Source organism: Eretmochelys imbricata, chromosome 1, assembly GCF_965152235.1.
Source record: "Eretmochelys imbricata isolate rEreImb1 chromosome 1, rEreImb1.hap1, whole genome shotgun sequence".
NCBI lineage: Eukaryota > Metazoa > Chordata > Testudines > Cheloniidae > Eretmochelys > Eretmochelys imbricata.
The window spans coordinates 312,840,838-312,985,016 of record NC_135572.1 but is presented as its reverse complement, the minus strand read 5'-3'; the positions used below and the strand labels follow the sequence as shown (position 1 = coordinate 312,985,016).

The following is a 144,179-nucleotide window of genomic DNA, read 5'->3' as shown; positions in this document are numbered from 1 at the left end:
TGCTTCCCCACACCCTGTTTTTGCAAGCATCTGGGGTAACTGTTACCCCTTCTGCCCCTCCCTGTGCTGGGGTTTTGCCTTCTGCCACTGTCTGGCAGCACCTCACCCTTGGGGGGGATGTGGGACACTGAGCATCCTGGGCTCCAACCAATGCTGCTGGGCCTGATCCTGCACCACCCCATTTTGGCGCCCTGGCTGGCTTTGCGCCCTGGGTGGCTGTCCCTCTCACCCCGTCCGGTTGGAGTCAGTCTGCGGATCTGGGGCTATGAAGGTGGGTGTAGGGCTGGAGTGGGTCTGTAACAGACCTGGACCAAGGTCAGAGTAGAGCACAGACAAGGCTGGAGAGGGTTGGAACAAGACTCAGGAAAGGCTGGGGCAGGAACAGAACCCAGATCAAGGGCAGGCTGAAAGCCTAGGGCATGTGTGACACTGTGAGGCAGCAGCAGCAGGAGTCCTGGCCAGGTAGTTCTGTTGCACACACTAACTTGCAGCTCAGTGAAATACCTGTGCCTGGGGCTCATCTGACCTGGGCCCTACTCAGGGATAGGCTGTTGCCACATGCCTGAGGGCAGAGTCACTTCAGGCTTTGTTGGTTGAGGTGAGTCACAGCAGCTGAGTGAGCAGCCCTGGGCTGGCTGTGGGTTTGCCTCACGCTTCCTGAAATTACAGTAGTAATCTACTGTGAACATATAGTTCCTGTCCTCAAAAGTGAACAGGTCTGTTCCAACCTTTTCCCAGGGTCAGGCTGGGATTTCATGAGGCTGTACACTGGTCTTTCTGTCCTTGAGCACTATTCTCGTTACACACCTCCTGCAGATCCATGTGCACTCTTAATTGGGCATTCATGCCTGATACAGGGATGCTTGACATGAACCAGGGAGCGAAGAATGTATCTGTATCATCATGTCATCTCTTAAATCTGCTGGGGTTACTGCCTGGTCCCCTTTAAACAAAATCCCATTTTGCACGCACAGTTCATCCCTTACCTGGCAGTAGGGGTAACCTCCTGTTGCACTTGCTCCTTGCAATCTAGCAGTCTGAATTGTGTTACTGTCTGTAGCACATCATCCTGTTCAGTAGTTTGTTGGATTGCCTGGAGCTTGCCATTGGAGGTGCAAAGACACTGCAGTATGTTGACAGACTATCTTCTGTTCCACAGAGCCATCTGTGTTTCACTCTGGAAGGGAGGCCCTGCTTGGTGTATCTGCCACCAGTAGTGACTTTCCTTGGCAGTACCACATCCTCACATCAAATCACTGGAGTCTCAATGATATGCATTGTAGTCAGTTGGGTGCACTCAGCAGTGGCTTCTTCTTGATGCTTTCTAATGATTTGTGATCAGACTGCACGTCCAGCTGGTGCCCAAAGGTGAACAGCTGGAATTGTTCCATCCCAAAGAGCACAAACAGGAGCTCCTTTGTATCTGACCATATCCTCTTCTGTGTCTGCCAGGGCTCTCCTAGCAAATGCTATGGGCAGCAGGCTTTGCATCAGTGCTGCTCCTAGGCCTCCTTCCAAGGCTTCTCCACAGGGTTTCAGTACTTTAGGACTGGTGCCTTCCTGTGATTTTCTTTACTCTTTTAAATACCTGCTCGTGGGTCTGTGACCATTTGCATAGCACATCACTGTGTGTTAACTATCTCAAGGGTTCACAGGCTTCTGATAGGTGTATGGAGAATCTGAAAAGATTGTTGGTCTTCCCTCTAAATTACTGGACTTCCTTCACATCCTTTGGGCTGGACATTTCCTTAATGGCTCTGTGATGGTCCTCACTCAGGGGCTGGTTGGTTGGATAGTGTCATCTAGTGATCATGGATAAGGCCCATGACCTGCAGGGAGGTTGTTGGTAGGGGAGCTGGGGCCTTCCCACTCCACCAGGCTCCGACCTAGGGCCCTTTGAGGGCTATCAGTGATCTGACAGCCAAGGCTGCTTAAGGCTGCCGTCCCTGGGCCACTTCCTATCTTCTCCTTCCCATCTCTGCTGCAATTGTCCCAAAGTCACCATCCAGGTTCAGGCAGTGAGAAGGGTGCCTGCTCACCACAGGACACCTTCTGGTGGCGGCATGCAGCGTGGTAACTCTCTTTCTCAGGTGGCAAGTGCCACGCTCCTGTGCCAGATCAGTCCAAACTGATGGGGTAGTCCAAACAAAAAGTAAAGGGGATTATCACAGTCCAGAGTTCATATGAGGGGGAGAGGGGAATGCTTCCCTCTCTGGCTGTCTCTGCGGTAGGTCCTTCCTTCCCTCAGGGAGGGACCTTTGGGCAGTTGTCTTGGGAAGAAATTCTGCCTTCCCTCCACTTTCCTCTGCTGAAGCTGCAGGTTGCAGGTCTGCTCTCTTCCCTGGTCTATCACCAAATGAGCTGTTCCCCTGCCTTTTAACTCCTGCCCTAGTTGGAGCATATCCTACAGGTATGGCGGGGTGGGCCTGGGCTAGATGGGCCCAAAGTAGTTCCTTAGCCCCTTGTTGCCCAATGTGGGATTTGTACACTCCATCACAGGCTCTCAGTTTCTCAGGGTCCATCTGGAGTCTCTCAGAAGCTAACAGATATCCAGTGTAGGGACTTCAGTTCTCAGCTTCAGCCTGTCTGCATTCACCCTATTATTTCGCTCCTGGCACCTGCTTAGGAATTGTCACAGCTTGGTGTCATGTTCCTGGATTGCCTCTCCTTTGTCATCTCCTTCTCCTATGATAAGAATGTCATCAGCTACATCAGCCTGAGAGTCCCTCTAGTGCCTGGTTCAGATTACACTGGAACACCTCTGCAGCTGGGTTGATGCCCATAGGCATTCGTACCAGCAGTACCTGCTCATTAAGTTCAATATGCCAGAGCCCATTTTTGACATCACAAACAGTGAATACTTGTGCCCTGGTTAGATCAGGCAGTATGTCCTCAAACTTTGGGAGCAGGTAGTGACTTCTTTTCAGTGCTCTGTTAAATGGATTTGGATCAATGCAGTGTGAAAACAGCAGTGTAGATGAGGAAGGCACTGCTTGGGCATGTAGAGAGCCATGTAGGATATATACCAGGGGTGGCCAAACCACAGCTCGTGAGCCGCATGTGGCTCTTTTACAGTTACAATGGGGCTTGTGGAGCACCCTCATGTTCCCCCCTCTTCTCCACCTACCAGATTGGGGGGGATAAGCACAGGGCTTCTGCCCTGAGGCAGAGTGGTGAGACTAGGGACTTCTGCCAGAGATGATTGGGGCCTGCTGAGCATGGGGGGGGAACACAATTTAAAGGTTTGGGCCCTCCCAACAGCTTGAGTCAGCCCCGCCCCCCAACATGACCCCCTCTTACCCTCAGTGGCCCCACCTCCCTATAACTCCCAGGTGTTAGCTCTGCATGGAGTGGCAGCGGCAAAAGCAGGAGCTCTCCCTGCAGCTCTCAGCTGTTTGTCGCTGCCTCTCCACATGGCCACAGCTCCCAGCTTGTCAGGTCCAGCAGCTGCCATGCAGGCAGTGGTGAGCTGGAGCCGGTTCACACCGATTCGCTAGAACCGGCTGTTAAATTTAGAAGCCCTTTTAGAACCGGTTGTTCCGCGAGGGATAACCGGTTCTAAAAGAGCTTCTAAATTTAACTGGCCAAAAGTTGCTCCATAGGTGCCGACTCCATGGGTGCTCCAGCCCTGGAGCACCCAAGGGGAAAATTTGGTGGGTGCAGAGCACCCACTGGCAGCTCCCCACCCCACCCCCGGCCCCAGCTCACCTCCGCTCTGCCTCTGCCTCCTCCCCTGAACACGCCGCCCTGCTCTGCTTCTCCGCCCCCCCAGGCTTCCCACGAATCAGCTGTTCGCGCGGGAAGCCGGGGCAGGCTGAGAAGCAAGCGGCGGCTTCCCGCTCAGGCCCAGGGAGGTGGAGGTGAGCTCAGGTGGGGTGTGTGTGTGTGAGGAGGGCCGCCTGCGCTGCAGCAGGTAACCCGGGGGAGGGGGCGGCGCAGGGGAACCGCTCCCCACCCCAGCTCACCTCCGCCACCCTCGAGTGTGAAGCCACGGCCTGCTTCTGAGCCCTCCCCGGCTTCCCGCCGAACAGCTGATTCGCAGGAAGCTGGGGGGTGGGGGTGGCGCGCGGAGAAGCAGAGCGGGGCGGTGCAGTCAGGGCAGGAGGCGGAGGTGGAGAGGAGGTGAGCTGGGGCCGGGCGTGGGGTGGGGAGCTGCCGGTGGGTGCTCTGCACTCACCAATTTTCCCCGTGGATGCTCCAGACCCGGAGCACCCAGGGAGTTGGTGCCTAAGGCACCACTTTTGATGTGATCAGTGGGGGAGCGGCTGCTCCCCCCCAGCTATGCTCCCCCGCCCCTAGGAGCCAGAGGGACCTGCCGGATGCTTCCTGGGAGCTGCCCCAGGTAAGCACCTCTGGGACTCCCCACCTCACCCCCCGGCAGGTGCCTCTGGCTCTTTGGAGTGGGGTGGGCACACACTACGGTGGCCCACGAGACCCTCCTGCCCGGTTCTGGGGGCAGTCAGGGGACAGAGGAGGGGGCGTGGATGGGGCAGGGGTCCTGGGGGGAGCATCAAGGAATGCGGGGGTGGGGGGTGGGGTTGGATGGGGCAGGAGTCCCGGGGGGCGGGAGTGGGCAACAACCCCCTCGTGGGGTGAGGAGGGAACCCGTTGTTAAGATTTTGGCAGCTCATCACTGCATGCAGGGAGGGGGACTCAGAGGCACCATATGACTGAGCAGAGCAAGCAACCCTTGTAAAAAATCTGGGGGGGCACGTGACCCCACGTGCCCCCCCACACATCGCCTCTGGCTTCTGCCTAGCTGGGAAGTGGGTCTCAGGGCTTCAGTTCTGTGGGAAGCACCTGCCGGGGCTCGGGACTTTAGCCCCACTTCTGCTGAACCCCCAAGCCCCGGCAAGTATGCCCCACTCTTGAACTTCTGAAGATTGTCGTATGCAGCTCAGAGTGTCAGTAAGTTTGGCCACCCCTGATATATACCTTAAGGTTCTGGAATATCTTTACTCTGCTTGCCTACTTGCCTAAGTGCTCACCGTCTACATTGCTCGGCGGGTGTGGAGTGTCTGTATTCTATATGCTACCATAAGTGTAGACATAGCCTTAGAGACATAAGGCTTGAGAGACTTGAATTGCAATCTTGCCTAGAGAATAAAATATGAAACCTAAATAATGCACAATTGACTCTTCTTTTGGTCATTTGCTATATACAGCAATATGTTGTCATTTGAGTCTTACCCTACACTATTGCCTATGGGCGTAAGATTAGTAAAGTCAAGAAGGATTATAAGAAACACTGAAATTTGAATCCTCACAGTAGAAAGGAATCCGAGGCAATTGGCATCAAGATTATAATCTTTCTCTTCCTGTTATAGGATTTACAACCTTTATCTTGGGCTCCTTTTTATGGTACAGTCACTCTAAGTTAACAATAGACAATAAATATATATCTTAGGCTAGTGTGAGGTGCCAAATATAATCTTCATGTTATGCTTCATGAGAACTGCAGAACATCGGGTAAGGGAAGCAAAACTAGTGTCCAGTGTTCTTGAAAGGCAGCATTCTTATAATAGGAGATACCTTGAATTAGTCATTCGAACAATACAACTTAGATAAAGTATAAAACAAAACAACAACAAAAGACAAGAGTGCAGTCCTGAAAACCTGTTATTCATCCATGTAGCCCTTCACATGAGTCAGTCAATGGAACTATGCACATGACTAAATGCGGGATCAGCCCTACCATTTTTATCAACACTCTTTTGGTTTAACCAAAGTTATTGGGCTCAATTTAGGAGTATCTGGGTGAAATTTAATGGCCTGTGATATACAGGAGTTCAGATTAGATGATCTAATGGTCCCTTTTGCCCTTAAACTCTATGAAATCTATAACATTTACTTTATATAAAATAAAATCATTTTATTTAATTACTTAATTTTGTCTAATATAGAATTGGTACATAAAAGTCCTATGATACTAGCTAGAGAATAGGATCAAAAGGCAAATCTGTCTATCAGATCCCATTATCCACTGAACCACTAATTAGGAAATGTTGCCTTACTTTTTCCCTTCCTATTTTTATTCCCTGGGATAGCCTCTCAAAAAAACACAACTCCGTATCATAAGAATCTTAGTGGGACCCCAGTCATAAAACTCTAACTGATAGTACTGCAGTGCAGAATGAATAGTTCAATGTAATATAATTATACTATCTAACATAGACAACAAGGAGTAGTTCAATTTCAGTTTTATGTAAAGATGTAATCCAATTGGCTGAAAAGTAATTGTTAATGTAGAGTTGTTAACTATAGCAGTTAATTCACAGCTGCCGTAATAATCAAATAGACCAGTCGTTATATTCTTATAACAGCTATTAATAATACAAAACCAAAGATTTTGTCAGTCTAGAAGCCATTTATTTTATGTTGGAACGACTTTGTGGCGGGGGAGACTTTAAGCCCACTGAGTCATTTTCGTTTATGTCATTAGCCATTTCTATTTAGTAGTAGGAGCACCATCTGAAATGTAGAATCTCATACACAGAGCTTTGTTTGTTATTATTTAAGAACACGTTGAGGCACTAGATGGCACTGTTGGTTTTAGTGTACCTACTACTTTCTCTGCTAGAAGGAACTAGTCTTTGAAACTTTAATTAGCTTCCTTTGGAAAATAAACATAGTGTTTCAACAGAAGGTCAGTGTACATTGTTCTGGGCTGCTGCTTTTATGTTTATAGTCATGTAATCAATATGTCGGAAGAATAATTAATTTTTAACTTCAGTCCAATTGTAGATCAAATGCCAGTGGAGTCACTGGCTGTAGAAGGTTTAATTTCTTTTGAAGCAAAGACACTGATTAGCTGAAAAAGGAGTTTGCAGTTAGTTGTTAGGGTTACACAAGACCTTGTGCTTTGAAATAGTGGAGCTAACCTTAAACTAACATTATTAAAACAGATTCAGATTAATGATTGGGCGCTGCAATACTGATAAAGTTCCTGTAATACATCTGCTGTAAGTCTCCTTCTCTAATCATATTTTCTGGAACTTTTAAATAGCTTCGGTTCCTTTGACTATCGTGGTCATTATAGTCATAGATGCGGACTCCATGGGTGCTCTGGGGTGGGAAAAATATAGTGGGTGCTCAGTACTCACCAGATACCCACCGATCAGCTGTTTGTCAGGCCCCGCTCATAAGCTGTTCGGCGAGCCCTGCCAATCTGCTGCTTGGTGGGCCCTGCCAATCAGCTTTTTGGCAGTGGTGAGGAGGTGCTGGGGAAGGGGGTGGAGCGGGGGCAGGAAGAGGCGGAGCGAGGGCAGAGCATGCTTGGGGGAGGGGGTGGGATCTCAGGGGAGGGGATGGGGCAGGAAGAGGTGGAACAAGGGTGGGGTCTTGGGGGAAGTGGTGGAGTGGGGGCAGGGCCTCAGGGGAGAGTGGGGGCGAGGGGGAGCATCCACCCAGAAAGAAAGTCGGCACTTGTGACTATAGTGATGGAATACCGCTAAAATACGATGTCACCCTAACTTAATCAAGCCCCCCCTTCTCCTTTTTAACCATTCTTTCCCAATACTCTGTCATTCCAGTCCCTATTTTGAGGTATCTTGATTATTCCCTGCTTCCTTCTGTCCCATCTGGCCTCTTGACTTTGTTTTGTCCTTTCTGTTGATCTCCCTTGCCCCTGTTCTCATTCCATCTCTTGTGTTAAACCCTAACCTCTTCCAGTCCCTTGGCTCCTTTTCTTCAGCATTCAGGCATGCTCTAGCATTTCTCACTATCAAACAAACAAAAATCCAGTAATCCGCAACTCCACTTGTTTATCAAATGACCTTTTCTCCCTTTTCCCCTTCATCGCTAAGATCAATGAAGGGGCCTATGATGGGGTAAAACCCATTGTGGGCTCAAAAAGGGTTAATAGTTAGTTAATGATGGCATAGGTGCAAGCGGTGTACCTAATTAGCCACGGGGACTAAGGAAAAATCAAGTGGTATCTTAACAAACATCTGGGCCAAATAAAAGGGGAGAGAATTCAGTCTGAAGGGAGAAGCCACAGGGAGCAGGCAGACAGGCTGACTCCTGTGAAGGGCTAAAGAGCCAGAGCCAGTTGGAGGCCTCAGGAAGACTTTGGTTGGGCAGGTCAGCGCTTGATGATACCAGAGCCAGGGAAAGGCAGTGAAATGCCAGGAAAGTGCTGAACTCAGGCCCCAGAGGACAGGATGATTCCTTGGGACTTTGGACTAAACCTGGACATTGGTTACCCAGGAAAGCATTTGGTTTAGCTGCTTCTCAGCCCAAGGGCTGATTGGCATGAAAAGGTAGACAGCCTACAACAGTGCCAGAGACAAAAAACCCCGCAACATCACACCCTGATGCAATGGGGTGCCCTGGTGGTGAGTAGCTATGTAATACATTATACCAAAAGTGGGATTAACCACTCTCCCCTCTGGGAAAGGAGGAAAGAGAGACAGAGTAAGGGTTTTATTATTATTATTATTGTCAGAGGTAGCCAGCCAAATGGAGAAAAACATCCTCATGTTGGCTGCACAACAGGAGCAGACTCACGTGTTATTATGACTTTCACCAGAGCAGCAGAAGCAGCAAGAGGCCCAACAGTTACAGCAAGAACATTTTCTCCAGTGCCTTGAGATATGGGGACCTGACAGATGGGTAGCTCCATGGGAAGAGGACCCTAGTAGGCCAGTCCTGATCCCATTAAAAGTAGGCCCTGGAGATGACATGGAGACATTTTTATATGCTTTCAAATGAGTGGCAGTAGTGTCAGATGGCAGTGGCAGCCCGGGTGGCCTGGTTCCTCTCAGGGGAGGCACAAGCCACTTCCTGTGCTCTCTCAGATGAACAAGCAAAATCATATGTTATCAGGAAGGGGACTAACTGTGGATGGCTACAAACTCTTCTTGAGAGTAGAGCCTTTGCCATGGGGAGGATGTCCCCACATCGTGGCACAGCACCTACAGAACCTGGCAAAACAGTGGTTGCGTCCATAAATGAACTCATTGGATAAAGTGCTAGATTTTGTAGTCTTAGAACAGTTTTTACAAGTTCTGCCAGTTGCAGACTAAAGTTGGGTCTGAAAGTTTCAACCACAATCCATCAAAGAGGCTGTAGAGAGGACAAAGGCCTATCTAGAAGCCAATGGCATAAAACAGCCTGAGCAATGGCCTAAATTAAGGATATTTTACCAAGGGAGGTAGGCTGGAGGAGAACCCCAAACTCCAGATGGTAAGGGAGTTGGATGAGGAAGGACACTTCTTCATTTCTAAGTATCAGGGACAAGAGGTGCTAAAAACACCCCAACAGTTCCCACAGACCTGCAAGGGACCATCAGAGGGCAATCAGGAACACTATGTGGTCTGTTTCTGCTGTGGTCAGCCTTATCTGCTGCCTTATGGAATACAGCTCTCTGGGGTGCTATTATAGCCAAGTTTGTGGATGGGGAGGCTCCCATAATAGGGGTCAAACCCCACCATATGTAGTACCCACTAGACTGTGGGACCGAGTAGCCGTGGGCTTGGTGTGACCCAGGAACCTCTCTGTGCCAAGGGGGGCATAAAGTCTTACAGGGATCACCTGGCCAAGTATATGCACAACAATTCACCAAAGGGTGGCATGTAAGCTCTCTGCCAAGAGCCCATTGGTCATCATAATCATTGCCAAATGAATGTACGGATACATAACTTCTTACATTTTATCCATATTGAAAGCTGTGTTCTTCGTACCTTGAATTTAAAGGTTCTGTTCTGACAGGGGGTAGTAGGCACTTATCTCTCTGTCTCATTGTGTGTCTCACAACCGTATGCCTATTTGCACATGGAACCAGATACTGATTAAAGTTGCAAAGTCAACAAGAGACGGGGGCCACAGGGGAAAAAAATAGCAGCGGGGTTGAGCTGATTATGAAAAAGAACTCTTCTTATATATCTAAAGGTACCAAAAGATACCCTGGATCTTTCACCTAGGAAGCAAGCTGACAGCATGACTTGTCTCATGAATGTAAATCATAGCCAAGCCTGGCTGAAAAACGCTGGATGGATTTTGAGTGAGTCTTTTTTCATTAAGACATGAAAATATCTAGCTAAATGAGTTGAGAATCTAGAATGCGTGTTATGATTTTACTTTATAAATAATCGTTTGTTTCTAGGTTTCAGAGTAGCAGCCGTGTTAGTCTGTATCCACAAAAAGAAAAGGAGTACTTGTGGCACCGTAGAGACTAACAAATTTATTTGAGCATAAGCTTTTGTGAGCTACAGCATGCATCTGATGAAGTGAGCTGTAGCTCACGAAAGCTTATGCTCAAATAAATTGTAAGTCTCTAAGGTGCCACAAGTACTCCTTTTTCTTTTTGCATTTGTTTCTAATATTTCTACTTGGGTCACTTGAATCTCTGTACTTGATTGAATAAACTTTCACTTGTTTTCACTATAAACATATTGAAATGCTGTGGGTTAAGCAGGGCTGTGATTTGAGGTGTAACAAGTAGAGAACAGCCAGTCTAAGTTGTAACTTTGGGAACAGCCAGTCTGGATACTGTAAGTGTCCAGTGGAACAGGGGCTGGACGTTCCAGGGAGGGGTCAGGGGTTGGAGTGTGCCTATTGCTAACCAGCAAAGGAACAGCAGAACCTGCATGGACTGAGATGGGACTGGTTGTGTGGCTCATGGCTGGTGGAGTCAGGGAACTGACGCAGGGCAGGCACAGACAACGCTTCCTCATGCTAAGGGCGTGTGGTAGTGACGTGCCTCACTGCCCTCGGAATCCTGGAGAAGGGTCACACCTGGTCGACTTGGGCTCTAGACAGACATTGGTCTGAGGGCAACAGCCTTCTATTAATAAAGATGGACAGACACTTGCTGGTACACATTTCTTGTGTGCATGGGAAGAACCATGTTAACCGGAGAGCAGAGGCAGATATTGAAGTATGAGGTCAGTGGTGCTGGCTGTGGGTTGGGGTGGCAAGGTAGCTGCCCCGCCCATGATGTGGGATGAGACAGGTGGGGTTTTCCAACCCTGAGGCAATACTCAGTATTTCCTGCATTGCTAGGTGACATGTCAGCCCTGGCCCAGGAACCAGGCACCAGGCTTGGGTTCACTTAGCCCTGCTGAACAGAAGGGAAGTGATCAGAGAGACCTGACTGTCCATGTAGGAGATGTTGAAAGGGCTGAAGAGAAAGCTTTAAAGTATCTTCAAAGCCTGGGGGTGAAATGACAAGAGGTGAGGGCCAGAGATGAGCTAAATGAAAGCCTCCCAGCAGAAGATTATGTTCGGACCAGAGAAATGGGAACAGAGGTTGCTACAAACCAAGGTGGAATGGGATCATAGAAGTTTATCCATCAATGGAAGCACCAAGACTCAGGAAGTCAGGAACAAGCCTTCATGGGCACTGAAGGGGAAGAAAATTGGGCAGACTTTTGGGAAAAGGATATTTTCTGTGAGAGGGCAGAGGAGTCTGCACTAACCATAGAACGTGATTCTCAACCTCGGGAGAAATCAGAGAAGGCTGAGGGAAAGGCTCAGGGAACATAGACTGAGAAACTGCAGAAAAGATTGGTGTCTGCCAGTCAGGCCCTACAAAAGGTCACACAAGAAAAAGAATGGCTGGAGGAATATAGCAAGAGATCCTGGAGGAAAAAGACTTGTGGTTTATGTGGGTGGATGAACTGGAAGCTGGAACTGTGGTTTGGACCACCTGATGAGGTACCTGAAGAGTACCCAGTTGGCAGGGCCAATCAAAGGGAGAGACAGGAGGGCCATTTGGCCTGGGCCTCAAGCTCAAAGGGGGCCTCAAATTTAGACACTTGTTAATTTTTTGGCATTTGATAAGTTTCACAGCTTGTTTTTATGTGCATCCCCATCTGACCAAAATGTGACACACTCTCTCAGCTTAGAGCTGCACATTTAAGAAATAAGAGACGTGATTTGGTAAAAGACATAATTTTTTTGTTAACTGATATAGATTTTGTCATATTAAAGAGTTACAAATGTTCATAAATATTAATAAAATATATCAGTTCTGATGGCACAAGGTTAGACCATGTGTTGTGATTTTTAATTTTTATTATAGCTAGGGGCCTCAAAAGCTGGAAATGGCCTGGGCCTCTCTGCACCCCTGAGAGGGCCTGCCAGTTGGGTACTGTCTGGAGATGGGGAAGTGGGGGAGAGATGTGTGATGGGGTGACGTGCACCATGGGCTAGAAAAGGGTTGAAAGTTAATTATGGAACAGGTGCAATAGGTGTACTAAAATTAGCCACAGGAATTAAGGAAAGATCAGGTGATAATTTAATGGATGCTTGGGCTCTGTCAAAGCACTGGAATGCGTTATCTAGGGAGGTGGTGGAATCTCCTTCCTTAGAGGTTTTTAAGGTCAGGCCTGACAAAGCCCTGGCTGGGATGATTTAGTTGGGATTGGTCCTGCTTTGAGCAGGGGTTTGGACTAGATGACCTCCTGAGGTCCCTTCCAAACCTGATATTCTATGAAAGGGGAGAGAATTCAGTTTGAAGGGAGAAACCACAGGAAGGAGACAGGCTTGCTTGCTTCTGTGAAAGGCTGAAGAGCCAGAGACTGTTGGAGGCTGTAGATCGCAGGAAGACTTTGTTTGGGCATGACAATTCTTGATACCTGAGCTGGGGAAAGGCAGTGGAAGCCCAGGAAAGTGTTCAGCACAGCGCTCAGAGGACAGGATGATTCCTTGGGACTTTGGACTATACCTGGACATTTGTTAGCCTAAAAGGGGTTTCAACTAGCTGCTTCTCAGCTAAAGGGTTGAGTGGTGCACAAAAACAGATGGCCTGCACCACAGATGAAAACCCCTGCAACATCACACCCTGACACTGGTGGTGAGTTAACTATGTAACAACGAATGGCCTACTGACTTCTCTTCTAGTTGTCTCGAGATCTTCTCTCCAGTATATTGAAACTACTCATGCTATGGGCTTCAACAATCTATTTACCAAGAATGTATACAAAGTCCTGTTTCCTTGACACAGTAGGAACAAACAATGGGATGCAGTTTCCTTGCTAAGTAATTCAAACCTGTTTCCAACCAGCATTCTATCTAAAAGAATCTCTCTCTCTCTCAAGTTGTTTTCAGTGCCCAATTACCAGTGTTTCTCTCACTGTCTCCTGGCTTTCTCTAGTTGTTTTTCTGCTTCTTTCACACACAGGCACACACAGCTGCCCTGCTTGCAATCAGTTCCCAGGGAAACCCCTCTGATCACATAGCTCAGCTTCTGATCAGCCTTGTATACAGCCAGTTTCTTGGGCAGTGATGTCTATTGTTTCTGTTATCTTATTCCATAAAAGAGTTTAATTACTTTGTAGAGTTTAAGGCCAGCAGGACCACCCGATCACCTAGTTTGACATTCTGTATTTCACAGGCCATCAACACAACCCAGCACCCACACTCTAAACCCCACAACAAAAATTAGGCCTTTCATGAGTCAGACAGGCTGGATACCACACCCTGGTTCCCCAAGAACACAGAGCTGATAAGAAATTAGACCAAAGTATTACAGCTCACATGGTATTAGACTTATATGCCATAGGAAGAGAATAGGAGGGACTGAAGCGCACCAGTGCCTAAGCAATGGTGGATTAACCACTGGGCCACCAGCGCCTGTGCCCAGGGATCCCGACCAATTGGAAAAATGGGTGATCCCATGCCCTGACCCCGCTCCCTCTGCCTGCCCAGCACTCCTGCTGGGGAGCAGTGTAGGGGTGTGGGGGCTTGCCCCACTCACCCATCCAGCACTCCTGCCAGGGAGTGAGGGAAGCTCCCGTGCCCCGACCCCACTCCCCGGCAGGAGCGCCAGGTGGGCAGGCGGAGCAGGCAAGCCCCCGCAAGGTGTGTGTATGGGGGAACAGAGCAGGCTCCAGGAGGGAGCCCGCTGCACCTGCTTGCCCAGGCGGTACCCAGCTGCAGTAGGAACCCCTTGGTCCAGGTGCAGGACTCAGGCCCATCAGGGGGCTGGCGCGCTGCCCCCCCCCCACCAGTGTTCTGGTGGAGCGGCAGCAGCCAGTGCATCCTTTCCCGCCCCCCCCCCCCCCGCCGCCCACTCCTAGCCAGGCACAGGTATGGTAACCCCTCTCCAGTGTCAGCCCACTGCATCTTTGTGCTTTGCAGCTGATCCCCCACCACACCAGGCATGGAGGCCGCCTGTCCCTGCTGGGGATCTGCTCCTATTCCGTCCCCTCTCCGCTGAGGGTACGTCCCATCACCAGCTGCCCGTGTCACTGCAGGTTCAGCAGGGAGTGGTCCCTGTCAGAGCCTGGCTCCAGCCCTCCTCCGATTGCCAGCCTCAGCAACTGTGCCCTTAGTAGAAGCTTGGGGAGGACAGTGACCCCCACTCCGCTGGAAAGCCGGGAAGTCAGCACTAGGGGACAAGATTGGTGATGCAGTCCCTCCCAGGGGGCCAGGCCAGAGCAGGGCTGCTCCCTTCCTTCCCTGCTGGAGAGGCCATCCTTCTCTCTCTCTGCTCACAGGGTTACAAGGCCCCTTCGAGCAGAGCAGTAGCCCCCTGAAACTGAGACACCCCCTCCCTGACACAGCACAGGCTCTGGGCTTGGAAGGGATTCCTTATCCTAAAGACCTCTCCACCTACAAGCTGCGTGCAGGCCATTCTGATATTGTTATGGCTCATGCTCTGACCCTGCTCCCTGGCAGGAGTCCCTGGTGGGTAGAGTGGAGACCCCGCTCCCAGGTAGGAGCATCAGGCAGGCTGGGGAAGCCCCCACATCCTGACCCCATTTCCCTGGCAGGAGTCTGGGGTGTGTGTGTGTGGGGGGGGTGAGGGGTGGGAGGGGGACTGTAGGCAGAAGGACTGGGGAGGGGCCCCCACTTGCTGTGGTCCAGGGCCCCACAAAACCTTAATCTGCCTCTGTGCCCAAGGCCCCAAGTGAGATATACCCATTTAGTTTTTGGGCCGTACCTAGATGAACTTTAATCTCCTTCCCATGTACATTGCACAGTGGCCCAGCCTCATCCTTTCTGAGTCTCTTTTTATTTATATATTATACCTCTTATTTATTTTAATTTCCTTGGCAAGAGCTAATTCTGCTTGACTTTTAGCAATCCTAACTTTATTCCTACATTTTCTAACCTTCGCAGCATTCTTTGCTGATCGGTCCCTTTTTCCATTCTCTGGGGGCTCGCTACTTACTCCTAGTAAGCTTTCTCAGGTGGTTATTTATCCAGCTTGGTCTGGAGCCTTTCCCTACATGGTTTTTTCCCCCTTGCTTGGATGCAAATTTCAGATAGTTTTAGTATAGCTGATTTGAAGAAATTCGAAGCTTCCTCTGCTTTTAAGTCCTTGAGCTTTTCAGTCCAGTTGACTTCTTTAACTAATTTACTTAATTTTCCAAAGTCTGCCATTTTGAATTAATAGACCATAGCTGACAACCTGGTTTTGATTATCCTTCCATTTAATTTAAACTGGATGAACTTGATCCAAGGTTATTTCCTACTACTGGCTCGTCTATGACGTCCTCACTACTTATCAAAACCAATTCTAAAATTTCATCACCTCTTGCTGGGTTGGTGACAATTTGATGAAGAAAACTGTCATCTGTCACAGCCAGGAATAACTGGGCCCTATCGGTATTAGTAGCATATAGTCTCGAATCTATAGATGGGAAGTTAAAGTCTCCAATTATGACACAATTCCCAGTGGTACTTCTCTCTCTAACAACATTAAAGAGATCTCTATCCATATCTGGGTCTGATCCTGGGGTGGGGGCCTATAGCAGACTCCTAACATTAGCGAAATAGAAGATCTTTTACAATCCTTCGCTACAGTGATTTTGACCCAAACAGATACTGTTTTGTCCATACTATTGCTTATTTCTTAACAGTTTATTGTGTCATTGATGTACATTGTTACTCAACCACCATTACTTCTTTCTTTCTTTCTTTCTTTCTTTCTTTCTTTCTTTCTTTCTTTCTTTCTTTCTTTCTTTCTTTCTTTCTTTCTTTCTTTCTTTCTTTCTTTCTTTCTTTCTTTCTTTCTTTCTTATACAGCACATACCATTCAGTACTTGTATTCCAGTGTGAATGCTATTCCACCATGGTTCTGTAATCCCTATAATATCTGGTTTGACTTCCTGCACCAGTAGTTCCACGTCCTCCGTTTTATTGCCCAGACTCTGCATTCATGTACATTGTTTCCCTTGGACCTTACCCAGTTTTCTAGCTGGGTTAGATGTAGTCCAATCACTAACTGTGACTACTTGTCCAATCAATGTTTGTATTTTCTTTCTCCATGCTGTCCATGCTATTACTTCTGAGGTGTTCAATTGTCTCTTACTATAGCTTCATTTAGTTGATTTTCTCCTCCTGTGTATTGATGGCAGGAGTGGAGAGTTCATGAGTCTCTCCCAACCTTCTCCCTTCATCTCCTAGTTTAAAGACCTGATCAATCATGCCAGACTTGATCCCAAAAGATTAGTAGCCCAGGTACTCAAGTGGAGTCTATCAGTCGAGAAGAGTCTTCTTTCTGTGAATGCTTCCCAATGATCGATCATCCCAAACTTTCCTCATGGCACCAATCCTTGAGCCATCCATTGATCTTCATTATCTTATCATGCCTTCACCCTCCTTCTCTAGGGACTTGAAGCATTCTGCTGAAAATCACCCGAGCTTCCACTTCCTTAAATGCCCACGCACCCAAGCGTAGTCCTCCTTGATCCATTATCTTGACTGAATGGTGGCTAGAATTCCCATCAGCTTCAGAGTGGTCTGTGATTGGCTATATGTCAAAGACACACCCGATCATAGCCTGATGCTCTGCTTCTCAAGAAGTTTTATTTATTTAGATATTGATGGGAATGCTAAAAGCCACTTTACATGCCTTTTGCACCCCTCCTCTGAGTGCCTTTGATGTACATTTAAAAACACCATCACATAGGCATTACAAAACATAAAGCATCCAATTCAACAGTGCTTCTCCTTCCTACCACCCATCATTTACTTACCATTCATGTGACCAATACATCTTAAATCAGTATTGCACTTTCCTACCCTCAACCTCCTATGTCCATCACTTCGTGCTCCGACATGTGGAATTTACAATGTATCCAGAAGGTCAAAAGATTGGGGCTAGGAGGGGGAACGGGGAGAGGGGACGAGCATTATTCAGATCTCAGGGAAGCAGAGCATTCCAAAGGAAAGGATCTTTACAGAGAATGTTCCTCCAGCAGCTTCTATAGCTGCTGCCATTACTATGGCAGTATGGGACCACTGAGACCTAAACATTAGTGATGGTAAATAAATACATAACAGAAAAAAACAATATTAAACTACAAAAGACGATATCGGGCATCTCAAGCAGTGAAAACCTCTTATCTCATCTTCTTCTGTAATTTCCTGATTGTGGCTGAATGTGTGAACAATGAACAAAGATTCTGTATCATCATTCAGGCATTTAAAAAAAAGGTGGGGGAAGGGGACTAGTTTTCACTCAGATGAAACAGCTCTACAAACTAAATTCATGCTGAAAAATATCACAGTGATTACACTGCCAGCAAATGCCACATTTTATGAATGAGTCTGTTTTATAATATCTCCTTGGCAGAACAAGCACATAAATATTACAGATATTATCTAAACTAAGCATTGCATAAAGCATGGACATTTCCTAGTGTATTTTTAACATGGGCCATTAACCCCTAATGGACATTCATTTTTTCATGGCATGAAGGTAGTGTTATTATTATTTTAATCTCCTTGGGGTTTTATTCTGCAAAATATGGGACCAAATAATCCTCTGTGGAGAGGGATAAAATCCTGTGGATCCCAGCAGGAGAGCCATGGATGGGGAGAGCTGCTTTGGCACAATAACTCCTATGCAGGGCTGGGGATCTGAGCTTATGGAGGGGCAGGACAGGATTAATAATTAATAATTGTGATCCAGAAACCTCCTGGTGCCAACTGGCAGAGGGCACGGGGTACAAGGATCCCCTGGGTGCACCCAGGGTCTCTATGTGAGGTTTCTATTTAAAGCATGTGTCATACTAGTCATCATGATTAGAGCTCTGTGTCTGATACGTAGATCACCATTCTGTGACCTCCATGACTTCTGCAGTGGCCCCTGGAACAGTCACACCAGCTGCTGCTCCGGTGGCCCCGGGCAGCGGCCCCCCAGCCGGCCAGAGCAGCCCCTGGCAGCTGGTGCTGCTGGCCCCAAGTGCCCCGCCTCAGCAGCACTCCCCCCATTGCCCTCCCCTGGAGCAGCACCAACCCCCCGCCTCCAAGATTTAGTCGCAGGTATTTTTAGTAAAAGTCATGGACAGGTCACAGGCCATGAATTTTTGTGTATTGCCCGTGACCTGTCCATGACTTTTACTAAAAGTACCTGTGACTAAATCGTAGCCTTAATCATGATCCTTGTGAAGTGGATGTGCAGATAATGTGTAAGGAGTTATGTATGTCTACCGAAAATTATGTTCTTAAAGTAGGCAAATTAAGACAGGTAACTAGATGAGAAACAGATTCTAGGCAGGAAGGGGTTAGTAAACACTTATCTGCCTGGCAGACCTTCATGTATTGTATACCTCCGGGCCAACTCAATCGGCGTAAAAACAATGGCTGTTCTTGGAAACAGGCTATGTTTGCTGACTGGGTCAGGTACAGACCTGAGGATTTACAAAGACAAAGAAACCCCAATATCAGTCTCTGAAGCAGGAACCTCCTGGGATAAGGGACCATGTTCTGTAACTGCATTAGAGAAGTGGAAAGGGGACGAGATTTCATCCTTTGGTGTGGGAAGAGAAGCTGTCACCAGGCTTGATCTTATCAAAGGAGTGTCTCAGCCATCCTGGTTGAGAATGCTAGGAAAAAGACTTGGGATAAGCTAGCCTAACAGAGGAAAGTCTTGTGTGTTACATTTAGGCTATAGAATGAGTGTCATGAGTTTGTTTTATATGTAACTCCTTGTTTTCAGTAGTCTGAGTTAGTATCATTTGCTTTCATAAACTTTATTCTTGTTTTCACTATATCTAAGTGCTGTGTGTTAAGTGCAGTGGTGAGTCTGAGGTGAAACTAGTAAGATGATGAGTGTTATTCCTTTGGGAGTAGAGAAGCTGAGAGTTCTGTGAGCACTCGTCCAAGAGGGATGCTAGGAGGACTTGGGAGTTGGTGTGTGCCTATTGCTAACTTGGACACAGAGCGAGGCATGGAAGGTAGGGCTTGTGCTGCCAGAGGCTAGTGGAGTCTGGAAGCTGACCCACAGACTTCCTCACGCTAAGGGCAAGTGGTAGTGAGGTGCCTCACAACCCTAGATACCCCTGGGAAGCACCACAATAATGTCCCAGGCTTTGGAAAACCATCTACCAGTTTGCTGGAACTTGATGTGACTTCCATTATGACCAGTTTTGCTGTCAGTGGCTATAGGTTTATAATAACGTACACGTCTATTTACCATTAAGTTCATACAGTCTCCATACTAATATTACAAACTTCCACTCAGCTTTCTTATTTAAATTGTGCTTCAGTTTTAGAGCCATAAGTGCAATGAGCAAGTAGAGACCTCCCTAGCCTGAAGTACTTTTTTGTGGCTTAATAAGCCAGTAAGCCCCCCTGTCAATGTGTACAAAGCATTCCTTTTGGCCCACGCCCTGCACCCTAAAGTTTTTGGCAGTAGCACTTACTACACCGTAGGGGAGCGTTTTCAAATATCATTTATTCTGAGGAGTGGTTCAAATGTACTTGGTAATTAAAACGGGCAAATCTGAATCTCTTGTCAAATTGCCATAACCAGACACGTTAGCTCTACTCTTGGTCTCAAGGAGGCAGAGATGTAGGGTCAAATCTTCCCTATCTAGGTTATGCCACTCATGGAGTTTCCTGTGTATCATTCTGTTGGGAGCTGCCTCCCATCCTGGAATTGATAGGGTGTTCAGACCAAAGAAGACACAGATCCCTCACACATCACTGAAGCCAGATCATGGCACAGTAGCCCAGTGTGCAACAATTTTCCCTGATTCCACATGACCTTTTAGTCCCACAGAGTTTCCCTGAAAGGCTGTGGCAGGGTCAAGGTTTATGCCGCTAAAGAGAAACTTCACAAAACTCCTTCTCAGGGGGTTCTCATTTATTTTTATGTTATGTTACATACAAGACCACACAAAGTCCAAATTCCATCCCAGTCTCTTGCCACATTCTCCTCATATAGTTTACATCCTTGAACACCTATGATTTTATCTTTTCCTGATTTACAGAGCTGGGGCCAAATTTCACCCTGAGTTACTCATATGATTTCTAAGGGTAGAATTTGTCATATAGATTAAATCCTTTTGAAGCAGTTTTAAGAGATTCCTCAGCCTTACTAATCCAGGAAACTATAACAGAAATGTTGGCATACATTCTTATATAAATTAAGTTGTATATGGCAATTAAAGTGATATTATCAGATTAATATTTCAACAATAACAAACCTGCAAGAATACCAGTGGGAGGGAGGGAAATACTAGTGTGCAACACCTCGCCAGCTCAGTGTGGTAGTAAAGTATCACTGGTTCCCTTGTTTTAGTAGAAACTTTATTGTATTTTATTAAGTGTCCACTGTAAAATATAAAAGCCGTGTAAAAGGGCTGAGTAAACATTACATTAAAAACATGGGTGAAATCCTGGCACCATTTAAGTCAATGGCAAAACTTCAGTGTAGTCAGGATTTCTCCCCCTGATTTCTAACCTCTTGGCTTTTGTGGGCTTGATTTCTCAAATCTTAGTATTTTGCTTTCTTGTTAGCTTTTGCACTAATGTACCAGAACAATAGATAGTATTAACTTTAATGGAGCGATGCCAATTTAGGCCATCTGAAGATCTGCCCCACCATGTTATGTGCATTATATAAAGGAAGTTACTAGAGCACATAACCAAGTGTTAGTCTTGTGATTCTGATGTCCTTTCAGCAGCGCAGCAAACTTCAAGTCTTAACAAATCATGGGAAGGAAGCAGAGGAATGCATTACAAATCTGGTATTTCAGCTAAGTACGTCATTCGGCTATACGTTGTAATGCAACAGACTGATGACACTGCAACTGATTTTTGACTGCAGTAAAATCTCCAGGTTCATTGAGAAGTTTTAGATGACTTTTTCCAGCGCAATCCTCAATCCCAACATGTAAGATGTACTAATGGAGAATAATTCACGGATATTAAAAATGGCAACACTATTAGTGTATTGGGCTTATGACACAACAAAAGTGCACTTTCATTCTAAGCCCTTATTTTCAATAACTTTTTTTTCAAAATTACCTTTGGGGTTGAAGTTGCTCATTCTTGTCCTCAGTCAACAAGTCAGATTTTCTCCAAACAAACTCTTCAGCTATTCCGGAGTTAGAGCACAAAAATGCTGTTTTCAACCAATTAGACATTGATTTTTAACCCCACTTAGTTAACTAAAAAATGGTTTGGATTTAAAACTTAGGCAAATCATCTAGGCCAGGTCTACACTACATAGTTTTGCCAGCATAACTATGCTGGTAAAGGGTGTGGAAAATAAGAGAAACAGCTATGTGGCAACCCCCCATGTAGACACAGCTTATACAGGCAAAAGGGTCTAGTATAGCATATGTCCTTTGGAAAGGTGGTTTATGGTTTAACTATACTGGCCAAAGCACTCCTTTGGCCAGTATATGCTGCATCTCCACCGGGGGCTTTGCCAGTATAGAAATAACAGTATATAGCTGTATCAGCAAAACCTTTGCAGCTGTGATACTCAGAGCTCAGTGGTTCAGGGGCCAAATTAGTGATCAACATTATCCAAACGAGCCACAGTCGTGTGAATTCATTGTTTCATTTACTATTTTATTTATATCTATCTATAGATAGATATATAAAATCTCACAGCAAAATGAATGACCAAGTATTCTACAATTGGTTAATAACAGTAAAAGCAGCCTAACTAGTTAATAATTAAATCACAGTGTTTTAATATCATGTGCGCCATACAGAATAGACAGGCCAAGGGACCCCTGGCACCTCAGACACGGTTGCGTCTGGTCTACACAACAGAGCGGTTAGAACGCTGGCAGCCACTGGTGCTTTATCCGTACTAGCACTTTCACCACTGCACACGTGAGATCAGATCCAGAATCAATGCCACCGAATTAGTGACTACGGCACTTCCCTGAATATTCGCTGAATGTTGCATTCCTGCCCATGCTCCCAGTCACCCTGGAGATTGCTGTCACTGGGAGAAATCTAAGAGGACAAACACTTTGTTTCTCTGCTTTGTGCATCTGACAACACTTCAGCTGATTCCATCCATCTTAGAGAAGAATTAACTCCCACTCAAATAGCCACCTGGCTTAGAGAGGAGCATGCTAGAAGGTGTAGTGTTAATGTGGCCCTCCCTCTGTTGACACCCTCCTCCCACAGCTCTCATTGACTTGGGATGGAGCGTTTCTGTGGGGAGGAGGAGAAATGCAGCAGGGGAAATCCTTCCCCCCGACCTACAATCATGCCTAATTACCTGTGGCACTCCCTGACACCAATTGTCATTGAGACCTGGAGCTTAGAAGGATTCAGGTCTAGAGAAATCTAGTTCCATTAAATAGAACAAAAATGTAAAAATGATACAAACCTTGCTCCAGAATGGAAGCTGAGCACCAAATTCCTGCTGTCTGGAAGAGACTAATGGACAGGCTGTGCCACAATTGTCCATTATAGGGAATCTTGTGCCTTACTTTAAAACATCTAGTACTGGCCATTGCCAGGACCGGATACTGGACTACACGGACCATTGTCTGATCCACTGTGGCAATCCCTATGTTTTTGTGTGTCTAAACTGTTCCCTCCCATCTGCTCCCTCAGTCCAGTTCCACAAGTTTCCGATCCCCCTGCTCATGTTAGTGGAAGGGAATATAAAGGCCTATGTCAGCTTAACAGTCAAATACAAATAGTAGTACCATGAATTATCAGCACACAGAATGTTACGATACTTCATTTTAATAACTTTTATTAGGTCACACCAAGAACTATCTCCATAAGTACCATTCAGCTCATTTGCAAATGCATGAATTGACAAACATCAAATCCTTACCAGAATCATATACTCTTACAGGTGTCCCAGACACAACATTAACTATATTAAGCAAAATTCATAAATAGTAAAAATGTTTTTTTTTTCACATTGCAGCCTTCCTCAAGCATGGATGTACGGCTTTGGAGTATCCTCCCCAAATCTTTGTGTCATAAACTTTCTTAGCCATTGTAATGACTGTAGAGATGATTCTTTTTCCTGCAGTAAAATCTTTTGTCCTTTAGCAGTTTACAGTTAGTAGTGCTCTTAGCACACATGAAATGTTTGCATCTGAAATGAAAGTGGTGGTGTAATACAATACAGTATTATCAGCTTGTAGTTTGCCCACCCTCATTAGAAACCTTTCCGTTGTAACACTCTTCCTCAAGAACAATGAATCTTCCTCATAATCAGGTCCTTTCTAAACACTACCTCACCTTGCACATATTAAAGTGTTTGACTTCCAGCAATGGTTATATTATAGTTAGGGTGGAGTATCAATTAGTTCTTTTCCTCCTTAATATTTACATAGTCATTTTTAACCTCACTACAATGTATGACTCCAACGTTGACATACATTTTCTGAAACATTCACAGTGCAGTATTTTGTGGCCTGACCAAACCTGGTATATGTCATTAAAAATAAACATTTTTTATAAAAATAGAATACTTTAAGTGTTTAAACTAACAACCAGTTATATCCTACACCAAACAAGCTATACAGTAATACGCACAGAATTCCACAGGAACATAAATGACACATGATGCTTGCCCTAAAGCTACAGTACTCTTCCCTACATCACAAAAACTTTAATTAGTATCTCTTTTGAAAATCACTTCTGGTCATGATTTAGGAATATACTGTGTATCATAACTCACTGGGCTGGATTAACTCAAGGAGCAACTATGGGTGCTAAAAAAATGTTTCTTCTTTTGTTCAATTTTCTTAATCCTTCAGTACTGGCATGCAAAGGATGGCAGCAATCCCACCACATTGCAGCCTTGTTGGCTTTCCTCAGCTGGCTTGTTGACTTTCCTCAGCTGGCTCAGCATCTCTTCTCAACCCCTTACACACACTATGCTGCAGCTCCTTTGCGTGGCTGGCTGGCAGAGTTGCAGCTACTAAACATGTGGTCATACCAGCTCCTCAGGGTCACTTGGCTCCTCACACTGTTACTGGTCCACGGTTTACTTGACTACCTCTCCAAATGGTGCTTCCAAAACTGCTGCATCATAGGCTTTAGCCTACTGGTTAATATGGACTCCTTAAATTTTTACTCTCATGGAACAATTAAAGCACTTTATTGACAGAAGAGAAGCCTCACAATTTTCAGTAAGAAATCTGTACATACAAATTATTTCTCAAAGGAGCGACTGAGTTTTGGAATGATAGTGACATTAACATTGAGATAGCTTTTTTCCGGGTGTGTTCCCTTACATTTTATGTACAGCATAAATATACTGCTCCTCAAAAGCTGACATACTCATTTTATTTCATGGCATTTTGGAATGTTGACTATCATTTTAGAAACTTGCCATGAGACTGGCTCTAAGGAACCTTATTGATATAATGGACAAACAAAGAACAAAGGTAGAGTCTACTTTATACAACAGGAGACATTGTACAGTTTTGGAATTCTCATTATCTGGCCTGGTCTTTGTGTGAAAACCGTTACTGCACTGCCCATTGCCCAATAGCACATGCAACAGGAATGGTACATCAGGCTTGAGCGATTGGTACTCTAGCTTTTCCCTTCTTTGCATTAATCATGAGTCTCTGTACATCCCTGCTGCTCACCCCTCATTCTGCTGTACATGCTGTAAACTACAATAAAACCCAGGCTGCAAATGGTGATCACATTCATTTCACAAATGAATGAGAGCTGGTGGGTATTAGCACTAGATGGTGGTAGATGTAGTCTGGTAAATAGATACAGCCGTCCCAAATATTTGGGATTTACCACTGTAGTGTGTAGAATCCCATAGCTATAAACAACATATCTCATCAACAGTGCAGTTTGGACAACATCAAACATGTGCAACAGTGTTTTCACAAAAACTGGGCAGTGAAAAAGTAGTGGACAAAACATTTACTTTTGTTCATACTACTACTAATGGATTTCTCTCTGGCATTATATTGTAGACAGACCTGGTCATGTATCCACATCCCTGTCTCTGTTATCTTGTGATGACAAAAGAGAAGGATAGGGAGCAACGCATTTCACATTGACATATGTAGCACTGACATGAACATAATGCTCGCCGATAAAAGTGGAGAAGATTGTTGATATATTAGAAACCAGTTCAGAAAATGCTGGGCGCATTTCAGGTTTTGGATGCCAACACTTTAGCATGACTTCATACCTGCCATTGAAATAAAAATACAGTAAGTGCTCATCTATGAAATATGTAAAATAAACCCAACAACCCAGAATCAATAACATTTGCAGGATATGTTGCAATCTATTTACTTACAGTGGATCAGGGCAGTATTCCGGTTGCAATAGCCTTCTTCCTTGTAACAAGTAAACAGTTATATCAAAAGAATTCACGTCTGGGTAGGGCGGTGCTCCTCTTGTCATAAGTTCCCACAACAACACACCAAAGGACCACTAATAAAACAAACCAATAGTAAATCACAGGGGAGAGAAGGTTTTGAACTCCACTTGTAGAATATGGTCTGACAGATTTGATCATATCCATTTTCCCTGTGAAACAAGCTATTTTACTGCATGCAGCCTATAATGCTGCAAAGAATTGAGGAACCACTTAAACTAGAAGGAGAGAAACTGAACTAAGTAAGGTGAAATTGGCAGAGCTCCTTTGAGGTCAATTTACAGCAGCTGAGGACTGGGCTAATGCCATATAAATACAGACTGGAGAATACAAATGGCTGAAATTCTATACATCAGACTAATCTGAATCTGAATTGAATTTAGGCTAAAATACAAAGTGATGCAGCCAACTAGTGACTTCAGCTACTAACTTTTTTTCTTCATATGTAGCCAAGTAACGTTTGGTCGCAATGGTCAAAGTATTTATAAAGCAAATAAAGCCTCTTCAAGAGGTGTTATCTGTTAAGAATGTGAAAGCTAACTTTGTGTTTTCTATAGTTGCAGACCTAGGAACTAATCCCGCTCTCAGTAAATTCAGTGACAGATTTATCCTCCGTTTCACTGGGACTGTGATTAGGCCTCCATTTCTTTCCTGAGCAGCAACTGACAAAACATGCCAAACTGCTGTCGCTTTGTGATGAGCACAGATATCTCCTGTGCACTTGGATAACACCAATTTCATATTCTTTTGTGAGCTAGATTAGGATTCCACCCTAGTCTTGGCTTGGACATATAGTCTTAGTGCATTAATCAAATGCCATAAAGATGCCTTTGGAGGTATTTCTAGAGGTGTTTTTAAATGAGGTACATATAAATATACATAGATAGTCTGTACATTACCACATCTGATTTTGTAGTGAACTTCTGAGTTTGCAAACTTTCTAAAGCCATCCATTTCACTGGCAGTTTAGCTCCTGTTTTATTGTGCACACTGTAGTATTCTTTATCATAGACATCTCTAGCAAGACCAAAATCAGCCACCTTGACAGTGAATTTTTCATCCAGCCTATGAAAATGACAAAAATTATTATCTGTAGCTGAGCAGACAGGATTTACAATGACTGTGAATATTCTCTAAATTAGAATAAGTGACTTGTGTGTTTGAGACCGTAACTTTTGAAGCCAGCACTCTATCTTGCGTCTATTAACTCATGCTAAATTGAAACAAAAGACATGTGATATCCATTTAACAAATTGAATGAACTCAGAAATATTACTGCTATTGCCCTGATCATTCAAATTACAATTCTTTAAAAACAGTTGTATCATAAAAAAGGTCTCTAATACTGCCCTGTACATCCAGACAGTGAATGCTGAATTATTTGTTATATAGTTGCTTCTTCTTCCATCTACCTGGAAATCTACTAGTTTTCATATTGAGATACCACCTTTCCCATTCACTAATAGTTTAGACAAGACAACTCTTCTTTATCACACTAATTGTTCAGATTTGATGATAGTCCATAGCAAAGGCAGTATTAGGTGTACATATTGAAATACACAGAGCTGATCCATTGGTTGGTGTATTTTTGTTAATTAATAGATAAGTAATACTAGATGGAAAAAGGCCCATAGGGCAAATCCTTCCCCCTTCCTTCCTGGCTTTGGAAGGTCCCAGACACAGTATTATTGCTGTGGTTTTATTGGGTGGGAAGGCAGCATTTGGGAGCCCACACAGGAGGTTAATGTTTCCTGTGTGCTGTGAAACCCAGCTCTATGTGGGCTCCCAGGTTATCCATAAAGTAGGGCTTGGGGTAGGGAAGGATTTGGGGTGAAGGTGGACCCACCAGCTGCTGAGAAGAGTCACTGGCCATTACCCTGTGTGAAATGGAGGTGGATGAGTGGCAGTAACTAGTGCAACCTCAAGGCAACAGTAACAGCCATGTTGCATCCGAGGAAGAAGGATGTTTCCACCCAAGCCCCAATAGGACAATCCTGTACCACACCCAGCCACCTGGATGAAGGGAGACATTTTAGCCCTTACACTGTAACTAAAATAAATTTTTGGAGTAAACTTGAGATTGTTTGCCTAAGAAGGAGTCCTATAGAGGTAACAAAATAGAAGTATGTAAACTAATGCATGTAACAGAGGAAGTTCTGTTCTTTCTTCCTCATAAAGAACAAGGTAAAACTGAACCATGGCAAATTAAAAACTGATCAAAAGAAATTATTTTTCACACAACACATGATTACTTAGACAGTGGAACTCATTGCCACATGATATCATTGAGGGATCTTGCTAGTAAGATTCAAAGAGGGATTGAACATTTATAGGGATAACAAAAACATCCAAAGAATTCTAATAGATAATGCTAAAGAAGGAGTATTGGAAGAGACATTAAACCCCATGCTCAGTGCTTGAACCAATCTCTAATTATTAGTGATTGGGATGAGACCTTCATCGGGCAAATTATCCCATATCTGCCGAAAGTGGGGTTTCTTGTATATTCCTCTGAAGTATCTGGCACCAGAGAGAGAACACTGTAGTAGATGGACCATTGGGTCTGATCCAGTCTGGCAATTCCTTTGTTCATAAAAAGCCTAAAAAATATGTAACCCCTCACTCATTACAAATCCATGGATCTGCAGAGAAACTGAATTAGGAGATGCTTTCCACAGCAGCCACATTTAAAAATATTATATAGCAAGGGTGAATAACCTTTTTGCTACCAGGGCTCCACTTCCTCACACATACAAAAAGTAAATTCCAATGATTAATACTGTAGTACATTAATTCCTACTGTAGGTGATGAATCAGCATAACATGGGCAAGTACTATGTCAGTCATTGTGCGAACTAAGTTGTCTGGTCACCCAGACACTAATAAGATTCTTTGCATAATTTTGTTTCATGCCCTTTTGTGCAGAATCAAGGCAAAATGATGTCAAGTCCGTGCAATGAAAGACCCACTGTCAAGCAGTCTCATTGTTACTGTTTCTTTGTTTTCCCCATTTTGTGTTCCACAAAGTTTCACCACATTTACCTCCTTACTGCCAGGTGAGGCAGCATAGAAAGGCAGTTTATGAGTAGCCTGGGTGAAAGCACAGCGTTAAAAAAGGCAAGATGAGACAACGCAGTTTAAATTCCCTCATAGGAGTCCTTTTTAATTCTCTGGCAGCTCAACCTTGAGAGCTGCCATCCTCCCTTTCCTTTTCCTTCTACCTGCACAAAACATGCATATGTGTAACCGTAAATCTTTAGCAGGCTAAAGCTGCTCATTTTTATGTGAGCTTAATAGTATCAGTATAACATAAAAATACATTTCTGCTGCAGTATATAGTCCAGGAAGCTTTACATTTACCACAGGGTTACTCTCCCCACAATAATGTGATAATGTGGCATAGAATTAGATTATTGTACTTACATACAATTTCTTGCAGCCAAATCTCTATGGACAAACTTTTTGCTTGCAAGGTATTTCATACCTTTTGCTACTTGAAGGCCAAATCCAATCAAATCTTTAACTGTTGGGTTCTGTAAAACATGGACATTTACAATCGTTAATAGGATATAGTAAATTATGGGGAGTACTGATTGGGAATGCAGTTGGCCATCTTTTGCTATGACCATAATGTTTTGGGGCTTTGTAACAAGCCTTCAATTTGTATTAAAAACTCCCAGTGAGAGGCAGAAGTTGGCAATGAAACCAGGTACAAGCTTAGAACAGGCTCCAGCTAATAGAAGCTAAACATAACTTTTATCTTGATAGGAAGACAACATAAGAAGCAGCAAGTAAAACGAACAAAACTTCCGGTCTGTGGATTCATGGAATATATAATATAATGGACCAGAACCCCTGGCCTAGTCAAGCTCAGTGCAGTACCAAGGGGATGGGTTAGGCAAAGGCTGGCAGGGGGCCAGTTTGACCCCCAGTATAATTTCAAGCAGCCTGTAGGCTGCACAAAATTACACCTGGCTGCCGTTGTCCCAAAGGATCATCCCAGCAACTGGAGGTCACCAGAGTGCAGAGGACTCACACTTGGCCTTACCAGCCTCAATGCTGGGGCTGGGGTCACATGTAGTTACTATGCCAACTCTACACCAGGAATCCCCAGGTAGCAGATTAAATTTAAAGTTCACATCAGTAAGAGAACAGCATTTGGCCCATTCTCTTTACATACTCACTTCCAATATCACCCGCACAATCACTACAATCTTTTGTTCCCTGTCACAGTGACTGTATCAATTTATGAATTCTTTTCTGTTTTCCGAACAACAATTATGATTGCAACCTTCAGTGTGGATTAGAACCTCTGTTTTGGGGGCAGGAACCGACTAAGGCTGGGAGACTGAAACAGGCCCATCGACAACTGAATAGGTCAGCCCTGGCAGAACAATGGGGTTGCTCTGACACAACCACTGACTTGTAATGACTCTGCCTCAGCAATTCCAGTGGGGGTTGGAGCATGGAAAATACCCACTGGAAGGGCAGAAAGAGAAAAGGCTTCACATGCAGCTTTTAAAATGACATGCTCTCCAAGCAAGGAGAGTCATTCCAACCTGAGAAACATGACATAGCTGGAGGAGTGGGGGCAGTAGGATCTGGCATTTCCCCAATGCCAATGCCAACTGACCAAATCCCAACACCACTCAGGAATGACAAGGACTTGGGATGGAGGGGTGTCTTCAAGATGTTGTTTTGCCTACATTTGCCTACAGGAGTATTGCTTCTGTGCTGAGAGTAAAGTGTGTGTGTTAAAGAAGTTCCTGTGCAAAGCCTGTGTTCCCTACTTTACCTGCCATGTGTTCACAAGGAGTTAAACTATGCACCAGCGTGCCCATGGGGGTAGAGCTCTGGGCGGAGTCTGAATAAATGACTGGGAAGGCTTGGGGGTTCAGCACTGGTTTCAGGGCCTAGGGCAGTTGAACTGCAGGATCCCACATCTCAAGGAGGGTGCCAGATGGGGAGTATGCACTCTGGGAGTGTGCCTTGAAGACCAGGCCTAGCAACAGTGTCTGGACACTGCCCAGACCCTGCAGGCCTCAAAGTATGTGGGATCCAAAGGTTGGGACTGATGCAGCAGACTGGTGACCATCCACTAGGGGGGCTCAGCCAGGACTGTCATAGTTGTTATTTTGAGTCTAGTCTGAACATATTGCCTAGGCAGACCTGATGCCCAAGGCCAGCAATCCAATTTATTCAATCAGAAATTACATAGACTCAGAAGTTTAATACCAATGTGTAAATTCTGTATCTGGTTGCATGACTATTTATTATACAACTATAACACCCTCCAGGTTTCTATGAGGTTAAGCTTGCTCTGGACAGTTCTTTCTGTGAAACAACACTGTTCCACTGGCTTTTGTTTCTTTATTATATTATCATTTGTAGCACTGAATCCCCTAAGAGCCCCAAACACGGACCAGGACTGCACTGTGCTAGCTGCTGTATAAACACAGAGCAACCAGACAGTCTCTGCCCCAAAGAGCTTACCATTCTAGCACATCATTTGTTTAACTGAATATTTACTAAGTGAACTGACTATTTACTAACTGTATCTTGCTACACATATACAGCCTCAGTTACCCAAAGGCTCCTTTACACTGCTATAAGTGAGCAAAAATGCGCCAGAGCCGTGTAAAGGAGCCTTAACAGAATGGAGAATCAGGTCCATTATCTTATACTTGGTAAAAGCGCTAAAACACATTCTACTAACTTGTACTCTTAGTGCAAATTTGAGAGACTTGAACTGGTACCAACCATTGCTCTGTTTTTTCATTTTTTTAAAAAAAAAATCACAAAGACTTCGTTGTGAGTAAAAAGAAAAGGAGGACTTGTGGCACCTTAGAGACTAACCAATTTATTTGAGCATGAGCTTTCGTGAGCTACAGCTCTCCGATGAAGTGAGCTCTAGCTCATGAAAGCTTATGCTCAAATAAATTTGTCAGTCTCTAAGGTGCCACAAGTCCTCCTTTTCTTTTTGCGGATACAGACTAACATGGCTACTACTCTGAAATTTGTTGTGAGTATGGCACTGATAATAGCAGCCAGATACGATTGTCCCTTTACATGAAACACACAGGGCCAGATCTGCAGTGGGTGTAAACTGGCACAGCTCCCTTGAAGTTAATGGAACTGTGCCAATTTACACCACCGGATGGTCTCGCACACCAACTTTAATCTCAGAAACCAAATTTGTTTATAACAAGGGGCTTATGGATGGCAATGGTAAATCTTTATTGTCAATGAGTTTTGGGACTATATTCTGAAAAAGAATATAGCACTCTCAGAAAAGTGGTTAATATACAAAAATAATGCCATTTTATAAACAGAATGTAGTGGTCAGATCTGGTAACCTATAATACTGTTATAGGGAGTGCTCAAACGTCACCATTTAACAGATCTGATAATGTACTTACATGAGTCTCATTCCTAATGAAGTTTCGAAGATCTCCATGTTTCATATACGGAAGCACCACCAAAGGAGACCCCTCACTGGGCAAGCAAATTCCCAGTAGCGACAGGACATTGGAATGAGTGAAATCTTTCATGATGATCCCTTCTTTGAGAAACTGAGCTACTTCTTCCAGGTCTGTAATTCCTGAGAGATACGGCAGTGGGAGTTGGGGTGGGGGGGAGAGAGATCAATTTGCAATACATCTAAAGTGCAATAAATTCTAACTTACCAGAAACTAGAGGGGATAGATATAATTTTGAAAACGGGACATTTTCTTCCCCTTCCCAAGCAGGGAGGTATAGTTGAAACTATGATCCAAATCTGGTTGTGGAGTTTGACACATGGTTCACATTGAAGTCAGTGGACCTGATTCCATAAAGCAGGGGTTCTCAAACTGGGGGTCGTAATCCCTCCGGGGGTCACGAGGTTATTTCGTGGGGGTCATGAGTTGTCAGCCTCCACCCCCAAACTCTGCTTCGCCTCCAGCATTTATAATAGTGTTAAATATTTAAAAACGTGTTTTTAATTAATAAAGTTGGTCAGGTTCAGAGGCTTGCTGTGTGAAAGGAGTCACCAATACAAAAGTTTGAGAACCACTGCCATAAAGCTTGACTTTACTCATGAACATGCTCATGAACTACTCATGTGAATAGCTTCATTGAGGTCAAAGTTACCAGCATGTATGAGTGTTCAGGCTTGGGCTCAGTTTGAACTGCATACTAATATTTATATTTAGAGTATAGTCCAGTAAGTTTTCAACACTGTCAGGTTCAAAGCAAGCTGTGTTATAGAACATATTCAATAATCCATCATCTGGATATATCGGTCTCTCTCAAATACTTTATTATTTTTTATTCCTCCCTTTTTATAGTCATTTTTAAAAAAGTAATGCCTGAAGATAAAGCCAGGAATGAATCATTACTACACTATGTACAAACTTCCTTCTGCTGGTTTTCAATTTCATTTATAAAAACCAAACCTAAGCCAAGTTAATGGTGTGCAAAATGCTATTTGCCCTCCCCTAGCTCTTCTCCCTATGCCTGTGTTTGTATTTGGAGAAGATGTGAATGTTCTCCTTGACAAACAAATTTACAGAGCCAAATTTATCCCTTCTGTAGCTGAACTGAAAACAGTGGAATTACCCCAGGGATGAATTAGGCTCATAGTAGTTGCAGCTGAAGTCAGTCTTTTATAGGTGAAAGTGGAACTCTACAGAGCAATTTGCTATTTTGGGTTACTCTGGCTGCCTTACGAGCTATGATGATATCTCACTATTAAAAAATGTAACTCACTGTTCAAGGACTTCACAGCACAATGAATTTTCCTGCCATCATTATCCAACAATGTCCCATGGTACACACACCCAAAATGCCCTGTGTGAAGAATGAGTAAGGTTAACCTCAATCTCAATAAGTAAGATTAGCTTTATATTACATTTTACTTTACTGACTAGCAATTATGCTATAACATAGTCATAATAGACTCTAATTTCAGACTGTTGCAATGTATACTTTATAACACATTAAGCTGCAAGTACATAAAGCTAAAGCTCTATTTCCAGCATAATTGATATTTCTTGATTTAGATGGAAAGAATAAATAAATGACTAAAGGCTAGCTCCACAACTGCCTAATATTCTTGCAATGACTATTTTAAAAAAACAATATTCCTTCTTTCCCCCCATACTCTGCTATTTGATGTATTCTGGAGGAGGGGACTGAATGGCTCAAGGGAATGATAAGGGGGAACAGAGCATTTCACCTGCAGTTCATGAGTTAAAAATCCAGTCAGTAGGGCACAATCAGAGGTCTCTGTGAAATAAGCTGGGCATCTTGCATCGGGTCAGATTCAAAGCTCTCCAAAGTCAATTGGAGTCTTCCCATTGACATCAATGGGCTTTGGAACATGACCCTAGTTTCCACATGGTGTGTCACCGAAAAATGATAATCACAATTTGCCTTCTTGCTGGCAGTCTCAGCAGAGAAATGAATAGGTGTGTAGAATAGATTGAAATCCTCTCTCATCCCTGGAGAGGGGCTTTTGGGTTAAGGAAGGGGCAGTGTGGAGAAGCACCCCCAGTCACAGCCCATGCTAACCTGCTCTGTGGATCAACAGAGAACTTAGAGCTTCAGGGCTGTGCATTTTCTGAGAACACTTACTTATCACTATTAATATAAAAACAGATATTCTGGAGGATCCCAGTCAATGAGGTTGCATGTTCTTAAACAGATCTAACGATAGGGTTTGCCTGTCAACATCATGAATGCACATTCATTGGGCACAAGAGGTAAAAGATCATTTAAAGTTAATATTAACATTTGTAGTCACAGAGCTGAAGCAGTTTTTCAAGCATTAGCACTGCAGAAAATAAGGCTGAGGAATTCTACTTAGGATCCAGAGTCACAAGTTCTGGGCAAATCCAAAAGCGGCTTTAGTCCTGCAAACTGGAATTGGCCAGGAGTCTGTTTTGCAAAAGCAACCAAAATTTCCCAATCTTGGAAACTGGGCACATTTTATGCAAACCCTCAAGTATGGGTCAGTTAAATTTTTCTGGTTTTGGCCCTTTTCTGGTTTTGGCCCCCTTAAAAAAGGGGATATAGTGAATGAAATGAAGTAGGGACATAGTAAATGAAATCAATGACATTTTCTGGCAGTTTTCCAATATTTAAAAAAATGAAGGGATTTTTTTATGTTTGTTTGGGGAAAAATAATGCCCTGCTCTTGCTATAGGAAACATAATCTATAACTAGGGTTGGCAGAATTCAATTTTTTAAAATAATTTCTACAGATATCAATATTTTATTTTTAAGCTTTTTTATTTTTATCAATTTTAATTTTCAGTTCTGGGAAATTATGGGGGCATCAGACAACAATTATTTAATGACAGACCTGGAGATTCAAAAAGTTAAAGCTATACAACCATTAAAACTCACATTGTCAATAGCCACATGTCAAAATATACAATGTAAACATCCATAAATCAAACTCTGTTAAGTTCTCAAGCAGCATTTTTCTTACTTTGCTCATCTGTAAATGTTGATTATTATCAATAGAAATATTGTGAGGTACGGTGAAATCAACATTTACAAATTCAGAACCCAATCCTTCCCAGTCTAACTATAATGCACTGAGGGGGATACAGTGCCTGTTTATTTGATTTGTGACTATTTTCCTGCACCACAGAAATTGGACAAATGGTTTACAGCCAAGTTTCCATCATTGTTCACTGGTTTTCTACCCCTCAGTTTTTGTGTGTGCAACTGGAGACATTTTATGCCTGATTTTGAGAGGTGCTGAAAACCCCAAACTTTCACTTAAGTCACTCAGGTATATTGAAGTGCACAAAATTAGTGAACACCTCTAAATATATTGACCTTGGCATGGGGGTCAGGAAGAATGGGGGACCCTGGTGTGTGGGGGAAAGGAGGAGATGGGGTGGGTACACGGGGGGAAAGGGAGCAATGACGGGAGAGGGACATGGTAGACACAGAGCCCATGCCATGTGGCAGATGGTGGAATGGGGAGGATGAGACAGAGCCCCTGGCATGGGGGATAATGCAGGGAGTCCATGAAATAGAGGGGGATGGTGGGTAGCACACAGGGAGGTTGGGGTTGGGGTGCATGTGGAGGGATGCAAGATGTCCCTGGAACAAGCAATGTGGTCAACCTATAAAAACAACAAAGTGTGCAAGTCTCTAGTTAAATGATTGCAGTATCTTTCAGTGATATGTAAGATGCTACCTTCAGAAAGGAATATGATGAATGGCTGTGCAAAAATGTTATTTAGCAAGATAAGAGTTGAAATACTTACCTCTTCCTATTATCTCACTAAAATGCACAATCAGGCTGTCAGCACCAATGACTACATGCTGAACTTCTTTGACAAGGTCTGGATTTAAGGCACTGATGTCAATGTGGACATTAGTTTGCAGCAGTGGACTGGCTAAATCCGAGTCCCCACTAGACAGATTGGATGATAGGTCTGTGTGAGGATACTGTACTGGTCTGCATGAGCCATTCTGAGACAAATTTGGAAACTGATCTGCAAGATGAACAGAAATTATTTTAATTCTTTTACGCTTCCTGCTGTGCTCAATGGAAGATCAAGAGGTGTATTTAACTGGTACTTGTGCAAAGTCAGTTATATTCAATCAGTCTAGAAGTTAGCCTGCTTTACAACACACTCCGTCACAAAAGGGAAAAGAAAAATATATGTAGCTGCCTTGCCAAGCTCATGTAAACTTCATCACCGAAGACAGAAATTTACTCTGGGCCCAGCCCAGCTTCTTTTGAAGTTAATGGCAAAACTGTCACTCACGTCAGAGGGAACAGTACCAGGCCCTTCCACTTCTAGCCAATGTAAAAAAAAAGAAGTATGTAGTATATTTAGACTATATAGCCATAGGAGTACAACTGAAAAAGAACACAGATGCAAGTAGGAAGTAGTAAAGGATGCAAAATACAAAACTTTGGGTTATTGTCAGATTGTAATTTGGTAGGCAACTTTAAATTGCATGACATTTCATTAAATTCCCAAATTGCCAGTGACAAGCTATATTTATCTAATGGTCAATATTCAACCAGGGAAATGCCTAAAGGTGAGTCATATCCTGTAGCTTCCAAAGATAATACAGTTGGTGTAACATGAAAAAAACCAACAATTTGTCAAGGGATTTTAAATTACAGCAATTGCAATGTTTCAGTTAAGCATAGTAAACGATTTGGGAATAGGTTAAATCAATATAACATTCACTTTTTTGGTATTGTTTCTTAAATATTTGTATAATAGAATCAAAGAGCCAAATTTTACTTTCAGTTACATATGGAATGACTCCAGCAGAGTCAATGAGCAGAATTTAGCCCACAGTCAGAGAAAACCCCTAACAGATGAGGCTATTTTATCAGAGAGAAAAAAGGAATTGGACATAGATATGTTACATGAAATTATAAAATGCAGATAGTGCTAAAATTATTCATTAGATTCCAGATACTAACTTCATGCTGTTATGTTTAGAAACACAAATCCCTTGCATTTATGCTGCACAAGGAGGGAATATATCCAATTATCACTACGCAACTGAGGCGAGTCTTTCCAGTTTTGTAAAATAATGTTAATTGCTATTACCAATGTACCTCAAAGTTTTCCAGTGTTCTTTTCATTTTATTCCTTACAGTAACTGATATGCATATCAAAGGCATATTCAATATTAATTTAGTTCTTGTGATTTTCTTGGAATAAGCTGTAGCTTTCTTTTATGTCAAGAAGATGAAGAAGCCTTGTAAGAGAGTATGGCAAACATGTCCTGCACAGAGCGAGGTGAATAACTTATTTTTCAGTTTGCTGATAGTTCAAAAAAAAATTGGGGGAGGGGAAAAATCAGTTTGACCCAAACCAAATTAGAAAATTCTGAAAAATTTCGAAGTCAAAAAAGTCCACAAAAAATTATTTTCTAGTTGAACAAAGCATTTACTTTGACCCCTAATGGACTGTTTGGTGCCGTTTCTGGACATTTTTTTAACATAAAAGCAAAGGAAATTAAGGGCTAGCTTCACCAAACAACTGGAGGTGGAGGTGGTGGTACCTTTAGCTCAGTGGTTAGGGCACTCACCAAGGATGTGGGAGACCCACATTCAGTTCCCCACTCTGCCTGATGTAGACCAGCAATCTGAACTTAGGTCTCCCACATCACAGGAGAGTGCCCTAGTTATTGTGGTCTGGCTTTCTCGATTTCTCCTGTATATCTCGCCTGGTGAATGCCCTAACCATCAGGCTAGTTTCCAGCCCAGTGACTTATTCAAGCATTTTGTACAAAGTGGAACAGCTTTGACAGGAGACACTGAGAAAGACCCACATAAGCAGACTTAATCATACAGCTTGATTTTTGAACCATCAGTTGAGTTGCAGTGTTGGGCAGTCAGAATATATGTAATTTCATTTTTAAGTGAGCATAACTGATGTAGGAGTCATTGAGACACACTTAATGTTACCCTTGCAGGCTCTTTCTGGAGTAGAATTTCACCTTTACCTGGTAGACCTACATAAACATATAAGAGTGAAAAAATCATAAATCCGCAGCTCCTCATTAAGGTTTGGAATATGGTACTTTTTTCTTTAATTTTTTTACACTGATTTTACAATGTGTTCACTAATCTCATCTCTTTTTGCCACTCAGACTATAGTAAAAATTAAAAAAAAACCCTCAGTTTAACATGGTGAAATACCCCTGAAGTCTACTTTCTACAAAAAACCAGGTGAAGGTCCCTAACAAAAGACAGACAGGTCTGATGAAAAATTGAGCAATAAGATATAGTTCAAAACAGGTGGTCATATGAAGATAGCTGAAAAACAAGAAAGTTAAAATATGGCAATGTCTGCTCAGATTAACAACAGAGACGTACCTTCTAGCAACGTTGATCTGTAGTCTACAGAGTCACTAGAAACCATTTCTGTAGTTGGACTTACGCTCCTTGCGCTCACAAGCCTATCCAAATGAGGAGTGTGCACTCTTCCATCATAACGAACTAAATCACTACCCAGATCTGAAAGGGGGTTTGAAAGAAACAGTGTCAAACATTCATGTTTTTGGCTGTGCTGAGAAGGGGGGCCACCAGGGAAATTCAGGGAAATGTGCTGTCCTGAGCCTCAACAAAAGTTAGGGCCGCTTGGGGGCTGCTTTAATTTATACCAGCTGGTTTTCGTCTCCCACAAGGGGACCCCACAACAGTTGAGTATAGATGAAGTACAGTTCACTCCAGCCATGCCCTCTTTCTGCCCCTTATGCCAAGACTGACTTGGGGAGAGGAATGGCTAGGGTTCTGCTCCACTTGAGAGCTCCCCGACCTCAGGGAAATTGTCAGCTGGCCAGATCTGCTCTCTGGCCCTTCACACAACCCTGGCACCAAAAAGGCGTTGAAATGCAACTGAAGATTGGGCCTATATTTTGCAATTTCTACTGGCAAGGTATATGAGAAGGATATTACATTACATGTAGGCAGTGAATAAATTGTTTAAGCTTTAATAGAACCCACATATTTTTTAAATTACTTCATGAAGTTAGCAATGATGCACCTTTAATTTGTTTTTTCTTCTTCATCCATAGAACACCCCCCAACAACAATAAAAATAACACTGAGGTTGAGACAACTCCAGCAATCAGTCCTGTGAAATTCTGATCTTGCAGAATCATCACTTTCCCAATAAGCGTTGAAAAAACTTCTTGCTTCCACTAACAGAAATAAAGAAAAAGATATTGTAATACTGTGAAGATTTAAAATAAAAAATCCACCAAAAATATATAGTACATATTAGCGCTGAAATAGTGAGTCTGAAATACCCTTTATGGGCTAAATCCTGGCCTGAAAGGCTCCACCATGGAGAGAAGTTTGGAGTAATAAATTTACACTGGTGGAAATGAAATTGGAATCTGGTCCTCTGTGGTTCATCACATCCTTTCAAGAAGCCAAGTAGCCATCACACCCACAAAATGATATTATACACATGAAACTCAGCATTTGCACACACAGACAATTACTTTGTTCTTTGCATTATGTAGCACATAGGAGCTGCATGCCTGGACCAGAACGCCTTTGTGATAGGTATAGACGGCAGGTGAATGTCCCCTTTGGGGAGGCTAGCCCCCAGCCCCGCCCCTTCTGCCCGAGACCCTGCCCTTGCCTGCTAGAGCCCCGAGCCACCCCCCTGCAGCTGGAGGAGCCCCGACCCCGCCCTGTGGCTGGAGGAGCCCCAGCCCATCTGTCTCAGCCATGCCAGTGGGCCCAAGCACTGGGCCACTGGTGGGCCTGAGCACTAGGCTGCTGGCTTGTCCGAGCACTGGGCCACTGGCCGGACAGAGCTGCCCTGGGCCACTGGCCACAGCAGAGCCAGCAGTGGCTTCAGGGGAGAGGGGGAGTGAGGGCAGGGCCTTGGGGCAGAGCATAGGTGGAGCCAGAGGCCTGGGTTAGGGGAGACTTAGCCTTCGCTGGCCTATGATACCTGCCGCCCATGGTGATAGGCGCTGCACAAACACAGAGCAAAGACGACAGTCCCAGCTCTGAAGTGCTTACAATCTAAATGGCCACTTTGTGTTAATCACCTTTTACTCAAATTGCACTGGCAAAAGTGGGGGTTTATAGGAAAAAACACTGTAATTGATTTTAAAACAGCCCTAGTACATGTCCTTCTGGCTGAAATATGCTGCAGGTCCTGTAGTACAGTTCCCAACGTCATGTGATTCTATCCTTGACAATTTTTAGCTAGTCAACAAGTTTTAAAAAAACAAGCAAACAAACAAACTCTGACCAGCTACCAGGGAAAATTATTTTAGGACACATGGCACTATCTCAGTCAACTGGAATGCATTTGGCAATCCTTCGTCTTTCTTGTGTGGAAGTCAGTCCTTTGGGTACTGTAATGAAGGATTAGTCCATCAAAAGTGCAAAATGTCTTCTTTGCTGGGCAGACAGCAATTTCCAAGACTTTTTGCCAGTAAACAAGTACACAACATGATTAACCCCTTCACTACTGACCTCTTTGCTTCCACATGTAGAATGTGCCACACCTGTGGTTAGGAGTCAAAGGGTTACGGAAATAGGACATAATAGAACTGATTAAATAAGTTACATAACCAACGACATAAATGTAAAAGTGCGTGTGTATTTAATATCATATATACATAGATAAAATATGAGAGACATGGCATTTTCAATCTTCTATGAAAATGTATTTGCCAAAGGGAAAGCATAAGGAGAACATCTGATGTCATAGTTTGCCAGCTCTATATCCAAGAATTAGTGCCTGTGCTTTTAACAAAAATTGTCTAATATAATTATTTTATTTGTACTGAGGTAGAGCTTAAGAGGCAAGTCATGGACCAGGACCACATTGTGAAAGGTGCTGTACGAACACACGACAAGCAAACAATCCTTACCCCAAAGAGCTTACCATCTAAATCAGTGGTCCCCAAACTGCAGGGCGCACCAAGGAACATTAAGACGGGTGTGACAGGGCTCGGGCCAGCCCCCACAGAAAGTGTGGAGGGAGCCTCCCAGCTCCACTCCGGCTCCAGCCCAGCCTCGCCCCCAGCAGAGGCCCTGGTTTGGCTCCTGGCATTGACCGAAGCTTGGTTCTGGCCTTGACCCCTGACTGCGGCCCCCAGCCCTGGCCCCACTCCCGCCTGTGGCTCTCGCTCCCAGCTGTGGCTCTGGGTGTGGTCTCAGCCCTGCTCCTGGCAGGGCACGGACAAATTACATTATGGGTAAGTGGGGACCATGACATAAAAAGTTTGGGGACCACCAAACTAAATGAAAGTCATACTGTAGGTTTCGATCCTATTCACTCTAAAGTCATTGTTGATTTCAGTGGAGCAGGACAAGGCCCATAATGTATAAGCTGCATAGTTTAAAGGAACATCATTTGTGATTTTTGTCTTTTCTCAACAATTTTATCAACAATTTTGAAAGATACTTGTAATGCCATATGAATCAACACAGGGTCAAATCCTGGCCTTATTTTAATCAATGGCAACACTATCAGTAACTCAGTGGGACCAGGTTTTGGTTCATAGAGGGTGAAGGACCTGGGTTCAAGTACTTGTCCTAAATATCTGGATTTTATCAAACTAATAAAACTGAATTGTTGTAGGTGGAGAACAGGTTATTTCATGCTTTTTCTACACAAAGTGCCTGATCCCATGGACTCCAAGGAAGGCCTGCAGGATCAGGACCAAAACTGTTGCCTCATGGTTTCCACCTGCTTCCCTGTCTATCTGTCCACATCCACCTGTTGTCTCTTGTCTTACAATTTGATTGTAATCTCTTTGGCGGCAAGGACCGTTTTTTGTTGTTTGTCTGTACAGCACCTAATACAATGGAGTCCTGGTCCATGACTGGGGCTCCTAAGTGCTACCACAATACAGATAATAATCACGTTTCTCATAAAAGAATTCACATTTTTCTGAAGAAAGCTGGAACTTAGAAATAATAAGACCTACACACACACACACACACACACACACACACACAAAAGGGAAAGTTCATGAACTGAAACCACCACCAACATGAGGATTAGATTTGCATTTTAAGTTTGCAGGCACCATAATTCCAGTGGGATCGTTATTAGCTACATCATATATGGAGCGAGGGTATCCCACCTCTATATTTAGCTCACTGTGCAATTTCAGCAGATCTCTGGGAATCATACAGAAAACTGATTCAGACTGTAAGTAGATGTTCTCACAACTTCTATTTCCAACTTTTAGCACTTCGCCTTTAATAGCTTCTGAATCAATGTAATTTCCCTACAAAAAATTTAAAAAATATTACATTAACAATCATTTAATATAATTCTTAAGGAGATGCTCTACTATTGACTCAGAAAATGTTATTTTATGGTGGCAAAAGCAACAATTATGAAATCAAACAAAATACTACACAATTGGTCTTCTATGGCCCAGCCAATATACATGTTTAATTTCTGTTAATGTAAATGGCAATTTGGCAGAAAAACAAAAAGGGAAGTAAAATGTTTAAGGCCAAACTCTGTTCTCAGTTACACTCATGCAACCCACATGATTTCTAAAAATGTAAACATCCAAGGAACATATTCTTCTGGGTTTTTTTAACTGTCTCACATTTTTGCATAATTCACATGAGAAAGGAAGCATTATATAGCCGTGTTTACACAAAACTGGCATTCTGTTATCCACTACATTGTGGGCATCTCAAACATTTTGTTTTGCAAATGGCGAGGGGAGATACATTATATTTACAAAGGGAGTGAAACTTGAGAGTGAATTGCTCTCATAGAATTGGGCAAATAGTAGGACCATCCTATTTTGGCTGGGACAGACCCCTTTTTAAGTCCTATCCCGGATGTCCCGACTTTTTTTGGCAAAAGTAGGCATTTGCTGATGATCAGTTGGCAAGAGCAAATGGGACAAATGCCTGGTTTTGCCAAAAAAGTAGGGCGCACCTCCCTAGGGAGAGTGCAGAGGAACAGTTGGGGGGCATGTGGTGACACCAGGGGGCAGGGCTCAAGCTATCAGCCCCAGCCCCAGGTGGCAGGGCTTGGGCGAGCAGTGACGTTCTGGCAGTTCAGGCCAGCCCCATGCAGGGGGAGAGGGCTTGGGCCAGCTCCATGCAGGATGGGTGAGGGCTCGGGCCAGCCTCTTGTGGTATCCTGTTTTCACTTTCGGAAATATGGTCACCCCAGTAAATTGGATAAAAAGAAACATGTTCTACAAGCCAAAGATGAGCATTTACCAGTAAAAATGACAGCATTAAAAGGACCCCATTCTGCACTCCTTACCCAGGAAAACTGCCCTTGACTATATCCAGAGTAAGATGAATAATCATTATTATTGCTACTTGTATCATGTTAGTGCCCACAGGCCCTGCTCAGGATTAAGGAGGGTGGCCACTCATGCATCCCCAGAATACTGAACATTCGGGTACTTCCGGGAATAGCATGGACCTGCCCCCGGCTGTGAGACTCCACCCCGCAGTGCGTACAAGGTCACAATGGTGGGGGAAGAGCAGTGCATTCTTCAAAATGGTGTCCCTGTGATAGTGTGCTGGGCAACAGCAGCTGTACTGCTGTATCACCAATTAAATTGCCCTGGAGTGAACCTATGGGGCAAAGCTGTGCCCAGTTGATAGATTGGGAATGGGCAGAAGAGTGCTGCAAGGCTAATTAGCCCAGAAGGTAGAAGGGCACAGGAAGGAAGTGCCCATGGGGGAAGAAAGACTGGTAGCATTTTCAGGATCAGAGCCAAGAGAGATCTCTCAGGTGGAAGATACCTTGTAAGGAGCTAAGGAGAGTGAGCTATTGTAAATACAGAGTTGTGCAAATTTGTAAGGGTGGTGGGGAGAACACTAAATAAATTGCAAAGGTGTTTGACCACAAGAAAGCCTCTGAGTGGTTTGTGGCTAGAAAAGAGACAGGATCAGGACTCCGTCCTGTCATAGTCCCCCAGCCATGATAGCAAACATAACCACTGCCGTTTTTGTCTCTGTACCGACAGGGAAAAACCATTTAAAAACAGGGCTGTCCAACTTAAATCCTGTCTAGGATTAGTGCCCCCTTGGTGGTGGGCAGCATACAATATTTAAGAAGATATAAGTCCTGCCATGAAGACCTTTCAATCTAATTTGAGACAAAACACAAAGAGTAATTTTAACAAACAATCGGAGGGAAGTGGGGCAGGCAGGCTGAGGGTAACAGTAATAAGAACACACTTTACATTGGCTAGCTATGGATTTATTATTAATTATTATTATTTTTCCCTAAGAAAGGAGCGCTGAAGAACACTGCAATGAGTTCCATGGGAGCAGATCCCTGTACCCATGCATAGCAGATCATAATAAATATACGATACATTTGTAGGATTAAATTCTAAGATCCTTAATCAAGCCTCTTATTCAATGATAATTCTGCTCAGTTAAGGACCACAGAATGTGTCACATATTTAGGGATAGAAGGGAGTGCCTATTGATTACTACCGGGGTAGGAGAATAAGATTCCCTTTCATATTAGTTCTTTTGGTTTTTTTAAAAAATCTGTTACCCATCCCCACCCTGTTTTTAATAGTTGATGCCTCTTCAAGCCAGACGGGGCAGTTAGTTACTACTTGGAGTAGCCATCACAGACCAACTACATATACCATTTGCTCCCACATCTATGAGTATCTGAAGCATGTTGAACAGTACTGAAGGATTAGAATGGTCCTACAGATCATAAGTAGGAATAATGGAATGCAATTTAAGAATGGAAGATGCAGGCTTAATGTCAGAATAATTCCGAATGGGAAGATTCTAGACTGTAACAATCTGCTAAAGGACATAGAAGGAGATAGATCAATAGAGTCATTTAAAAATGGACTGGACAAGCTTCTTAAAGTAATGGGGACTATAAACTCCATACTACGCATAGACAGAGGTGGGAGGAGAGTCTCTCTGGTTTACAAACAAGCAGCTTGATCACACCCTGACATAGCTGCCAGAACTACCAATTCTGGAGGCAGGCACCCACAACTACAACCAATAGAGAAAACAAGACCTGCTATGAAGGGGAGAGCACAGAGAAGGAAAGGGGAGGCAGAAAGGCCTGAGCTAGCAAAGGGGTGACAGCTCTACACCAGGCTGCCTCCAAGAAAACAGCCAGGAGACTGAAGGAGACTGCAAGCCCTAAAATTGAAGGGCTGATGGACTTAATTGGATGTGAAGATCCAGGAACTGACCTGATTGAGACCAAGCTCAGAAAAGTCAGTCAGAAGAAGCTGAGACCCCTAAAAAGACCACACCAAGAGGCAGTGACACTTAAGATTACCCCACAGGGAACATCCTACACTGGACTGGGAATGGACAAAGAGGCTTAATAGATCACTTCCATCTTTGATTTCCAGGGCAGATGTGTCAAGTTTGATTGTTTGACATAAAATTGTGATGGTCCCAATATTTTCCATGGCCAGAATGAGTTCTGTTTAGAAATCAAGTCCTGCTATATATAAGTAATACTTGTAGTCTGTCTCTGGTTTGGTATGTGTGTATGAGCTCTGATCAGGCAAAGCCTTGGGCCTGTTGCTCAGTCCCTGCTTAGTAATTGAATGGAAATGGGGATTGAAGCTGATATAAAACTGCAGTAAGAGCATGAGAGGAATCCGTGTTGGTGGTGAGGACAGTGGACTCAGACAATACTCTGGAATCTGGGGGACTGGCCCTACAGAGATACAACCGGAGTCAATTGAAACTACCTTTGGCCCAGTTCCCAGTCCCATTTACACTGTTAATTGAATTGTCTAGTTCTTTAAGCTGATGAACTCCTGTAGAACAGCTGCTCCAGAGAGTGTAGTACACTTGTGCACAATCTTGTAGGGGCTCAGATGTAGCAGCACTTAATTAAATAGCCTGCCTCTGACTCAGGACAGCACTGATGGGCATTTTCAAGAGAATCTTAAGTAATGATCACATGCAGAGCTAAGACAAGTTAAAGTGTCTCACTGATAATTCTGACCTAGAACTGCTATGGAGTCGGTTGCAGCTGTTTCTTCTACTTCTGTGTATTTGCCTGTCACTTCCTACATGCTGGGACAAGCTGCTGACCTGATCTGATAGGCTGTTAAAATTCCTTGTTGCCCTGCTTGCCCGGCATGTCCCAACCAAGGCTTAAAACAAACATTGGTCTGTACCTGTGGCTTCCTTGTGAATGCCACTGGACTCCAGTTATGTACTATGATAATGGATGACAGAAATACCCAAGAATAGACAGACAGATATTGCATTTGGGAGGCTGGAAGATGAAAACATGTATAATTAGCCTATACATATGATACAATTTGTTGAGTAGTGCCATAGAAGGAATTCAACAAAAGGAGCCGGCCATGTGGACAAATCATCCATTCCTTCTGCAGTCTGGTGATGTTCACAAGCAAACTTGGACAGGAGGTCATTTTTCATTTACAGCTAGGATGCACTGGGCAGTCAGCAGGCCCAAAGTTCATAAGAACGGGTCACTGACTTCTTTTGGCTGGCAATAAGTAATTACATTTTCTTATCCAGACTGAGTTTTTGGTTGTCCCAGATTGACAGACAATAAGATTTATCCTAACTTGTGTGCTTTGCAAGTTGGCAGGAGATGGGAGCATTTCAGAAGCAGTGTGCTCAGCTCATTGGGTGGGAACTGACCAAGAGAGTGCCTCATGTCACTCTACCATGACCCCTCTGACCAGCCTATGAGTAGCACTGATAGACTTCAAAGAGAGTCATATACCTGGCAAAGGAAGATGGCTGTGATGAGGGACCTTGACACAGAGTGTAATATGGAGTTTTGGAAGCCCTCCACTGAAGACAAAACACATCTGGCACTCCAGGAATACAATGCCCAGATGGACAAAGTCCTAGATAAAGCAATTGAATAAGTATAGTTTTTCTGAGCAATATTTTCTTATAAAACATCTTGTGTTCATCAAGGGAAACCAGAGAGAACCTTTCAGTCAGTATCCAGTCATTTGTTGGAAGCTAAATGTGTCACACTAGATTAATCCGACTGAAAAACTCGTGATAAAAGCTCTCCCCACTTCTAAAACTAATTAAGAAAAAGATAAAAGAACTTTGGTTTGGTAGAACAGTTTGCTCACTGAAGCAAGCTGCCATTTAATTTCATGCTGTGGTTGCTTAATTATTGCTCAAAATAAGACCATGAGGCATGTAAACTTACGTGTGTGTGATTTTATCTGTGTGTCAGGGGCGAGGGGAAAGTGTTGCCAGTACGGCTTATAATGATCTTTTGGCTCCTGAACATAAATTCTAAAGTCGCCTCAGTGTTTAGATGGAAGCATTCCACTATAACTAATTTTATTTGGAGGAAGATGTTAAATTGCCTCCTGCTCATGCTTTATTCTAGGAGACCAGCTTCGACTAACATCATTCTTTAGTTGGTTGCCAGGAAATCATCCGGGCATTGGGCTTCAGAAGGCAGCTGCTTACGGCACCATGACAAGGTAAACCAACAGAGCTGAAGTGTCATTGCGGTCACCCTCCAATAAGCCAGTCCTAAACCAAACTGCTCAACCTCATGACTGCTTCCAACGAAGCATAAACAGGACACCCTCTTGGAGGAGGAAATGGTAAATATAGTTGTTGGGACTAAGCTAGGTGGGCAAAAGAAAGCATGGAGTGAATGGGGAAGCACCAAATCCCACATCTTCACCTACAGGAGCAGCCTGTTCCCCACGCAGTGAGTGTGCAAGACCAGGAGTGCAATGGCAATGCTATGTTGCCACTGCATGAAGAAGCTGGGTAGAGAGAGAGATTCCATGCTCTCTCTGTACGCTGCATAGCTGAATGCTGTAGAGGGTCTCTCCAGCTGAAGGAGAGAGGATTGTGTGGGCAGGGGTTCCAGGTGAGGCTGGTTGGGAAAATGGCAATGAAAAGCTCTTTTGTCAGAATTTGCTGATTAGTCAAAATCGAAATGTTTTGTGGACATGGTTGAATTTTGTTGAAGATCCAATGGAACCCAGGCATGGGTCTGACAGAATCCTGCCTGATTTCCTGGCAGCTTGCTCACCTGATTCCTTGGCAGCCTACTTGCTGGACTGTCGCGGAGTCAGGGACCCCAGGTCTTCCAGGGTTCATGGCTCCAGGACAGTCTGGCAGGTGGGCTGCCTCACAGCTCAGCCCAACCTCCCTTTTGTGGAGAATTTTGAAATTTTTGGTTTTCATTCTGAATCACAATGAAACCAGATTTTGCTCTATCGAAATCCTCTGCACAGTGGAATTACCTTTCTTTGCCCAGCTCTAGTTCCAAGCACGCAGCCTGGGCTGTGTCTGCTAGTACACCCACACCCTGCATTAACCCTATATGCTGGGTTGGGACTAAGAATGCCATGCCTCAGTGCACACAGCCTGATTACTCAGAACATGCACTCATTATTGAGTTTGCACCCTTCATAAATTCATAAATTTTAAGGCCATAAGGGACCATTAAGATCATCTTGTTAGACCTCCTGCATCACATAGGCCATAGAATTTCACCCAGTAATTCCTGCATCCAAGATCTAGAATGCCAGTGCTGCTAAGGCAGTTACATTTTCCTCCAGAGGAAAGGTCACAAAACCATAGAGGAGAAATAGATGAGTCTACAGACCAACCATTTCAAATTCTGAGCTAGATCTTTACTCCTGCTAATTCTTAAGTGTGCAGCTGAAGATTCCCCAAGTGTTCCTGAGCTCACGGTGGGAAGGAGATATTGCTGGAGTATGCTGTGCTTTGGATTATCCATTCTGTTATAACAGCTTGTAATAGGCTGTTAAAAGCTGGTGCAATTTAGAACAGTCCCGAGGCTGCTCTTACTTGAACTGGGGCTGAATTAGCCCCTGGGTCCCTGGAGGACCAGGAAAGTCACCTTTGTATTCCCACCTGGTGTGCCAAGTGTACCCCTGGCATATTTGTGAAATCAGCTCTTTATAGTTCATGACAACTGGGACTTCAGAAGAATGTGGTACAAGGAGAAAATAATGCTCTCAAGATATTCCCTGCTGAAAAATTCCCTACATTTTTCTGCAGAGATCCTTTAGATCTTTTCTCCAAACCTTCATTACACATCAGCCCCCTACTACACATAAGTATTATGACAAATAGTTTGTGTTTTAGTACCTATTTGCTGGTGTAAGCTGCAATATTATTACAGAATATTGTTTACTGAATAGTGTTACAGTTTATCTGCGTAGAGTCTAGTAGATAAAAGCCAATGATTTAAAAGACCATTAAACATTTCTTACCTTAATTTCCAGTATATTATGATTGCCCCTTGAGATCACCACTGGCTTTTCAAAAGGTTTAAATACAGGATTATTCACATAATCAAAATCAAAGTATTGGTTGCTGACTCCATCAAAAATGAAAAACACTTTTGTTGCAAAAGGTAGTTGCAGATTAAAGGATTTCAGTGAAGGAGTTGTGCAACAGATTATCTCTGCGTAAGAACGATGGTTACATGTCTGTAATAAGAAAGGGGTACAGAATAGAGAGATGCATTTAATATACTGGAGGTGCATAAACATTTTCAAATACCATACAAATACTTACATTAAAATATATTCTTCAATTGCCAACTCTTTTCAAATAAAGTTTATAGAAGCTGCAGAGCATTAGGTATCTTGCTATAAAAAAAATCAAATCATGCATCTTATGCAGCATTTTTCTTAGATGTGAGTGATCAGTGCAAAAACTTCACTTTGATAGCATTTGCACACTTTTGAGGAAGTATATTAGCAAACATATTTCCTAGCATCAGTGTGCACATTTTAGGCAAATATTTTGCAGATAATTAATGGAAAGTAAATCTCAAAGCCAAGGATCATCAGTATATTATGTTCTGGCTGCTTTGTTACTGCTCCAGTGACACAACTCAGCCAAAACCCAAAATAACCAGTCTCTGTCAGAGGGCCTCCCATGTGGAGATCTGCTGGAGTGCCTTTATACTGCCAAAGTGACATGAAGTGACCAGAACATGGCTGCCAAAAATGCTATGAGAATCTGTGCCAAAAATTCTCTAATTTTCTTTTAAAATTATATAGTTAAGACTCCAGTCCTGCAACATACAATGCTCAGGTGGACTAATGTGCCCATGCAGAGCACCACTGCAGTCTGCCCGTGTGTTGTATGCTACAGGATCCGTTTCAACCTGTATTTCCTGACAGCAGCTGAGACAAAATGATCCCAGGATGAGCTTTTGAAGGGCTGTGTCTTTGGTTATACCTTTTAACAAAAATGGTTAGAGAGGATGGTAGAGCTGCCACTGGAGATGGTCAGGAATATTTTGACAAAAGCTTTTTTCATTGGAACACGTTGATTCATTGGGAAGGTTTCTCAGGTCTAGGATGGAATTTTCTAGTCAGAAAGAGAAAGAGAGAGCTCCCACCCCATGATAGCTCGCAGGTTCAGAGCAGACTTGAACCTGGGTCTGGGTGAGTGCCCTAACCATTGACTTAGTGGCTGTTCTGGGGTGGGTCTTTCTCTCAAATATTTTTTGAAAGGTCGCAATTTCTTTCCAATGAGGAATGAAAACAAATTCTGAAATCTCATTTTCCACCCCCACCAATGTCTCTCTTCATCTCCATTCCTCTACTGTGCACCTCAATTGGGTGTAAACAGGAGTCAGCTAAGCCAAGGGTAGGAAATACATGAATACCAAAAGCACAGCACTTAATATTTATTTCAATATTCACCTTAACAAAATACTTGGTATTTTGCAGTGGCAGTTGCTGCCAAAATAGGTGGCGCTTCCTCTGACACGTTAACCAGATTTTCAAACGAGGACACTAGTGGTGGATGTCACAGGAGGGGGTTTGGTGGAGGATGAAGGAGGTTGATTGGAAAAGAGAAAGAAAGGAGCCCTCTCTTCCCCTACTTTGCATCCTCCTCATTTCAGAATGAAAACATAGGGCACATTACAGTATAGGGCAGGGCACAGAGAAAGGAGTATTTGTCTCCGCGGGACTGCTTGTACTCTTGCCTTCCTGCTCCCTACTGTATACCACTGGCTCATCTACATTCACCTTCATTCAGCAGTTCCCTCATTCCCAACCCCTACTCCTTCCATTCTCCCACCTCAGCTCTGCCAAACCTTCCCCCTCAATTCCCTCCCAGCAACCGAACTCACTTCTTAGAAATCTTCTCCTTCTCCTTCTCCTTCCCCTAAACCCTCATCCTGGGCAATGCCCGGCTATGCACACAAAACCCCTCCCATCTGATCATGACTCAAAACAACCCCCCATCAGAAAATCCCCTCTATCCCATAGGGTTGCCAACTTTCTAATCCCTGAAAACTGAACACCCTGACCGCCCCTTCCCCCGAGGCCCTGCTCCCCCCCCGATCCCCTGGGACTCACCTGCCACCTGCAGAGCCAGGCTGGGAGGAGCTGATACAGAGCCTGCCCAATCAGGGCACAACAGGGCACGGCAGGCATCAGTCCCCAAAGCGAGGGGCTTGGGTGGGGAAATCAGGGCACAGCAGGGTGGGGGGCTCTGTCCCTGGAGCGAGGGGCTGGGGAAATTGGGGCACAGCAGGGCAGAGGGATCCCCAGAGCAAAGGGCTGGGGAAATCGGGGCACAGTGGGGTGGGGGGCAGACAGGTTACCCACCTCGATGGCACTGGTACCTACTTTGGAGCCCAGTCTGGGAGACAGCCAGTACTCTCCATCAGGCTGGGGGGTGGGAAAAGCAGCACCTGCTAAGCAAAGCCACTTCTCCAGGCTCCAGCAGCCGCTGCTGCTCTTCCCACCCCCACCCCTCAGTAGCCGAGGCCAGTTACTGCAGGTAACTTTTAGTGCCTGGTCAGATGTGCTGACCAGATCTTGCCAGTTTTCCTTTTCGACCAGACATTCTGGTCAAAAACTGGACACCTGGAAACTCGTTACTGTCTCACATAGCACCCCCTCAGTTCAGAGCCCCCAGTTTTTGCTTGGCCTAGTCAAGAGGCAGAGGAAGCAAGGAAGGCCTATATCTACAGTAAACATATCTAGGGGGCATAGTGACTGTCCCTGAGGCTCTAATATGAGTCTGTCCTACAGAAGCCTGTATTCTCTACTTTGAGTCCATTCCCTCTGCTGCCTGCAGCTCATATGCAGATGGGGTTACTTCAGCTCCGCAAGAAGTCCCCCAAAGGTAAGCAAGTGCACTGCACCCTCCAGCACAACAGCCACTTCTTAGAGACTATACTTGTCTGTAGCATGGCTGACAGTTGGGACATTAATGATGGTTCTTAGCACTACCAGCTAGGGTGACCAGATGTTCTGATTTTATAGGGAGAGTCCTGTTATTCAGGGCTTTGTCTTATATAGGTGCCTATTACCCCCCTACTCCAACTTTTCACACTTGCTATCTGGTCACCCTACAGCTGCCCCTAGTGTTCTGTACTCTAACACCCCCACCCAAATCCTTAGAAAACCAATATACTGTTGAATAACTCTGCATACATAAATAGAGCCAAAATACTCCTTTTTAGTTATATTGGTTCTCATTATAAAATCCAGTCTGAATGTTGCCTTGAAATAATTTCCATTTGTTTCTTTCATACCAAATTAATGCAGTACAATTTAGCTCTGTATCAAATTAGTATAATAATGGTTAAAGCTATTTACTCACATTAGCTTGGGATTAAATTATTTGTCTCTAGATCAGCACTTTTTCTTATCACCACAGTAATTCATGTTTTCATACCTAAAAGTGTGAAATCTTAGCTCTGCCAACATTTTTCCAAGAATCTGGAAAGGAACACTGGAGTTTTAAATCTGTACTACAAGTTTTACTTAGCTACGGACTATGGGCCCAGTTCTGCTCTCAGTTAAATGGTTGCAGCTCTCACTGAAGATAATGTGAATTGCACCCATGTAACTAAGAGCTATTTGGTTTTATGGACCATACTCTGCCTTCAGATATACCTACACATTCCTGTTGACACCAGCGTGATCTCTGGGGTGCAACAGAAGGTATAGAATCAAGCACCATAATTTTATAGTACAACTAAACTATGTTCTTTTCTATATTTCAGTTGCATTTGTTACTTGGCTCCCTGGTCACAAGGTGATCTACTGCTGTTGGCATGAAAACTGTATTTTAACTGACAGTATAACACTTATTGAACTTCAGTTCTGCAGTGAAAAAACCCAATTTCTCTAGTAGTTACAGGTTTCTTTGATTTTTTTAAAGAACTATCCTGGTGTCCTTCTGAAAAACCAACAGGTGGCAGAAATGTCCCAGAGAGCTGCTCAGAATTTAACAGAATACATTTTAAATTCCCCCTTTTTATTGACCAGCGTTGGTCCCAGTGTTGCTATATTGCCAATTTTCCTGTGCATGGAGATCTGAGTTTTAAATCCTGCTCAGAACCCCTTCTTTCTGGTTTATGGAACAGTCTAAGGCAGAGCAGAATTTCAAAACTAAATTTGTGCCCATGCTGTAGGGAGAAAGGAGATAGCTTTTCTTACTGTTAAGACAATCTGGGATGCTGAAGATTAATGTGAACACACGTAACAGGAACATATTCTAAATGGGTGCTTCTCTCTCTCTCTTGTTGCTCTCGTGGGCCTCCCTTCAGATATTTGGTGTGGGCCTTTCGCCCTGCCATGTCAAGCTCTAACTGAAGGGCCTGCAAAACTCTCATCAACTTCAATGGGAGCAGGAACAGGCCCAAAAGTCAACACCCTGGACTTAACTACATGCAGGTGCCTTCCTCCCTGTAATGTCTTTTCAAATTCAGCTGGCTTGGGGCATACAGAGAGTTAATAATTCATAGATTCCAAGGCCAGGAGGGACCATCGTGATCATCTAGTCTGACCTCCTGTATAACACAGGCTGTAGAAGAATTCATAGAGCACATCTTTTAGAAAAACTTCCAATCTTAATTTAAAAATTGTCAGTGATAAAGAATCCACCATGACCCTTGGTAAATTGTTCCGGCGGTTACCATCTCTGTCTGGTCCCCAACAAGGCCAGCTCACTTGTCTTGTGCAACATAACCAAGTTTCTTTGGCCGAATGGAACATTGTTGTAGGATTCTCTTTTTGACTCAAGTCTATGAACTCAGGTCTAACACACCCTAATATATTAAACTGACTAGCCTAGTATAAATGAATTGTTAAAAATAACTATTAAACAAGGTGGGGTCAAATCCTGAGTTGATGTAAATCGTCATAGCAATTTACTCCAGCTGAGGATGTGCTCTGGTATGTTTACTTCTGAATGCTGAGTGATGGGCCATGTACTGTAGTTCAAGTTTTACTGTGTCTAATGGACCTAGAAGATAATTTGAGTCAATGTGTTAATAACAAATGTATGATGAAAATATAGAATCAAGCTATTTTTTCCTTATTTATGACTATCCTTTTTAAAGATTCCTATAGCATTGTGCTGGTCAGCAAGTCATCACTAAAATACATATGTTTAAACAACCAAATACATCTTAGGTAATCATTATTCTTATTTGATTAATGTGAATTCATTACACATCTTATCTACTGTACAGTAGTGATGTCTTTTAAATCAATAGCAGTGGTATTCATAACTTTGTTTGTGGCTATCTGTTGGAATTGGTTCTGAAGCCAGCTACTTTATCAGGCCGGTCTCTGAAGGGGATGCTCTCAGAGAATGATAAAAATCTAATAATACTCTTTAGAGGTGATGCAATGTGACTGATTGGTAAGGTCAAGATAAATCTTATTTGCAATGCCCTTTTTGTTACGTGATTTGACATGACATTTTTACCTTGAAATTGGTTTTAGCAATTGAAAAATATGATGGTTTAGTTTTCAAGAAATATTGGATTGAGAATCTATAAAGAAAGAATTATAATTCAATCAATTGCCTACTCAATTAAGATACTGCCTATCAGGCAGCACCTTTAACTTTTATTTAATTAGGTTTTAAAATACATTTACTTTAAAAGCTGAACCTGTGTTCTGCTTATGACTATAATCTGCATCAGAAGAAAATGAGGAAGAAAAGATGCCAAAAATGTGGAGTGTTTCACAAGCATATAGCAAATAAGTTTACCCAGGGGAGAATAATGACCCTTTGCTTAATGTATTTGACTCACCACTTAAAGATATGTATTTTTGCCTTCATAAAATGTGACTCTTGAGGCAATTAATGAAAGCTTGATTTACAGAATCTGAACTTCAATCCACAGTTTGATTTTTTTCAACAGGATAAAGAGCAGAAATATTTCTCCACATTCAAGGGGTCACCCAGCAGCTGACCCAGATGCCATGTGATTTGAAACTGTCAGAAGGGGCAGAGAGGAGAACTTCACCTTTGACACAGAGTCTAAAATTTTGGAGTTTTCCAATGATGAATGAAAGATGGATGAGATCTACAGCAATTTGGGAGACTTTTATATTGTCTCTGCTCCCCTAGATATCTGTATCTCAGAGTCCAAAGGGTGATTTCTCAGTAATCTGGTAGATGACAAAATGAGAGGTAGGGATAGGAATTCAATGGCTGGCTTGGGGAGTATAGTCTCCCATCTCAACAGGATTTTCTCTCTTGGTGAGAATGTCAGAGGTAACCTTACTTGGTCTGTTGATCATGAAGATCTGTCACAGAATGCACCAGCCTTTGCAAGGACAGATGCTGCTGTTTAGGCTGCTGCACAAGTGGGTATTAATGATTCAGTGGCATCTGCCCCTATTTCTCTTCTAGTCATCTTATTGGATGAAAGTACAGAAAAAGAGTGTCTGTTCCAGACGGTACAAACTCCAAGCTGTCAGATCTCTGCGCCAAACAGTAGACAGAGCTACAGCCTCACCTGATTTTGGGTTCCTAATTCTGAAGGCCAGACCTGGCCTCAATAGAAATTTCAGTTGCTACCAGTTCTACCACTGGCTTATGGTCTTTCATGGACTCTACATCACTGGAGGATTGGTGTATCTTCAGTACTCCTCCCTTTTGCCCCTCCTGCACAGTCCATATACCAGGAGAGATGCAGGGCCCATGAACATCTGCAGGGAGTTCCCCTCCAACAAGGGAATTCTCTGCTGGGCATTTGTAGCAGGCTTACAGCTGCTGTGTATGACTGAGGTAATCCAGCTAGAGAATCTGACTCTCAGTATCTGTTAGGGGCAAGCAAACGTTCTTCAAGAGAGGAAAAGATGAGCTTCTGTGATTTCCATGGAATAGAATAAACCAGCAAAGTTACCTCCAACATTATCTCATAAAGCTACCCTAGACTCGCATGATCCCAGGCTTTAGGGTTTGATGGGTACTACAAACAGGGATAGATTCATGATATCCCAAATCTGAGAAAGCTTTTATACTATTCCTTTAATCTCATGGGAGGTGACTGGGAATAGATGAGAGAGAGCAGCATCACAGGGGAGCAATTAAAAGGTTCTCAAGGCTATCCAATGGAAGGGGCTAGATATTGTGGACCCAGTTTTGTAAATGCTTGAAATGAAAAAATAATAATGAGAAAAGAGATGATCTTATGCTGTTACAATGCAAAAGCCACAAAATACCTGGCCTGATAGCAGGACAAATCCATATTGGATCATAGATGTGACAACTGACTATATTTTACAGGCTGTGGCGGTAGAGGAGGTTTTTGTCTAAAAATCTAAGTACTTCCTAATTTTGCACCTCAGACACCCTGGGACATTCCTTTATAGAAGGAGTATGAATATACTGTCCAAATCAATGGATGGGGATGAGGATGGGCCATTCCTCTATAGTAAAAGATTCCCAAATGACTACTTGTTTGCTATTAGGGAATCAATGCAAAGTATAGGCTTTCAAAGAGAAAACATTGACCTCAAATGCTTAGGGGACAGAAGAGATCCATTAACAAGACTTACAGCAGAGGTTAGAGGGACTTCATTTTGCAGGCAGGCACATGAGTTCAAAATTTGTTTCCAGATGGTAAGGCCAGATTATACAAAGACTTTATATAACCGCACAAGAAAGAAGGAGCCTCTTTCCTCCTTCTATCCTCAGCCTGGGATGGGACGTATGAGAGTTCTTCATCAGGGAATGCAAGGCCTCTGCAGAGCTAGTGCTATTCTTGAAACTAACTAGTGCTGGTCAGAAAATGGAATTTTCATTTGGAAGGAAATTCCAACTTCTCAAAATCTGATTTCCATCTGACTTGGAAAGAAGGGTCAAAATTTCAACATCATAGAACAGAAATGCAGAAAAAATTCAATTTGGAAACATCAGAATGTTTCTTTTCAATATTGCAGAATCATTTTATTACAATAAGGGGAAATGTTTTGTTTTGATAATGTCAAAGTGTTATAATATTTAATATAAAACAGTAAACACAATATATATATATTAAAATTAACACTTGAATATAGGAAAGTCTAAGTGAAATAAATCAAAATGATAAAGCTGAAATGAAACACTTTCATGTTATTGAAACGAAATATTGTGACATAAAGAAATGAGAAAACCTAAATGATTCCTGTCAAAAATTTTGTTGTGAAACATTCTGATTTTGAGAAAACTGCATTTTCTGATGGAAAACTATTCCGCTAATTTTTTTTGACCAGCTCAAACACTGACTTCTTCAAAGGGCTGAGGAGAACAGGCAGAGCAGAGCAAACTCTCTCCAAAGCTGGCTAATTGCTGTGTTCCCTAAAGCTTCAGGCTACCCAGCACCTCCTGCAGCTCCCACTGAGGAAGTCAACTTCTGTGCACACATATTGCCCATCATGGAGCTGTGGCCCTATACTCTGGATCCTAGCTGAGGGAAATGGAAGGAAGAGTAATATCTCCTCCTTCTCTTGACACCATGGTTGCTCCTCTGTGAGCGTTCCTCATGGTTAAGGGCAGCAGCCAAGCCCACTTTGCACCACCAACCCCTGCAGGATCTGAGTGCTGAGTCTGTCAATATTAACTGTCTCTCCCCCCGCACTTCTCCCTTTGCAATGCAGAACCTGCCTTGAGGAATAAATCTGGGGGCAGAGACTGGTGGAGGAATGACTGGCAGTGAAACTCAACAGGAGGTAGGCTGGCAGAGAAGCACAAAAACCCAAGGAGCATAGCAACAGGCTCCAATGTTTTATTCTTCTTCAATGATTTAATTTAAAATGTTAAAAAAAAAGTGTGATGTGACTTCTTATTTGTGCTTACCTTTATGTTTGCTTTTTTGAACTGCGCTTTGCAATGTAACTTGCAATTTAATTTGGGTTGAATCATCACTCATGTCTCAAGCACAGGTCCAGTCCCACACCATTAAAGTCAAAGGCAGTCTGGCAGTTGGCTTCAATTGAAGCATAATCTGTCCCTATAATTTCTTTAATTATTTACTTTGCACTATTTTATTGCTCTCAAATTGCAAAACTCCTCTATAGCATCCTTTATAAGATATTATTATTATTAGTGCTAAATAGATTTTAAAAATCTAGTTTTCAAATGATCATTGAGCTTTGTTGCATGTAGCAGAATCAATCAGAATTATGTGGATAATGAAATCTGGGTCTGATCCTGTTCCCAACGGAGTCAATGGAAAACCTCCCTGTAACAAGGAGGGGCTTCTCCTGAGCTTCCAAACTCTCACTATTATGCCCAGTCTCCTTTCGGAAGGCTCATTTTCTGACCCCAACCAAGTACCATAATAGAAAACAGTCTTTTAACTCACTCCTTTCCCCCTAGCTTCAGGTTCCACTGGTCTCTGGCCCTCCATCTCCTGGCAGCTTCCCAATTTGAGTCCCCTCTATTTCCTTCCTGGGGCAGTAGTCCCAGGGCTGCTTCCCTGAGCACCTGACCCATTGCTCCAGGGACCCAGACACAGCCTGTCCCACCCATTCTCTTCCCTCTCTCATTTCCTGCCCTCTGGCAGCCCTTTATAGGCCCACTTGTAGTCTAGCCCCCTTGAATTGGCTGGATTAGGCTTACCTGCTCTGACACAGGGGCACTGGGCCCAGTTCTACTCACACGGACCAATTCCCCTTTGACACTTCTGTTGACTCCAATGGGGGCAGGATCAAGCCCCCAAGGTACAAGGTACAAACAAGCCAGGCTGACCAAAGAGAACAGAGTCATTCAGGTTACGATGATGAGATGATATTTTATCACCCAGGAGGATGACTCACCACAGTGAAGTTCTTTCCTAGCTTAGGTACAGTGATCACCATCTGAGGAAGACACACTGAATTCAAGTTGATTCCATGAACTGTGATTGTGCTCCCACCACTGGTAAAAATTAAAAATAAATCATTACTATTGTATTTTCTAGAAAAATCCATATAATCAAATATATTTTAGATCAAATTACAGCATGGAAACAAAATTAAAGACATACAAATGGAATAGGAAATACAAGCTGAAATATAGCTTATAGTAGTGATATTTATTTCTGGGAATTAAGTTTCTTTCACACTCATGATAAAAAAACCAAACAAACAGGAACAAAAGAGAAAAAAGAAAAATAATTTACAAAACTGAATAACTGTATTTAATTTCTGATACACCAGAACAAAAAAAGGAAATGTGCATTTTAAAGGAAGATAGAAAAAAGTCCTAAGTATTTGCTAGTGTATTTTATACATTGCTTTCAAAGCACAGCTTAAAAGAGTCTGTCCTTTTCACACTGCTGACTTGAGACACTTTTACTCACCTAAGAAAAGATTTAGCTGGATGAATTTTAAAAACAAAAGGGTCTTCCTTGTACGTAAAATGACCCTTAGCTTCTCGAGTAGCTAAATCAATCTTCATTTTAACAGGATATTCTGATGGAATTCTTTGTGCAGGTGTGTAACACACTATGGTGCTATCAGATTCACTGAAAGGAAATTACAGAAGAAGAGGGGAACTTGTCTTGCAATAATCACAAAACACATAATCTGTTTAAAACACACTCCTAAATTGGGCCCTGATTTTGCAGGAGGATCCACTAGCACAAATTGCCAGTGGGGTCCAAACAAGCAATTCACATTGCAAGATCAGGACCTCAAAAGTAAACATGAGATGAGGATGAGACAATAATGCCATTTATGCTAAACTGTCTTTCAGATGTCTTTGTCCTTGTCATCCCAGTCCTGCTCTTATGAATCATAGAATGATAGAATCATAGAATATCAGGGTTGGAAGGGACCCCTGAAGGTCATCTAGTCCAACCCCCTGCTCGAAGCAGGACCAATTCCCAGTTAAATCATCCCAGCCAGGGCTTTGTCAAGCCTGACCTTAAAAACTTCCAAGGAAGGAGATTCCACCACCTCCCTAGGCAACGCATTCCAGTGTTTCACCACCCTCTTAGTGAAAAAGTTTTTCCTAATATCCAATCTAAACCTCCCCCACTGCAACTTGAGGCCATTACTCCTCGTTCTGTCATCTGCTACCATTGAGAACAGTCTAGAGCCATCCTCTTTGGAACCCCCTTTCAGGTAGTTGAAAGCAGCTATCAAATCCCCCCTCATTCTTCTCTTCTGCAGGCTAAACAATCCCAGCTCCCTCAGCCTCTCCTCATAAGTCATGTGTTCTAGACCCCTAATCATTTTTGTTGCCCTTCGCTGGACTCTCTCCAATTTATCCACATCCTTCTTGTAGTGTGGGGCCCAAAACTGGACACAGTACTCCAGATGAGGCCTCACCAATGTCGAATAGAGGGGGACGATCACGTCCCTCGATCTGCTCGCTATGCCCCTACGTATACATCCCAAAATGCCATTGGCCTTCTTGGCAACAAGGGCACACTGCTGACTCATATCCAGCTTCTCGTCCACTGTCACCCCTAGGTCCTTTTCCGCAGAACTGCTGCCTAGCCATTCGGTCCCTAGTCTGAGAAAAGACTGACATTGTACAATCTCTATAATGATCTTGGCCCTCCAAAAACAGGCTATGTGAAGTTAAACTGGGATTTTGGTCTTGGAGAATGTTAGCATTTTAACCCTATTCCAACTACCTTGCATATATATGGCCACATAAGGCTGTAGTAAATTGCCATAGCGCCACTGAAGCTGATGGATCTATCCTGATTTACATCAGTTGAGAATCTGGCCCATAGCCTTTAATAATGAGACAAAGGGCTTTTACTGAGTAGGCTTTGAAAGTCACCTAATACTGTACATGTGGAAGTGGCCTAAGATAATTGTTTGTCACCCAGCACAGGTCACAGGGCCTTTCAAAAGGTGAAGGAAGAATGAACAAAGGTCAATACTAAAAAAAAACAAGGACAAAAGACCATATTGTAATCCCGTGGTGGCAATTTGGAGGCTATCTCACTTCGTCTTGGGGAGGAGGTGAGAGTCAACTTGTGCCTTTATGTATTCAGTAGTTTGAGAGATCAGTGGATGTAAGGCTCATCACTTTCACTTTCACCAATGAAACTCGGGAGTAACTTAACCAAAATAAGTGGAGTTACACTAGTGTAAAACAAGTACGAGTCTGAGGAGAATCAAACTCATTGCCTTAACAAACTGAAATAGGCTGTTAATGGGCAACAATATTTTCATTATTTTGAAGTGTTTTTCATACTTTCTGCAGTCACATCTGCAGAGGAGGTATGCCATTATTTTGCGTGAGCAATTCTCATAATTTTAAAAAAACATATACAATACAATACTTTGCACCTTAGATCCAATTGCTTCCCTGCAAGATAAGTATCTCCATTTTACAGACTGGGAAATGGAGTTTCAGAGAATTCAAATGACTTGGTCAAGAATGTACATTAAATCAGTGTCAGAGCCAGGAATGAAATACAGCCCTTCTGACTCTGACACTAACACATAGACCATTGCTCTCTCATGTGTCCCACAAGTGTGAGTTTTTGCCATTAGGTCTCTCCATAACCATGTGGAAAAACTCAATATTTAGACCAATTCTGCCCCAAAGAAAATGGGTACAACTTCCATTACCTTAAGTATGCATCACACCCATTTAACCAAGGATAGGACTGGGCACAACGTATGTAACAATAAATGCAACATCAGTGTTTGTACAGCGCCTAGCATAACAGTGTCCTGGTCCATGACTGGAGCTAAGCACTACAATAATACAAATATTATTATTGTAGATGAGAAAAATAGGGAGAACTTCATGACATTTCTCAACCCAAAACCTATAGCTACTAATGATTATACGGAGGTAGCATTAGGATACGTCTACACAGCAAAACAATACCTGCAGCAGCCAGTCTCAGAACCCGGGTTAACTGAGACTTGGTGCAGGGGGAGGCCTCAAGCAGGTCAGGGCCCCACTGTGCTAGATACTGTACAAACATATAGAAAATACCTCAATGGTCTTAAAGACAAGATATAACAGATCGACCAGAAGAACAAATGGGTTGGCATGGGGGTGGGGCAGACAAAAATAATAGGATGTGTGCAATTCTTAGCCAGTCAGGAGCTATCATCACAACTTGTCATCACCTTTTTACTTCCTCTTGGGCTGTAGTGAAATGTACGCACTACAGAAGAGGTGAAATCTTCTCCTGACCTGTAGGGCAAAGGGACTACACCAGAACGGAAAACTAGCACATTCAAATACTCTGCACATACACTACAGTGCCACTTCTACATAGCATTAGGGGATGGATTCATTTACTTTGTATGTCCAAAACATTCAATCAAACCCAATTCATAATACAAAGCAAACACACTCTTGTGACTATAATACCTTTTTAAGGTGCATGGTTTCTCACCAACATAAATCTCTCTGGATTTTCCACTCTTTAAGTATTTCCCTGATAATGTTAATAATGTTCCACCAGACTTGGGACCATAGGCGGGAGAGATACTTGTTATTACAGGATTCTGTAGGGGTAAAAATAATAAATGGCCTTGTTAAATTGTGCTTCAATATCTTTAAAAAAGGATTTTAGAAGATACAATCATAATATTCTTAGCACTTTAATGAGGCAACAATGACACAAATAGGAACATAGGAATTGCTGTGCTGGGTCAGATGCATGCTCCATCTAATCTCCTGTTTTAATGAATAATTAAATTAATTTTGGCACTACAATTTTAATCAGAGTGCTTACCACATAGGAAAATGTGTTGAAGGGAGATGTGCCATGTCCACTTGAAACACTGCTGGTTATATTAAAACTGGGGTTCTTTGCAGCAGCAACAGTGCATTCTAGCCTTTGAAAAATAAAAAACAAGATGGTTTTTATTTTGTTTTCTGGATTGACTATTTCATATGAAAATGCAGTCACATGAACTCATAATAATATAGCATCTATACTAAACAAAAATCATAAATCCATCTGAGTGATGGATACTTTAGAAATAACAATCTAATGAACTGTAGTTCTTTAGTATCACACTAAACTTCACATCACTATAATGTTTGAATAGCGCCAGGGAAAATTATGTTGATATATCGAATATTATATTTCTGAAAACACTGAGTATGTGACAGAAAGCCAGTGTATCTTATACATGTAAATAGTTACTTTGTTTTAAAAATTTCTCTTTACATCTGAATTTTGTCAGGCAGCAAAAATGTACAACTATTAGCTTCTTTTTTAAATTTAAACTTTACTGAAAAAATAAATTAGAATGTGATGGCAATATGCATCAATAAATTTTTATATCTATATATATATAGATATAGATATATAGTCAATTTCTTTTCCTTAAATTGTTTTATTTGCCATGTTAAACTATTCAGGAGAGTTATCATGGCATAGCAGTGACATCTCTATTAGAAAGGAAAGAGCACATCTTTGCGCAGCTTAAGATAGCAACAGTGGCTATACATGGCATTTTCTATCTGGAACTAGATGGGTAGTGATGTATCTAGCAAGACCCTGAGACAGCAGCTTGCTTTATCAATATATAGGCAGATGTCATCAGCTGAAAGAGAATATTCATAGAATTTGCCAGTTCCTCAAGATGCTAACCAATGTCTCTGTCTTGTCCACAGTGAGCTTAAGACTTTCATCCTGGTGTCTCTGCCAGACATCAGGAAAATATGGAAACAGTTTTTTTAGTGTCTGAGGCAGAGGAGATGTACAAAGAGTCATCAGACTATTGGTGACAATAATGCATGTATCCCCTCATCATCTCCCAGGCAGCTTCTCAAATTTGAAAGGGAGAGATGGCAAAACCGAGCCCTATGGGACCTTGACTAAGGTATCATAGTTATGAAGAGCAGTTATCCATTACCACCTTCTTGGATCTCACTAACAGAAACAAGCAGAACTTTCCTAACACCCTTTCACCTTTGTCAGGTCCCACAGATGTGGCAGCACACCTCATGGTCAATCGCAGTAAAGACTACTGAAAGAACTATCAGCCTTAGCTAGGGTATCAGACCTCCAACATGGAGGTCCTCAATGGATTCCCCTTTTCTGAGGAGGCTGTTGTCCAAGACTAATGCTGTTTCTATACTACTGTATGGGTCTGAAACCTGGGAACTGGAGGAAGCCAGATGCCGTTGGAGGGCTACAATCCAGCAAGTAGAAAAGGAGTATTTGTGGCACTTTAGAGATGAACAAATTTATTTGAGCATAAGCTTTCGTGAGCTATAGCTCACTTCATCGGATGCATGTAGTGGAAAATACAGTGGGGAGGTTTTATGTACACAGAGAACATGAAACAAAGGGTGCTACCATACACACTGTAACAAGAGTGATTAGGTAAGGTGAGCTATTACCAGCAGCAGAAGGAAAAAAAAAACCCTTTTGTAGTGATAATCAAGGTGGGCCATTTCCAGCAGTTGACAAGAATGTGTGAGGAACAGTGTGTGTGTGTGTGGGGGGGGAGAGGGGGATAAATGTGGGGAAATAGTTTTACTTTGTGTAATGACACATCTAATCCCAGTCTTTATTCAAGCCTAAATTAACTGTATCCACCTTGCAAATTAATTCCCATTCAGCAGTCTCTCATTGGAGTCTGTTTTTGAAGTTTTTTTGTTGAAGAATTGCCACTTTTAGGTCTGTAATCGAGTGACCAAAGAGATTGAAGTGTTCTCTGACTGGTTTTTGAATGTTATAATTCTTGACGTCTGATTTGTGTCCATTTATTCTTTTACATAGAGACTGTCCAGTTTGGCCAATGTACATGGCAGAGGGGCATTGCTGGCACATGATGGCATATATCACATTGGTAGACGCGCAGATGAATGAGCCTCTGATAGTGTGGCTGATGTGATTAGGCCCTATGATGGTGTCCCCCGAATAGATATGTGGACACAGTTGGCAACGGGCTTTGTTGCAAGGATAGGTTCCTGGGTTAGTGGTTCTGTTGTGTGGTGTGTGGTTGCTGGTGAGTATTTGCTTCAGTCTGGGGGGCTGTCTGTAAGCAAGGACTGGCCTGTCTCCCAAGATCTGTGAGAGTGATTGGTCGTCCTTAAGGAAAGGTTGTAGATCCTTGATGATGTGTTGGAGAGGTTTTAGTTGGGGGCTGAAGGTGATGGCTAGTGGCGTTCTGTTATTTTCTTTGTTGGGCCTGTTCTGTGGTAGATAACTTCTGGATACTCTTCTGGCTCTGTCAATCTGTTTCTTCACTTCAGCAGGTGGGTATTGTAGTTGTAAGAACGCCTGATAGAGATCTTGTAGGTGTTTGTCTCTGTCTGAGGGGTTGGAGCAAATGCGGTTGTATCATAGAGCTTGGCTGTAGACAATGGATCATGTGGTGTGGTCTGGATGAAAGCTGGAGGCATGTAGGTAAGCACAGCTGTCAGTAGGTTTCCGGTATAGGGTGGTGTTTATGTGACCATCACTTATTAGCACCGTAGTGTCCAGGAAATGGATCTCTTGTGTGGACTGGTCCAGGCTGAGGTTGATGGTGGGATGGAAATTGTTGAAATCACGGTGGAATTCCTCAAGGGCTTCTTTTCCATGGGTCCAGATGATGAAGATGTCATCAGTGTAGTGCAAGTAGAGTAGGGGCATTAGGGGATGAGAGCTGAGGAAGCGTTGCTCTAAGTCAGCCATAAAAACGTTGGCATACTGTGGGGCCATGCGGGTACCCATAGCAGTGCCGCTGATTTGAAGGTATACATTGTCCCCAAATGTGAAATCAAGAATTATAACATTCAAAAACCAGTCGGAGAACACTTCAAACTCTTTGGTCACTCGATTACAGAACTGAAAGTGGCAATTCTTCAACAAAAAAACTTCAAAAACAGACTCCAACGAGAGACTGCTGAATGGGAATTAATTTGCAAACTGGATACAATTAACTTAGGCTTGAATAAAGGCTGGGAGTAGATGTGTCATTATACAAAGTAAAACTATTTTCCCACGTTTATTCCCCCCCCCACACACACACACACTGTTCCTCACACGTTCTTGTCAACTGCTGGAAATGGCCTACCTTGATTATCACTACAAAAGGTTCCCCCCCCCCCGCTCTCCTGCTGGTAATAGCTCACCTTACCTGATCACTCTTGTTACACTGTGTATGGTAACACCCATTGTTTCATGTTCTCTGTGTATATAAAATCTCCCCACTGTATTTTCCACTGAATGCATCCAATGAAGTGAGCTGTAGCTCACGAAAGCTTATGCTCAAATAAATTTGTTAGTCTCTAAGGTGCCACGAGTACTCCTTTTCTTTTTGCGGATACAGACTAGCACGGCTGCTACTCTGAATCCAGCAAGTGAAGACTCTAAGGGATTTACTATGCAGGACATTTTAAGTATCTTACTTGTTTTTGTTGCTAACTTTTACTTCCAGAGTACAAGGCTTTCCTCCAATAAGAACTGTTGTATTTTTTAAGTCGAATCTATTATTTTTGCTGAATCCAAAGTCCCAGCCACACACTGTAAGTGTTGTTCCGCCTTCTAATGGAGCGCTCCTTGGGACAATCTATAAGAAAAAAATATACTGTTGTATTAGTTTTGCTAGAACTTCAGATGAATTTTACAGAATGTGCAAAGGAGGAGAATAGTTTTATAGAAGCACTTCTTCTGGTAGACGGTATCCTACCATTTATCTTAATTGTTCATCACCTTTCATTCATCACATTATGGGCTTCCTCAGACAGTAGCAATAAATAACAAAACCTTTGCTAGAAAGCTTTGAGGGATAGTGTTTAGGGGCACTGAACAAGCTGTGCACTGTAATAGCCTTTTTAATCCTCCTGATCTTGTCTTTTACGTCCCATTTCTGGTATGTTAAACATATAATGTATGTATTTTATTACGAGCTAGATGCCGAACAAAAAAAGAGTCCAAAAATGACCATGTCACTTTTTTGTTAGCTTGGTGAAAGGGCAGGTTCATAATGGAGCAACTTCAAAGACATCTTAATCAGATATTGCTTTGGCAGTTACAAAGTTAATAAGACTTCTACTATTCTTTGACTAAAATCTGTTACATTTGGTTACTTCTAATTCTGAGTTAAAAATAAACTACCTCTCAGCAACATACTGACAATCTAGAAAGGAAATGCTTTTTTTCTGTATATTGTAAATTGTGTTGTAAAATAGAACAATGGTGGGAAAAACATAGGAACACTATAGAAGTTTGTACAAACCTCAGTTAAGGTATTCAGCAAAGCACTGCCAATAAAAATCTAAAAGACACGGGGGTTTAGGGTTGATGTGGGCTTTTAACAATACTGCCTAAGTTTGCAAACATTCCAGTCACTACCAGATAATCAACAGACTTAACTTACACTTGTGATCATAGTACTTAAATGTCTTTGGCTTAATGCTCCTAGAGATAGCACATTTGCCCTTAAAATTCAATACAATTGTGCCTTTCATAAATTCTACTTCTGCACTCTCAAGCTGAAAGAAAACTGCTTAAGAACTACGTGGCTATTATTTCATCTAAAATCCAGTAAGACAGACTCATTTCCTTTCAACTCTCCTAGTAGCTATACATGAAGAATCTCACAAATGAAACTGTAGGTAAAAAGCTGTTGAGAAATACTTCACAGGAATTATATCATATATTCTATACAGTGAAATTTACTACTGTCATCAAAAACCAGAAGAAGCTCATTGAAAGCAGTGGGAGTCTTTCCATTGACTTCAACAGGCTTTGGATCAGGCTGTGACTGAGCAAAACACAGGGGACCTATCCAAAGGTTGGGGGAATGGAGTTAGAATAAAACAGAGATGCCCACATAGCCACTCAGCACATTATACTACAGCCAGTATTACACCTTCTACAGTACGGGGCACTAGGCCATTATGGGTTTGTGTTCACTGGTTCTCAGAGTTACATTTTCCTTATTTGTTTTCTGTTTCTAGGTCCCCAAAGTTGAGACTGAATTTGGATCATTGCCCCTGCTCCATGTAACTCAGCGTGCACTCTGCCTTCGGGGTAACACTCACCATGGAGCCCTACTAAGGAATGAAATTGTTTTGTAGGGGTGAGGTAAATCCCATTGTCTGAACAATAATGCACAGGTCCGTACCATTTGAATATCCCCATTTGTAGCCAGTCAGCTATCAAATAAGGAAATTAAAAGCAAACTTCACAAAACTATGCAATATTGTAAGCGAAGGGACTTACCTGACCCCTCTTAAATGGCCTTATTCCTCAAAGGTAGGGTGTGACATCAGCCATATAATGTATGCTGGGGGGATGACATGAATCAAGGGATACCAAATCTAGCCATTACATCCTGCAAAACAAGCTTAAAAGGTAAGTTTTAGAAGTGGATATTAAAGGATAAAAAACACTTTCTGATCTTTTGTGTTTTTTATATTGAATAAAAAGACCTGCAATGAGCTTTAATTCATTTATTTATTTTTATTGTTTGTTTTGTACCTTAAATATATCAAAAGAGTCCAGCCTTGTTTTCCAGACTTTTTCTTGGAGGACTTACAGAAACTGAATTGTAAGCCTTCTGAAGGGTGTTTAACGAACAGGTCTTTTCTGCAACCTCTTCATAGTGCATTTGCATTAATTAGATGTTAATAAAAAGTAAACAAAAAACAAACAGTTCTAAACAGCCTGAAACTCAGGACCTGTCTACCTGTTTTAATTAGAAGAATTTATGGAACGAGTGGAGAACTAGTAGGAGTAAGAAAACATCACAGATAACAGCAATGAAACCCAATTCACGGCTTGATCCAAAGCCCTTTGAAGTCAAAGGCGGTCTATCCATCATCTTTCCTGGGCTTTGGATCAGGCCTTAAATGAGAGCAGAAGTGATTTTTATTAAGAAAGTTTAAAACTCTGGGTTTTTTTTACTTGGTTTTAACAGCCACCTTGTTTAACTTCAAATGCCCTATAAACTGTTGGAAGAAAAAATGTTAAAGATTCTACAGCTCCATCCCTTCAATTAAGGGACAAGAAAGCTCACAGTGCACATCTGAAACCTCGAATGAGTCCTCCTATTAAACAGGGAACAAAAGGCCTGACATTCCTGATATTTCTAAGATAAAAAGCCACCCTGTTTAAAAACAACAACAAAACCTCTCAGGGCTTCTTTATACACAGTAAACAAGCAAGATTGGACACAATCCTATTTTTTTCTCCTGTGCAGTTCACATGCCACAGTGACCTGAATCCCACAAATGGAGCATTGCAATTTGTTCCATTACCAAGTTATCTCTGATGAGACCCATCCAAGACTCCCAGATTTGATTTAGCACTGTCTGTCCAGGCTGAGAAAACGCACTTATTTGTTGGCATAAGCAATAATTGCAAAACATTTTGATAGGTATACTGTGCCAAACAGTTGAGTGTTCAAAGAAACCCTGTCTGTGAGAACTGGAGTTGTTTGTCTCACCAACAGCTAGCTGTCTTTTTCTATATGGCACGATGGAGGGATTCCGTCTGTTTTTACCATTTAGAGAATGTTTGGAAAGAAGCAGTTTGGAGTGCAAGAACCCCGCTGAGACCTCTCCAGTTGGGAGAATGGTCACTGTGACCCAAAACTCCAAGTAAAGATCTGGGATATTTAAAGCAAGGGGGAAACAACTGGGAGATCTACAATGCTCCTTTCTTCCTCGCTTACAGGGAGAAAATCCCCTAGTAGATTTTTCATGGAATAAAACGCTGGAATATAAAAAATGGAATATACTGGGAACGATTTTTTCAGACCCTGATCCAAATCCCACTGACGTCAACCATTTACTTCAGTGGGCTTTGGATCAGGCCCTCAAAGCATCTCTTGCGTCTGCTTCAGGTGAAAGATATCACAGAACATATTTAAACCCTCTGCCTCCCTGAAATCTCGCTTACTTTTTGTGGGATTTTAGGATTGAATGTCAAACATCATGCAAAGCAGGCTTCCTCCATTTGTTAGGAACAAAACATGCTTGGCTCTTGTATTTTATGCACATGGGTTTAAAGATAGAACAGAAAAAGATTAATAATCTGTTTAAAATAATTTTTTCAATAATAATGTTAAATGTCATGGTCAAGCAAAGCAAGAAATTTGCCTTAACAGCTAGCAATCCACAGGGAACTAAGCACTTAGCTGCATTATTTTCCTTCCAAGCCTTCTAGAAACAAGTTTTACAAACTTGTGCATGCTGTAATGCAAACCTTCAGGAGACTCACTTTGAAGATCAATCACTGCCACATAGTCACTGAAATTTAAAATATATATACACACACACACATTTGAACACAGGGCACTAAATTATAAATAAGCATGAAAAAACTTATGAGATCTTGCTCTCTTTAAAGTTCTAGGGGTCCAATTGTGCAATCCCCACTTGTACTGAGAAATACTTTATTGAGAGGAATCATTGCATTGAACTTAAAGGGATTACCCTCATGAGTCAGCACTACTCAATATAAGGATTGCAGAACTGGGCTCTACAGGACAGGTTTTAAGAATGGCTCAGTACACTCAACTCTGATTGAAGTCAATGTATGTGCTCAGGATATCTGAAAACCAGTACCTACACACAAAATAAGCTATGTTATATAGCTTTGAACAGTTTGGTCTTGTAGAAACATCATATGTATATATTTAATTATGATGCAATGGAGACTCTCTGGGCTTGATTCTCTACTGCCTTGTGTCCAGTGTCATGCACCCATGTACATGTGTGATTCACAAATTCATAGATTTTAAGGCCAGAAGGGTCATTAGATCATCTAGTCTGGACTGTATAACACAGGCCATAGAATGGGGTGGGCAAACTACGGCCCGTTGGCCACATCCGGACCGCGGGACTGTCCTGCCTGGCCCCTGAGCTCCTGGCCGAGGAGGCTAGCCCCTGGCCCCTCCTCCGCTGTTCCCCTTCCCCTGCAATTATGCCGCTGCGTGGGCAGTGCGGCTTGTGCCTGCCCACCTCACAGGCTTTCAAATGAGCCTGTCCTGCTGCTCTGAGCAGCCTGGTAAGGGTAAGGGGACAGGGGGAGGGCAGGAGGTCCCGGGGGGCAGTCAGGGGACAGGGGGCGGTTGGATGGGGTGGAGGTTTGGTGGGGGTGGTCAGGAGCCAGGGAGCAGCGGGGGTTGGATAGGGGGTGGGGTCCTGGGGTTCAGGGAGGACCAGGGAGCAGGGGGGGTTGGATAAGGGGTGGGGTCCTGGGGGGGCAGTTAGGGACGGGGGTCCTGGAAGGGGGTGGTCAGGGGAGAAGGAGTGGGGGAGGGATGGATGGGTCGGGGGTCCCAGGGGGTTTGTCAGGGGGTGGGGGTGTGGATAGGGATTGGGGCAGTCAGGGGACAGGAAGCAGGAGGGTTTGGATAGGGTGTGGGGTCCCAGAGGGGCGGTCAGGAGACAAGGAGCAGGGGGGGTTGGATGGGTCAGGGGTTCTGCGGGGGGCAGTCAGGGAGTGGATAGGGGGCAGGGGCCAGGCCGTTTGGGGAGGCACAGCCTTCCCTACCTGGCCCTTTATACTGTTTCGCAACCCCAATGTGGCCCTTGGGCCAAAAAGTTTGCCCACTCCTGCCATAGAATGTTGTGCATTTGTACAAAGTGAGTGTAAAACATTCCCATTCTTATTTTACAGACCTTTGCACAGATGTAAATGACTGCACAAGACAGTGGAGAAGCAGTAACAAAATCATTTTGGTATTCACAATCCTAATATAAAGATAAATAAGACTTTTGTAGGTTTGGTTCCCATTAAAATTTCATTGTTTGTTGATTGGGTTTTGCCTACTTTACCCCCAGAGTGACTTCGTATTTGAAACATAAATGTAGAAAAGAGAAACCACCATTTAAAATGTTTTTTATAGGTTATTAACAAAACTCAAACTTCTTTCAGCAGCTTTGCTTGGATATTATGTTTAAGCAGGTACAGCATGTGAATCATCCACCTCTGGGTTTAGTGAAATATTATTTATTTTAAAAAGTGTCTCTCTCTTTGTGCTGAGTCTTTCAAGTTTCTAAGTTTCATCCCTATTTATGAGTTCAGATGTGCAAAAGGAATAAGAATTTAACACTGTATACATCAGTAAAAATAATGGCTATAAATGCTATAAGAAGGTTTTATGCTTGTTCTCCGCTCCATTTACTAGTGTATTAACTGCTCCATGAAACAAGGCCTTCATAATTGTGTCACACTTAACACAAAATGACTTGGTTAAATGCACAGTCAGCCAGTACAAATCTTGTCTTAACCATAGCTAAATGAAAACAGCAACGAGCTAGTGGGCTCTTTGATTATCAGTGTAATTTTGCTCTTGTGTACTTTTTAACATTTACGGGGTCTTCTACAACTGAAAGCAGCCTTCAACTGTCCTTTTTCCCACGGACAGAGCCACAGACTCTGCCCTGCCCCAGGGCCATGCATATGACAACCAGGCCTATGGGAATGACACTCAAGAAACTGTCCAGGCTGGGGAGATGTTTGAAAAAGCACCTGGCCTAAAGATGTTCCCTTTCTCTCCCATCAGTGCCACAAACCAAAAAGTGGCAGGGGTGGTGGGAGGGAAGAAGAGACAGAGCCATCCATCAAAATATGAGATGGGATGGGGAACTCCTCCACATCATCTCCAGCAGCTGTGAGCAGGAAGCTTCTTCTTACCCATTCTCCCTATGAGGAAGGCTTTGAGAGGTGACTTGCCCTCCTTCTCCCCACCAGGTGAAGGGAATTTCCTTTTTTAAAATCACAGACAGATCAGCTGAAACCCTGCCCCAGTTCCACATTTAAGACAGTAAATGGTAGTTACTGAAGACGAGAGCTTCTTGCACAGACCCCAGCAGAGGGACAAATTCAGAATGGGAGAGCTGTGGAGCACAGAATGTGGGGTGTTTATTTACATGAGGCCAGCAGCCCGTTAAGGCTAATTACACTGAGGGGAAAGTAAAGACAGCAGCAACTTTATTTATCATAATTTAAAAAAAAGAGAAAAAATGTATATTAAAATGGTATCTATTTGGTTGTAGTCCTCTCCCCTCAGCATCCATGTGTAATTTGCGTTCAGACACTGTAAGCTCTTTAGGGCAGGGCCATGCCTTCCTATGTGTTTATACAGATCCTAATGCGATGACACCACCAATCCTGATACTGTTGGAATGCAGAATAACAGGAATAAACAGTTACATGAACACAAACTCTCTTCATCACAGACAGCTCTGCTCCTGGTCTTGAAAAGTTCTGAGATTTTTTAAGGGGAAAAGGCAGCTTGCCCTTTTTACTGCCTAGGCCGGCTAGCTGAAAAGCTAGCATCTGCAGACTTCCAGGGCTCAGAAGGCTCAAGAGGCCTGAGGTACATTCTGTTGGACAGGTACGCTTGAAATAGCGTCCTACCTCTGAGATAGCAGTCCTACCTCTGAGATAAATTTTGGGGGAAAAAAATTTTTACCTCATAAACTCTCGGCAAACATGTCTCCTGGGTCCACATCCTTTTAACACGCTCCCAGGACCTCACACACTGATCGCTACACCAGCCACACTGCATGAAAGGAGGTGCTGAAAGACACTGACTGCAGGACTTAAAGTGATCACAGCCTGGTCCATTCAACGGAATCTTGGTTATCTATTGATAAGAGAATTATACACAGATCTTTACAAAAATATCTTAACTAGCAAGGAGAAACTCCTAATTTATGCAAAGTATAATGATGTTACTCTGGTTTCAAATGTGAAAATTACTCCTCTACTGTAGTTTAGTTCAGTAATTAGAAGATCTGATAAGTTATTTAATTGGCACATTCCTAAATTCACTCTTAAACCCTAAAGCCATACTGATAATATCTATAGTCACAATAAACAGCTGTTGCTTACAAAGAGGGGTTACCATCTTGTGATTAGAACTTGGACAGAGTATCAGGAGAACACCTGGTTTCTTCTCCCAGCTCTGCATTAACTCACTTGAAATATGAGTCAGTGTAAATCAGTTTACTCATTTGTAAAATGGACATAATACCTACTTCACAGGTATGTTGTGAAGATTACTTGTTATCTGTAACCCATGTTAAGAGCTTTAGAGCAAAGATGCTCTGCAAGTGGTTTTCATTTTATGACTTTAATTAATATACAGTTACTTCACCATATTTCCATGCCACATTTAAGCCTATTTTGATCATACTATGTTTTAAGGTTACATTTATATCTAATTCTTAAAGGATTAGTAAATGATTAATAGATATTTCAATAAATGGTTAATCAATTCTTATAGATTGTTAGAGAATTCAACAGGTCAAGAGGTTGCCTATAACCATGGCTTATAATCATCTATAATATCTTCTACCAATGTGCTTTCAACCATTTATAACACATAGTACTCATGCCTGTAACATACTTATATCATCTATTAATCAATCATTCATTAACCTTTGACAAACTATTGCTAAATGTAATCTTAATATGAATTGTGACCATGGTTTTAAACACTCACAACTCCCCCCCACATTTAAATAGTGTTATAATGTTACAATACCAATCTACAAAGACCAGGAAATTCTAAACACTATTTTTTACTCAAGCCATTGTGTATTTTTCTTTACAAGAGCCTGAATTAAGGACAGGGTGTCAGCCTTAAATTTGCATTTCCTGGCTTTTTGTTGGTTTCTATCACAATTCTCACATTATTTGCACATTTCTCAATGTTAATTTACTTGTTGGTTTAATAGAAAAAAAAAAGCTTTTGAGGAAACAAACAACATACCCAAGAGACTGGAAAGGATGCAAAAGTTGCATGTTATGAGAACTCAGAATACTGTACTGACTAACCACTCTTATGTAAAGCTGATACTATGAATGTAGGTTTACATAATACAAAGCGTGATTAGATTATGAACCACTCACCTTCATTCCGGTGACAACCAGAGTATAGCCATCTGCTGCTAATGAATGGTGAATAATAACTTGTGGGGAGACTGGGTGGGAGTCCAGAGGAAAATTCACATGTGGTGGAGTAGCTTCTGAACGGGAAATCAATATCTAAAAAAGAAAAACCCTCAAAATCAATAGGGGCAAAGAGTCCTGTGGCACCTTATAGACTAACAGACATATTGGAGCATGAGCATTCGTAGGTGAATACCCACTTCGTCGGATGCAGACTAACACAGCTACCCCTCTGAAGCTTAAAATCAATAGGCTACATGTTACTTGTGTGCACATTGAGCAGTGATTCCACATTCACAATATTTTCTGTCTGATGGTTAGTACTAACCAGCATTGTTGCACTAACCCCTTTGAAATACACTATGAAGCAATAAAGCCACGCTTTATAACATATGCTTTGCTTAAACAGAGCAATCTCATGACTGCCTGAAAGACTTTTATAATGTATCACATTTGTAACACTAAGAAGGAATCATCCCTTGCTTCATAATCCTTAAATTTCAGGTGTTTATGAAATAAATTGTAAAAAATTCAGTGTCTATTTAATCAGCCTCCCTGCATTTAAGAGAAAAGTAAAGGAATTTTGCCAACAAGGTCTATTTAAAAGCATATTAAACCAGCGAGTTTGTCCCCTCTCTATTTTAGAAAGGTAACAATATTTTAATTTATTTTCCTTTTAATCCTTTGGTTTGAAAATTAAGATTTGCTCTATATATTATATATTTTAAAAAATTTTAAGATCTGTATTGAACATATAATATTGAGAGCCCTCTCAACTTCTAACCTGGGATTTAAATTGGTACGTATTTTACTGCATAAACATATTGCACTTTAAAAAAAAACACATTAAAGTAGTAAAAGAAAAGAAAAAGAAGAGCAAGAATTGTACTATCCTTATTTAACTTTTCTTTATGGTGCCAGAGGTGTGCACAGCACCTTACAGAGAGAATAAGAAAGTCAATGATCTGAGCTCAGGCTCATTTAGTTCAACAAGACTCTATTGGCATGACAAGCTGTAAAAGAATTGCTAAAGTGTAAAAAATATCTGTCAGAGGTAGGTAAGGACAGGGCTACAAGTGTGTTCGAGGTTTGAACCTCATGTTCGTATGCCACTGCTATCCACTCCTGATCTGGTGACAGGCTTCTGCAGCGCAGTGTTATCTCTGCTGTTTGGGTGCATGCTGCTTACTCTGAGTAGAACCACAAGGGATTTCAACAGGTGTTAGGTACCTAGGTGCTTTTGAAAATCCCACTAGATGTCTAGCCCCACCTTTAGGTGCCTAAACACCTTTGACAATCCAGGTCTATAATTCTGATCCTGTGAAAACATGGGCACATGCTTAACTTTACTACCATGATTAGCCCCACAGATTTCAGTCACTATGTCCGAGAGCAAGGATGTGCAGGACTGGGCCCATAATTATATACGGCATGAGCTGGTAGGTGATAACATCATGCAACAAGGGCAGAGGATCATTTAAACAAAGGTTACAAGGGTACTGTTTCCAAAAGTTACACCTCAGGTTATTTATTTATTTATCTGAGGAATTTAGAATATCAGTATTTGATGAGAAAGTGAGACTCACTGGATATCATTATTTCAAGCAGTTTAACAATCTTTAAAACACCTAATACACAAAATATTTATTTTGTGACTATAAAAATTTTTCACCTAACTGCTAAGCCAATCCTAAAACAGCTAGGCCATGGGTTTCGAGGATTTCATTGGCCTTCCACACTGCCATTGTCTTTCGGCAAGATGGCCTACTCCAGAACTAGCCTTAGAAATACCCACTTTGCTGTCATTCAAAACTTCAATAAAATATGTTCCCAGTTAATTCATGGTGATATGTGTTTCACACCCTGTGGATGTTTATAGACTATTGGGTGGAAACAAATAACAGGGAAAGTTTTTCTTTAAGGTAAAGCTATTTTTGTTACAGAATTGCCGTTCAGGTTTGATTCACAGCACAGAAAAATGCAGTTTTTAGAAATCAATAAAGTTTGATGGTTTTCTGCGACACAGAGCTATGATCTTTGGCACAATACATTAGGAGATGAGCTCTGTTTTTATACGCAGGACAGAGTGAAAAATGGAATGAACTGCAAAGCTGCATGGAAAAGCTTGATTAATGTTAGTATTATATGAGCAGAGGTAACACCACAGCTGCAAATATCTTTTTAGTTGATCATTAGCCATGTCTCCTCTCAAATACCCACTGCTATAAAATGCTAAGAATTCTTTTCTATCATTAATCCAGGCTTCTTCTTATTGCCAAACATTCTTTCTGATTGAGCAACAATGTTAACCCTTAAATACTTCTGGGTTTCAGCCAAAGAACAATATAAGAAATGATATTATTATTACTGTAAGTAAATATCCGTATTGCGATAGCACTGAGGAGTCTTAGTCATGGATGAGGATCTGTTTGTGCTAGCTACGCATTGTACAAACACAGAACAAAAAGACAGTCCTTGCCTCACGGGCTTACAATCTACAGGTATGTCTATACTTCAAGCTGAAGGTGTAACTTCCAGTTTGAGGAGACATACCCATGATAGCTCTGATCAAGCTAGTACGCTAAAATTAGAATGTAGCTGAAGCAGTGCGAGAGGGGCTAGCGGCTCCCAGTATGATCATGTCTGAGACGCTAGGTATGTACTTGGGTGGCTAACCCCTCCCACCACTTGCACTCCCACGAATGCACTTCTAGTGTTAGCATGGTAACTCCATCAGAGCTAGTGCAGGTATGTGTCTTTAAGCTGGAAATTACACCCCAGCTCAAAACGTAGACATAGCCTAAGTAAATTTAATACCCTATTTTTATGGTTCTAGAGAATGTTTGGTCTTTAAAACACTGAATGATTCATCACAGATAAAGTTCACATCAGCTGCTCAAAGCCTGAGTAAAATGGTTTTCTACCTGGTGATGTGATCTGAGGTTGGAGAAATAGAATTTATGCCCCCCCCGCCCACATCTTGGGACTATGGTGTGAAATACCCATATACCAAATACCCATGCAACTGATCTACAGCCAACAGTATGACTATGTTTATACTACAGAGCTGATGTTGGCATAGCTATGCCACCACTGCCTCTAGTGTAAACACAGTACACACAGGAGTTTTTCTGCAGGTGCCTGAATGGCATTAGCTATATCAACAGCAGCACTCTTCCACTGGCATAGCTGCGTCTTCACTGGGATTTTTGTTGGCACAGCTGTGCCAGTCAGGGGTGTGTTTTTTTCTCCACTCCTCACCAATGTAACTATGCTGATGCAACTTTTAAGCGTAGACCAAGCCTGTAACTAAGGAACTGCAGAGGTAGCCAAGAGATTCAAAATAAATAAATAAAAATTTGGGGGCCAACGTATCTGTGTAATTTGTGATCTCACTGGCCAAGCCCATAGAATCAAAGAAATGTAGGTCTGAAAGGGACCTCAAGAGGTCATCTAGTTGAGCTCCCTGTGCTAAGGCAGGACCAAATAAACCTTGACCATCCAGGACAGGCATTTATGCAACCTATTCTTAAAAACTTCCAGTGATGGGGTTTCCACAGCGTCCCTCAGAAGCCTATTTGAAAGCTTAAAAACCTTTATAGTTAGAAAGTATTTCCTAATATCTAACCTAAAGCTTCCTTACTGCAGATTAAGCCCATTACTTCTTGTCCTACCTTCAGTGGACATGGAGAACGGATCACAATCCTCTTTATAATACCCCTTAACATATCTGAAGACTATCATCAGGTCCCCCCTCATTCTTGTTTTCTCAACACTAAACATGTCCAGGTTTTTTTTTTAACCTTTCTTCATAGGTAAGGTTTTCTAAACCTTTTATAATGTGTGTTGCTCTCCTTTGGACTCTCTCCACTTTGTCCACATCTTTCCTAAAGTGTGGCACCAGAATTGGATGCAGTACTCCAGCTGAGGCCTTATCAGTGCCAAGTAGAGAGGGATAATTATCTCCCATGTTTTACATGCAACATTCGTGTTAATATATCCCAGAATGATATTAGCCTTTTTTACAACTGCATCACATTGTTAACTCATATTCACTTGTGATCCACTTTAAGGCCCAGATCTTTTTCAGCAGTACTACCACCTAGCCAGTTATTCCCAATTTTGTACTTGGGGATTTGATTTTTCCTTCTAAAGTGAGGTACTTTGCACTTTATTGAATTTCATCTTGTTGAGTTCAGACCAATTCTTAGTCAAGGTTGTTTTGAATTCTAATTCTGTCCTCCAAAGTTCTTGCAACACCTCCCAGCTTGGAGTCATCTGCAAATTTTATAAGCATACTCTCTACTCCATTATCCAAGTCATTAATGAAAATATTTAATAGTACTGTACTGAGGACTGACCCGTGGGAGACAGCACTAGACTCCCCATTTGACAGTAAATAATTGATAAGTACTCTTTGAGTACTTTCTTTCACCCAGTTGTGCACCCACCTAATAGCAACTCCTTGGCCTGCCTAAACCTTGTCTTACATAATCCTACAGAGAGAGCACAAGAGAGACAAAAAGAAAAGGAATACTTGTGGCACCTTAGAGACTAACCAATTTATTTGAGCATAAGCTTATGCCACAAGTACTCCTTTTCTTTTTGCGAATACAGACTAACACGGCTGTTACTCTGAAACAAGAGAGACAGGCTCCTAAGGCATGCTCTTCATCATGCAGCTGGGTTGCATGGTATTCCTGTGCAATTATTCAGCACCTATCTTCTCGCTACCATGGGACAGGGTGGTGCGGCTGTGGTATAACCCTAGGAAGCGGGGTAGTGGAAGTGAGGATTACTCCCTAAAAATAACAAATTTGATTGTCTATCTCCTGGGCCACATATACCATTTTCATAAGAAATCAAACATCTCTCCAGAGCACACAAAGAGCAGAACACGTGTGCCAGCTGCCCTCCAGAAAAGCACGTTCATAGACAATAAGCAGTGCAATTCTTGACATTCCTCTCAAGACAAATACAAATATAACATTTTATCCACTCCATCCTTGAGGGATATGGATAATTCACCAGTACACTGACTGAACTATAGACTTCAATTTACACTGCTAGCTTTGAAGGTGGGTATGTTTTACTTTCAACATCCAAAAAGACACACACAAAAGGAATCATGGGAACTGAAAATATATGTAGTAGCCTTCTCGTACAGCTCAGAGTATTTCAGTGATGCTGACTTTAGAGATGATTGGCTTTGAAGACAGGAGGTCAATAGATTAATTAGTATCTACTTTATACTGGAAATGAATCATCATTTTTATGTCCATGGATATCAGATGCATTCTTTTAAACTCTATTTCATTATCACAAACCAATCAATGTTCAGTCAGAAGCCTTGACATTTGGTTAATTTATATACAACTTTGCATATTAAGACCATAATAACTTCAGCACAAAAGCATGCATGTAATATATATTTTACTCATTTTGATGATCAGTCCTGCTAGTCAGTAGGATTGAGTTACAAATGTTACTGTATGCATGTCAGAATATCTTCTGCAAAAATCAGAGGCTACTTAAAACAAGCCAGTCTCAGTATCATATTGTTAGTTTTCCCTAGATGTCTGGCAGGTGTAGGCCATTATCCAGCAGAGATAGGTTCAGGGTTAATGTTATTATGTAACCCCCAAGCGCCCCAGGATATGCAGCATAGCCTTGTAAAGGGCACACATGTAGCTCTCTGGATGCTGTATATATATCATTGTAATCCATTGAGTATAATGGATCCACTTTGAAGAGCATAAGCTTTTCTACTGGAACTGAACATTAAAACATGTGCTCTTTCAAAACGGTAACTTGGTTCCAGGTGTTAATTTTAAACTTCAGTATAAAGATTTCCTCTCTTTTCCCTTTCTATTTGAGTTTACTTTGGGATTATCTAGGCATGCTCTCTACCACAGAAACAAGAACTACTACTCAAAAACCCATTAAATATTAAAATAAGTTTAAAAATATTAATAACTCTTTACTAATATAGATTATGACATTTAATTTCATTGGTTTAAAACCAGAGAAAGAAAAGAAGCACTGTGATTGATTACACATTCACATAAATTCATATATGTATGTTTTATATTGCCAACTCTGGAAAGTCAAGTCCTCTAGCCACAAAAGATGCTATAACAAACAGGTATAATATAGGAAGCAGGCTTTGAGCAGGGAGGTGGGAGGGTTCTATGGCTCCACCGAACTGCCTTAACCCCTTTCTGGAGGGACCACTTCTAGGGATGTCAGCGTTGTTCAATTCGGTGTTCATTCATTCCTTGGTCTCTTTGCCAATGCTTCCAACAAAGGTTGCCATTCATACTGGTGGATTTTCTTACGTGTACACCTGACCAGTAGAAAATGAATGGAGACCACCAACTCAAAGGCCACTGATCAGCCAAAAGATGGTAATGATTTCCTGGGACTTTAGATATGCATTGGATTTGAATGACTGACCTAAAGCTGAAAGGCTCTGTACATCATTACTCTGAACCATTGCTGTTTATGAATATATACCATGGGCCTGATCCTTCACCACTGAAGTAATGGCAGTTCTGCCACTGACTTACTTGAATGTAAGCAGATCACAGCTTGTGAGATGCAAAGTGTTGAAGGCCCAATTCTGCTCTCATTGAATTCTGTGGCAATTCTTGACTTCAGTGGATACATGCTCAGGCCCCAACTGTAATCACTGAGTTAAACACAGTTGTGATTATTTCTATCTAGCTTTCTTCCAAAAGTATCTATCATTCATGTAGGTATCTAAGCACTGAAAACAAGCATACAGTGTCCATAGCAGTTTTCTGCTCCTCAAGTATGGAGAGCAAGACCTGCATGTGCTAGGGGTTTTCATTTGTTTGTTAGTTTTTAACCTGGGGTGGTGTCCTGGGAAAAGGCTTTGTCAAACAAGAGTGCCACATACTTTGAACTGAAAACGAACAGATTTGGGATCAGCATGTGGAAACTCCACCTCTTGTTTGGCTATCAAAAATGTGGTGGAAAGTGTATATAAAAATATTCCTCCTTGCCCAGGGCCCATTATTATTAACTATTTGTATTAAAGTAGTGCAGAGAGGCCCTAGTAAGGGTCAAGGCACCAGTGTGTTTGGTGTGGCATAAACCTATAGGAAGATATGTTCCTTGCCCCAGAGAGCTTACTGTGCAGCCACACTGCTGCTGTTTCTCTGCAGGAAGCAGGCAGGATGCAGACAGGCTGCACAGTCGGGAGCTCTCAATTCCCTGAGCACCAGAGGGCAGGGTTCTGCCATGGTTCTCTCTACAATGCTGTAGAGTGGGGTTTGTCAGCAGGCCAAGGGTCAGTAGATCCATGAATAATATGGCTTCCCTGCCAAAGCCCCATATAGAGTGAAGATAGGGAACTGCAGCTGCTCCTACTGCTCTGAGAGGTTGTATGAATTGTAAGGAGAGGTTTCCCATTCTGTGCTTCCACATGTAGGGCACCTACGTGAAGCTCATTTTCCTGGGCTTCACACTGGTGAGGTCCATTTCACTCACAGTGAGCGTGCTAGGTGTGCAATTTCCAAACACTGGGAACCTCATTGTTTCCAAAACAGATTTCATCAGGCACATCAAAGACATATTCCTCTCACTGACAATTAAGTCCATTACAAATCTGAATATCACAGGGTGGCTGGCCCTCTATGGGAAGATGGGTCCTTCACTTGTGATGGATGAGCTACGTCTCAGCTGAGTCTGATCAGCTAGGGACCAGGTGGTTTTAAAGAATAGCAAGCAGCACAGTTGCAGTAGAGACCTGCAAGGACCAGGAAAGTCCCTCAGGAGACCTTGGGGCACGGGGGATGGAATGGGGAGGTGAGGTGGGGTGGGATGCGGTGGAGAGAGGGGAAGGGGAAAGCACTACAAGAAGTAGAGTGGCTCTATGGTAGGGTGACTCTCAGGCAAGTGGCTGGTAGAGAGACAATCTGAGGGGAACAGACTGATCCCTCCAGGAGATCCTGGGTTCCAAGAGAAGAGAAGATTGATATGCTGAATTTGTCTTATTTAGAGGAAATAAAGCTAAGAGTCCAAACTAGACTCGTGGTAGGGTGTCACTCGTTCCTGGGATAGGGAAACAGGTCAGCAGCCTACACTGAGCATTTAAAAATAAGTCATTTTGACACCCTCCTCCACACCCCCAAAAATCAACAAAATCTCCTGTCAGTGAAATGGACTGTTCACACTGAGAGTTCAAAAATGGCCAAACAGAACATTGTCGTACTCAAGGGAAAAAAGTTTCCCTTTAGGCTCCAGAAATTTCAGCCCAATTTATTATGGTAACTTTTGTGACAAGCTCTAACTGCCTGAAAATAGAGGCTTATTATTAGGCTTGGGAAGATTAGATTTTTATTGGTAAATGTCAGTAAACATCACCATACACACACAAACTACTCATAATTTACCAATAGTCAAAGAAAGAAAAATGCTGCTTGAGAACTTATTAGAGTTTGATTTAAGGATATTTACACTGCATATTTTGACATGTGATGTTGACGTGTTTTAATGGTTATAAAGCTTTAACTTTTTGAATCTCAACATCCAAGGACAGTAAATTATTCTCTGAGCCCTGTCCCCATCCCCCGCCCATAATGTCCATCAACTGAAAATTTAAATAGATAAAAATAGGAAAAAAGCCTAAAAATAAACATTTTATCATTTCTATGGATAATATCAAAGAAAATAAAATTCTGCCACGCTTATTTATAATGAAAGAGTCTTTTCAGTCATGAGCCAGATCTACAGGTGGTGAAAGATGGTGTAGCTCTTCTGACTTCAAAGGAGCTATGCTGATTTACACCAGCTAAGAATCTGGCCCCATAACTATAGCATCTCCATTGTGACAGTATCCTACTTTCAAATCAAATAACCACTGTGAAATACCTGATTCACTTTGCACCCAACAGCTGTACTTATGGCCTGTGTTCCCAGCCACACACTCAAAACAAGGACAATAGGAAAGGCAGAAACAGCTGCAACCACTCAGAAGAAAAAAAAAAACCTGTTAAAAAAAGCTTGTTGTCAGACTCCCGCTTAGGAAGGAAGTCAAACCATTTTTCTTTGCCTTCTCATGCGTGGCAGCTGTCTTAGAAAAATTATTACTGTTCTGTTTTGTAACAGAAACTCCATAGTATTTAGTAAACTATGAACTCCAAACTACTCATGGCCCAACACAGGTTTAACACTTTTGATGCAATCAAAACATTATCAGTGCATCAATGGGCTGCGACTTCTCTGTTGGAGAACACGGAATTCCCATCCTCCCCAATTACTTGCTTTAAAAGAACTTGTGAGTTTTCTGTATCTAGACCATACAGATCAATTTAATGCATCTTAGCTTGGCTGAGTAAAAATGCACAACTTTCTACATTTAATGCAGGAGAATGTGTCTCCTTTTCAACCAGTTCTCAATCCTCAAATAAAATCACAGAAGGTAAAGAATGAGATATCTTTTACTGACTCAATATAATATGTAAGCTTTTGGGCCACATTCAAATGCATCTGTTAAACAAACAAAATACGACTACATTCTGATACCCTTTCTCTGGTTTAGTACTGTAGCACTTGACTTCAATGGAACCACTCACAAAGTAAGGTACTGTAAGGGTAAAGGTGTCAGATTCTATCCCTAAATAAATACATGCAGCAACCACTACAGTAATTCGGGCCACAAAATCAGTGTGTTAGAGATTACATTTGCTTTGTAGTAGTGTTCTACTACAATTGTATGGAGAGCAGAGGGAAGGTTGATGGAGACAGAACTGGAGAATCAGAGAGAAGAGAGGTGGAGACACAGGTACGTATGAAGGTGGGAGTGAGCAAGCAGAGGAAATAGTGAAGGGCTGAGAGAGAGGAAGGGAAAGAAAAAAAGAGAATAAGAATAACATGGTTGGTTACCAAGAGACTGATGGTTTCAAATGCAGGTACCTAAAGTTAAGCACCTCAAGGTTTGATCCAAACTCCCATTGACTTCTATGGTGCACGATCAGAGCCTCCATCCTTGTTAGTGCTGGCCAATGTTTGTCAAATTAGACAAAAATTTTCATTGATATTTCAAAAAGAAATAAAAACTAAAAAAAAGTTGACAAAAATGTTCACTAATATTTCTCTTGGTTTTTGACCAGCTGCAATATTTAGGCACTCAAATAAATAAGGCCTGGATCCACAAAGAGGCTCTGGTGTTGAAACACCTAACTTTTAGGCATGTAGAAAATTACAATGAAAAATAATGGGAACCACCAAAGCTTGAGTTAGGTGCCTTTATACAATGAATGGGGAGAAACAGGCACATAAGAATGGGATGCATAAAAACCAGCTCAATAGGCAGGGCATCACCTAAGTTAGCCGGTGGGAGATACCAATGAGAGAGGTATGTCTTAAAGCCGACCTCTCTCAGGAAATTAGGCACCTCAATCCATGCTGCAGGGAGGCACTTGTCTCTCTTTGTGAGTCAAGATCGACTCTTGGAATGAGGCTGCCTAGGCACCTCAGCCATTTCTTGTCAGAAACACTGGAGAAGGAGGTACTGGCGCTGCTTCCCTTATTGCCTGTTAGCCCAGCGGCTAGCAACACTCACCCAGAATCTGGGAGACTCAGGTTCAATTTCTCCCCCACTACCAGAGAGAAAGGGTTTGAACAGGGGTCTCCCACCTCCCAGGAAAGTGGTCAGGCTATTCTGACACAGTGGGGGGTGCTCCCTCAATCTCTCTTGTTCAACCTGTTCTGCTTTGGATAAGTAATTAAATAGCCATTGGAACAGCAGGATTGGAGCCTGCGTCTACCCTGTGAGTGCTTTAACCGCTGGACTACAGGGTCATTCTCACTCTCTCCCCAGTCCAATAACTCTTTAATATTTATCCAAAGTAGAACAGTTTCTACCGGAGAGACTGAGGAAGACCACTTGCCCCCACATCAGAATACCCCATAGCCTGGTGGTTAGGGCACTCACCAGAGAGATGGGAGATCCCTCTTCAGTTTGTTTCTCCCCAACATACGGAGGAGGGAATTGAACCTGGGATCTCCCACATCCCAGGTGAGGACTTTAACCACTGGACTAAAAGTTATAAGGTGGACACGTCCTCAACTCTGGTCTTGAATGGGGCTCCATGCAGGCCTACTAGATAGGGCCCTGCAGGCTAGATAAGCAGGCAAATGCCTAGCTCCTGGTGGTTTGTGGATTGCACTGTGTTTTAGGAAGGAGACTGGTGTTGGGATGCCTAGTGTGAGGCAGCAGTGCACATACCCAGAGGCAGAAACTTAGGCACCGAGGAAACTCTACAGTGAAAATTTAGGCATGTAGCAAGTTTAAGCACGTATAGGATTAGGCAGCAGCCTAGTGGGGTTTAGGTGCCTAAGTCCCTTTATGGATTGGGGCCTAACATTGGGGATCTACATTTGAAATTTTTTGCTTTGCCATTAATAGTTGTCTTGAAAATTTATTTGGTTGAAATAGTATATAGGCACATATTTTCAATGCATGGCCTGTGTTTGTGTGCACTCAAAGTGTAGAAATTTTACACCTTGATCCTGCAGCTGACTGCCCATTGAAGTTAAAGTGGCTCTGCATGATCACAGTCAATTTGCAGGATCAGGGTCCTAATATGCAAAATCTATTCGCTTGACCACAAACAGATTTTGTGCATATAAATTAAATTATTTAAATACACAAATGCTAATACACTAAATGAGTGCAAACGACTTGTGAGAGCAAATATGGATGTGTACAAAGACAGGGCAAGTTGAGGCCCACTGCAAATTTAGCCCATCAGGTAGGTATGGTAAATAAAATCACTATTATGAAATGTGGCTTTTCGCTATACAATTTGAATACAATATTTGGAAGGTTGAGTGGCACACTGAATTGTTTCATTGTGAGGTTATCCTGATTTTTAGCAATTACTTCCCAGCAACACTAAAATAAGTGGCCCATATGCTATGAATTTATTTCTATTCATTGCAGATACCAGACAGATTACTATAGAAACTCCATTGCATTTTGCCTTTAGTTGAAAATTTGCTAATCAACATATGTTTGGAAGTAATACCTAGACAACTATTAGTGGAGTTAAAAAAAAGATATAATTTGTGTGTATTACATTCTGGAAAATACTGTAATTCCTGTATCCTGGAGACATGGTACCTTTTTTCAAGGCAAGAAATATTACATTTGGTTATACAGATGTGCTGTTACCAGTCATTAAAGGCTGTCTGAGTGTTCACTCTGCTGTTGGAGGTACTAGACCCTAAGGCTGTTCAGGATAAAGAAAGGCTTAGAGTGTTATTATAGTATGATCTTCCCGATAACTTCCCCCTGTAACTCAAGCCAATCTAATTCAATGATGTGAATATTTCTGTTAATGGCAATACGCAGCTCACACAATAGCCTTTCTTTTCATCTATGGCTGGCCCTAGAATGAGAAATGTAGACTGGAAGTATTTTAATTGTTATATTTTATTGTTCTGTGAGATGGACAAAATCCTGAATAAAAAGTCTGGTTCAAGACATGAATGCATAATAAAAATATAATAAATAAAAGTACTGCTTTGTATTTTCCTCCAGAGATCACCAAAGGCTTTACCCAAAGCCCATTGAAGTCCCACAATGAACCTTACAAAGAGGGTAGTAAGCATTATTGCCCATGCTTATAGATGGGAAAGTGAGGCAGAGAGGTTAAGTTACTTGCTCAGGATTACACAGTGAGTCAGTGGTTACATTCAGGCCTAGAATTTGGGTCCCCTGGCTTGCAGGACTCTGCTCTAACCACTAGACATCCCGTATTGAAAGCAATCTCCATCCTTAAGGCAGTGAGTTCATCACGGGGACTTCTAGTAAACATTACAGCATAATCACTTCATATTTTGCTAAATTCACATTTGAGATTCACACTGATTTTTTCTAAGGTGTCCCATGTGTCCTTTCCAGTAGGGTGGTGGGATTCCTTCAGCCCCTGAGGGGGGCGGGACAGCAAGTATGACACGTACATGGATGTCCTGTAACAATCTGTTAATAATGTATGTGGACTGGCTTTGGCATGGTTTTTTTCTGAATATCTTTGATTAAAATGCTTCCCAATAGGGGGACCATCTGGGTGGGTCAGATGGGAAGGAGAAAATAGCTCAAGATCCATTTCTACTTCCTCTGATCAGCTTCCACTTAAGGATGGAAAGAGAAAATGCCAGAACTATTAGCTCTGATGACTCAGTTCAATCCCCAGACAGCCTATGGAACTAATTTGACCAGGAGGTGCCAAAGTCCACCAAAAACTGATGAACCCTCCTGGAGCATAAAGAACACTGGCAGGGTTTAAAAGGTTGTAGGGGGCAGGGGGAACCTGACTGAGACACAGGCAACATGGGAATCTGTGGGGGTGTCGCTAAGCCTGGCCTAGGTTGCCATTATTCGTAGAGGCTCTCTCTTGCTTTAACCTCCTTTTTTCCTCTAATGTTTTGTTCTGACTGCTAAATAAGAATATTTTGTTTTAAGAAAGTTATCAGCATTATAATACTGATTACAGGTCCCAGAAGGGAGGAAACTCATGTGCCCCAAACCAAGTTAGTCCTGCAGAGTGTTAAGTGACTAATATAGGTGGAGCAGCCTGACCCTGGTCCCGGTCAAAGAGCGGGAGAATTGCGATATTCCACACAGAAAAAGGTAAGAGCAAGAGGCCTAAGATCCAAAGGGGTGCACTCAGTGAGACCAGAAAGGGGACAAGCTAACCTTACTACCATGGCTACAGGGCTAAAAATAAGAAAGTCATAGAACCCTTGAGTCTTGTGATAAACTCAAAGCTGACTTCCTTCAGAGATGCTGTATCGGGTATTCTGTTTTATGTTTCCTTACAGATGCTTCAATTTATTCAGCTCACCTGATTTTCCATTAATCTGTGACTATGTTGTCCCCACTCTTTCCCCAACCCCATTTATATATAATTGGCTTCTTATGGTTCTAATTCATCTTGCTTACTCTTTGCACTCACGTTAAAGTGTGCTAATGTCACAGTTATATTTACCTGCATGAAGCGGCCCTCAGACGTTCCCAGATTAGCAACAGTAAGATTCCCTTTGGTGAAGACAGATATTGAAGTTAGCAGGACACTGTTGAATCGCCCCATAAACAAGTCAACCCGTTGCAAAGGAGTTGTAACCTCTAGACGATATTCATCATCTTGTGCTCCACAGTACGACGCATTTCTTGAAAATGTCTGTCAGAAAATAAAGTCGATGTGAATAGTGTCTCTTCAGCAGGGCACAGGCAGGAAAAGCTCTTTGTCAGAAGAAAGTCATTTGGCAAGTGGACACAAATGCATTTCATCAGAAGTACTTAGAGGTTTCAAACTGTAATTGTTTCACCAGTTATCACGTTCCATGGGGAAGATAATGATTTCTTTACATTATGGGAATATTTCCCATTTGTTTTAATATGTTTTGTCTGGATGCCCAGAAGATAATGATGGTTTTTCTATTCAACAAGTAGATATTATCTAAGCATTTACATTAAGATATAGTACAGTATACGTAATATATTTTACAGTGCTTTTCATCTGAAGGTCTCAAAAATGCTTTAAACTTAGAGCTGCCCAAATATAGTATATTTTGCAAAAATATACAGAAAAAATTGGGAAAGAATGTTCACAGCATTTTGAAATTTTCAACCCCCTCCCCCTGCTTTTTCCTTCTCTCCCTCCCCATTTTTATCCTTCCCCGCTTTTCAGTGACAAAAAGTAAAAAAAAAAAAAAAAAGGGGGGGGGGGGGAAGAAGGGCAAGAGAGGAAGTGAGGGAGATAAAATGGGTAAAATCTATGTCCTGATTCTGATTAAAAATAAAACCAGGTCAATATAATTACTTAGGCTGAGATTATTTTGATCATCTACTGCTCATATATTATTCTTTTCAATCTCTTTTTATATTTATCATGAACATTATTAGAATAGGTTTCAGAGTAGCAGCCGTGTTAGTCTGTATTCGCAAAAAGAAAAGGAGTCCTTTTCTTTTTATTATTAGAATAGATGCTGGATTTGCAGAGCTTTTAAAAAATTCTCTTCTGATTATTAATGGAGAATACATGGATTTTTCTTTTCATTGGAAAAATTTCTTGAACAATATACTTCAGGTTAATCTTTAGAAAAGAAGATAACTACGCTGTACTGACAATTCAATAGTAATCTATTAACTGATAATTCCATTACTATTGATGCTTCATCTTCCATTTTGGTGAAATAATATAGATAATAAACAGGGATCCCTTAAAAGATCTATAACCACTTTAAAATTGGAAATAGTCTAGCTATGTTTCTACTGGAACATGTTCTATGACTACATGTACGAAGAAAGCAAAATATCATGGATCTTTCTTTTGAAACCAGTATTGAGCTTGCGTTTTTTTCTTTCAATTTTTATTTATCAATTTTTTAAAAAAAGGAATTTTTGGTGGGGGATATTAAAGTTTGATCCATAACTCTTTGACTTCAATGGCGGTATTTCCATTTACTTCAGTGAAGTCTGGATCAGGCCCTTAAACAGCAAGCCAGAATAAGCTTTTACTACATAACTATTACATAACTGTTACATAGTTATTCTAATTCTCCCGCTGCAGATGATTTACCTTATATTACTTATGAACAGAATATTATCAAAGAGAAGGCAACCAAATATGCAAATAAATTAGTTCCTTGAGGCTTGTTAGTGCTGGATAAATGGCCAAAGACATTTAAGGCCCTTTTCCAACCTACCCAATGGTTTTATGAATTGTAGTGTTTATGAAGAGACCCTCATTGGCAGCACTAGAAAGTTAAGACTCTCTTAATCCTCGGAACAATTCTAGCATAAACTGTAGCAGTGCCAGCTTCCCCATGCTGCCCAATCAATGTGTTTTAACTGTGACCTGAAGAAACAATCACATACATGGATGATGGAAGGTAGTTCATGCATGTAGCACTGTATGCATCTCTACGGCAATATTGCCAAGAAGGGGTTCCAAATTAGGCCTGGTGTAGGGAATGGGGCATGGGCGGTCATGCCTAATGTTTAGCATCAGCAGCCTGGAACTCCCAGAGCTAGGGTCAGAGCCAGACCCCAAGCCAAAGGTAAGAGCCAGAGTCAGGTGCCAAACTGAAGGTCAGAGCCGGAGTCAAAGCCAGGCGCCAAGTCAGGGGTTGAAGCCGGAGTTAGCATCAGGGGTAAGGTGTAGGAGCAGGGACCTGGAGTGAGGCAGGAAATCAAGAACTGGGAAAGACGGGGGTCTGGAATAAGGAGGAACCAAGAACAATCTGGGAGGCAGGGCTCAGGAGTCAGGGTAGGGCTCAGGACTCAAGTAGGCAGGCTCGATAGCAGCCACTAGCCAAGGACTCCTTTAGTTGTGCAGGCAATTTCTTGTGCCTCTTTCTGACCTAAGTAGAGCTTCCCGCCAATCAATGGGGCTGGACGTCTTCCCCAGTCAGGAGCTTTGTGGGCCAGGCCCTTTGCAAGTTAGAGCTTCGCTGGCCCCTTTCTCCAGTCATTCAAGTGACCATGGTCTGAGCACTGCCTGGGGACATGTGGACCCAGGTTCAAGGCTGTTGATTCCTCCCACCTGGTCCAGCACTGATTTTTTAGTGGGACTATTTGTATGTTTGAAGTGCTTTGCTGGATTGGTTTTGGTGCTGACAGTTACTGTGATGTGGACACCTGCCCATAAGAACTGTTTTGGACAATGAGCTCATTTCATATAGGCCACCAAATAATCATCAGAGGGTAATGACTTTAGGTAATTACCACTACGCTCACTTTCTCTAAAACTCATGTTTGATTCATACTTAACAAATTTAGCCCCTCTTCTCTTCTGTCCTCAAAAGCAGGGTTATTTTGCAGTTCTAGTCTGGCCAGTCTAGAAGTGTCTTCAAAACATCTGCACAGAGATGCAATGAGCACAAATAGTTCCACCAGAGCAGGATATACAACTCAGCTGTACCCCCTCTGAACATGTATCCATCTCAGCCTCTGTTCCCTTGCTATAATCCCTCCCCATATTGAGAGAGGAACTTTGGACTCCTCTACATCTGTGCTGCTGACCTCCTTTGAAGATTTCCCATCTGAGGCACAAAATGTACATCAAAACCTCATCTTCTGCAATTTGAACACCCTGCCAGTCCTCATTAAACATTTTTAAATCCCTTATTAAGAACAAGTGGCCTATATTTTCCCTCCTGCTCCTAACAGATGACACCTTCCTGTATCATCCTAAAGACAGATATGACTAAACTGACCCTCCTCCCAGATTTCCAAGGACATGTTGAACACAAGGCCTTTCCACAAATCCTGGCTCTGCATGGGATAAACACAAAGCTGCTCTTTGAATGGAGCAGAGAGGCAAAAAGGTCACCCCAAAAACTAGAGCAAGAAGTCGGATGGAAAATTTTAAATGGTCTCACCCATTTCTCTTAGCTTTTGCTAGGCAACCTAAAGTAAGAGCTAACACAAAATACTACTGGGAAAAGGATGTGCTGTTGTTTTAACCCTTTGACCCTGTGAAGCCTGAGTCTCTTCCTGACACAAATACTCTGCCAAGTATTCTGTGGTAATATGGAAAATAACTGATCTCTGGGTTACACATTTACAATATTATGCCAAATCCTAGTGACAAATCATACAAATATTGAAATAACCAGGGACCCTGCTGGTATGAGTTTGGGTTTAGTTACATTGTTTTTTATGCATGACTAGGAGTGCAAGTGGTGTATATGACTCAGAAAGAAAAATGTTAATGTGATAGAGGTGTGCCATTGGAATGTGATGAGGTGTAGCAGGCAAGTGTTGAATTCTGCCCATATCCAGTATGGACATAAGATAATAATCCTATTTGCTCAAAGGGGAGATTGTAACTACTTGGAATTTGCCCTGGATCCAGTCTGCAAAATACATGTTGCCAGTTGGTCAAAAAAGTCTCTGAACTAGGCTAGCAAGAATTGTCACTGCCTAAAGATTAACTGATGCTTGTACATTCAATTTAGCTGACATAAACTTAAAATGTCTTGACATAAAGTTGCACATTTGAAACCAAATGTCCAAAATGTGATGGCCTCAAAATATTTGCCACCCTCTCTCCTCCAACTCCTCCAAAAGTGACTTTTTACGAAGCTACCCAATTAGACAAGTATAATTCAAAATATCCAATATCAACCAGACTGAGTGAAATAAAGGCTTTATCTAAGGATTTTTATGAAGTCTCTGCAATAGCTGCAGATCCTGCAATCCCCAGTGGTCTGTACTGGGACCAGTCCTATTCAACATATTCATAAATGATCTGGAAAATGCAGTAAACAGTGAGGGGCAAAATTTGCAAAGGATACAAAACTACTTAAGATAGTTAAGTCCGAGGCAGACTGCAAAGAGCTACAAAAGGATCTCGCAACACTGGGTTACGGCAACAAAATGGCAGATGAAATTCAATGTTGATAAATGCAAAGTAATGCACATTCGAAAACATAATCCCAACTATATACATATAAAATAATGGGGTCTAAATTAGCTGTTACCACTCAAGAAAGAGATCTTGGAGTCATTGTGGATAGTTCTCTGAAAACATCCACTCAATGTGCAGTGGCAGTCAAAAAAGCAAACAGAATATTGGAAATCATTAAGAAAGGGATACATAATAAGACAGAAAATATCATATTGCCTCTATATAAATCCATGGTACGCCCACATCTTGAATACGGCATGCAGATGTGGTCGCCCCATCCTAGAAAAGATATATTGGAATTTGAAAAGGTTCCGAAAAGGGCAACAAAAATGATTAGGGGTATGGAACAGCTGCCATTTGAGCAGAGATGAGTAAGACTGGGACTTTTCATCTTGGAAAAGAGATGATTAAGGGGGGATATGATTGAGGTCTATAAAATCATGACTGGTGTGAAGAAAGTAAATAAGGAAGTGTTATTTATTCCTCCTCATTACATAAGAACTAGGGGTCACCAAATGAAATTAATAGGCAGCAGATTTAAAACAAACAAAAGGAAGTATTTTTTCACACAATGCACAGTCAACCTGTGGAACTGCTTGCCAGAGGATGTTGTGAAAGCCAAGACTATAACAGGGTTCAAAAAAGAACTAGATAAATTAATGGAGGATAGGTCCATCAATGGCTATTAGCCAGGATGGGCAGGGATGGTGTCCCTTGCCTCTGTTTGCCAGAAGCTGGGAATGGGCAACAGGGGATGGACACCTGATGATTACCTGTTCTGTTCATTCCCTCTGGGACACCTGGCATTGGCCACTGTTGGAAGACAGGATACTGGGCTAGATGGACCTTTGGTCTGACCCAGTATGGCCGTTCTTATGTTCTTATTATGTTCTAATCTGCAAACATTAATGGTCTCTTCAGGTCTCTGCCTCTGCAGCCCAAAATCCTGCTCCCAAATTAAGTGAGTTCCTCAATCAGAAAAAAGATATAATATTTAATATCTTCAATGAACTAGAAATGAATTATTAATCATGGCAGAAGCTTTCATGATTCAAGTGAATGGTGAATGTGTAAAAAAGCACACTTACTTTTCAATACAAAAGTAAAATAATAAATGTGCAGGTAGCAGTACTTAGAGGTTTGGGGAATCTGAAACTAACTTGATAGAGAGAAATGGATTAACATTTTTGAAAAGAGGCAAAAAACATAATTAGTACACGGCAGATATGAAGACTTTATATTTCTATGTATTTAACTAAAATTAGTTAAAATTATGAAGTCAAGCAGTTACGTGGCATCTTTGTGCAGTCTGCAGTATGCAGTCTGAGGTCAGCTTCATCAAACACAAACGGTAGTGTAATCTTTGAAGATCTAAAAATAATTAAACATTTGCTTAATTCTTTTTAAGGCCCCAATGCAGGAAAACAGATTCTGTATGTTCCATTTAATTATGTTCCACTGAATGGTCCAATTAAGCACATGCTCAAATGCTTTCTTGACTAGGGATGGACTTAAACATGTGCTCTTAAGGCAGGGACTGCCTTTTGGTTCTCTGTTTGTACAACTCCTAGCACAATGGGATTCTGGTCTATGACTGAGCCTCCTAGGCACTACAGCAGTGGTTCTCAACCTAGTTGCCATTGTGGGTTGTCTATTTATAACATGGGCCACATCCACACAACATATATACTACCTTTATGGCACTGAGGATGTCACATGGGCTGCAGCTGTGTGCTGATTGGGATGCAAGTGGTCACAGGCCACAGATTGAGAACCACTCTGCACTACAATAATACAAATAAATAAATAAATGTGCTTAAGCACTTTGCTGAATCAAAACCTATATTTTTAGCAAAGAAAAGGCAAGGAAACGTTTGCAATATATATCAACACACGTACTGTCCCACAATAACATCTCCATGATCAGGCACTCCCATCCACATAGAGAGTGGGCAGGACTACCAGCATTTAGTGGGTCTGGAGATTTGTCAATGATGGCATAAATATTCAAAAAATAAATTTGGTGTAAAGTGCACAGAATAGATAGTCTTAGATATTGGACTGATTTCCTAGCCTATTTGGAAGGGAGAAGCCCAAGGTCTCTGTAGAGACAGCTCTTCAAAACAATGTTTTGTCTCTATGGTTCCAAGGGTCAAGGAATTAGGATTAGCGATAAATAGTATTGTCACCCATAGAACACAATTTTCAAGCGTGTCTGCCCTCATGAAATATGGTTACGAAAAAGTAGGAAGCTTAGATGTATCAACACAGTCTCAAGAGAAAGAGCAAATAAGGGGAAAATGGGGCAACCTTGATGGTTCCCCTCTCTAAACAGTCTTGTATATTTTTAATAAAACACAAATACTTTTCTCCCCTATAGTGACTTCCATCTGAGATTTCAAGAAAGTATACAAACAATGAATTAGTTTAGTTTCATGACCGTCCAGTGAGGTAGATGAGTACTATTACCTTCCCTGTTTCACAATGAAACCGAGACACAAAGGATGAAAACCTGACCCTGTGGACTTCAGAGAGGCCAGGATTTCACCCACAGAGCTAACATCACTTGCCCAATGTCACACTGGAAGTCTGTTGGAAGGCTGGGAGCAGAACCCATATCTCCAGTTTCCCGGTCCTGTGCAGAACCCAAAACCCATTACAAAAGTGCCCAAAAGAACTGGACTTTCAGTCACTGCTCGTTTTGGAAGGAATTATTCCTGAGGTTTCACATAACTCATAAATCTCCGCTTCTGTCACATACCAAGCTGTTTAATTCTGGGCTCTAATAGAGACAACTACATGGTTCTTGCAGTTATAACTCTGCAACCAAAAGAGAAGAGGGGGAAAAACGACGTCAAACTTTCCTGTTTCTGACACAATTACAAATCCTATTTGCTTCATCCTTCTCTGGCCTATTTCCTTAACAAAGGACATCTTGAAGAATCTCCTTTTTCATTTCCCAAGTGGTGTCTCGGCACAGCTGGACAAAATGAATAAAATACAACGAAAAAGGTAAAGCAGACATGTAAATAGATTTCCCCTTTCATCCCTCAAAGGCAGAAGGGTGAATTTTTTCTGCATGATTAAGTAGTACAGAATGTTTGTGAAACTGGACAAAATGTTATTTAAAATCTTGAAGATTTCCTACCTCTGTGGGTATATAAACTGGCACTCATGGTCTGAATTCCTTTCAAGTTACTCACATGACTAATTCACATGATTTGCCTTGGAAGAAAGCAGATTAGAAGAAAACTCTATAGAACAAACATCTATAGTACAATAGACCAAACTTCAAGAAATAAGTACAGGAAATAAATGAGATATGCAAATTCTGCAGGAACAGAGGCAATTGCAAAGTCCTCTTCTAGAATGTATGCAAATCCTCACCCAGGGCCACATTTAGATCCAGCACCCAGTCCAAGGAGTTGGGTGAAGCACTTGTGAAATGCACTAGGGAATGAGACAACAGATTTTCCTACCTGTGCCATAGAAGAGTTGCAAAGCCCAATTGCTGATGTAACCTCTGGGGGGAACCTATGCTGACAGGAGGATTCACGAAACATTGGGTTCCCTGATCCTAACCCTGAGCTACCTCCCTCCTTATCAGCCATGGAAAGGACTCATGATGAGCCATCATTTATGTCATGCCCGGGGCACATGCCCTGTGCAGACCCTCCCACTCATCCAATACTGTAATCAGTCCGGTTCTGCTCCTTAGTAAAACATTGCACAACTTATGCATGTTCCCAGAACAGGCTGGTGTGTTCCCAAGAAAAACTGCAGCATGTAAATAAGCAGGAAATGCCATACAAACAATATTTGGGTTTTGTTTTTCACTGATCCACAGAGTAAACGCTCATGAAAAGAACAATGTAACTTGTTGGTACCTAAGTTATTGCTGGTGCTAACTGCATGTCCATATCCTCCCATCTGGCTTGCTCAACAAAATATTATGAATAAAGGCACTGATTCACCCCCATTGGTACATTGCACCCTCCTTGCACTGATGAGCTGCTGAGGGAGGTTAAATATCAAGGAGGGCAGGCTCTATCCTCCCTGGGTATCCTGACTTAATAGGGCAGGTTTAATTTGCAGCAGAGACTTCATAGAAGCCTGTCCAGTATAGGCTGTCTGGGGGACTCAGTGAATTAGTACATGACCTAATAATGCTGCCCGGTTTTGGGGTAGCACTGGACCACTGCTCATTCCCATTGTAAAGTAGGAGTTGTGGTGTCTTGTGCCATGTAATACCCACCCTCAGCCAGGCAGACTTTTTACCACCAGGCATTTACAGCCAGGGGTGCTGGAACAATTTGTACAGTGGGGGTGCTGAGAGCCACTGAACAAAACAGTAAACCCTGTATACGATGAAAACCACTTCAAGCCAGGGGGTGCTGCCCCATCCCCAGAACCGCTAGTTCCAGCACCTATGCTTAAGGCTCCAATCCAGGACCTGATTGTTCTGCATGTGTCCCTGTCATAGGTGAATTCCACCCAGGAAGAATTTATTGGCTGTCTGTTGGGATTAGAGAAATGTCCATTTTCAAAACGGCAATCAAACCACATGGAATATTTTTCTTTGGCTTCAACAAAGCAGCATCGGGACCCACACTTCTTTCTCAGGGCTTTGGGTTTTGGAGGCCTGGGTCAAAATTTGAAACGGAGGTTCCCCCCATCCAAAAAATTACCATGAAGGTGAAAGAGCTTAAGAAGAGGGGAAAAAAGTGAAGTCAAAGAGGGCCCAAGCTTGTGGGGTTGCTGCCCTCCTCACGGGGATGGGTGGGGCTCCACCCTGCATGTGGCCAGGAGCACGCTTGTCCCTGAGCTCTGACCCCACTGCTGGTGGGACTGGTATCCCCCAACCTGCTCCTGTCTCTGGGCTCCTGGCCTGGTGTGTTGCCTCAGGCCTGGTACAATGATGCCAGTGGTGGCTATGATGGCATCTGGGCTCCACTAGGGCAGGCGAGTCACCCCATGCAATATTGAAGGCAGACACCAATTCTGAGTGGCACTGTGACTCAGTGTGCCAGGTTGGAATCCCACTCACTCTAATTTGGCCCCTCTGTAACACTGGGGACTCTCTCAAATGGGGGGCCTGAGCAAACTCACCCTTTTGCCTCCTACACCCAGCCCTGCTCCTTGTGACAAATGAAGTGGTGAAACAGAGGAAAAATATGCAGAATGGGACAGATTTTGTTCTCATACACCTGGGCAAATCCACTGGGCTAAAATTCATCCCTGGTATAAGCAGATCCATCTTCCACTATCTTTCGACAAGTCAAATCTGAGTTTCTATGAACCAATGAAAGGCACATATATGCCTGAGGAACTATGGAGTTGATCCAGCACTCATTTAAGTCAATGGAAAGAATCCTACAGATTTCAATGTATTGGATTGGACCCTCTGTCCTTTTCAAACATCAAGTTTCTAACAAACTTCAGCTAAAACATTGGAGCTTTTCTTTAAAACATAAAAAAAGTTGCAATTTTTTTAAAGTAGAAAATTGTTCCCACCTCCCACTCCTTTTGTGCTTGAAAATGACTCAAATGTTTTTGATGAAACTTTCAGGGGAAAAGTACACTCCCTTTCTGAGAGCAAGCATCTCATATTTTGGCTGCAAAGGTAAAGCTCTGAGAAAGTTATAAACAACTGAAAATAATCCTTTAGAAAGGAAATGTTTAGGCAACCTTAGCTATAGGTGATGCTACATGTGTTGCCTATAATCACAACTATGCACGCAAAAAGTCACATGGAAATAGCATCTTGTAGCAAAACAAAAAACAGACAAACAAAAAGCTTGGAAGGAAATATTACATTTAACACACACTTTACACTTTAAAGACCTGATCCCAAATCCACTGAAATCAACAGAGAGATTATTTAAATTGATCAGACCCCAAATAAATGGTAGTTCTGTGAAAAAAGTCACCGGTGTACATTTCTCATAGCAATATCATCATTCCAATCAACTCTTAATACTCATTACTTTGGTCTATTTCACTGCTGAATAACAGAAAAAAAGAGGTGAGACTGATTATTTTACTTAAGATAACGAGGTAGAAAAGACGTACATGTTAGTGTAATTAGTTAATACAAATTAAAAACATTGCATATTCTATTGTCAAGATCATTCAAAGAATTATTTGTTTTTGTCATTGACCACCATTGCATTAGTTCTTGTAATCTAGTTAGTGCATTAGCACTAAGTAAATACTATTGATTCAGTCAGATATAATGGACCTATGCAATCTTTGAATTTCGTCCATTTCCTTTATACTAATTTTATGACGTTTCACTCAGTACACAGATTATCATTCTGGAGGTGGTGGTTCATTATTCAGTTTTAATGAATTAAAAATAAGACACAGAGGATGTTAGTAAAATATCCCAGAGTCACTGAGCTAAATACAGACTTGGTGTCAGCAAGTGCATCTCCCATGGAAGTCCCTAGGACACATTCATTTGCGATTTATGGCTTGTCTGTGAAAGTTCTTCCAGAAAAAGGTAGGGTATGAATTTACAATGGAATAGTTATTGTGGAATAATTCCATGTTTAGAGAAGCCCTTAAACAGTGGTGTAAGACAGTGCTACTCAAAGTGGTGGTCCGTGGACCAGTGGTGGTCCGCGGACCGGTGCCAGTCCCCGAGCCATTGGCTGCCGGTCTGCGCGCACATTGGAAAAAAAAATTGCCGGTCCTCCACATCAGATAGCTTGAGAAGCACTGGTGTAAGAGACAAGGGATGAAAGTAGGTCAAAAAATGGGTATGAGTTTCAGGGTAAAGTAGTATAATTTATACCTATTTCCATTCAGTAAGTGTGCAAAAGCAGAATAACATACACACAGAGGAGGCAGAGCACATCCTCCTGTTGGGTGCTTTTTTTTTTGGTTGCAATCTCTTCTTCTGCTCCCTTAGTATTTTTCTTGCTACAACCATTCATTCTGCTCACCTGCTGCAAGCCAAATTGCACAGCTTGCATTGCTTTGCCACCTGAATTTGTCTTCTACTAAACCATTTATGTCACTGCTTAAGCCACCAATAAATTTGGCCCATTGTTTGCAGTAATGGTATTCTTTATAAAATACAGGATCTGATTCTGGTTTCTCTGAATCAGGTGTAAATCAGGAGTCATGGAGTTACAACGATGTCAGACCTGTGTGAGAGCAGAATCTGTCCCAAAGCGTAAGTTACACAATTGCTTACTTCTGTGACAAGCCAATGCATTTACTGTGAAGGTGCTGAAGGCAGACCTGGACTAAGGAACTGAGGTTCCTTCAAAGTCTCCTGATGCTGAAGCCCAATTTCCTATTGCTGCTCTAGGGCCGGCAGTTGTGAAAGTGCCAAGGGGTCATCAACTCAGATAAAACTACAAATCAGATTGGACTGGACTGACTGGAAGCGATGCTGAGGATAGCTGAAGCAGGATAGGTACTGAGGGAGTTGAAGTGCCATACATATGTGTTTGCATGATTTAGACTTTCAGTTCAGACGTGACAAAAAGGGGGAACTAGGAGTGGAGGGACATGGGTTATAATACCAACCACCAGAAGGGTGAGATTCTGGAATAGCCGCCCGTTGGGAGTTGTAGGGGCAAACAACAGTTAGTTTTAAGAGGGAGCTGGACAATCATGCGTGCAGTTGTATGATGGGGTTGTTTGTGATGGGAGTGGGCTGGGCTTACTTCCATAAATTATGTTCCTAAAAGCTCATGCTTCAGGGTCTCTGCTGGTCACCTGGGGCCAGGAAGGGATTTCCCCCTCCTCCAGTGTATTCTGGGTGGGTTTTTTTTACATCACCTTCCTCTATAGTATCAGAAGAGACAGTGTCTATGGCTGGAGACAGTGGATGGGGAGAGCCAGGGCTCTGAGGTGAAAGTGAGCTTTGTCTCTCTCAGGTGGCTAGTTCTTACTCACATGTTCAGGGTCTAACTGATCACCATATGTGGGGTTGGGAAAGCATTTTCTCCTAGGTCAGATTGGCAGTGACTTTTGGGGGTGAGGTTCATCTTCACCTGCCAGGATTATCTGTATATATTTCACTTAATCACTCCCCTGCCAATGCAGGGTCCTTGGGTATTGGTGCACCTTGATCCCTCATATTCTCTTCCTGTGGCATATAATAGTCTAGTCTCCCAGGGGCTGTAATATTTGGGTCTAATTTTGGTTGTTGGGTTTAACATGCGGGTTCTGGGTGGTTTCGGTGATGTATAGGTCAGACTAAATGACCTGGTGGTCTCTTCTGGCCTTAAACTTTAGACTATACTCAATGTGGTTATGCAGTAAGGCAAATGTGTACATTTGGATGATGCAGTGTGTTATTATGTTTGTTCATTTTGTTTCACATAGGTGACATAGCAAAAGCGGGTTTTTAGGAGTGAGGTGACTGAGGAGAAGGAGCTGACATTAGAAACAGACCTAGGGAGAGTGTCCCAGGCATACGGGATGGGATGGAAGGAGGGTCAGAGGCAGGAGTGGGACAATGGATGGCATCGTTTGTGGAATGGAGGGGATAGAGGAGGAACTTTGAAGGAGGCCAGGTTGCAGACTAGCTGGGGCTTCAGCCTGTTATGAAAAAAACCTGTTATTTTGTTATGTAATTAATGTTCACGTGCTTTAAGAGACATTTAAAGGCATTTTACAAATCTGAGACATAAAAAAAAAAAAAATACAATTTTTCAGTCCACTGGTCAACATCTAGAAACTGGTTTCAGAGTAACAGCCGTGTTAGTCTGTATTCGCAAAAAGAAAAGGAGTACTTGTGGCACCTTAGAGACTAACCAATTTATTTGAGCATGAGCTTTCGTGAGCTGTAGCTCATGCTCAAATAAATTGGTTAGTGTCTAAGCTGCCACAAGTACTCCTTTTCTTTTTGCATCTAGAAACTGTTCATTGAGCTACTAGAAGTTTGGGCTGTGCATTTTCAGAGTATGCAGTACATTCTCTTGCCATACTAGTGACCAATGGGCAGCTTTCTCTTCAATCAAAGGATTTGATTTAAAAGTCTGGAGGTGAGCATTATTAGTTGGCTTTACTGAAAAAGCAGCGCCTTTGCCAGAAGATGACAGGAGAACAAATGTCAGTTTCACAGAATAACCCGACTTTCAGAAAGAAAATGATTAAAAACAAAAAAAAAATCCTCATCACACTGAACAACAGAGTAGGAGATACACAGAGACCAGTCCTCAGCAGGGAGCTCAGGAGGAGGGAAATTCAGCAAGGTTCTCTTTGCAGAGCTTTCTCCCCATCAGGGTAGCAAGTGGCAGCCCCAAACTCCATGGATCCCAGGGATCAGCAGGAGGACATTTCTGCACCACATCTGGGTCTCCAAAAGTCACCTCCTACATCCTGACAGTGTGATTCCAATGGAATGATAGGGCTTCTATACCTGGTTCCTTCCCTGGATCTCCCTTTTAATTGAGAATGATCATACAGAGATAATACACCTTTACACTGTATTATCTTTCTGCCGTGAGCTAAGCATGTTTTCCTAGAGGACAATGTACATTTCCCACTGCCCCGTCACATCCTGTTTACGCATCCAACAGATGACCTACCGAGAACCCTCTACAGATGCTGTAAAGGCGAGAGGGGATGCTGCAGCATACGCCAGTACCCTCTATGCATACATTTAGTGGGTACAATCAGGCCCTTAACTTTTACAGCTTTTTAATTTGGATTACTGTGGTATACCAACCTTAAGGAAGGTTACATGCCCACAGTTCTTTTTAGCATCACGAGCGAGGATCTCAGCTGATATTTTTATGTTTTTTAATATATAGCATTTCCAAAAGCATCAACTAATGAAAAAATTAGGATTCTAGTGTCTGATTCTTAGGAGAAATATTTCAGCCCATATTGTATTCTACTTGTAATAGAAAATCCATTTCCTTTACTGTGCGAGATTGTTTAAATGAGCCCCTCCAAGCCTTTATAATCACAGAGATGTGGGGCTATTTTTAATTCTGCCAAAAATTTGTAATCTAAATGGTGTGGGAGATTACAGGGCCTCTAAGGAGTTATTTGTCTCTGTTTATTTTATTAAATATTACTAGACATACCCTGAGGATGACAGATCAATAAGGGTCTTTGTGGTTTCCTGATGGAAGGTCGTAATTATTTTCTTCCATTATAATATAAACGTAACCAAATTTAACTCATCTATCATCTTTGCAACAGTAATAAAGAAACATCACTGCATGTTTATTTTACTGTCTTTTTCATTTCACCTTCCTTCAAAATTATTTTTCTCTGTTTGTGCTCTTCCTTTGATAGGAGTGGTGACAAGTTTGTCTGTCCACATCCCAGGGTATTTTGTGACAAAAAACAGCCTTTGGTTTCTCTGTTTGGTTGCAAAGTGCTTTGCCATGCTTTGGATCAAAGACACTGTATGGAGTAACTTTTGGATGTGAAAACTCACAGGAAAAACAAAACAAAAGGAATCCCTGTGCCACAGGAAATCTAGAGCTGAATTCTGCTTGCAGTTCCACAGGCACGGCTCCATGGGAATTGGATCCATGTAACTGAGAGCCAAATTGGCTCACAATTGTTTACCACATAAAAAAAATCAATGTGGAAAAATTCTAAATAAAAAAATTCTAAGCTTACTGCTCAGTAAAAATATTACAATGTAGAATACATCTGTACCTGTTGAGCCCAAAACCTGCTCATCTCACCCACCTAAGGAGTCCCATTGAAATCAGAACTTAGATGGGCACCTTGAGACTATGTGCATAAGTGAGGAAAGGCAAGTAGGATTTGGCTCTTGATCTGAATCTTCATCTATTTTAGTAGCTGAACATGACTAATTTTGAACCAGTGACTAAGGCTCAATCCACTAAAACCGACACCCAGTTTCCACAGCGGGTGTGGGTGAGGAGATGCCAGAGCAATGATTCGAAAACCTCCAGGAGAGATTTGTAACCACTTCACAGCACTCTTCTTGCCCTGGCTTAGGCACCAGAAAACCTTTAGTTTTACTCCACCTTTTTTATTTCTGATTCAAAACTGATTCTGATTGCTCTCCTGTTCCCATTTAAATCAACGTCAAAACTGGAGCAGGTCCTCATCTGGTGTTCACTGTCGTATTTCCATTGACTTAAATAGGGCTATGACCATTTACACCAGCTGTGGATCTGCCAGCCTGACTTTAATGGGCTGGGTCTTCTATGAGCTTCCCTGAAAGACAGGGAAAACTGGAGCCAGTTTTGATTCATGTTTTGTAAAAACTGACAGGTTTTTATATCCAAAACCAGTTTTGTCAACCAAACTGAGGTGAGTTGAAGCATTTTCATTCAAACACCCAAATTAGGGAAGGAAGGGTAGAGGGAAAGTTTCAGAGAATTTGTTCTCATTTGGGCCCATTTCTCACTTCAACTGCTTCACACCAAACAACAAAAGCACGAGGAATAGTCATTCAAAGGGTTATCTATTAGCCTAACAGAAACAAAGACAATGTGTCTTGCAACTCTTTCTGCTAATGTGATTTGTCCTTCACCTATCAGCCTTTGACTGTAAATGATCAAATATTATAGGATTGCCTTGAAAACAATGCCAAAGATGCAGCATTTGGTTTGGTTTCAGAGTAACAGCCGTGTTAGTCTGTATTCGCAAAAAGAAAAGGAGTACTTGTGGCACCTTAGAGACTAACCAATTTATTTGAGCATGAGCTTTCGTGAGCTACAGCTCACTTCATCAGATGCATACCGTGGAAACTGCAGCAGACTTTATATATACACAGAGAATATGAAACAATACCTCCTCCCACCCCACTGTCCTGCTGGTAATAGCTTATCTAAAGTAATCTTCAGGTTAGGCCATTTCCAGCACAAATCCAGGTTTTCTCACCCTCCACCCCCCCACACAAATTCACTCTCCTGCTGGTGATAGCCCATCCAAAGTGACAACTCTTTACACAATGTGCATGATAATCAAGTTAGGCCATTTCCTGCACAAATCCAGGTTCTCTCACTCCCTCACCCCCCTCCAAAAACCCACCCCCATACACACACAAACTCACTCTCCTGCTGGTAATAGCTCATCCAAACTGACCACTCTCCAAGTTTAAATCCAAGTTAAACCAGAACATCTGGGGGGAGGGGGGTAGGAAAAAACAAGAGGAAATAGGCTACCTTGCATAATGACTTAGCCATTCCCAGTCTCTATTTAAGCCTAAATTAATAGTATCCAATTTGCAAATGAATTCCAATTCAGCAGTTTCTCGCTGGAGTCTGGATTTGAACCACTAACCCAGGAACTTATCCTTGCAACAAAGCCCGTTGCCAATTGTGCCCACATATCTATTCAGGGGACACCATCACAGGGCCTAATAACATCAGCCACACTATCAGAGGCTCGTTCACCTGCACATCCACCAATGTGATTTATGCCATCATGTGCCAGCAATGCCCCTCTGCCATGTACATTGGTCAAACTGGACAGTCTCTACGTAAAAGAATAAATGGACACAAATCAGATGTCAAGAATTATAACATTCATAAACCTGTCGGAGAACACTTCAATCTCTCTGGTCACGCAATCACAGACATGAAGGTCGCTATCTTAAAACAAAAAAACTTCAAATCCAGACTCCAGCGAGAAACTGCTGAATTGGAATTCATTTGCAAATTGGATACTATTAATTTAGGCTTAAATAGAGACTGGGAATGGCTAAGTCATTATGCAAGGTAGCCTATTTCCTCTTGTTTTTTCCTACCCCCCTCCCCCCAGATGTTCTGGTTTAACTTGGATTTAAACTTGGAGAGTGGTCAGTTTGGATGAGCTATTACCAGCAGGAGAGTGAGTTTGTGTGTGTATGGGGGTGGGTTTTTGGAGGGGGGTGAGGGAGTGAGAGAACCTGGATTTGTGCAGGAAATGGCCTAACTTGATTATCATGTACATTGTGTAAAGAGTTGTCACTTTGGATGGGCTATCACCAGCAGGAGAGTGAATTTGTGTGGGGGGGTGGAGGGTGAGAAAACCTGGATTTGTGCTGGAAATGGCCTAACCTGAAGATTACTTTAGATAAGCTATTACCAGCAGGACAGTGGGGTGGGAGGAGGTATTGTTTCATATTCTCTGTGTATATATAAAGTCTGCTGCAGTTTCCACGGTATGCATCTGATGAAGTGAGCTGTAGCTCACGAAAGCTCATGCTCAAATAAATTGGTTAGTCTCTAAGGTGCCACAAGTACTCCTTTTCATTTGGTTTGGATGTTGCTAACATTACACTTTCATTACTGCAGTACTGTTTGAAGTCTCTTATTATTTAATCCTGTAGAAGTCAGTACATTTTCTCTTGCATCAGAGGACTGTGGTTTGCATCTCTCATAACATTAAAGAGAGACATCATTTTGGCTAAATTACACAAAATAACATTCTGATTCTGCCAAAATAAGCTATGACAAATTGTCATAGTTTACAGAAAGTTTTATATCAAGTGAAAGGTGACCTACAAAAGGGAACAGTTGGGTTGTGGCATTTTAAACTTCTCTATGATGCACAAAGAACGCTTGAAAAGTGCTTTTGTTTGATGAGTGTTTAAAAGGAAATTTTTTCCCTGTTTGTTTTTTACATTAGAAATTTACATCCTTCTAGACTGGAAAAATATGTGAAATGGTGACATTACAAGAGTCAAGAAAATGAAAGCTGAGTAATTGATAGGGGAAGAGATTTTCAGTCAGACTGTTTAAAACTCTTTGATTTTTGTTTGTTTTTATAATCTCCTATTGAACTTCAAAAAGAAAAGGCGTACTTGTGGCATTTTAGAGACTAACAAATTAGTCTCTAAGGTGCCACAAGTACTCCTTTTCTTTTTGCGGCTACAGACTAACACGGCTGCTACTCTGAAACCTATTGACCTTGAGTGATTAAAGAACACTCTGGATAAAGGAAACCGTGAGATAAATATTCAAACTCCTAATCTCTTCAATTAAGGTGTTGAAGTTCACAGTAAAATCCCTAAAACCACCCAGAGGTTCTCCAGCAAAATCTGAGATTTGACATTCTTGATATTTCTGAGATTAAAACAAAAAAAGAAAAAAAAGACCTTTATTTCCCTCCCAAAACCAAATCAAAACCTTTTATGTCTTCTTTATACATCATAACGAAGCAATGAAAGGACACACTCCCAGTTTTTAAAAATCCTTTGCTAATCACCTACCCCTTCAATCCAGGGCCGGGAAAGCTCACAATAGATATTTAAGCCTTCCAATGAGTTCTCCTCCAAAAAAAGAATGTCTATCTTGACAGTCTTGATATTTCCATGGTAAAAAACTACATTCAAGCCTTCTTTATACAAAATAAAAGTGCACAAAAGGCACAGACCCATTTTCCTCCTTTTGAAGCAATCCTTTATCAATGTTATATAGCTGCAGTAAGAGCAGAAATCTGCAATTCTGATGACATTTCTTGGAAACATGCAACTGTAATAAACCCTCTGAAGCCATAATACATTCAGCTCAGATATGCAAAACAGTGGCAGAGCCTAGAAAGCATTTTGAAGCAGGAAAAAAATTCTTAGAATGTGAAAACTCATAGATTATTCCATCAATATATTAAAGGGGCACTTTGCTGTGAAAAGACTATCTTATTAAAGAGGTTTGGCTGGGTAACAGAAGAATGAGATAAAAGGATCAAAAGGATCTTAAACCGCCCCCCCCAATAAATAATCCAAGAATAAGGAAGAAAACTATTTTCAGAGAATAGAAATGGATACTCAGAGTGAAACACAAAATGAAAAACGAAGAAGAAATATTAAGGTTTGAGAAAAGACGAGGACAAGGCACTAGAAAAAGATAACAGAAGCTACTATATTAAGAATTTTCTAAACTGTATCTATTTTCCTGAAAATTAGGAAGAAAAATAGTAAAATATAGAATGTGACATGTTCACAGTGCCAGCACTAAGTGGCAACTCCAGTATCTCAGCTCAGCTCTGGGAACCTCTGGCAAGGAATCTTTCACTGAAGGCTGCAGAATCATAATGGAGCCTATTTAGAGATTATTCTAGCCCAGTGGCTAGGCGACTCTCCACAGTGGAGCATGCCTCTGCCACAAGGGAAATGCCAGAGGATCTGTGCAGTGATTGATTCACCGAGTGTGACCTTCGCCCCATCCTGGTGCTGAACGCCTAACATCCGCTGCCATCTGGGAGGGACTGTGTAAAGCCTGTAACAGAATCTCACCCTACCCAGGTCCTTAACAGAATGGGTTACAAACAAATATGTCTACGTTTTAAATATTTTGTTTGTAAAATCCTTCTTGTCCAGTCCTGAATACAGGATTCCATATTTCCGCTGACATCACCACAGACCACTCAATAGAGAGGAAGGAGGGGTTTTTCTTTTGTTTCCTCTTTGTTGTTCTAATTGCTTGGGATGCCACCAGCACCATCAGGGAAACCCTCAATGTGTAGTAGATTTGAGAAAGCACAGATGTAAAGATATGGAACCCTTCATTATCTGAATTCAGGTTGCATCTTTTAGTAGACAATATTTACCACAAAAAACTCCTCTTACCCAGATTCCCATTAATCTAATAAACCCTACATTGCACTCAGAAAAAGTGAGCTTCTAGGTTACTTCTTTAGGACCCAATCCTTCACAGAGAAATTTGCAGAGACAAGAGTACATTTGCTTAGTTCTCACTGCAGGACTGGGACTGCATTCGGGTAGAGTGAGATTCAGCACCTCACTCTACAAGAAGAAAAGGAGTACTTGTGGCACCTTAGAGACTAACCAATTTATTTGAGCATGAGCTTTCGTGAGCTACAGCTCACTTCATCGGATGCCGATGAAGTGAGCTGTAGCTCACGAAAGCTCATGCTCAAATAAATTGGTTAGTCTCTAAGGTGCCACAAGTACTCCTTTTCTTTTTGCGAATACAGACTAACACGGCTGTTACTCTGAAACCTATCACTCTACAAGAAATCTCACTGATTGGATTAACTAAACTGACTTCAGTGGGACTGCTTGTGTATGAAACATGAGTAAGGGTACCACAATCTGGCCATTAAATGATTTATATTATGAAACAGATTTCTTTTTCTAACAAAAAAACCCCAAACCTTTATTTCACCTTTAACATTCTCTGTGAGTTTTAGTTGTAGGGGACTCAATGCACAAGGCGACTGATATTAGTGAACCCCTTTTAATGACAGCAGGAGATATAATTCCCTCATTGTTCCATCTACGGCCTAATGATCCTTAGAAACAAAAGCACACAAAACCAGAAAACAAATTAGTTGTTTTTTAAAAAGAATTTTTTCAGTCTCTTTAATAGTTTATTTTATCTCCTTAAGCCCTTCATTGACTCCTGCAGTCGATTTACAGTAATTGCTTCTTGCAAAGATTGGCAAACTTGTGCTAATCATTGCCTATTTAAATGGTCAACTCAAATAACCTGTAAATGATTAGGGGCCTTAGCCAGCAAAGACTTGCATCTCACTACTGCAATCAATGAGACAATCACACAGTAATGGAGTAGTCAATGTGAGTAACGGGTGGAAGAATTTATATGACAAAGTAATTTTATATATGTAAAGTATATGACATAAAGTATATGACAAAGTAATTTTCACTTACCCTTTTCAAACAGTATTTGCTATCTTTCCCATAGAAGTGCTGAAGACATTTCATGTTTTGCTTGTTTACAATCTTGTTGAAGAATTCATTGATTGTTCGGACAGAGACTGCACAGACAGCAGATCTGTTTGTTGGTTCCGAAGAGTCCGGCTTGCTTTGTGCAAAAACACCATACAGAATGTCATCGTTCACACTAAGCCCCATTTCATGGGCCAGAACTGCACCTGGCTTACTGACATATGCAGCCTGCAGAACATTAAATATCTCATTTCGAATTGACCTCTTCCTCCGCTTTTCAGTGAAAATGCACTCAAGAGGCATCTCCATGTAAGAGCGCAACTCAGAATCAAAAGAGCAGAAACGGATGATTCTTGTGTGAAAAGACTGGGAGTCAAGAGATTCACGCTGGACTGTTAGGAAGTAGACAAAGTGGTCATTTTCAAAGGCATGGACATACTTAATGGTATAAGAGTCCCTGAACTGTGGGAGAATGTCCATATAAGAATGATCTGTGAGAAACTCAAAACCATCCTGGGTTTCTTTTAACCTTCTAACCGACACTGAATGTAGTGCATGCTGTGGTTGAAATGAAGACTTCACAGTATTCCCAACAAAAAAGTTTACAAATCTGTCCTTTTCGGTCACCAAAACTTTGGTTCCTAAAGTGCTTACAACACAGTCAGGGCAGCTGTCTGACTCGCCATCCCTCTGCTTTGAGTACATGCAGTGCACTTCACTTTCTATGTCGGCAGGGTTGTTGGGGTGAATGATGTGACGTTGACATACACCTCGAGTTACACTACCACAGCTGATGAGCTGATCATCATAGTACGTTTCTAGGAGCAGAGCCATGTTGACATTATCCTTCCAAACACTATTGGATAAATTGTTTCTCTCTTTGCAATCTTCACATGGTGCACAATCAGGATTCTCCAGCACAGGTCCAGTCTTGTACACAGAAATGTTCTGGAGGTTTTCATTTAAGACATAGATCTTGTTGACTGCTCCGATATAGATATGATGCTTATATAAAACTATATTCTGTATTGGCGTTTCTGTGATAAAATGAGGAAGATGATAATTGATGCTCAAATTCATCTCTGACTTTATAGCTGCTTCTTTACATTGTCCACTGGTCCTTTGCACCAAAGAAAACAGGAATATAATAATCCCAGAAGTAAACGCAGCAACAGTCTTCATTGTTATAGATTTAACCTGTCAAAATATATTTAAATAAATAGTGTTTATATTTCATATAGTAAAGCTTCAGTTTATCAATTATCAGAGATCTGCTTCTATGCTGTATGTGTATTAGCCATTCTAATCCAGTTTGAGAACAAGTTGCAGTTTTGCCCTGTGTGCTGTTCTAAACTGTTGCCATTACAATGTCTAATGGGTACCTATCTCAAAACTGCCAGCACACTTCCCAGCAGCAATGGATTATGATGGATTTTGAAAGACTACCGGTGCATTGTGGGGTAGAAGTGGAGAGCTGATAATATCAGCTACTCTAGTTCCACATTGATGCTAAAATAGTTTAGACTGAAATGGCTTAGATCAACCCAATCCTTAAATAAATAGTCTGAAAGAAATTCTCATCAGATCAGTTCTTGAAACACATATAAAATGGCTGAAGAACTTTGTGTGGAAGAGAGATGTTCTGCAACACCTAGGGGTTGGAGTGGTTTTTAGTATAGCTGGTCCAAAAAAAAAAAAATCACAAAAAATATTGACATTTGTATTTAAGTGGACTCATTTTATTCTTTGCTCAGTGTTTCACAACATTTTTATCAAAATCATTATTGAAATGGTTAATTAAATTTTTCACTACCAGAAAGCCATTCTGTTTTTCCCTGCAAATTCCATAAAAGGCAAAAAATGTTTTGTCTGAAAAGAATTCAACCAGTTCTAGTTCTTGGAATGGTCATTTTCTCTCATGTAAACAAGGCATTATAATATATCCTTAAAACATTTTATGTATCTTGACATGTGCAAGTTTAATTTTAGGCCCTGTACCACAGTGATAAGTCACTTGGGAGAACCTTCAGAAGATACAGGCAAAGCGCTGTGTTGTAAACAAAGAGATATCAAATGAATTAGAACCATGAAGTGATGAAATCAACAAACCTAGCACATTTCTTTCTTACTTATTTTCCTCATTTATTTTATGTGGCTTTAAAAATCAAAAGCCCATGACTAGTGTGATATTTAAAACCCTCTCATTTGACCAAGTACATGAATTGTGGTTGGCACATATTTTGGTCCAGTATCTACATTAGATCATAAATCATACCAGACATCATTCTCTTAATATCTTGCCACAATTGCTAAGCTCAATTTGGCTTCCTGATGTAGAAAACAATTATACTTTCTAAAAGAAATATGATTACATGCTGTTTAGAAGATTTTATGGAAAAAACGGCTTATAATTTGGCTATAGTTAAACACTTGTTTCTGATAGACAAATGCTCACAAGGACACTGAGTCTCTAGAGACCTAAATACAGACTTGAAAATACAAAATATAATAATCAGGAGTTTTGTACTGACTTTTTTTTTTTTTTTAAAAAAAAGCAAAATTTTGGTTAAAATGACAGAATTTTACAAGTCACTGAAAATTTTATATAACAAATATATAACTTTTGTATTTTCGTTAGACTGGTTTAAACAACACAAATAATTCGGATGTACTCTTTCATATACTTTATTTCAATGTATATTGCATTCTTTCTGCGGCTTACATCATTAGTCTATACACACAGTGTTTGCAAACAAGAGAATTGTCCCTTGTCCGAAAACCTCTCAACCGTCTGTCAAGAACCACGATCAAGAATGGAGAAAAAAATCAAAGACTATCAGCAAAGGTCTCTGAAAAACTGCTAGGAAAGACAATCCACTCATGTGATAGTGAGTAATGAGAGTATTATTTTTTACGCAACTGGCATTTTCTGCTATTAATTAGCAATACAGTAGCAGAATATTGGGAAGAAAAAGAATTTGGTTTGGGGGGAAAAGAGCAGGGATATTATTATTATAAAATAGTGATAATTTGATTTAATATTTACCTGTAGTATCTACAGAGTGCTGGCTCCTGGCAGAACATATAGGCAGACACGTTCTTTGCCCTAACTAGCTTAAGTTCTAATATTGAACAAGACACAAGAATTGAGAGCTGCAAACAATAGGTTGAGAAACTGAAGGGTGGATAGATGAAAGTTACAAAAATAGTCACAAGGTTACTTGATTGCAATACATTCATCTTGTTCCAATGTATTAGACAATACACACAAAACCTTCCCCTCTTCCCCAGTCCCCTAAAATCCTCTACAGAATGCAGATCCCTTACCCAAACCCACCTTCCTGGTCCCTTGGATACCTGAGAGGCGCAGAGAACTCCTGCAGAGATTGTTCTGGGTGTTCAAGACCAAAAGAGCAAAATACCAGCTTTTAATGACACTGGGACCCAGAAGGTGTAAAGACAGGGTGGACTATTCTTTTCCCATGCCACACTGGTGTTCAGATCCCAGAGCTAAAAGGAAAGCCCCAGCTGGGTTACTGTCCCCACTTCCCTCGGTATGGCAGCACTAGCTGCTACTAGCAATTATGTAGCTCCTGGCAGGAACTGGTCCTACCCTGGAAAGTGTTGCCCAGCTCCCCAGGTTCCTTGTGGTCTTGAAGAGCTGCTAATCACAGGTGCTAACTAATCTCCTTGCTGGAGTTCAAGTCCCAGGCTTGACTCTGCAGTCTGGAGCAGACAAATTCCTGCTAAAGTTGATTTACAGAATCAGATCCAAGGTGCAGAACTAAATAGCTCCGTTAATTCAGTGCAGTGCAATGGGCGGCACTAATAATATGTACCACACTCAACTCCATGAGCAAGGAAGGAAAATATGAACAACCCATGAGAACCAAACTTCATCCAGGCTTTGCAGTCTGAGCCCTCCCATCGTGTCTACACCTTGTCTTCCTTTGTGTTTGTGACATGTGCCAAGAAGTCTCAGATGCCGACTCCTGCAGAGGTCCATCCATACAACCCGCAAGGTCAATACATGTATACAGTTGCAAAAGGAGATGGCTCCCCACAAACCCATACACTATGGATTTCCTGCTTCACGGTGTCTAAGAATGGGAAGCAGAAGCAAACTGCTGTAGGCTCAACCTTGGTGAGACAGGAATGATGCTGATAGCCAGAGGGATACAGCTTCAGGAAAGGGTGCACGGTTCAGAATGCACCAACTCTTGGAGGTGTATATCTGGCATTTCAGCCTTGGGGCATCTCCGTTGCTGCTTTTGGATCTCAAGGAGACACTGATGGCACACAATGTCTCTTTTCACCTAATGTTCGGCCTGGAGACTGTCACTATTCCTCTTTTGCAGACTTCAGCATAGTGAGCCATCTTGTTATATCCTCAAGGCTGCAAAATGCTTTACTTGGCGATACCCTTGAAAAGTACTTGAAAGCGTAAAAAGATAGTAAAAATAAAATAAAAAATACAGTAAAAAAATGCAGCAGCTCATCCCTTGAGAGGTGTTAGCACCCCAATTCAACAAAGTACTTAAACATATGCTTAACTTTAATTTGATTTCAGTGGGACTTTAGCACATGCTTAGGTGCTTTGCTGAATCAGTGCCATAATACCCAGGCTATGGACTTGTTCCATTTTCTCTTCTTCGTGCAGGTCAAGGTATTAGTTAATACCTTTCTGTTGCTAAGGGAAAAAAACTAATCTGTTAGTTTCTATGTTGTATTTTAGTGACCTCCCTTTGATCAGTTTATCCCCATCTGCGTCATCTGTCTAGAGGAGTCTTAACTTATTTTGACCCGTGGTGCTTCCTATTAAGCTAATTCTGTGGATGGATTCTGTCTTTTGTGAGTGGATATTTTCAAAGGTCATGTCACAATGCCCCCATTTTTCCATCCCTCAGCAGACACTAGCTCATATAACCCATGAGAAATTGGGTTTTGGTCAGCCCGTGGTGCTGGCAGCGTAAGTGCTGTGGTTGATGCTTCCCATACATATTTGGTACTTGGAGTTTGTGTGCTAGTGACTAACATCCATCACTGGGAACTAGATAGCTTTTTTCCATTGACAAGCCTCATTCACACTGTGTCATCATTTGTAAAAATACAAGTGCAATAACTTTTCTTGATGGCCATGAGGATGCTGCTTTTATTGCGGTGATATTCCAGACCAACGCTGGTTGCTAGGTAATGTCAAGTCTGCAACATGTGTGGAAGCCAAATGCCGTAGCTGTGCTTGGTCTTATGGCATTAATGTTAACAATTTCTCTTCCTTTTTGGTTTGATCACAGTGCACTTCATGAAACCTCAGAGAGAATGATACTATTTAACCTACAAATTCAGGCTTTTGTATGTTGTTATTTGGCACATCTCAATTTTCCTTGCTTTATTACCTGACAAGATATGATAGGGGCCTGTTTGTGTCATGACAAGTGATGGATCCCTGAAAAATTGCTCTTTTCTGTTCAATCCCTCTGAAGCAATTGTTCCCGGCCACTGTCAAGATACAGGGCTAAATGGACAATTGGTCTGACCCAGTATGGCCATTCTTATGTTGTTAACGGCAAGTTTACACTAGAAAACACATTCCTAAAATAGGTCCTTTCCAGTGGGATATAGCCGAGATGTGGTAATTCACACTTCACTAATCTGCAAACTCTATGATTACCACACAAAAATGATGGCTTCTTCCCATTTTTAGCTAAGATTTAATAGCAGAGCACTACAGTTATTAATTATGAGATTGTAGATCTTATTAGTTGCGTCTCAGACACCACTTACTAAGACACTGTGATTTCTACAAAATACAGTGCAGAGCAGTTAATAGAGAGCACGTAAAAGTACTGTCATAACTAATCAAATCAAAACAGCACTTGGCAAATAAACTAGAGACATAGAGTCATAGAATTTACAGCCACCAGATCATTCAGTCCAACTCCTTGCACATCAAAGGCCTCCAACACCATCCAGCACCTGCACGCCAACCTGAACAACCAAAATTAGACCAAAGTACTACAAACCCACAGAGATTAGATAATTACGTACCACAGGCAGAGAATTGAAGGGACCCAGGTACACTAGTGCTCGAGGCCTCTGCAATGGCAGAGAAATGATTACTTGAGATATACCCTGGCAAGTGACAAAGAATATTTTGTACTGTAGGGTTCTTGCTTTTTATATTGTTTATTCACTTGGGGAAGGTGCACTGTAACATGTTAACCAGCGGAATGTTAAACATGACTTAGCTCTTAGTGGGCTCATCTTTGCTAACTTCTGTACCTTGAGTTAATTGGTTGCCAATTAATTTGAGGTACAAAGTACAGTGAGGACATACCCGGTGTGGATAATCACAGACAGTCAAATTAAGAAATGTGTTAGGTGGCTGTGCTTTCTAACTGATTTCTAACATGACACATTTTTTCAATGTAGACCTACTCTGAGGGCAAATACAGTCCTTCCACCCCAACTGTGGGGCATCAATTAGCAATGGAACTGGTTCTGTGGTAAGGTGGGAGCTGGGGAGGGCAGGTTTGTGTGTGCAAGCTCCATACACGGCAGAATAAATGGGGTGATGCAGCAAAGGTGGGCTGGGCAGAGGTAAGGCCAAGGCTGGAGGATGGGCATACTAAATGAATCGTCCAGTCCTCCTCTGCGGGGTGCATGTGTGTGTGTGAGTCTCAGGGGGAGTATCTTAGAGAAGTGCAGGTTTACTTCAGTCATTAGGCTGAAGCAGCCTCCCTGGAATGGCTGTGGAACTTCTCCATGAATTTGGGGAAGGAGGAGGATGCTTTCCCCTTTCCCACTGCATAGCTACACAGCTCCCAGCCCAAACTGCTTGAATAAAACATTATGGCCTGATCCAACTCTCCATTGACTTTAATGGGAGATGGTTTTGGACTTCCTTCCTTACTTGCCAATTTTCAAAATGAAATAGTTTAACGTGTCTGAGTAATTAGTGCAAATTAGTGAGATCCCACTCTTGTCAAATAAATCTTTCTTCATTTATGAAGCAAGTTTAGACTCAAGTAAAGGTAATAACATTAAGATGTATTCTGCCACTGCTGTCTATACTGAGACTGGCATTCGCTTCAGTTTCAGTTTCTGAGATCTATTTGCTTGTGATTTTTTTCATAAATAACTGATCAGCAGCAAGCAAAACTGGGGTCAAGGTAATGGTATCTGTATATGTGCCTGCTTTTCAGCCAGTAGAAAACCATTAACTAGTTTCTCCCTGCTGATAGGAGGGGTTTCATTGAAAAGATTTGGGAAGGTTTCATTTGCTGAACCTTGGCCCAACTATTGCTTATATAATTGATGTGCAAGTGTCCAGAACATCTAATAAGCACATTTATTATATACACTGAAAGAAAAGTATAGGGGAATCAGTGTCCTGCTTTATCCTAAAAATGAAATTCTAATCTGAACAGTACTGACAATATGTGCAATGGCTTTCCAAGAGATGAATTCATTAGCCTGTTGGGCTGATTTGAAAGCTTTTTACTGTATTCATTCTAAAATAAAAATCTAGTACAGTAGAAATCAGATAAATTTATAAACTCAATGCATAAAATATATTAATTAATATGCACAGTCCATTAACAGGTCCAATATATTATTATCATTTACAGTTGTTTACAGTAAAAAGAGTTTTCATTGTTTTGCCAGGATTATTTTTAACACACACTAGAACACAAAACAATCAATTTATTCTTTGCTAGGGAGAAAAATATTTTTTTTATTTGTTTAACATTAATTTACTGTAAAGTATATTGCAGTGCAATACAAATCCTGGCATTTCTTTTGAAACCTCCTGTAGTGCTTAACATCCTAAGGACAAGGCAGGTCTTGAGTCTGTGGCACAATTTTTGTTTTTAATTGCTTCTGCTAGTGACAGACTACAATGGCAGTAGAGGTGCTCTCATAATGACAGAGCTGATTGGAGCAGATTGATAGTGTTACATTGTTCAAAAAGGGCTAATTAGGAATTCAGCGTTTGTTGAGATTCACTGGGACTACTAGCGTGAGGAAGTGCTACGCAGTGTAAGGATTGCAGAACCAAACCCATAATGAGAGAAGATCAGAAAGATGCTGAAAGTATTGAAAGAATAATTGAAAAACAAGACAAACACACAAGAATGGATAGTCCATATGTTAATCTGTGATACTGCTAACATTTTCAGATGGACTGGGACTTGTCAATACAGTTGTGTTTTCCACATCCTGACGTACAAGGACATGGCTTTTCTTTTTAAAGGTGTTATTAGTTGACAATAGCAGGAAAATAGAAAACAGACTTTGAATAGCATTAATTTGGAATATACTAGTCAGTATTTGCTGAGGTTCATTATCATAGAATCATAGAACTGGAAGGGACCTCGAGAGGTCCCCTAGTCCAGTCCCCTGCACAGCAGGACTAAGTCTTATCTAGACCATTCCTGACAGGTGTTTGTCTAACCTGCTCTTAAAAATCTCCAATGATGGAGACTCCACAGCCTCCCTAGGCAATTTATTCCAGTGCTTACCCACCCTGACAATTAGGCAGTTTTTCCTAAAGTCCAACCTAAACCACCATTGCTGCAATTCAAGCCCATTGCTTCTTAAGAACATAAGAATGGCCATACTGGGTCAGACCAAAGGTCCATCCAGCCCAGTATCCTGTCTGCCAACAGTGGCCAATGCCAGGTGCCCCAAAGGGAGTGAACCCAACAGGTAATGATCAAGTGATCTCTTTCCTGTCATCCATCTCCACCCTCTGACAAACAGAGGATAGGGACACCATTTCTTACCTATCCTGGCTAATAGCCATTAATGGACTTAACCTCCATGAATTTATCTAGTTCTCTTTTAACCCCTGTTATAGTCCTAGCCTTCACAATCTCCTCAGGCAAGGAGTTCCACAGGTTGACTGTGCGCTGTGTGAAGAAGAACTTCCTTTTATTTGTTTACCCATTAATTTCATTTGGTGGCCCCTACTCTTGTCCTATCCTCAGAGGTTAAGAAAAACAATTCTTCTCCCTCCTCCTTGTAACAACCTTTTATGCAATTGAAAACTGTTATCATGTCCCCTCTCAGTCTTCTCTTCTCTAGACTAAACAACCCCAATTTTTTCAATCTTCCCTCATCGGTCATGTTTTCTAGACCTTTAATCATTTTTGTTGCTCTTCTCTGGACTCTCTCCAATGTATTCACATCTTTCCTGAAATGTGGCGCCCAGAACTGGACACAATACACCAGATGAGGCCTACTCAGCAAGGAGTAGATCAAGGCACACAACCTCAAGTAAAGATGTGCGTCCTTTAACAGTACTTTTGGTATAAGTAAAAAAAGTCACCCTGGTAGGGAAACATAGTTTTCTGACACTTCACTGTTCCTGACAAATTCTGTCCTTTTGAAGATCTGCTTGCATAAGTGCAAACATGTTGTGGTGGTCTGCACAGAACAGGGGCAGCCTAAGTTCCCTGGTATGCAGTCTTTGCTTTCATGAAGATCCAAGTAGGCAAGCCTGGCTGTAAGTAGAGTTTTATTTCCACGCATTTGACTACCCTGATGTATTACTTCTCCATTTGTCTTCTTGCCATAGCGTAGTTCTTGCATTGAACTAGAAAGCAGGTTTTGTACACCTTTCCATATTTGTAGTAAAGCTAGCAGTTTTACATACTGGGATAATAAACAGAATGGAATGGGTCATAAAATGAAAGGGAAAAGGGCAAATAATAAGTAACCCAGGGAAAGTACAGAGATGGTCAAAATGTTATAATAGCAATTATGAATGATCCTGATGCAGGGCATTTCCTGGGGTTTAGTCATCAGTTAATGATTTTATCTGTACCAGAACCAATAACTCTTCCTAGCCAGTTACTAATTCCTAAAATATGTCCTGCACATCAATGTTTATTGCTCACACATAGAATATTATCTGAACATGAAGCCAACATAAAGGATCAAATCTATGTACATAACATATATTAAGTGATTTATTAATTTTCTCTGAGGCCTTGTCTACAATACAGGGAAAAGTCGATCTAAGCTACGCAATTTGAGTTACATGAATAGCATAACTCAAGCCGATGTAGCTTAGATCTACTTACCATGGGGCCCACACTATGCAATGTCAATGGGAGATGTTCTCCAGTCGACTTCCCCTACTCTTCTCAATCCGGTGGAGTACAGGAGTCAACAGGAGACTGATCTGTGGTCAATTTAGTGGGTCTAAGACCCACTAAATTGACCATCAACATATTGATCGCCACACATCGATCCCCCAATAAGTGTAGACAAGACCTGAGAGTCCATAGTAGTGTTGGTCAATTGCTTTTTTTGTCCTAAGGGCCATCTATGGTCTGTGTCCTCACGCATCTTATTCATATGTCTATGAGGAGAGTTAGTGCGGAGAACCAGGGCAGGGCAGGCCAGGGCAGTCTACACTACAGGGTAAAGTCAACCTAAGTTACGCTACTTGTACCTTAGGTCAACTTATTGAGGTGTCTACACTGCGCTGGGTTGATGGGAGAAACTCCCCCATCTACTTACCTTATGCTTTTCGTTCCAGCAGAGTACTGCAGTCGATGGGAGAGCGGGTCTTCACTAGACACGCTAAATTGACCCCCCGGTGGATCGATCGCCACAGCGTCAATCCATGCTAAGTGAAGACAAGCCCAAAGAGTCAGGTATTTTCAGTAGGCTGCTGCCATGCTCCTTTATATAACATCTCATCTAGCCCAGACAGGATGATTGACTGCCCTCACTGTCTAGGTGAGATTAGTGCACAGATAAGACTGAGTTGATTAAGCAGGTTGAACCTTAAAGACTAAGGTGATAATGGTAGGCAGGGGGAAGTAACCAGAGGAAATGGAGAAGCAGCCCCTTTGCTTATCTTACAAACTCCAGGAATCTTGCTCTCCAGCTCCGAAAAGGTCTCCAAAACCAGGCATGTTTTGGCCTAAAGAGTAAGTCTGAACAAATCTGAAATTAAGTGAAAATCATTTTACAAATGACTCTTAGGACCATTGGTTATGCATTTTAGCATTCTCAGATATCTAGAACTGGCTGGAGAAATGCTAATGGACCATATTCTGTCAGAGTATGTGGTTCCATTGAAATAAAATGATTTGTGAAATTGGGTTGATTTTGCCAGATTTTTATTTTTGGAAGAAAACCAGGAAAAAAAGAGTTCTGACAATGGTGACATTTTTTAAAATTAAATATTTCAATTTTTCCTTTGGATACAACTTTTTGTTTTGAATATTTTTAAATTTTGTATAATAAAAAATAAAGTTGAAATAAAAAACTATTTTGTTGAAACAAAACCTTTTGATTGCCCCAACATGATTTTCCCCCCACCCCCCAGAATTTTCCTTCATAAAACTTCAAAAATTTCAGTTCGTTTTCATTTAGAACAAAGCCAAATGCTGAAATTGCTAAATCCTTCACAAAAACAGAACTACGATCTTCTACGCACCGTTGGTTGGTGGTGTATATCCATCATATGTTACCAAAATTAATAATTTGAGTGTCCGGGTAGATTCCCTGTAGTTTTTGGATGATCAAATATGTGCAATGTTTTTTTCCCCATCTGTGTTTAGGCTCAGTGCTTGTGACTTTCTCTTTTGAATGCTAACCTTCACTTTCTCACAACAAGATTAGATTATTAAAATGTACTCTAGACAGGGTCACACCTTAACTCAGTTTAGAAGGCGAGCTACTGCTGACCCATTTGTTAAGCAAAATAGCTCGCTGTGAGAATGACACCAGTGCTTACTGATCTGTTTTGAAAGAGTTTCTGGTATTGGTGATGACTTATACATGCCTAAATTGCCTGGGACTAGCCTATCTGATGGGTCAGCTCTCTTCTGTGCAACATTGTTACAATTAGTGGAGATGGCTGAGCTGGAACTAACTTGGTTCTTGTTGGCAGGGTTTTCTCTTGAGGGTCCATCAACTATAGAATTCATTTCCACTTTCATTCTGAAAGCCCCCCAATCTGCTGACTTCAAGACCTGCTAGGGTGACCAGATTGCAAGTGTGAAAAATCGGGATGGGGGTGGGGGATAGTAGGTGCCTATATAAGAAAAAGCCCCAAATATCAGGACGGTCCCTATAAAATCAGGACATCTGGCCACCCTAGGATCATCTGCAAAGCCCATTTGTTTGGTGCAGAGTTTTGGGATGCTGAGTGGTCAGAGTGCAGGGGTGGGTTTATTTTCATGCTAAGTGTCTGGCTTTGTGTTGGATGGGATCTGCTGTCATTTTGTTTATGCTTCTCCCTCCATTTTGGATCAGTTTAAAACTCCTATCTGAGTGCCTAGCACTTGGGATAGGTGTCTATTAAATAGTAAAACTGAAATAAACAAAATATTTGCTCCTGATACTGCTTGAGCTGTGAAGAAAGACTTGAAGCCAGATAGTTCCATTAGCTAGATATCATTAGCTAGATATCTGAAAAGGCTAAAATGCACAACCAATAGTCCCAAGGGTCATTTGTAAAATGATTTTCATTTAATTTCAGACTTGTTCAGACTTACTCTTTAGGCCAAAACATGCTAGTTTTGGAGACCTTTTTGGAGCTGGAAAGCAGGATTCCCGGAGTTTGTAAGATAAGCAAAGAAGCTGCTTCCAGACTTCAGATTATTTATCTTTCACACAAGGGTGACATGAGGATAAGTAAGTTCATGCTTGCAAAATGCTTTGAAAATACAACGTGCTAAGTATTACCACTTACAAGTAAAAACTGGAGAGTAGCCTTGGATCTGATGGCAGAGATTAGCCTTAAGCATAGTTTCTATAAAAAAATATTGCATGTACAATCACTTTAAAAACTTCAACATCAAGGCCTTGATTTTATCCATTCCCACAATGAACAGGCAGGCCCAGCAGTGTTAGCTGAAGGGCTAATAAACTCTGGCCTTGCTGAACTAAACATTCCAGAGTTGAGGGCTTTCCACCAAAAGCACTCTACTTTCAGCACAGAGACTGCTTCTCAGTTGCTGGGGCAGAACAAAAGGTATTCTTTCAGGGGGCCAGGACTACTTTATATTGGGCTTGGATTGCACCTATATAGGTGTGTGATGTGTTTCAGTTGCTGTTAGTCTTGATGAGGAGGATATTTTAAATAAATTCATTAATTATGAAGTCTGTTCTCTATTTGGGAGCAATGAACTAACACATGTTAAATCCTGCCACAGACATGCAGGTGGTTATTGACTTAGAGTCCTACAAACCACAAGGATCTCTACGATTTTGCATTTATATAATTCCAAAAAGTATGGGTGAGTCCCAAATAAGGGCTTGGAATGGGCTGGTGTGGGACACTACACCGTAACAGCACCGACCCCAGATTGATAACTTGTGCTCCAGAATCTCAGCTTTCATAAAATAAGGTTGTACCTTCACTAGAAAAAAAAAAGGTTTAACTAACTTGAAAGCAAAATTCTAATGAAGCCAAGGCAGTTTGTAGTTTTCACATGAGTAGGGCAAGACAAGTTAGAGACAAAGCTCCCCCTTAGGTTACGTCTACACTTAAAATGCTACAGCAGCATAGCTGCAGTTTTGCAGCTGCTGTTTTTGTAGTGTTTCAGTGTAGACACTCACTCCAGTGACGGGATGGGTTCTCCCATCTCTGTAGTTAATCCACCTCCCTGAGAGGCTGTAGCTTGGTCGACAGAAGAATTCTAGTATTATCTGCACCGGAGGTTAGTTCGGCACAACTATTTCTTTCAAGGAGGTGGATTTGTCATATCCCTGAGTGACGTAGCTATGCTGATGTAAGTTTTCAGGGTAGATCAGCCCTTAGTCTTTAACTTGACCTGCTAACTTGAAAGCAAAATAAAGTGACAGGGGTAAAACTAGCAAATGCTTATTTGGTATATGTGTGTCACTTAGGACTTGATCCTGCAATGTTTACTCCTGTGAGTAATGCTTGCTCAAATAAGTAACACCATTGAATTCAATGCTTTAATAGCAGCCCCTGGTATCAGTCAGTGAACCTTATCATGTAACAAGAGTATTGACTTTTGGATCCCTGACCCAGATCATGTAACTGGGGTCAGGAAATCAAGCTGAAGTTTCTTGCTTGCACTCCTGTGAATCAGACCTTTATCCCAAGTTGGACTCCTTGTGTGACTAAGAATTACTCACTAGAATAAGGGTTCAGAATTGGGCTTTTAACTTGCACAGGATACAGCTGCCAGGGATGGGGGAGTGGCAGGTCTAAGTTACTATGCACCTGGATATTTGTAGAAAAGCCTGGGTTTGGAAGTGAGAAAACAACATGCCTGTCTGGGCAAGTGATATCCCTTTATTGTGAATGTGCCACCTTTTCCAAGTAACTAAAGGCCCAGTCTTGCAACCCTTACTCAGACAACATTCTCATTGATTCCAGTAAGAGTTTATCTGAGTAAGAACTGGAGAATTGGGCCCTTAAACATCCTAAGAGGCAGAAGAACTTTTAAGATAACAAAATCTCAATATTTCATCATTTAAAATGAGCAACCCTTAATACATGACAAACAATGAGTTGTGCAGGGCATAAGTCAAAAGGATGATAGGGAGTAAAACAATAAATCTTTAAAAATCTTACATATTGTTTAATGAAGAAATGAACTATTCTCTAATGAATGAGTGAAAAAACATATTATTTCCCAATAACATTAATTAATGGACATGGGCATTGTCTTTTTAAATATCTTTGAATTCCCAATAAATAAGGCTCTGGGTTTGTCACAGAGGTCACAGATTCCGTGACTTCTGCAGCGGCTGGTGTGCCTGGCCCGGGGGCCACCTGAGCAGCTCAGGCAGCCACCCAGGTCAGGCGCACCAGCTCTGCTGGGGCAGTCTTGGGCCCCTCCTCCCCTCAGCAGCAGGAGTTTGGGTGTGAGGGGGCTCTGGGCTGGGGGGCGGGGCGGTACTTACCTGAGGACGGGGGGAGGCTCCCTGGAAGGACAACAGCAACTCCCCTCCCTCAGTTCCTAGCTCCACGTGCTGCCTCTGCCCGCAGGCACCACCCCCACAGTTCCCATTTGGCCGCAGTTCCCAGATAATGGGAGCTCCAGAACTGGGGTTTGGGGAAGAGTGGATGCAGCACGTGGAGCTAGGAGCTGGTGCCTGCCCCAGCCCCATCAACGCCCTCCCCCCCACGCAGCACCTACAGCGCCCCCAGGCCGCAACTCCCGCCCTGAGCAACCATGCCCCCCCACCCCAGGCTGTGACTCTTCCCCCCCGTCACCAGCACCTACGGCACCACCCTGGGCCACGCCCCTACCAGCACCCACAGCACCCCCCCCGGCCGCGCCCCGCTCCCCAGCACCCACCACGCCCCAGGGCCACCCTCCCGAGCCGCCCACCTCCCAAGTTTTAGTCAGGTGTATATAGTAAAAGTCATGAACAGGTCACTGCTTGTGAATTTTTGTTTACTGCCTGTGACCTGTCCATGACTTTTACTAAAATTACCCGAATAAAACATAGCCTTACCTATAAATACACTGACTTGTCAGAGACTTGACTGATTGGCTTTTAGCCCCATTAATAATATGCATGCATTTCTCAGTCAATAACTTACGCTCAGAATTGAATTTGAAAAATGCTAAAGATTCACCAATAAGTAGTAGGAAAACAGGTCTCTTATTCTTCAGCTATCTCTTACTGTTTAGTGTTGTTTCCTGAAAGAGGTTTTGTACTGTAGAAACAATTAACTTGTATTAGCTTCTGTTGTAGCCAGAAGGACCTTCAAGTCAAACATTGCTCTCAGATAAGCAGGAAGAACTCCCACCAAAGCCAATGGAAGTTGTGTGTGCTTATCTGAAGGCAGTTTGGCCTAACTTATATTTAGTTTGAAAGTAGTGTGGTGTTACTTTCCGAAAAATACGTTTTTGAAAGCATGTTAAGCAAAAAAAATCCTCAGTTTAAAAAAAAAAAGAGCTATTTTCTCTGGAAGCAGCAAACATGACACTGAACTACTCACAAGCAGATTTTATCATGAGAGCTTAAGGTTTATGAAACAAAATCATGTGATTAATCTTCTAAACACATTCTCAGAAAAACTGAAATGACACAGATTCACAAGGAATTAGTAGTCCTTCAGACAGATAATGACCCAGCACCATGTTATCACTTTCCCACCCCGAAGAAGAAACAGGGAGTTCAGCCCCACAAAGCAGCTGAACTTCTGAAGAATTTGGATTCACATGTGATATATGGAGATCAATCTGAGGGTTATACACCTCCATGCTGACTTCCAGCTTTCCAGACTCCTCTGAGGATGAAGCCTAAAAAACCTACAGAATGGAGGGGAAAACCCAGTAAGCTACTGCCAGTAACTTACCCATAAAAGTTCCAACTTATTGACTGGGGATTGGGGGGTGGGGACGGTGCTGCGTCTATGATCTCCCTTCTCCTCCCCCTGACACATATCCAGCAATTTGCCACCTCCCTGCACACAAGATCCTGACCCTTATGGAGTAATCCTATAGAGTTTGAGAGACATGAAACCCATGAGGTTCCATGGAATTGAATAGAAAGCGTTAACCATAGTACAGCGTGTGGCGGGGTTGTTTTGTTTTGTTTTCAATCTATAGAACTCTATAGCAAAAATATAACTCGCTATTAAATTCTATAAGGACCACTCAAAGAACCTATAGAAAGGTTCTAATTTAATATTAAATTCTATAGGATTTTTCCATAAGGGAAGCCTGGTTGGAGACCTCAAAGAGGGACTTTGGTGGCGTCAGGAGAAGGGAGGAGCAATGTTGCAGAGCTGGGCCTCCCCAGGCAAGGAACTGCTTGATCCTTAGACCCTCCACTCACAGAATTGGAGAGTATAACATAGCTCCAAGAAATGTCACTGTACTATGTTTCCCTGCCCATCTTATTTGTAGAGCAAATGCAGGCAACGCCAGGCAAAATGGTCACAGGTAAATTTTTTATTCAGATTTGAAACTGCTTGGTAAACACTAAATACTTAGGGCTGCCAACTTTCTATTGCTGAAAACCAAACACCCTTCTCCAAGGCCCTAGCCCCCACTCACTCCATCCCCCTTCCCTCTGTCGCTCGCTCTCCCGCACTCTTGCTCGGTCGCTCATTTTCACCAGGCTGGGGCAGGAGCTTGCGTTGCAGGAGGGGGCTCTGGGCTGGGGAGTGGGGCCGAGGGATTTGGAGTGTAGGAGGGGACTCCGGGCTGAAGCAGGGGATTCTGGTGTGGGAGGGGTGAGGGCTCCGTCTGGGGGTACAGGCTCTGGTGTGGGGCTGGGGATGAGGGGTTTGGGGTGCAGGAGGGGACTCTGGGCTGGGGCCAAGGAGTTGGAGTGTGGGAGGGGTGCGGGCTCTGGGAGGGAGTTTGGATGTGGGAGGGGGCTCAGGGTGGGACAGGGAGTTGGGGCGTGGAAGGGGGTTCAGGCTCCAGGTGGTGCTTAACTCAGGTGCCTCCTAGAAGCGGCCGGCATGTCCCTCAAGTTCCTAGGTGCAGGCGTGGCCATGGGGTCTCTGTGTGCTGCCACCATCTGCAGGTGCCGCCCCCGCAGTTCCCATTGTCTGTGGTTCCCAGCCAATGGGAGCTGCAGAGCTGGCACTCAGGGTGGGGGCAGTGCACGGAACCCCCTGACCACCCCTCAGCTGGAGGGACATGTCACTGCTTCCGATAGCTGCGCGGAGCCGGGTAGGGATGGGACCTTGCCTGCCCTGCTGCGCTGCCAACCAGGCTTTTAACGGCCTGATCAGCAGTGCTGACTGGAGCCGCTAGGGTCCTTTTTGACTGGGTACTTGGTTGAAAACCGGATGCCTGGCAACCCTATAAATACTGGAATTAGAAAAAATGGGGTCAAGGTGTAAATGAGGGCTCTAGCCTGCTCTCAGGACACATGCAACACTCCTATTGAAGTTGGTGGGAGTTTTACCTGAGTTTGGAGAGTAGATGGGGTCCTAAATTTGGCAGATGTAGCCCATGTACCGATAAGCTGAGCATGTTGATTTAGTAAACTGGAGCAGTGTGTATGCAAACAAGGACACATTTTATTCTGATGCAACACTCTGTCCTTGCACATTTGCCCAAAGGTAGTGGCAGACCACATTGGCAAGTTTGCCCTCATCAGAAGGGTTAACCAATAATCAAGATAACCATTATGAACAATCAGTTACTATGGGCCACGTTCTGTCCTTAAATTCACATGGGCATTTCCCAGTTACTTCAGTAGGAGCTAAGCACATTTCCAAGGCAAAATCTGGCCTTATAGTCTCTGGTAGTAGGAGGTCTATTGGATTTCAAAGTCCGCAATGTTGCAATGAGCTTTAGATAGACCGACTCCTGGGTATCCCAAGCCTGCATGGTATGCAAGTATGCATGATGCCTGTGAAGGGCTCATTAAAAGACCAGGGCCCTATTTTGTAAGCACTAAATGTACATAAACAATATTAATGTTTGATTGTATTAGTTTTAAACCACTGTTTTTGGGACATCTGGAAGGATGATACCTATGGCACCACCAAACACAAAGCATTAATTACAACCAACTTTCTTTCAACAAGATACGGAACTCTGGTTTTTAGGAAAAAATGCAAAGAATCTAAAGATTTTAAACAAGGGATTTGCATCATAGTATTATGTAGTATTTAAAATTAAAATCCACTTAGAATTTGCCAGGAAGCCTGAATACTAGTCCAGTAATTCATTTATCATTTTCAATAACATTTTGGAGAGGTAATTAATCGACTTATGACATATATTCAAGTACTGTCACCTTTCATTGTCTTTAATTAAACTCTCCATCTGGTATTTATCATATGTTCTCTAAACTGATTTACAGAAACTAATTTTTTGGGAGGTGGGGGTACAAGTTATATAAAAATATATGTGGTAACTGTGTTTTTCAAAGCAGAGATTCTAGTTCTGCTTCAGAGAAATATCAAGTCTTAAATATATAGGGGTAAATTCTGCTCTCATCTACACCAGCATAAATCTGGAATAAACTGAAGTCTGTGGTTTTACTCCAGATTTACACCAGTGTGAGTGCAAAAATGTGTTCCTCTACAGATACAGGATTTTATTACACTTACTGTAAAATCTACAAACAGGCCAAGCCACAAACTTCAGATCCAGGTGGGGGTATTTAGATTTAGGCTTTTCCATGTTTTCACCATAAAAATAAGGGCCAGTATCAAAGTTTTGATCCTGATTCATCTCCAAGTATTCCTGCATTTTGGGCCTGTTCTGCCCAATTTGGGATGGGTGGTCAGCCTAACTGTAACAGGTTGTTGTTCTCATTGACCATTTATTAGAACTGGGCAGAAAATGTTTTGTTTCCATAATCTTTTTTTTTTTTTTTTTGAGAAAACTGCTGTTTTCCATGGAAGCTTCCATTTTGACAACAAAAAAAAAAAAGAATTTTTTTCTCAACAGAGAAATATTTCAAATGAAAAAATTCATCAAGCTCTGCTATTTATATTGCAGACTGCATCCCCATTGTGCTATGTACTGTACAAACACAGGCAAAGCATTGGGGTGAAATCCAGAGTCCACTAAAGTCAATGGCAAGACTCACACTGACTTCAATGGGGCCAGATTTCACTCATGAGTCCTGTGCCACAAAAGTTACAGTTTGAGGGTCAGATTGTGCCTGGCTCCTAACATGGCCACATAGGGCAGTAAGGAGAAGTAAGTTTCTGTGGCCATGTTACAGATCCCTGCACTGTGGGTTTGGGCATGGGAGCGGAAAAGAGCAGGGACTATTCCTCTTGTACTTCTCACTTCAAGTAGGCCCCTCTTCCTCAAGGCACTAGCCAGCAGAACTGAGCTGGTCCAAAAGAGAAGGAACATACAGCTGGCAAAGGGCTATAGTGAATGACTTCTCCACAGGAGCTGTCATAAATATAACGGGAAGGGTAAACACCTTTAAATCCCTCCTGACCAGAGGAAAAACCCTTTCACCTGTAAAGGATTAAGAAGCTAAAATAACCTTGCTGGCACCTGACCAAAATGACCAATGAGGAGACAAGATACTTTCAAAGCTGGAATGGGGGGAAACAAAGGGTCCTGTCTGTCTGTGTGATGCTTTTGCCGGGACCAGAGCAGGAATGCAGGTCAGAACTCCTGTAAAGAGTTAGTAAGCAATCTAGTTAGATATGCGTTAGATTCTGTTTTGTTTAAATGGCTGATAAAATAAGTTGTGCTGAATGGAATGTATATTCCTGTTTTTGTATCTTTTTGTAACTTAAGGTTTTGCCTAGAGGGATTCTCTATGTTTTGAATCTGATTACCCTGTAAGGTATTTACCATCCTGATTTTACAGAGGTGATTCTTTTACTCTTTTTCTTCAATTAATATTCTTCTTTTAAGAACCTGATTGCTTTTCCTTGTTCTTAAGATCCAAGGATTTGGGTCTGTGTTCACCTATGCAAATTGGTGAGGATTTTTATCAAGCCTTCCCCAGGAAAGGGGGTGTAGTGCTTGGGGGGATATTTTTGGGGGGAGACGTTTCCAAGTGGGCACTTCTCCTGTTCTTTGTGTAACACTTTGGTGGTGGCAGCTTTTAACCTAAGCTGATAAGAATAAGCTTAGGAGGTCTTTCATGCAGGTCCCCACATCTGTACCCTAGAGTTCAGAGTGGGGAAGGAACCTTGACAGGAGCAAAGTGGTGGGAGCCAGGAAGAAATTGTGACTTCCTCCCGGGGGCTCCTCCTAAGGCAGCACAGCTTTGTTCTGCTGCATACACTGTGCAAAGCTTCAGTCTAGCCCTAAAACAATTGACATATGAGGGAGAGGTGAGGGAAGAGGGATGCATTCAAATGCATACAATGTTAATATATATTTGCAATTTTTAAAATTGTTTTTATGGGTTGGATTAAACCTTGTTGCAACAGCTGTCTTTCATTTAAAGTAGTGGTAAGAAACCATTCAGCTCCTTTATGGAACCAGCTAGCCAGGGGTGAAAGTAACTTAAAGGACTTACCGGTATGCTGGAGTCCTGAGGGGGGCATGGCCTCAACTGGAAGAGGCATGGCCTTAACCATAAGAGGTAGGGCCTTTAAATCAAGATTTAAAGGCCCTGGGGCTCTGGCTGTGACTGGGAGCCCCAGGTCCTTTAAATCACCCCGGAGCTACCAGCTGCAGAGGCAGCTGAGAGCCCTGGAGCTTAGGGGAGAATTAAAGGGCCCTGGGCTCCGGCCGCTGTGGTGATCTGGGCCCTTTAAATCACTGCAGGAGCCCTGCTGCTGCTACCCCGGGGCTCCAGCAGCAGGGCTTGGTGGCGCTTTAAAGGGCCCCAGGCTCCCCACAGTGGCAGGAGCACCGGGCCCTTTAAATCCCCGTCCGAGCCTGGCTGCCAGAGCCCCGGTGTAACGGCAGCAGGGCTCTGGCGGTGATTTAAAGGGCCAGGGGCTCCCACAACGGCTAGAGCCCCGGGCCCTTTAAATCAGTGCCAGGGAAGCCGGTCCAGTCTGGCACAGCACGCCGGCTCTTGCCAGTACGCTGTACTGGACCGGACCAGCTTACTTTCACCTCTGCAGCTAGCTGAAACAGCACCAGCCTCCACCCAAAAAAAGGCATATGCAAAGCACATGGAGACAGAGGGGGTTTACTGGGTATTGTTCTACTAACTGGGCATATGTGTGCAAGAGAGATAGCAGCAAAAAAATCCACCACAGAAGCAGACCAAGAGAAGAAGCAGAAAGCCAAAGACAATACAGCCTGGACAAACACTGGGAGAGTGGCCCTGAGAAAAAAAGCCTAGAGAGAGCTTTTACAAATGAGTGTTGGCTGAAAGAGGCTTGGAACTGCAAGCAAAGAACTCTATTCTGTTTGATTCCTACTGTGTCCAGGGAAACAGAACTTTGTATATCCTGACTCCAACAATCTCTCCTATTTCTATTAGCCAAGATGGTCAGGGATGCAACTCCTTGTTCTGGGTATCTCTAGCCTTTGATTGCCAGAAGCTGGGAATGGACAACAGGAGACAGATCACTCGGATTGCCTATTCTGTTCATTCCCTCTGAAGCACCTGGCACTGGTATATTGGGCTACATAGACCATTGGTCTGAGCCACTCTTGCCATTCTTATGTCCTCCTAAAAGAAACAACTTATAGGACCCCAAATTTTGGCAACTGCTTTGGTCAAAAGGAGATAATGCTTTTATACATAAAAGTAAGTGGCAGCTATCCCCATCTGCCTCTCAGCTCAGCCAGGATTAAACTGGCTGATTTCTTAGAGGCATCTCAGTGTTAAATAAAGATATAAAAGAATAGAGGGTGATAGCTTATATATTACCTCTCAAAAGATATGAAGCAGCTGCTGCACATTGGGTAAAATACATATTTAGAGATATTTTACACAGATACATATTTCCCAACATTATGTCTTTATTTATTATAAAGAAAAAATTACAACTAATTATTGACCCACAAAAGCCCTAACTATCGGAGCCAATGGGGCTCAGTGGTGGAGGGGTTGCCCAAAATTCTCAGCCCTGAATCAGAGATGTTGGACCCAGTCCTGCAAACCACTTCCTAGTGAGCAAAAATGAATGAGTAAAAGTAAAGTTTTAACCTTTCTGCTCTAACAGAGTCAATGAGTCATTAGGGGAGAATTGTGGTAAGGAGAAAGCAGACCAAGACAGACTCTGGACTAGAGCCCTGTGCGGGACTATTTTTTTAATCCTGCTCCTGCCCTGCCCTGCAATACCCACTCCCATCCGCTCCTGCATTGTCATCCCGTTCCCACCTGCAAAAACATTAGATCCCGCAAGAGAGACAGATTCCTCATACACGAAATTCAGACACAATTTTTACCATTAAAAGAATAAAAAAGACTTTGGCTCCTGTTATAACAGACATCAAATCTCTTTCTATCCCTTCCTGGTTTGGAAGTATTAAAACCATTATTGTTTTTAAAAAAATAAAAACTTGCTTTACATTGTTAAAATTCTATTTATGACAAACTGACAAGAGATTTGATGTTTTCCCACAAATTAACACAATTGGGGGGGTTTTCGCCCATCAAATCCTGCCGCAACAAAGTACATTTTACCTGCTCCTGCTATTATGGCAGTGGGCGGGATCCTATGTATCATTAGTATTTGTCTTCAGTCAAAAGCTACATGTGTGGGAAATGAGAAACTTACAATGTGTTACTGTATCAATAAAAGATAGCCACATAAATCTGTCTTGATTTACACCTGTGCAACCTTAATAAGTAAGCTCAGTCAGGTTGCAGGAGTGTAACCAAGGGCATAATTTGGCCCCTATACTTTGTCATCAGCTCCAAATGCACAGTTATTTTGTAAAATATCCTGTCCAAAAAAGTAAGCTCATGGGATAGCTTGTAACTACCATTTTGGATTACGAAGAAAAGTTTGGTCAACACACAGGGGAAGGTTTAGTTCCAGCAAACACACACAAACAGGAAATCTCTCCACAGTAAGAAGGTGTTTTTCTTTACACAATAGAATTTAAAGATGTGTCATCATGTAGTTTAAAACAAAAATGGCCATTGCTAAGTAAGTTCACCCTTTCCAGTAGGTTATGAGTATACCAGACTTACAGTACATTTCAAAACCTGTCAGAACTTGCATGGATGGCATACAAACACAAACAAATGAAACCTGTCTTAGTCTGTGCATGGTTTTTAATCGGTAAGCATGTCAAGCTTTGGGGGGAAAATCAATTTTCAGAAGGCAAATGGTAACAACTGCAGATTTAATCAAATTGCATCTGCAATCTTTTACTATTTTCTATATGTTTGAAATGAAGTAGCTCTGTGGTAAAAAATGAATTTCAATGAATGTCATATATTTAGTTATGCCTTATTTTTTTAAATTTATCAAGCTAGATCACTGATCCTTAGCAGAAATTATGCCAGCACATGTCAAAAGAAGTTGGATGCTGTTTAGTAGGAGAAGCATTAATATGAAGGAGCTATAATAGAGAAGAGTGACTAAGGATATGAATCCTTATTTGTACCTTACCATACAGGAAGAAAAATTATGCAGACATAGCTCATAAGACAAGAATTGCAGCTGTGGCATACACAACAGAATGCCGCTGGGGATCAAATACCACAATGATGGGCATGGTATAAGAAACTGAATAAAATAGTAATTCTTTGAAGGCACAGCATTTAAGTATTTTTCATTTCACATAAGGTTTCATCTGAATTTGATGAACTCCAGGATTGCCTCCCCTACAAAAAAAAATCTATTTCATCTTGATTTCCCTAGGGCTAGTAAGTAGAAGAAGCTGTATCATACAACTGTAAAACACACTTCAAAGACTCTCTGTTGAAGTTCTTCTGCAACTATTATATATTGCAGCAGTTCTCAAACTGTGGGTCGGGACCCCAAAGTGGGTCGGCACCACATTTTAGTGGGGTTGCCAGCGCTGGCTTAGACCTGCTGGGACCCCGGGCCAAAGCTGAAGCCCGAGCCCCACCACCTGGGGCCAAAGACTGAGGGCTTCAGCCTTGGGTGATGGGGCTTAAGTTATAGGCCCCCTGCCTGGGGCTGAAGCCCTTGGGCTTCAGTTTTGACCCCCTCCTCCCTGCCTGCACAGGGTGGAGGTGCTCAAGCTTTGGCCCCCCCAACCTGGGCCCTGGGGCTCAGGTGGGCTCTGGCTTCGTTTCCCCCCTCTTGGGATTGTGTAGTAATTTTTGTTGTCAGAAGGCGGTTGCGGTGCAATGAAGTTTGAGAACACCAGATATCGGTATGTTATGAAAACCATTGTTACTGAAATCTTCTAGCAAAATTGTACACCACCTACTCTTCGGAGAACTCTGTGCCAAAAAATTAAAAATTCTGCGCACAATATTTTAAAATTCTGCAAAATTCTGCATTTTTTTGGTCAAAATAATGCAATATAATCCAGCTGGTTTCAATTATTTTTGTAATTTATTTAAAACTACAGTACAATGGATGGAAAATGGGAGTGGGGAGAATTGGAGGAAATCACCAAACCCCCTCTGCCTAATAGTAGTGTAGCTAGTATTTGACGGTTTACTTCAAGTTATTAGTCAACAAATATATGCATCCATATGCTTAGTGTTACATCTTAGGCAAATGAAGAGCAAGTGGGGGCTGGGGACTCAAACTCACAATTTATACTGGCTACTGACCATCTCCAAAAAAGATTAATAGCAAACAGTTCATGGAGCACATTTTGATAGGAAAATTTTTCAGTCCAAAAATTTAGACCAGTTCTAATCACTAAAGCACCATAAGCATTTATAAGGCCATACTGTCCTTTACAATACGGCTCCTTTACATCACTCTGGCAATGTAAAAGAAGTGTAAAATGTAGATGTAAAATGTAAAAATGTTTACACCTGTTTTATACTCCTGGGGGAATTCAATAAGAACAATGGGAACAATTCACTAAGCAGGCAGGCTGCTACATTCTCCTCTGCCTGACGGAACAGAATCTGCCCCGCGTCTCCCTCTTCAGAAACACCCCAAAGCCCTGCCCCTCCATGCCGAGCACACCACAACAGCAGTTGAGAGAGACAGAGTCTCTCTCACACATGCATGACTACTCAGACCACCACCCACCCTGAGTGGTGATTTACATCTCTATTGGCTGCTGTGGGTGCCCAAACTGACATGCTTGCACTGTCGGGAAATGGGCGCATGACCATTCTTGTGGTTTCCCTTTGCTTCCCCGTCAGAAGTCATTTTTCTGCTGGGAAGCAAAGAAATCTGCAGGGGGCATGAATTCTGCGCATGTGCAGTGACGCAGAATTCCCCCAGGAGTAACTACTGAGTGCCCCAAATTCTCTTGCTTCAGTTTCATGTCTCAACCCAAATATCTGTGCAAACAGTACCCACCTGATTCAAAGCCCCTTGGAGTCAACAGGATAGACTGCAATGGGCTTTGTATCAGGCACTATCTGATCACATCAGGTGGCATAACAATATAACTGTGTAGTTTAAAAACAAAACAAGAAATGGCCCTCGATCTCCTTGAGCAAAATTCATCCTTAAAACAACACCTTTTCCCTCACAGGCATTACATCCTGGATGAATCTGGCCCAATAACTTTACCTTTTTTTTTTCTCCCATATTTAAAATTGCAGGAAAAATGCTCTATCTTCCTGTACAACATAATAATATTCCTGAAGGCAAATAGCTTGGCAATTTGGGAGATTTGTTAATGTTAAAGGAAACAAGTTAGCACACATACCATGTGTATGAATGCCTTTAGAAATTAGATTGCAACCCTGATTTGATTTCCTAAAAGGTATTTGAAACAAGGAAAGCAACACAAGGTCAGCGATTCTAAGAGTAATGAGAATTTGTGGGATTTCAAACAGCTCTACATGAAACAGGCCTGATGTTCTGGGGAAAAGAGGTCACCTAATTATTCCTTTCTTTAAGGCCCTGTCTACACTACTTTTCCCCTGGGTGAAAAAACTGCTTTAAAGATGGTTTCTGCTAACATGCCTGTGTTAGCTGCTGTGGATGAGGTATAGATTTGTTAAAATCATTGCTAAGATAAATACATTCTTCAGAAAGAAAGCCCAACAAAACAGAACCTGATGGTTTGGCTGCACAGTGGGGGATGGGCAGCCCATGCAGATCAATACTTTACATTGTGGTCAGCTCATCTTCACAGTGGCTCACCCCATAGAAGTACGTGGGAGTGGAGAGGTTTGGGTAGACTAGGGAACTAGAAAGAGCATTGCTAGAATCTGCATATTGTGAATTCAATGGCTACACACTCTATAAAGGAGGCAATCATAGACAAGATGCACAAGATGATGCCTCCACTGACTGGTAATGGGCTGTTAAACATTCGGTCTTTGTGCCAATGCTTTAAATGCAGCCCAAAGAGGTAATGACCATAAGTGTGGGAAACCTGGTCACATGGTTTTCATGTACTAAAGCTAGGGGAGCTGGTTTGCAGACAAGAAACCCATATGTGTTTGTTCAGAGTGACAGGTGGCAAATATCCCTGAGAATTCCCCGCTCTCTTCCCTCCCCGCCAACACACCTTGGAATTGGGATCCTTAAGGCTCCTTGGGGCCAGTGTTTCATGTCTTGGTCCTGGGATCTTCAGAGGATACCAGGTGACTGCTCTTTTATCTCCCCATTTTATCATTGATATTATTAATATTTATTATGTGTATTACTATTGAGCCCAGAGATCCCAGGCAGGATCCCATTGTGCTAGGTACTGTACAAACATGTGAAAACACTGCATCTGTCCCAATGTGCTCTCTTAAGTGAGTAGAGTTAAGATAGGTGCCTACTACAAAGGGGTGCTGGGTCCTGAGAGAGACCTCAGAATTCCTTGTGTGGACACTGCCCTGGAGTCTGCACTGTAGCTAGGGAAGCCCTGATTTCTAAGGTATCTTTCAGGCGTCAGGTTCCCTTGGCTGCTGTGGAGTCAGGCATGTTTACAGCTACACAGCTGCCAGTTGGATGGGGTAAGCTCCAGAATGTCTTTACTCTGATTTGGAGTCCAGCAGACCGAAGAGGCCATCCCCTTTCCCCTCTGAGATAAACAATGTGGAGCAGCCACCTGGAGGATCACAGAAGGATGAGGAAAAGCCACTTGGCCCCCCAACAGCACTGGACAAAGCAGAAGGGGGTTGCAGGTCACCATGCAAGCCCCCAGAAGATTACAAATGAAGGAGGGGTCTCAGAGCCAGTAGGGAGGGGGAAAGAGGATGTTAGGGACTTGTAGACTTGATGAGGTAAGAGGCCAAAATTTGCTAACAATTCTTTATTCATGAACCTCTCAATGAACCTGTGCTAAGTTTTGGGTTTCTAATTGACTTAGGCCTTAATTACTCTGTTTCCCATTGCATTACCATCAACTGTAAGCCATAGGCTGGCTTCAGAACGACCTTTGTAAAGAAAGCAACCCTCTAACAAGAACATCTGCAGTTGTGTCTCAAGAGAAACAAGTGTTATGGAATGGTCATAAATTCTGAAAAACACTAAGACAAAAGACAAGACAAAACTTCTGCAACCCTCTGGAAATAGATTTTGATGTGAATTTAAAAACGATTGTTGCACATAACTAATTTGGTGTATTTACCTTTCTTCAAATTATCAATTGTGTACTAAAAGACCTGTATTACAAATTATCTATGGCTACAGAAGGTTTAAGGAGGTAATGGGTGCAAAGGACAATGAGATAGTTAATCTCTCAGGTTATTTTGTTTTTAATGTGTGACTCTTGCAAAACAGCAGCGTTGTGGTCTTTATTGGATAACACACTGTAAATATTAGCTGCAAATATTTAAACAGCTCTTATAGAGAAGTGAGACGTTTTGTACCTTGCCTAAGTATGAGTTTGTGCCTTTTGAATCTTAAAAATGATTCCCACCTAATTCTGCTTGCCAGCAATGCAAAAGGACATTTTGAATGAGATATATCAAAAGCAAATGAATTACCACCACATGCAAAGGTTTTTTGGGAAAACTGAAAACATCCATACATTGCAGCTTCTCAAAGTAAATCCTGTAGATTATAAATGCAACAACTCCCAATGAACTGCACAGATATTAAAGTATTTGTACTATTTAAATATTCAACATTTTAGGGGGTGAGGATTAACCTAAATATTTACAGTTTCTAGAACATACATAAATATTTATAAAGAAGAGACCATCTAACTTAATGTTGATATGGGCACAGTACTAAAGTTTCATTACAGAGTGTAAATTATTCCTAATCGTGGACAAATTTAATCTTTAAAATAAAAAATCTACAATACAACAGCAAGAAATATTTTAAATACACCAGATCTGTAAAGTACATACTCTGGTAATTTGGAAGATAGTATACTTTAAAAAAACAAAAAAAAAGCATTTAACTTGATGTAAGCCTGACTGACTATGCAAGAATTTATCAGTAGCCAAATATTTAAAACACATTTTTTTCTAAAATTAACTTTCAAGTTAAATTTGACAAAACCATCTGAATAACCCAAAGCCTTTGACTTCATTTACATTTCTGCACCTCTTACGCCCCAAACAGCACAGCTAACGGTCCATATGATCATTGCAAATAGACAGTCACAAAGAGAAAGTGTAATAGTTGACAAGAAAAATAGTACACAAGATGCATGTTAAAAACAACATATGTACGGTAGGTGGATGGCTCCATATGAAATACAAGCCTAAATATTGTGTTATACAATGTGATGCTTCTTACAACATTTCTAGAGAGAGTGCTTTGTAAGTGTGGCATTTTCTTTCTAATGCCCTTTGGAACAATTACCCTTGTAGTAACTGATTAGGATATCTTAAAAATGAAAAAAGTATATAGATAATCATCTGATGAAAGTTTAGAAGAACTGACATGATTCTGTCAAAATTAGACTCTCTGACGCTCCTCACACAGAGGAGGGTGGTAAAGGGTTTTATTATTACATCTCAAACCCAGGAAGTTTCCAGCTGCTAAAGCAGCGATTGCTGTAAAATAAAACACTAATGCAGAAGACACCAGCGTGGAGTTGACGTTTCCCTTGGTCGGAATTAATCTGACCCCCTTAACTGACCCCCACGCCAGGGCAGTGCAACATGCATACAGTACCTGTCTCTGCTAAAGCCAACAACGCGGTATTCCCGCTGGGGTCCCCTCTAGGGGTTTCTAGCCGGACACCAACGCTTCCCGCTACATTCCCAAGCAGCGGGGTCATCTCATTGGGAACGGGTGAGGGCAGAAGCCGCCCGGGAGGCGCAGCGCGAAGGAGGCCAGCAGAGATGCACGTGCACCTGCAGGCAGGGCGAGGCGATCCCCTCTCAGCGCTGGAGGGTGCGGGGGCTCCTCGCGGCTCCTGCGCCGCTTGGCCGCTTGCCCGTCGCGGCCGTCAGGCTGAGTCAGGCGGCGGTGGTTCCAGAGTGGATGACTGTAAGCGCCGCACACGCACACACACTTCATTCACCTTCCCGCCTCCGCCCTCGGCGGAGTCACTCGCTCCTGAATCATGCAGGCTCGCTCTCCTTGCGCTCGCCCGGAGGACTCCCCCTGACTCAGCCCCAGGAGCGCGCGGCCCGTCCCACTGCCCCGATCTCTCCCGCCTGCTGTCCCCGCGCTTACTGACAGCTACAAGTGCGCTAACCCCTCCTCCCCGCCCCCCGGCCGCGGGCTCCAGTCCGCGGCCACAGCCAACGGGATCGATTCGGTTTCGCACGAGTTTGGGGCCAGATCCTCCAGTCCTCGCTCAGGCTGAGAACGGCGGGATCTGGCCCCTTCCCCGCCCCCGGGGCACTGAGGCTCCAGCTCGCGGAGCCGGGCGATGGGGGAATCCCCCTCCTGCAACGGGGGGGCTGAGCACTGACCCAGGCGCCGGGTGGCTGGACAGGCCGGTCCCCGGCGCTCTCCGTTTGTACCTTGAGCGGGCGGGGAAGCCGAGGCAGCTGCTCCGCATCTGGGTCCCCGACTCCCGCGCTGCGCTCCCGCCAGCTGGAGGCAACGTCGCTGCTGGGGGGTGGGCGCCGCCCTGCTGCTCCCCAAGGCACCTGGAGGCGCCGGTCACTCTGGCGCTGCGCACTTCCCTCGGCGCCTCTGCCGCTCCTGGGGCGGCTCCCAGCGGTAAATCAGCGGGTGGCCTCGGCTCCCCCGCCTCGCCCCGCGCGGTCCTGACCTGGCCGTGACTCACCGCCTGCCTCGCAGGGGCCCGGGAGCGCGGAGGAAGCGGCCCTTCCCCCTCTCCCGGGGCGGCGGCGCTGCTCACGTGGAGAGCCCCCCGGCCCCGCAGCTCCGTGCCCCGCGCCCCAACTTTCCAGCTGAAAAGGGGGAGTTTCCTGCGACGCTCCCCTCAACCAGTTGGGTCAGCAGCCCAGGGACTAAGCCCAGGCGGGCTCCGAGCTGCGGCCGGGGGCCGGGGCCGGCTGCTGAGCGGAGCCGGGGCTGCCGCGCAGCGACGAGCCCGACTCAGCGGGGACAACAAGCGAGGCATTGGCTCGGGGAGCGGGCAATGGGGATCTGGGAGGGGATCCAAACTTGGCCAGCCCCGCAGAGCCCCAGTGGCCTTTTGGGCCCTGCCACCCATCGCGATTCCCCTCCACCTTTGCCGCTGTTTGCCTCTCCCTCGTTGTGTAACTGCCCCCAAGCAAACTCCGGGGGACCCGGACTTCCCCCGAAGTGCCACGCACCGCCCAGAGTACCTTGGAAAGACCGCAACTGCCTCCCCTCTCCGCATCCCTAACCGCCCCGAGCCTGCTCCCAGCGGCAGCTGCAGAGCCCCACTGAACTCCTTGATCTGGATCCTGCAAGCGCACCGGGAGAGGCTTGCCAGATCCAGCCCTTAGGTGGTTCCTCTAAGGCCGGAAGACAAAACGTGTTCAGACAGAGGTGGGCTATTTATGCTGCTTTCAGAAAACATCGGATTTAAAAGCAGATTTTCTCCTCTGTGTTACTACCTGAGAGTATTGGTACCTGAAGAAATATTAACTTCTCATCCAGCAACTCAATGGCAGTGTCCCGGCCATGCTGGCCAAGCTACAGCACAAACCGGGCTGTCCTGAGAAGGGGAATTAGTCCATAGTCTCTCCACCGGCAGTGTCAGAGGTGGGAATTGTATTGTGAACATCTGTCCTCATGAATGGATTTAAATAATCCCATATAGATAATTAAATAGCCATCTATCAGTAAAGGTGCCTCTGTGAGTCGCAAGGGATACTAAGTGCTCAGATACGAAGTACTGGGGATTTATCTTCACAACACCTCTGTAAGGTAGGTATCCTCTCCATTTTTACAGATCAGAAATTGAGGCACTGTCTGAGGGTATGTCTACACAGCAATGTAAGCCCGTGGTTTGAACTCACTCTCAAGCCTAACCCCCCTTCCCATCTACACACAAATTGTGCTAACCCAGGTTTCCGAGTCCACAGGAGTAGAGGGGCTGAGTCTGAGTGAAGCCGGGATCCAGGCTTCATGCCTTATGGCTTTGCACTGGAGACACAGCCCCACTGGATTTGTGCTCTGGGAGTCTGCCAGAAGTATTCCATATTCCCATAGACTGACTTTTTTTGTCCTCTTGACAGTCACGTTTGGTGGACAGTCAAATCTTCCCATACTGCACCATGAATAAAGAGCTAGAGCAGCTATAGTTTGGGAAGGTGCTAGAAAGTCTGAGATTTGTAGGGTTTAAATTCAGTTGGAGCTGTCTGGAGCAGAGCTCTGGTACATAATGACTCCAGCCTGATTCTGTTGGTTCTCACCTGGGGGTCTGCAGCCCTTTGGGGGTCTGCGAGCTGGTTTCTGGGCGTGCTTGGGGTTCCACACCTGAAGCCCTGAGCTGCAGGGCGTACCCCCGTGGGCCTGAAGCCCTGAGCGGGATGGGGGACTAGGAGCTCCAGGAAATACTCTATGAGAATTTAGGCCCTGGAGATATGGGTTGTTGGATTGGGGCTTGCATAATGCTGGAGCCCCGGGTTGGGAGCCAGAGTTCAACAATTCCTAACCTGGGGTTATAAATGGTTGTAGATGCTCAAGCCCTGTGTTAATGAACCCCGGATCTGCTAACTTGAGTTGTACTAGTACTGGGTTTTCATTGCAGTGTAGACAGACCCTGAGAGATTGAGGTCCAGTTTTACAAAGTGACTTTAGCTTTGCAACACTTGACTTCTAGGTGCCTACAAAAATCACTGCAATAACAGTCTGACCCACAAAGCCTAGAGGCACTTCCTCATAACCTTTACCCCAGTGGTTATTTTTATAAAGCAGTCGGCCAACCTACCACTAATATGCATCATCAGCACTTTCACAATTTGCTTATATGTCTGTGTTTCACACTAACTTGTTGGCTTTAGTGATAGAGACGTCTAACCTAGATGGGAAATGATTCATTGCCAAAAGCAAATGTGTCATCAAACCAGAATTTGACCCTTTTTATTTTATCTGCTTAATTTGTGGAATCTCATACCATAATATCTTGCACTTCCAAAAATAACATAAAGGAGTTCATATTTTAATAAGAAAAACCCTACAGTCCTATGGCTACAGGACAACTAAAGGATTATTTTTATTTGTTGTTTCATTATTTCATACATGCTGACAAAGTGTGTGGTGCTGTGCAAAACAAAAATAAAAACAGCCTTTGCACCCCAAAACAAAATCAACACTAAAGAGATCATTTTGATTGATTCAGGGCCTGATATAATTTGTTTCACAGTCAATTGGAATCTTTCCATTGACTTCAATGGGCTTTGGATCAGGCCCTTATAGTGTAACAAAATATGATGAGGCCCTTCATTAGTGCTCAAAATACTAATACAGATTAAAGGCTCTTGTCTATTGCCTTCCAAGGAGGATATGGAGGTAGAACACACAAATGCCAGTCCTCAGGCATTCTGTGGTGCTCCCAGGCAGACACAATGCTTCCAGGGGTAGTGAAAAACATGATTAGAGGTGCCTTCTACTTCTTTGTGGAGGTACAGTATGTGCACCCCTCTGCCAAGCAGTGTGGAAGGCTCTCCCCGCCCCACAATTCCCCTTGTGCTCCCATGCAGGATCAGTCATCATCCAGCACTAACAGGGCAGAAGTATAAACAGCTACGGCAGACTTGGATAGATCCTTATTATTTTTAAAAGGAAAAGGTAAAGAAAAAGGGATCAATCTAATGATCACCCACATGTAAGGATAGCCGTGATCAAGAGAGCAAGTCATATGCTCTTTGTCTGCTCTCTAGTTCCTGATACACCTGCTTTGGCTGAATAATAGCCAGCACCAAAACTGTTATTAATGTTATAGTCAGTGCTATTCTAATGTTAACAAATGGATTGTCACCCAGCATAAAAAGGAGAAACAGCTGTTTCCTTTCCATTTTTTACCATGCTGATGCCATGTTATTTTAGGTTAGCAATATGAGACACAAACTGCAGAACACTAGGATATCAACAGTTTCCAGATACATATTGATCCTAAAATCAGAGAGATGATTTATAAACACCTTAACTGGAAGCTGAAACCTCTTTCAGAAGCAAAAATTAGGTAAGCAGGACTTCAGCTTGATTCCCATTTTTTTCAAGTTCTTCTCATGACTTAACTTTTGCCATCTGTCCACAGCTGCACTTTGTAAAGAAGGCTGGCATAGATACGATGGTG

The 144,179-nt window shown here is 42.4% G+C and overlaps 1 protein-coding gene across 1 annotated transcript; it reads right to left on the bottom strand.

Moving 5' to 3' along the window:
• Positions 1–25,134: 25,134 nt before the first annotated feature.
• MET (MET proto-oncogene, receptor tyrosine kinase) lies at positions 25,135–111,327 on the bottom strand. Its single transcript, XM_077807826.1, has 20 exons — positions 110,128–111,327; positions 89,121–89,312; positions 75,058–75,192; positions 73,613–73,786; positions 66,588–66,748; positions 62,968–63,070; positions 62,601–62,737; positions 59,605–59,769; positions 59,081–59,180; positions 49,268–49,486; positions 42,143–42,289; positions 39,064–39,220; positions 38,394–38,534; positions 35,806–36,036; positions 33,287–33,367; positions 31,957–32,138; positions 28,961–29,070; positions 26,437–26,602; positions 25,457–25,593; positions 25,135–25,345 (listed from the first exon to the last, which is right to left on the bottom strand). Exons 1-20 carry the CDS (start codon positions 111,325–111,327, stop codon positions 25,135–25,137), a joined length of 4,149 nt encoding a protein of 1,382 aa, XP_077663952.1.
• Positions 111,328–144,179: the final 32,852 nt, after the last annotated feature.

Coding starts and splice junctions, on each gene's coding strand:
- MET (XM_077807826.1), bottom strand. CDS start 111,327: ATGAAGACTGTTGCTGCGTTTACTTCTGGGATTATTATATTCCTGTTT. Junction 42,290..49,267: donor ATAATATACTGGAAATTAAG/GTAAGAAATGTT, acceptor AATTTTTTGTAG/GGAAATTACATTGATTCAGA. Junction 36,037..38,393: donor CAGATCAACGTTGCTAGAAG/GTACGTCTCTGT, acceptor TTCATCTTGCAG/ATCAGTTTCCAAATTTGTCT.